We start from the raw sequence: 141066 nt of genomic DNA on the forward strand, positions 1-141066 counted from the left end.
GGGTTCGAATCCCATCCTCGTCGTATGATTCCTTTTTGGAAAATTCTCTATGCTCAGCGCAAGCAATGCCCCGAGGAAGAAAATTTACCATCACCGTTCAAGAAGGATGCTATTGAAGTCTCTAAACATATTTACAGGCATTATGTAGCGTATCAGTCAGGCAATAGTGAATCGGCACCTCTAATTTATCGTGCCTTATGCCATCCTACATTTTGCAAAACGTTGCAACCATCTACTTGTTAAAACTAAACCAGAGCTGACTCTTTGCCACTCGGGTGGAGTATTCTAGGGATGTGGGACGAGCATCTTTAATGTCATTGGCTAGTGAACATCTCCCTTTTGGAAAAAAAAACTGCTTATTGAGCAGAATAAGAGAACAAGGCACTGCTGAGAGTTGAACTCAGGATCTCCTGTTTACTAGACAGGCGCTTTAACCAACTAAGCCACAGCGCCCATGAGCAAAACTGTGGAAAACCAGAAAGATGGCAAGGATGATCCAGGAGAAGAATTTTTAAATGTAGGATGATTTTGAGGAGTGGTTCTAAGTTTTGCTATTTGTCACAGAGATGGCAAATTAAGTGTGAACAGATCCTATGCAGCATGTAGTTTCAGGTGGCTACCACTATAGAACAGCAAGGAAGTCGAGTCCCATCACATACTTGGCAGCAGCATGCAGTTCTCTGTCATTTTGCATCGTGACAATTCTAAATGAAATCGGTTTGGGACGATCCTTTTTGGAAAAGACATGGATAATTTGTCCATAGGTATGTAATCCATGCATTTGCCTTGCATAAATTGTGGCCTGTTTTACTTTAAAAGTTAGATAGAAGGCAGAATTGACAGATTTAGGGAATTCTAGGGAAATGCCAACATAAATGAGAAGCAGAGAGGACTGAATGTTTAGTATGTATGCCATTAGCATGGCTCATCACATTGGATGTAAAACAAGACCTGCTGTGCCAATGTCTGATGTACGGCGCTGTTGCATGTGGAAAGAAAATGAAGCCTAAGAATCATCACGACTGTTTTCCAAATGTGGGTTCGGTAAAGGTACTTTTGTTGAAGGGGTGGCCGAGTGGTTAAGGCGATGGACTGCTAATCCATTGTGCTCTGCATGCAAGCGTTCGAATCCCATCCTCGTCGTATGATTCCTTTTTGGAAAATTCTCTATGCTCAGCGCAAGCAATGCCCGAGGAAGAAAATTTACCATCACCGTTCAAGAAGGATGCTATTGAAGTCTCTAAACATATTTACAGGCATTATGTAGCGTATCAGTCAGGCAATAGTGAATCGGCACCTCTAATTTATCGTGCCTTATGCCATCCTACATTTTGCAAAACGTTGCAACCATCTACTTGTTAAAACTAAACCAGAGCTGACTCTTTGCCACTCGGGTGGAGTATTCTAGGGATGTGGGACGAGCATCTTTAATGTCATTGGTAGTGAACATCTCCCTTTTGGAAAAAAAAAGCAGATTATTGAGCAGAATAAGAGAACAAGGCACTACTGAGAGTTGAACTCAGGATCTCCTGTATAATAGACAGGTGCTTTAACCAACTAAGCCACAGCGCCCATGAGCAAAACTGAGGAAAACCAGAAAGATGGCAAGGATGATCCAGGAGAATTTTTAAATGTAGGATGATTTTGAGGAGTGGTTCTAAGTTTTGCTATTTGTCACAGAGATGGCAAATTAAGTGTGAACAGATCCTATGCAGCATGTAGTTTCAGGTGGCTACCACTATAGAACAGCAAGGAAGTCGAGTCCCATCACATACTTGGCAGCAGCATGCAGTTCTCTGTCATTTTGCATCGTGACAATTCTAAATGAAATCGGTTTGGGACGATCCTTTTTGGAAAAGACATGGATAATTTGTCCATAGGTATGTAATCCATGCATTTGCCTTGCATAAATTGTGGCCTGTTTTACTTTAAAAGTTAGATAGAAGGCAGAATTGACAGATTTAGGGAATTCTAGGGAAATGCCAACATAAATGAGAAGCAGAGAGGACTGAATGTTTAGTATGTATGCCATTAGCATAGCTCATCACGTTGGATGTAAAACAAGACCTGCTGAGCCAATGTCTGATGTACGGCGCTGTTGCATGTGGAAAGAAAATAAAGCCTAAGAATCATCACGACTGTTTTCCAAATGTGGGTTCGGTAAAGGCACTTTTGTTGACGGGGTGGCCGAGTGGTTAAGGCGATGGACTGCTAATCCATTGTGCTCTGCATGCAAGGGTTCGAATCCCATCCTCGTCGTATGATTCCTTTTTGGAAAATTCTCTATGCTCAGCGCAAGCAATGCCCGAGGAAGAAAATTTACCATCACCGTTCAAGAAGGATGCTATTGAAGTCTCTAAACATATTTACAGGCATTATGTAGCATATCAGTCAGGCAATAGTGAATCGGCACCTCTAATTTATCGTGCCTTATGCCATCCTACATTTTGCAAAACGTTGCAACCATCTACTTGTTAAACCTAAACCAGAGCTGACTCTTTGCCACTCGGGTGGAGTATTCTAGGGATGTGGGACGAGCATCTTTAATGTCATTGGCTAGTGAACATCTCCCTTTTGGAAATAAAGCTGATTATTGAGCAGAATAAGAGAACAAGGCACTGCTGAGAGTTGAACTCAGGATCTCCTGTTTACTAGACAGGCGCTTTAACCAACTAAGCCACAGCACCCATGAGCAAAACTGTGGAAAACCAGAAAGATGGCAAGGATGATCCAGGAGAAGAATTTTTAAATGTAGGATGATTTTGAGGAGTGGTTCTAAGTTTTGCTATTTGTCACAGAGATGGCAAATTAAGTGTGAACAGATCCTATGCAGCATGTAGTTTCAGGTGGCTACCACTATAGAACAGCAAGGAAGTCGAGTCCCATCACATACTTGGCAGCAGCATGCAGTTCTCTGTCATTTTGCATCGTGACAATTCTAAATGAAATCGGCTTGGGACGATCCTTTTTGGAAAAGACATGGATAACTTGTCCATAGGTATGTAATCCATGCATTTGCCTTGCATGAATTGTGGCCTGTTTTACTTTAAAAGTTAGATAGAAGGCAGAATTGACAGATTTAGGGAATGCTAGGGAAATGCCAACATAAATGAGAAGCAGAGAGGACTGAATGTTTAGTATGTATGCCATTAGCATGGGTCATCACGTTGGATGTAAAACAAGACCTGCTGAGCCAATGTCTGATGTACGGCGCTGTTGCATGTGGAAAGAAAATGAAGCCTAAGAATCATCACGACTGTTTTCCAAATGTGGGTTCGGTAAAGGCACTTTTGTTGACGGGGTGGCCGAGTGGTTAAGGCGATGGACTGCTAATCCATTGTGCTCTGCATGCATGCGTTCGAATCCCATCCTCGTCGTATGATTCCTTTTTGGAAAATTCTCTATGCTCAGCGCAAGCAATGCCCCGAGGAAGAAAATTTACCATCACCGTTCAAGAAGGATGCTATTGAAGTCTCTAAACATATTTACAGGCATTATGTAGCGTATCAGTCAGGCAATAGTGAATCGGCACCTCTAATTTATCGTGCCTTATGCCATCCTACATTTTGCAAAACGTTGCAACCATCTACTTGTTAAACCTAAACCAGAGCTGACTCTTTGCCACTCGGGTGGAGTATTCTAGGGATGTGGGACGAGCATCTTTAATGTCATTGGCTAGTGAACATCTCCCTTTTGGAAATAAAGCTGATTATTGAGCAGAATAAGAGAACAAGGCACTGCTGAGAGTTGAACTCAGGATCTCCTGTTTACTAGACAGGCGCTTTAACCAACTAAGCCACAGCGCCCATGAGCAAAACTGTGGAAAACCATAAAGATGGCAAGGATGATCCAGGAGAAGAATTTTTAAATGTAGGATGATTTTGAGGAGTGGTTCTAAGTTTTGCTATTTGTCACAGAGATGGCAAATTAAGTGTGAACAGATCCTATGCAGCATGTAGTTTCAGGTGGCTACCACTATAGAACAGCAAGGAAGTCGAGTCCCATCACATACTTGGCAGCAGCATGCAGTTCTCTGTCATTTTGCATCGTGACAATTCTAAATGAAATCGGCTTGGGACGATCCTTTTTGGAAAAGACATGGATAACTTGTCCATAGGTATGTAATCCATGCATTTGCCTTGCATGAATTGTGGCCTGTTTTACTTTAAAAGTTAGATAGAAGGCAGAATTGACAGATTTAGGGAATGCTAGGGAAATGCCAACATAAATGAGAAGCAGAGAGGACTGAATGTTTAGTATGTATGCCATTAGCATGGGTCATCACGTTGGATGTAAAACAAGACCTGCTGAGCCAATGTCTGATGTACGGCGCTGTTGCATGTGGAAAGAAAATGAAGCCTAAGAATCATCACGACTGTTTTCCAAATGTGGGTTCAGTAAAGGTACTTTTGTTGACGGGGTGGCCGAGTGGTTAAGGCGATGGACTGCTAATCCATTGTGCTCTGCACGCATGGGTTCGAATCCCATCCTCGTCGTATGATTCCTTTTTGGAAAATTCTCTATGCTCAGCGCAAGCAATGCCCCGAGGAAGAAAATTTACCATCGCCGTTCAAGAAGGATGCTATTGAAGTCTCTAAACATATTTACAGGCATTATGTAGCGTATCAGTCAGGCAATAGTGAATCGGCACCTCTAATTTATCGTGCCTTATGCCATCCTACATTTTGCAAAACGTTGCAACCATCTACTTGTTAAACCTAAACCAGAGCTGACTCTTTGCCACTCGGGTGGAGTATTCTAGGGATGTGGGACGAGCATCTTTAATGTCATTGGCTAGTGAACATCTCCCTTTTGGAAAAAAAAGCTGATTATTGAGCAGAATAAGAGAACAAGGCACTGCTGAGAGTTGAACTCAGGATCTACTGTTTACTAGACAGGCGCTTTAACCAACTAAGCCACAGCGCCCATGAGCAAAACTGTGGAAAACCAGAAAGATGGCAAGGATGATCCAGGAGAAGAATTTTTAAATGTAGGATGATTTTGAGGAGTGGTTCTAAGTTTTGCTATTTGTCACAGAGATGGCAAATTAAATGTGAACAGATCCTATGCAGCATGTAGTTTCAGGTGGCTACCACTATAGAACAGCAAGGAAGTCGAGTCCCATCACATACTTGGCAGCAGCATGCAGTTCTCTGTCATTTTGCATCGTGACAATTCTAAATGAAATCGGCTTGGGACGATCCTTTTTGGAAAAGACATGGATAACTTGTCCATAGGTATGTAATCCATGCATTTGCCTTGCATGAATTGTGGCCTGTTTTACTTTAAAAGTTAGATAGAAGGCAGAATTGACAGATTTAGGGAATGCTAGGGAAATGCCAACATAAATGAGAAGCAGAGAGGACTGAATGTTTAGTATGTATGCCATTAGCATGGGTCATCACGTTGGATGTAAAACAAGACCTGCTGAGCCAATGTCTGATGTACGGCGCTGTTGCATGTGGAAAGAAAATGAAGCCTAAGAATCATCACGACTGTTTTCCAAATGTGGGTTCGGTAAAGGCACTTTTGTTGACGGGGTGGCTGAGTGGTTAAGGCGATGGACTGCTAATCCATTGAGCTCTGCATGCATGGGTTTGAATCCCATCCTCGTCGTATGATTCCTTTTTGGAAAATTCTCTCTTCTCAGCGCAAGCAATGCCCCGAGGAAGAAAATTTACCATCACTGTTCAAGAAGGATGCTATTGAAGTCTCTAAACATATTTACAGGCATTATGTAGCGTATCAGTCAGGCAATAGTGAATCGGCACCTCTAATTTATTGTGCCTTATGCCATCCTACATTTTGCAAAACGTTGCAACCATCTACTTGTTAAACCTAAACCAGAGCTGACTCTTTGCCACTCGGGTGGAGTATTCTAGGGATGTGGGACGAGCATCTTAAATGTCATTGGCTAGTGAACATCTCCCTTTTGGAAAAAAAAGCTGATTATTGAGCAGAATAAGAGAACAAGGCACTGCTGAGAGTTGAACTCAGGATCTCCTGTTTACTAGACAGGCACTTTAACCAACTAAGCCACAGCGCCCATGAGCAAAACTGTGGAAAACCAGAAAGATGGCAAGGATGATCCAGGAGAAGAATTTTTAAATGTAGGATGATTTTGAGGAGTGGTTCTAAGTTTTGCTATTTGTCACAGAGATGGCAAATTAAGTGTGAACAGATCCTATGCAGCATGTAGTTTCAGGTGCTACCACTATAGAACAGCAAGGAAGTCGAGTCCCATCACATACTTGGCAGCAGCATGCAGTTCTCTGTCATTGTGCATCGTGACAATTCTAAATGAAATCGGCTTGGGACGATCCTTTTTGGAAAAGACATGGATAACTTGTCCATAGGTATGTAATCCATGCATTTGCCTTGCATGAATTGTGGCCTGTTTTACTTTAAAAGTTAGATAGAAGGCAGAATTGACAGATTTAGGGAATGCTAGGGAAATGCCAACATAAATGAGAAGCAGAGAGGACTGAATGTTTAGTATTTATGCCATTAGCATGGGTCATCACGTTGGATGTAAAACAAGACCTGCTGAGCCAATGTCTGATGTACGGCGCTGTTGCATGTGGAAAGAAAATGAAGCCTAAGAATCATCACGACTGTTTTCCAAATGTGGGTTCGGTAAAGGTACTTTTGTTGATGGGGTGGCCGAGTGGTTAAGGCGATGGACTGCTAATCTATTGTGCTCTGCACGCATGGGTTCGAATCCCATCCTCGTCGTATGATTCCTTTTTGGAAAATTCTCTATGCTCAGCGCAAGCAATGCCCCGAGGAAGAAAATTTACCATCACCGTTCAAGAAGGATGCTATTGAAGTCTCTAAACATATTTACAGGCATTATGTAGCGTATCAGTCAGGCAATAGTGAATCGGCACCTCTAATTTATCGTGCCTTATGACATCCTACATTTTGCAAAACGTTGCAACCATCTACTTGTTAAAACTAAACCAGAGCTGACTCTTTGCCACTCGGGTGGAGTATTCTAGGGATGTGGGACGAGCATCTTTAATGTCATTGGCTAATGAACATCTCCCTTTTGGAAAAAACAGCTGATTATTGAGCAGAATAAGAGAGCAAGGAACTGCTGAGAGTTGAACTCAGGATCTCCTGTATACTAGACAGGTGCTTTAACCAACTAAGCCACAGCTCCCATGAGCAAAACTGTGGAAAACCAGAAAGATGGCAAGGATGGTCCAGGAGAAGAATTTTTAAATGTAGGATGATTTTGAGGAGTGGTTCTAAGTTTTGCTATTTGTCACAGAGATGGCAAATTAAGTGTGAACAGATCCTATGCAGCATGTAGTTTCAGGTGGCTACCACTATAGAACAGCAAGGAAGTCGAGTCCCATCACATACTTGGCAGCAGCATGCAGTTCTCTGTCATTTTGCATCGTGACAATTCTAAATGAAATCGGCTTGGGACGATCCTTTTTGGAAAAGACATGGATAACTTGTCCATAGGTATGTAATCCATGCATTTGCCTTGCATGAATTGTGGCCTATTTTACTTTAAAAGTTAGATAGAAGGCAGAATTGACAGATTTAGGGAATGCTAGGGAAATGCCAACATAAATGAGAAGCAGAGAGGACTGAATGTTTAGTATGTATGCCATTAGCATGGGTCATCACGTTGGATGTAAAACAAGACCTGCTGAGCCAATGTCTGATGTACGGCGCTGTTGCATGTGGAAAGAAAATGAAGCCTAAGAATCATCACGACTGTTTTCCAAATGTGGGTTCGGTAAAGGTACTTTTGTTGATGGGGTGGCCGAGTGGTTAAGGCGATGGACTGCTAATCCATTGTGCTCTGCATGCAAGGGTTCGAATCCCATCCTCGTCGTATGATTCCTTTTTGGAAAATTCTCTATGCTCAGCGCAAGCAATGCCCCGAGGAAGAAAATTTACCATCACCGTTCAAGAAGGATGCTATTGAAGTCTCTAAACATATTTACAGGCATTATGTAGCGTATCAGTCAGGCAATAGTGAATCGGCACCTCTAATTTATCGTGCCTTATGCCATCCTACATTTTGCAAAACGTTGCAACCATCTACTTGTTAAAACTAAACCAGAGCTGACTCTTTGCCACTCGGGTGGAGTATTCTAGGGATGTGGGACGAGCATCTTTAATGTCATTGGCTAGTGAACATCTCCCTTTTGGAAAAAAAAACTGCTTATTGAGCAGAATAAGAGAACAAGGCACTGCTGAGAGTTGAACTCAGGATCTCCTGTTTACTAGACAGGCGCTTTAACCAACTAAGCCACAGCGCCCATGAGCAAAACTGTGGAAAACCAGAAAGATGGCAAGGATGATCCAGGAGAAGAATTTTTAAATGTAGGATGATTTTGAGGAGTGGTTCTAAGTTTTGCTATTTGTCACAGAGATGGCAAATTAAGTGTGAACAGATCCTATGCAGCATGTAGTTTCAGGTGGCTACCACTATAGAACAGCAAGGAAGTCGAGTCCCATCACATACTTGGCAGCAGCATGCAGTTCTCTGTCATTTTGCATCGTGACAATTCTAAATGAAATCGGTTTGGGACGATCCTTTTTGGAAAAGACATGGATAATTTGTCCATAGGTATGTAATCCATGCATTTGCCTTGCATAAATTGTGGCCTGTTTTACTTTAAAAGTTAGATAGAAGGCAGAATTGACAGATTTAGGGAATTCTAGGGAAATGCCAACATAAATGAGAAGCAGAGAGGACTGAATGTTTAGTATGTATGCCATTAGCATGGCTCATCACATTGGATGTAAAACAAGACCTGCTGTGCCAATGTCTGATGTACGGCGCTGTTGCATGTGGAAAGAAAATGAAGCCTAAGAATCATCACGACTGTTTTCCAAATGTGGGTTCGGTAAAGGTACTTTTGTTGAAGGGGTGGCCGAGTGGTTAAGGCGATGGACTGCTAATCCATTGTGCTCTGCATGCAAGCGTTCGAATCCCATCCTCGTCGTATGATTCCTTTTTGGAAAATTCTCTATGCTCAGCGCAAGCAATGCCCGAGGAAGAAAATTTACCATCACCGTTCAAGAAGGATGCTATTGAAGTCTCTAAACATATTTACAGGCATTATGTAGCGTATCAGTCAGGCAATAGTGAATCGGCACCTCTAATTTATCGTGCCTTATGCCATCCTACATTTTGCAAAACGTTGCAACCATCTACTTGTTAAAACTAAACCAGAGCTGACTCTTTGCCACTCGGGTGGAGTATTCTAGGGATGTGGGACGAGCATCTTTAATGTCATTGGTAGTGAACATCTCCCTTTTGGAAAAAAAAAGCAGATTATTGAGCAGAATAAGAGAACAAGGCACTACTGAGAGTTGAACTCAGGATCTCCTGTTTACTAGACAGGTGCTTTAACCAACTAAGCCACAGCGCCCATGAGCAAAACTGAGGAAAACCAGAAAGATGGCAAGGATGATCCAGGAGAATTTTTAAATGTAGGATGATTTTGAGGAGTGGTTCTAAGTTTTGCTATTTGTCACAGAGATGGCAAATTAAGTGTGAACAGATCCTATGCAGCATGTAGTTTCAGGTGGCTACCACTATAGAACAGCAAGGAAGTCGAGTCCCATCACATACTTGGCAGCAGCATGCAGTTCTCTGTCATTTTGCATCGTGACAATTCTAAATGAAATCGGTTTGGGACGATCCTTTTTGGAAAAGACATGGATAATTTGTCCATAGGTATGTAATCCATGCATTTGCCTTGCATAAATTGTGGCCTGTTTTACTTTAAAAGTTAGATAGAAGGCAGAATTGACAGATTTAGGGAATTCTAGGGAAATGCCAACATAAATGAGAAGCAGAGAGGACTGAATGTTTAGTATGTATGCCATTAGCATAGCTCATCACGTTGGATGTAAAACAAGACCTGCTGAGCCAATGTCTGATGTACGGCGCTGTTGCATGTGGAAAGAAAATAAAGCCTAAGAATCATCACGACTGTTTTCCAAATGTGGGTTCGGTAAAGGCACTTTTGTTGACGGGGTGGCCGAGTGGTTAAGGCGATGGACTGCTAATCCATTGTGCTCTGCATGCAAGGGTTCGAATCCCATCCTCGTCGTATGATTCCTTTTTGGAAAATTCTCTATGCTCAGCGCAAGCAATGCCCGAGGAAGAAAATTTACCATCACCGTTCAAGAAGGATGCTATTGAAGTCTCTAAACATATTTACAGGCATTATGTAGCATATCAGTCAGGCAATAGTGAATCGGCACCTCTAATTTATCGTGCCTTATGCCATCCTACATTTTACAAAACGTTGCAACCATCTACTTGTTAAAACTAAACCAGAGCTGACTCTTTGCCACTCGGGTGGAGTATTCTAGGGATGTGGGACGAGCATCTTTAATGTCATTGGTAGTGAACATCTCCCTTTTGGAAAAAAAAAGCTGATTATTGAGCAGAATAAGAGAACAAGGCACTACTGAGAGTTGAACTCAGGATCTCCTGTATAATAGACAGGTGCTTTAACCAACTAAGCCACAGCGCCCATGAGCAAAACTGAGGAAAACCAGAAAGATGGCAAGGATGATCCAGGAGAATTTTTAAATGTAGGATGATTTTGAGGAGTGGTTCTAAGTTTTGCTATTTGTCACAGAGATGGCAAATTAAGTGTGAACAGATCCTATGCAGCATGTAGTTTCAGGTGGCTACCACTATAGAACAGCAAGGAAGTCGAGTCCCATCACATACTTGGCAGCAGCATGCAGTTCTCTGTCATTTTGCATCGTGACAATTCTAAATGAAATCGGCTTGGGACGATCCTTTTTGGAAAAGACATGGATAATTTGTCCATAGGTATGTAATCCATGCATTTGCCTTCCATGAATTGTGGCCTGTTTTACTTTAAAAGTTAGATAGAAGGCAGAATTGACAGATTTAGGGAATGCTAGGGAAATGCCAACATAAATGAGAAGCAGAGAGGACTGAATGTTTAGTATGTATGCCATTAGCATGGGTCATCACGTTGGATGTAAAACAAGACCTGCTGAGCCAATGTCTGCTGTATGGCGCTGTTGCATGTGGAAAGAAAATGAAGCCTAAGAATCATCACGACTGTTTTCCAAATGTGGGTTCGGTAAAGGTACTTTTGTTGACGGGGTGGCCGAGTGGTTAAGGCGATGGACTGCTAATCCATTGTGCTCTGCATGCATGGGTTCGAATCCCATCCTCGGCGTATGATTCCTTTTTGGAAAATTCTCTATGCTCAGCGCAAGCAATGCCCCGAGGAAGAAAATTTACCATCACCGTTCAAGAAGGATGCTATTGAAGTCTCTAAACATATTTACAGGCATTATGTAGCGTATCAGTCAGGCAATAGTGAATCGGCACCTCTAATTTATCGTGGCTTATGCCATCCTACATTTTGCAAAACGTTGCAACCATCTACTTGTTAAAACTAAACCAGAGCTGACTCTTTGCCACTCGGGTGGAGTATTCTAGGGATGTGGGACGAGCATCTTTAATGTCATTGGTAGTGAACATCTCCCTTTTGGAAAAAAAAAGCTGATTATTGAGCAGAATAAGAGAACAAGGCACTACTGAGAGTTGAACTCAGGATCTCCTGTATAATAGACAGGTGCTTTAACCAACTAAGCCACAGCGCCCATGAGCAAAACTGAGGAAAACCAGAAAGATGGCAAGGATGATCCAGGAGAATTTTTAAATGTAGGATGATTTTGAGGAGTGGTTCTAAGTTTTGCTATTTGTCACAGAGATGGCAAATTAAGTGTGAACAGATCCTATGCAGCATGTAGTTTCAGGTGGCTACCACTATAGAACAGCAAGGAAGTCGAGTCCCATCACATACTTGGCAGCAGCATGCAGTTCTCTGTCATTTTGCATCGTGACAATTCTAAATGAAATCGGCTTGGGACGATCCTTTTTGGAAAAGACATGGATAATTTGTCCATAGGTATGTAATCCATGCATTTGCCTTGCATGAATTGTGGCCTGTTTTACTTTAAAAGTTAGATAGAAGGCAGAATTGACAGATTTAGGGAATGCTAGGGAAATGCCAACATAAATGAGAAGCAGAGAGGACTGAATGTTTAGTATTTATGCCATTAGCATGGGTCATCACGTTGGATGTAAAACAAGACCTGCTGAGCCAATGTCTGATGTATGGCGCTGTTGCATGTGGAAAGAAAATGAAGCCTAAGAATCATCACGACTGTTTTCCAAATGTGGGTTCGGTAAAGGTACTTTTGTTGACGGGGTGGCCGAGTGGTTAAGGCGATGGACTGCTAATCCATTGTGCTCTGCACGCATGGGTTCGAATCCCATCCTCGTCGTATGATTCCTTTTTGGAAAATTCTCTATGCTCAGCGCAAGCAATGCCCCGAGGAAGAAAATTTACCATCACCGTTCAAGAAGGATGCTATTGAAGTCTCTAAACATATTTACAGGCATTATGTAGCGTATCAGTCAGGCAATAGTGAATCGGCACCTCTAATTTATCGTGCCTTATGCCATCCTACATTTTGCAAAACGTTGCAACCATCTACTTGTTAAAACTAAACCAGAGCTGACTCTTTGCCACTCGGGTGGAGTATTCTAGGGATGTGGGACGAGCATCTTTAATGTCATTGGCTAGTGAACATCTCCCTTTTGGAAAAAAAAACTGCTTATTGAGCAGAATAAGAGAAGAAGGCACTGCTGAGAGTTGAACTCAGGATCTCCTGTTTACTAGACAGGCGCTTTAACCAACTAAGCCACAGCGCCCATGAGCAAAACTGTGGAAAACCAGAAAGATGGCAAGGATGATCCAGGAGAAGAATTTTTAAATGTAGGATGATTTTGAGGAGTGGTTCTAAGTTTTGCTATTTGTCACAGAGATGGCAAATTAAGTGTGAACAGATCCTATGCAGCATGTAGTTTCAGGTGGCTACCACTATAGAACAGCAAGGAAGTCGAGTCCCATCACATACTTGGCAGCAGCATGCAGTTCTCTGTCATTTTGCATCGTGACAATTCTAAATGAAATCGGTTTGGGACGATCCTTTTTGGAAAAGACATGGATAATTTTTCCATAGGTATGTAATCCATGCATTTGCCTTGCATAAATTGTGGCCTGTTTTACTTTAAAAGTTAGATAGAAGGCAGAATTGACAGATTTAGGGAATTCTAGGGAAATGCCAACATAAATGAGAAGCAGAGAGGACTGAATGTTTAGTATGTATGCCATTAGCATGGCTCATCACGTTGGATGTAAAACAAGACCTGCTGAGCCAATGTCTGATGTACGGCGCTGTTGCATGTGGAAAGAAAATGAAGCCTAAGAATCATCACGACTGTTTTCCAAATGTGGGTTCGGTAAAGGTACTTTTGTTGACGGGGTGGCTGAGTGGTTAAGGCGATGGACTACTAATCCATTGTGCTCTGCACGCATGGGTTCGAATCCAATCCTCGTCGTATGATTCCTTTTTGGAAAATTCTCTATGCTCAGCGCAAGCAATGCCCCGAGGAAGAAAATTTACCATCACCGTTCAAGAAGGATGCTATTGAAGTCTCTAAACATATTTACAGGCATTATGAAGCGTATCAGTCAGGCAATAGTGAATCGGCACCTCTAATTTATCGTGCCTTATGCCATCCTACATTTTGCAAAACGTTGCAACCATCTACTTGTTAAAACTAAACCAGAGCTGACACTTTGCCACTCGGGTGGAGTATTCTAGGGATGTGGGACGAGCATCTTTAATGTCATTGGCTAATGAACATCTCCCTTTTGGAAAAAAAAAGCTGATTATTGAGCAGAATAAGAGAACAAGGAACTGCTGAGAGTTGAACTCAGGATCTCCTGTATACTAGACAGGCGCTTTAACCAACTAAGCCCCAGCGCCCATGAGCAAAACTGTGGAAAACCAGAAAGATGGCAAGGATGATCCAGGAGAAGAATTTTTAAATGTAGGATGATTTTGAGGAGTGGTTCTAAGTTTTGCTATTTGTCACAGAGATGGCAAATTAAGTGTGCACAGATCCTATGCAGCATGGAGTTTCAGGTGGCTACCACTATAGAACAGCAAGGAAGTCGAGTCCCATCACATACTTGGCAGCAGCATGCAGTTCTCTGTCATTTTGCATCGTGACAATTCTAAATGAAATCGGCTTGGGACGATCCTTTTTGGAAAAGACATGGATAATTTGTCCATAGGTATGTAATCCATGCATTTGCCTTGCATAAATTGTGGCCTGTTTTACTTTAAAAGTTAGATAGAAGGCAGAATTGACAGATTTAGGGAATTCTAGGGAAATGCCAACATAAATGAGAAGCAGAGAGGACTGAATGTTTAGTATGTATGCCATTAGCATGGCTCATCACGTTGGATGTAAAACAAGACCTGCTGAGCCAATGTCTGATGTACGGCGCTGTTGCATGTGGAAAGAAAATGAAGCCTAAGAATCATCACGACTGTTTTCCAAATGTGGGTTCGGTAAAGGTACTTTTGTTGACGGGGTGGCTGAGTGGTTAAGGCGATGGACTACTAATCCATTGTGCTCTGCACGCATGGGTTCGAATCCAATCCTCGTCGTATGATTCCTTTTTGGAAAATTCTCTATGCTCAGCGCAAGCAATGCCCCGAGGAAGAAAATTTACCATCACCGTTCAAGAAGGATGCTATTGAAGTCTCTAAACATATTTACAGGCATTATGTAGCGTATCAGTCAGGCAATAGTGAATCGGCACCTCTAATTTATCGTGCCTTATGCCATCCTACATTTTGCAAAACGTTGCAACCATCTACTTGTTAAAACTAAACCAGAGCTGACACTTTGCCACTCGGGTGGAGTATTCTAGGGATGTGGGACGAGCATCTTTAATGTCATTGGCTAATGAACATCTCCCTTTTGGAAAAAAAAAGCTGATTATTGAGCAGAATAAGAGAACAAGGAACTGCTGAGAGTTGAACTCAGGATCTCCTGTATACTAGACAGGCGCTTTAACCAACTAAGCCCCAGCGCCCATGAGCAAAACTGTGGAAAACCAGAAAGATGGCAAGGATGATCCAGGAGAAGAATTTTTAAATGTAGGATGATTTTGAGGAGTGGTTCTAAGTTTTGCTATTTGTCACAGAGATGGCAAATTAAGTGTGCACAGATCCTATGCAGCATGGAGTTTCAGGTGGCTACCACTATAGAACAGCAAGGAAGTCGAGTCCCATCACATACTTGGCAGCAGCATGCAGTTCTCTGTCATTTTGCATCGTGACAATTCTAAATGAAATCGGCTTGGGACGATCCTTTTTGGAAAAGACATGGATAATTTGTCCATAGGTATGTAATCCATGCATTTGCCTTGCATGAATTGTGGCCTGTTTTACTTTAAAAGTGAGATAGAAGGCAGAATTGACAGATTTAGGGAATGCTAGGGAAATGCCAACATAAATGAGTAGCAGAGAGGACTGAATGTTTAGTATTTATGCCATTAGCATGGGTCATCACGTTGGATGTAAAACAAGACCTGCTGAGCCAATGTTTGATGTACGGCGCTGTTGCATGTGGAAAGAAAATGAAGCCTAAGAATCATCACGACTGTTTTCCAAATGTGGGTTCGTTAAAGGTACTTCTGTTGATGGGGTGGCCGAGTGGTAAAGGCGATGGACTGCTAAACCATTGTGCTCTGCACGCATGGGTTCGAATCCCATCCTCGTCGTATGATTCTTTTTTGGAAAATTCTCTATGCTCAGCGCAAGCAATGCCCCGAGGAAGAAAATTTACCATCACCGTTCAAGAAGGATGCTATTGAAGTCTCTAAACATATTTACAGGCATTATGTAGCGTATCAGTCAGGCAATAGTGAATCGGCACCTCTAATTTATCGTGCCTTATGCCATCCTACATTTTGCAAAACGTTGCAACCATCTACTTGTTAAAACTAAACCAGAGCTGACTCTTTGCCACTCGGGCGGAGTATTCTAGGGATGTGGGACGAGCATCTTTAATGTCATTGGCTAGTGAACATCTCCCTTTTGGAAAAAAAAAGCTGATTATTGAGCAGAATAAGAGAACAAGGCACTGCTGAGAGTTGAACTCAGGATCTCCTGTATACTAGACAGGCGCTTTAACCAACTAAGCCACAGCGCCCATGAGCAAAACTGTGGAAAACCAGAAAGATGGCAAGGATGGTCCAGGAGAAGAATTTTTAAATGTAGGATGATTTTGAGGAGTGGTTCTAAGTTTTGCTATTTGTCACAGAGATGGCAAATTAAGTGTGAACAGATCCTATGCAGCATGGAGTTTCAGGTGGCTACCACTATAGAACAGCAAGGAAGTCGAGTCCCATCACATACTTGGCAGCAGCATGCAGTTCTCTGTCATTTTGCATCGTGACAATTCTAAATGAAATCGGCTTGGGACGATCCTTTTTGGAAAAGACATGGATAATTTGTCCATAGGTATGTAATCCATGCATTTGCCTTGCATGAATTGTGGCCTGTTTTACTTTAAAAGTTAGATAGAAGGCAGAATTGACAGATTTAGGGAATGCTAGGGAAATGCCAACATAAATGAGAAGCAGAGAGGACTGAATGTTTAGTATTTATGCCATTAGCATGGGTCATCACGTTGATTGTAAAACAAGACCTGCTGAGCCAATGTCTGATGTACGGCGCTGTTGCATGTGGAAAGAAAATGAAGCCTAAGAATCATCACGACTGTTTTCCAAATGTGGGTTCGGTAAAGGTACTTTTGTTGACGGGGTGGCCGAGTGGTTAAGGCGATGGACTGCTAATCCATCGTGCTCTGCACGCATGGGTTCGAATCCCATCCTCGTCGTATGATTCCTTTTTGGAAAATTCTCTATGCTCAGCGCAAGCAATGCCCCGAGGAAGAAAATTTACCATCACCGTTCAAGAAGGATGCTATTGAAGTCTCTAAACATATTTACAGGCATTATGTAGCGTATCAGTCAGGCAATAGTGAATCGGCACCTCTAATTTATCGTGCCTTATGCCATCCTACATTTTGCAAAACGTTGCAACCATCTACTTGTTAAAACTAAACCAGAGCTGACTCTTTGCCACTCGGGTGGAGTATTCTAGGGATGTGGGACGAGCATCTTTAATGTCATTGGCTAATGAACATCTCCCTTTTGGAAAAAAGAGCTGATTATTGAGCAGAATAAGAGAACAAGGCACTGCTGAGAGTTGAACTCAGGATCTCCTGTTTACTAGACAGGCACTTTAACCAACTAAGCCACAGTGCCCATGAGCAAAACTGTGGAAAACCAGAAAGATGGCAAGGATGATCCAGGAGAAGAATTTTTAAATGTAGGATGATTTTGAGGAGTGGTTCTAAGTTTTGCTATTTGTCACAGAGATGGCAAATTAAGTGTGAACAGATCCTATGCAGCATGGAGTTTCAGGTGGCTACCACTATAGAACAGCAAGGAAGTCGAGTCCCATCACATACTTGGCAGCAGCATGCAGTTCTCTGTCATTTTGCATCGTGACAATTCTAAATGAAATCGGCTTGGGACGATCCTTTTTGGAAAAGACATGGATAATTTGTCCATAGGTATGTAATCCATGCATTTGCCTTGCATGAATTGTGGCCTGTTTTACTTTAAAAGTTAGATAGAAGGCAGAATTGACAGATTTAGGGAATGCTAGGGAAATGCCAACATAAATGAGAAGCAGAGAGGACTGAATGTTTAGTATTTATGCCATTAGCATGGGTCATCACGTTGGATGTAAAACAAGACCTGCTGAGCCAATGTCTGATGTACGGCGCTGTTGCATGTGGAAAGAAAATGAAGCCTAAGAATCATCACGACTGTTTTCCAAATGTGGGTTCGGTAAAGGTACTTTTGTTGACGGGGTGGCCGAGTGGTTAAGGCGATGGACTGCTAATCCGTTGTGCTCTGCACGCATGGGTTTGAATCCCATCCTCGTTGTATGATTCCTTTTTGGAAAATTCTCTATGCTCAGCGCAAGCAATGCCCCGAGGAAGAAAATTTACCATCACTGTTCAAGAAGGATGCTATTGAAGTCTCTAAACATATTTACAGGCATTATGTAGCGTATCAGTCAGGCAATAGTGAATCGGCACCTCTAATTTATCGTGCCTTATGCCATCCTACATTTTGCAAAACGTTGCAACCATCTACTTGTTAAAACTAAACCAGAGCTGACTCTTTGCCACTCGGGCGGAGTATTCTAGGGATGTGGGACGAGCATCTTTAATGTCATTGGCTAGTGAACATCTCCCTTTTGGAAAAAAAAAGCTGATTATTGAGCAGAATAAGAGAGCAAGGAACTGCTGAGAGTTGAACTCAGGATCTCCTGTATACTAGACAGGTGCTTTAACCAACTAAGCCACAGCGCCCATGAGCAAAACTGTGGAAAACCAGAAAGATGGCAAGGATGGTCCAGGAGAAGAATTTTTAAATGTTGGATGATTTTGAGGAGTGGTTCTAAGTTTTGCTATTTGTCACAGAGATGGCAAATTAAGTGTGAACAGATCCTATGCAGCATGGAGTTTCAGGTGGCTACCACTATAGAACAGCAAGGAAGTCGAGTCCCATCACATACTTGGCAGCAGCATGCAGTTCTCTGTCATTTTGCATCGTGACAATTCTAAATGAAATCGGCTTGGGACGATCCTTTTTGGAAAAGACATGGATAATTTGTCCATAGGTATGTAATCCATGCATTTGCCTTGCATGAATTGTGGCCTGTTTTACTTTAAAAGTTAGATAGAAGGCAGAATTGACAGATTTAGGGAATGCTAGGGAAATGCCAACATAAATGAGAAGCAGAGAGGACTGAATGTTTAGTATTTATGCCATTAGCATGGGTCATCACGTTGATTGTAAAACAAGACCTGCTGAGCCAATGTCTGATGTACGGCACTGCTGCATGTGGAAAGAAAATGAAGCCTAAGAATCATCACGACTGTTTTCCAAATGTGGGTTCGGTAAAGGTACTTTTGTTGACGGGGTGGCCGAGTGGTTAAGGCGATGGACTGCTAATCCATCGTGCTCTGCACGCATGCGTTCGAATCCCATCCTCGTCGTATGATTCCTTTTTGGAAAATTCTCTATGCTCAGCGCAAGCAATGCCCCGAGGAAGAAAATTTACCATCACCGTTCAAGAAGGATGCTATTGAAGTCTCTAAACATATTTACAGGCATTATGTAGCGTATCAGTCAGGCAATAGTGAATCGGCACCTCTAATTTATCGTGCCTTATGCCATCCTACATTTTGCAAAACGTTGCAACCATCTACTTGTTAAAACTAAACCAGAGCTGACTCTTTGCCACTCGGGTGGAGTATTCTAGGGATGTGGGACGAGCATCTTTAATGTCATTGGCTAATGAACATCTCCCTTTTGGAAAAAAGAGCTGATTATTGAGCAGAATAAGAGAACAAGGCACTGCTGAGAGTTGAACTCAGGATCTCCTGTTTACTAGACAGGCACTTTAACCAACTAAGCCACAGTGCCCATGAGCAAAACTGTGGAAAACCAGAAAGATGGCAAGGATGATCCAGGAGAATTTTTAAATGTAGGATGATTTTGAGGAGTGGTTCTAAGTTTTGCTATTTGTCACAGAGATGGCAAATTAAGTGTGAACAGATCCTATGCAGCATGTAGTTTCAGGTGGCTACCACTATAGAACAGCAAGGAAGTCGAGTCCCATCACATACTTGGCAGCAGCATGCAGTTCTCTGTTATTTTGCATCGTGACAATTCTAAATGAAATCGGTTTGGGACGATCCTTTTTGGAAAAGACATGGATAATTTGTCCATAGGTATGTAATCCATGCATTTGCCTTGCATAAATTGTGGCCTGTTTTACTTTAAAAGTTAGATAGAAGGCAGAATTGACAGATTTAGGGAATTCTAGGGAAATGCCAACATAAATGAGAAGCAGAGAGGACTGAATGTTTAGTATGTATGCCATTAGCATGGCTCATCACGTTGGATGTAAAACAAGACCTGCTGAGCCAATGTCTGATGTACGGCGCTGTTGCATGTGGAAAGAAAATGAAGCCTAAGAATCATCACGACTGTTTTCCAAATGTGGGTTCGGTAAAGGTACTTTTGTTGACGGGGTGGCCGAGTGGTTAAGGCGATGGACTGCTAATCCATTGTGCTCTGCATGCAAGGGTTCGAATCCCATCCTCGTCGTATGATTCCTTTTTGGAAAATTCTCTATGCTCAGCGCAAGCAATACCCCGAGGAAGAAAATTTACCATCACCGTTCAAGAAGGATGCTATTGAAGTCTCTAAACATATTTACAGGCATTATGTAGCGTATCAGTCAGGCAATAGTGAATCGGCACCTCTAATTTATCGTGCCTTATGCCATCCTACATTTTGCAAAACGTTGCAACCATCTACTTGTTAAAACTAAACCAGAGCTGACTCTTTGCCACTCGGGTGGAGTATTCTAGGGATGTGGGACGAGCATCTTTAATGTCATTGGTAGTGAACATCTCCCTTTTGGAAAAAAAAAGCTGATTATTGAGCAGAATAAGAGAACAAGGCACTACTGAGAGTTGAACTCAGGATATCCTGTATAATAGACAGGTGCTTTAACCAACTAAGCCACAGCGCCCATGAGCAAAACTGAGGAAAACCAGAAAGATGGCAAGGATGATCCAGGAGAATTTTTAAATGTAGGATGATTTTGAGGAGTGGTTCTAAGTTTTGCTATTTGTCACAGAGATGGCAAATTAAGTGTGAACAGATCCTATGCAGCATGTAGTTTCAGGTGGCTACCACTATAGAACAGCAAGGAAGTCGAGTCCCATCACATACTTGGCAGCAGCATGCAGTTCTCTGTCATTTTGCATCGTGACAATTCTAAATGAAATCGGCTTGGGACGATCCTTTTTGGAAAAGACATGGATAATTTGTCCATAGGTATGTAATCCATGCATTTGCCTTGCATGAATTGTGGCCTGTTTTACTTTAAAAGTTAGATAGAAGGCAGAATTGACAGATTTAGGGAATGCTAGGGAAATGCCAACATAAATGAGAAGCAGAGAGGACTGAATGTTTAGTATTTATGCCATTAGCATGGGTCATCACGTTGGATGTAAAACAAGACCTGCTGAGCCAATGTCTGATGTATGGCGCTGTTGCATGTGGAAAGAAAATGAAGCCTAAGAATCATCACGACTGTTTTCCAAATGTGGGTTCGGTAAAGGTACTTTTGTTGACGGGGTGGCCGAGTGGTTAAGGCGATGGACTGCTAATCCATTGTGCTCTGCACGCATGGGTTCGAATCCCATCCTCGTCGTATGATTCCTTTTTGGAAAATTCTCTATGCTCAGCGCAAGCAATGCCCCGAGGAAGAAAATTTACCATCACCGTTCAAGAAGGATGCTATTGAAGTCTCTAAACATATTTACAGGCATTATGTAGCGTATCAGTCAGGCAATAGTGAATCGGCACCTCTAATTTATCGTGCCTTATGCCATCCTACATTTTGCAAAACGTTGCAACCATCTACTTGTTAAAACTAAACCAGAGCTGACTCTTTGCCACTCGGGTGGAGTATTCTAGGGATGTGGGACGAGCATCTTTAATGTCATTGGCTAGTGAACATCTCCCTTTTGGAAAAAAAAACTGCTTATTGAGCAGAATAAGAGAAGAAGGCACTGCTGAGAGTTGAACTCAGGATCTCCTGTTTACTAGACAGGCGCTTTAACCAACTAAGCCACAGCGCCCATGAGCAAAACTGTGGAAAACCAGAAAGATGGCAAGGATGATCCAGGAGAAGAATTTTTAAATGTAGGATGATTTTGAGGAGTGGTTCTAAGTTTTGCTATTTGTCACAGAGATGGCAAATTAAGTGTGAACAGATCCTATGCAGCATGTAGTTTCAGGTGGCTACCACTATAGAACAGTAAGGAAGTCGAGTCCCATCACATACTTGGCAGCAGCATGCAGTTCTCTGTCATTTTGCATCGTGACAATTCTAAATGAAATCGGTTTGGGACGATCCTTTTTGGAAAAGACATGGATAATTTTTCCATAGGTATGTAATCCATGCATTTGCCTTGCATAAATTGTGGCCTGTTTTACTTTAAAAGTTAGATAGAAGGCAGAATTGACAGATTTAGGGAATTCTAGGGAAATGCCAACATAAATGAGAAGCAGAGAGGACTGAATGTTTAGTATGTATGCCATTAGCATGGCTCATCACGTTGGATGTAAAACAAGACCTGCTGAGCCAATGTCTGATGTACGGCGCTGTTGCATGTGGAAAGAAAATGAAGCCTAAGAATCATCACGACTGTTTTCCAAATGTGGGTTCGGTAAAGGTACTTTTGTTGACGGGGTGGCTGAGTGGTTAAGGCGATGGACTACTAATCCATTGTGCTCTGCACGCATGGGTTCGAATCCAATCCTCGTCGTATGATTCCTTTTTGGAAAATTCTCTATGCTCAGCGCAAGCAATGCCCCGAGGAAGAAAATTTACCATCACCGTTCAAGAAGGATGCTATTGAAGTCTCTAAACATATTTACAGGCATTATGAAGCGTATCAGTCAGGCAATAGTGAATCGGCACCTCTAATTTATCGTGCCTTATGCCATCCTACATTTTGCAAAACGTTGCAACCATCTACTTGTTAAAACTAAACCAGAGCTGACACTTTGCCACTCGGGTGGAGTATTCTAGGGATGTGGGACGAGCATCTTTAATGTCATTGGCTAATGAACATCTCCCTTTTGGAAAAAAAAAGCTGATTATTGAGCAGAATAAGAGAACAAGGAACTGCTGAGAGTTGAACTCAGGATCTCCTGTATACTAGACAGGCGCTTTAACCAACTAAGCCCCAGCGCCCATGAGCAAAACTGTGGAAAACCAGAAAGATGGCAAGGATGATCCAGGAGAAGAATTTTTAAATGTAGGATGATTTTGAGGAGTGGTTCTAAGTTTTGCTATTTGTCACAGAGATGGCAAATTAAGTGTGCACAGATCCTATGCAGCATGGAGTTTCAGGTGGCTACCACTATAGAACAGCAAGGAAGTCGAGTCCCATCACATACTTGGCAGCAGCATGCAGTTCTCTGTCATTTTGCATCGTGACAATTCTAAATGAAATCGGCTTGGGACGATCCTTTTTGGAAAAGACATGGATAATTTGTCCATAGGTATGTAATCCATGCATTTGCCTTGCATGAATTGTGGCCTGTTTTACTTTAAAAGTGAGATAGAAGGCAGAATTGACAGATTTAGGGAATGCTAGGGAAATGCCAACATAAATGAGTAGCAGAGAGGACTGAATGTTTAGTATTTATGCCATTAGCATGGGTCATCACGTTGGATGTAAAACAAGACCTGCTGAGCCAATGTTTGATGTACGGCGCTGTTGCATGTGGAAAGAAAATGAAGCCTAAGAATCATCACGACTGTTTTCCAAATGTGGGTTCGTTAAAGGTACTTCTGTTGATGGGGTGGCCGAGTGGTAAAGGCGATGGACTGCTAAACCATTGTGCTCTGCACGCATGGGTTCGAATCCCATCCTCGTCGTATGATTCTTTTTTGGAAAATTCTCTATGCTCAGCGCAAGCAATGCCCCGAGGAAGAAAATTTACCATCACCGTTCAAGAAGGATGCTATTGAAGTCTCTAAACATATTTACAGGCATTATGTAGCGTATCAGTCAGGCAATAGTGAATCGGCACCTCTAATTTATCGTGCCTTATGCCATCCTACATTTTGCAAAACGTTGCAACCATCTACTTGTTAAAACTAAACCAGAGCTGACTCTTTGCCACTCGGGCGGAGTATTCTAGGGATGTGGGACGAGCATCTTTAATGTCATTGGCTAGTGAACATCTCCCTTTTGGAAAAAAAAAGCTGATTATTGAGCAGAATAAGAGAACAAGGCACTGCTGAGAGTTGAACTCAGGATCTCCTGTATACTAGACAGGCGCTTTAACCAACTAAGCCACAGCGCCCATGAGCAAAACTGTGGAAAACCAGAAAGATGGCAAGGATGGTCCAGGAGAAGAATTTTTAAATGTAGGATGATTTTGAGGAGTGGTTCTAAGTTTTGCTATTTGTCACAGAGATGGCAAATTAAGTGTGAACAGATCCTATGCAGCATGGAGTTTCAGGTGGCTACCACTATAGAACAGCAAGGAAGTCGAGTCCCATCACATACTTGGCAGCAGCATGCAGTTCTCTGTCATTTTGCATCGTGACAATTCTAAATGAAATCGGCTTGGGACGATCGTTTTTGGAAAAGACATGGATAATTTGTCCATAGGTATGTAATCCATGCATTTGCCTTGCATGAATTGTGGCCTGTTTTACTTTAAAAGTTAGATAGAAGGCAGAATTGACAGATTTAGGGAATGCTAGGGAAATGCCAACATAAATGAGAAGCAGAGAGGACTGAATGTTTAGTATTTATGCCATTAGCATGGGTCATCACGTTGATTGTAAAACAAGACCTGCTGAGCCAATGTCTGATGTACGGCACTGCTGCATGTGGAAAGAAAATGAAGCCTAAGAATCATCACGACTGTTTTCCAAATGTGGGTTCGGTAAAGGTACTTTTGTTGACGGGGTGGCCGAGTGGTTAAGGCGATGGACTGCTAATCCATCGTGCTCTGCACGCATGGGTTCGAATCCCATCCTCGTCGTATGATTCCTTTTTGGAAAATTCTCTATGCTCAGCGCAAGCAATGCCCCGAGGAGGAAAATTTACCATCACCGTTCAAGAAGGATGCTATTGAAGTCTCTAAACATATTTACAGGCATTATGTAGCGTATCAGTCAGGCAATAGTGAATCGGCACCTCTAATTTATCGTGCCTTATGCCATCCTACATTTTGCAAAACGTTGCAACCATCTACTTGTTAAAACTAAACCAGAGCTGACTCTTTGCCACTCGGGTGGAGTATTCTAGGGATGTGGGACGAGCATCTTTAATGTCATTGGCTAATGAACATCTCCCTTTTGGAAAAAAGAGCTGATTATTGAGCAGAATAAGAGAACAAGGCACTGCTGAGAGTTGAACTCAGGATCTCCTGTTTACTAGACAGGCACTTTAACCAACTAAGCCACAGTGCCCATGAGCAAAACTGTGGAAAACCAGAAAGATGGCAAGGATGATCCAGGAGAAGAATTTTTAAATGTAGGATGATTTTGAGGAGTGGTTCTAAGTTTTGCTATTTGTCACAGAGATGGCAAATTAAGTGTGAACAGATCCTATGCAGCATGGAGTTTCAGGTGGCTACCACTATAGAACAGCAAGGAAGTCGAGTCCCATCACATACTTGGCAGCAGCATGCAGTTCTCTGTCATTTTGCATCGTGACAATTCTAAATGAAATCGGCTTGGGACGATCCTTTTTGGAAAAGACATGGATAATTTGTCCATAGGTATGTAATCCATGCATTTGCCTTGCATGAATTGTGGCCTGTTTTACTTTAAAAGTTAGATAGAAGGCAGAATTGACAGATTTAGGGAATGCTAGGGAAATGCCAACATAAATGAGAAGCAGAGAGGACTGAATGTTTAGTATTTATGCCATTAGCATGGGTCATCACGTTGGATGTAAAACAAGACCTGCTGAGCCAATGTCTGATGTACGGCGCTGTTGCATGTGGAAAGAAAATGAAGCCTAAGAATCATCACGACTGTTTTCCAAATGTGGGTTCGGTAAAGGTACTTTTGTTGACGGGGTGGCCGAGTGGTTAAGGCGATGGACTGCTAATCCGTTGTGCTCTGCACGCATGGGTTTGAATCCCATCCTCGTTGTATGATTCCTTTTTGGAAAATTCTCTATGCTCAGCGCAAGCAATGCCCCGAGGAAGAAAATTTACCATCACTGTTCAAGAAGGATGCTATTGAAGTCTCTAAACATATTTACAGGCATTATGTAGCGTATCAGTCAGGCAATAGTGAATCGGCACCTCTAATTTATCGTGCCTTATGCCATCCTACATTTTGCAAAACGTTGCAACCATCTACTTGTTAAAACTAAACCAGAGCTGACTCTTTGCCACTCGGGCGGAGTATTCTAGGGATGTGGGACGAGCATCTTTAATGTCATTGGCTAGTGAACATCTCCCTTTTGGAAAAAAAAAGCTGATTATTGAGCAGAATAAGAGAGCAAGGAACTGCTGAGAGTTGAACTCAGGATCTCCTGTATACTAGACAGGTGCTTTAACCAACTAAGCCACAGCGCCCATGAGCAAAACTGTGGAAAACCAGAAAGATGGCAAGGATGGTCCAGGAGAAGAATTTTTAAATGTTGGATGATTTTGAGGAGTGGTTCTAAGTTTTGCTATTTGTCACAGAGATGGCAAATTAAGTGTGAACAGATCCTATGCAGCATGGAGTTTCAGGTGGCTACCACTATAGAACAGCAAGGAAGTCGAGTCCCATCACATACTTGGCAGCAGCATGCAGTTCTCTGTCATTTTGCATCGTGACAATTCTAAATGAAATCGGCTTGGGACGATCCTTTTTGGAAAAGACATGGATAATTTGTCCATAGGTATGTAATCCATGCATTTGCCTTGCATGAATTGTGGCCTGTTTTACTTTAAAAGTTAGATAGAAGGCAGAATTGACAGATTTAGGGAATGCTAGGGAAATGCCAACATAAATGAGAAGCAGAGAGGACTGAATGTTTAGTATTTATGCCATTAGCATGGGTCATCACGTTGATTGTAAAACAAGACCTGCTGAGCCAATGTCTGATGTACGGCACTGCTGCATGTGGAAAGAAAATGAAGCCTAAGAATCATCACGACTGTTTTCCAAATGTGGGTTCGGTAAAGGTACTTTTGTTGACGGGGTGGCCGAGTGGTTAAGGCGATGGACTGCTAATCCATCGTGCTCTGCACGCATGCGTTCGAATCCCATCCTCGTCGTATGATTCCTTTTTGGAAAATTCTCTATGCTCAGCGCAAGCAATGCCCCGAGGAAGAAAATTTACCATCACCGTTCAAGAAGGATGCTATTGAAGTCTCTAAACATATTTACAGGCATTATGTAGCGTATCAGTCAGGCAATAGTGAATCGGCACCTCTAATTTATCGTGCCTTATGCCATCCTACATTTTGCAAAACGTTGCAACCATCTACTTGTTAAAACTAAACCAGAGCTGACTCTTTGCCACTCGGGTGGAGTATTCTAGGGATGTGGGACGAGCATCTTTAATGTCATTGGCTAATGAACATCTCCCTTTTGGAAAAAAGAGCTGATTATTGAGCAGAATAAGAGAACAAGGCACTGCTGAGAGTTGAACTCAGGATCTCCTGTTTACTAGACAGGCACTTTAACCAACTAAGCCACAGTGCCCATGAGCAAAACTGTGGAAAACCAGAAAGATGGCAAGGATGATCCAGGAGAAGAATTTTTAAATGTAGGATGATTTTGAGGAGTGGTTCTAAGTTTTGCTATTTGTCACAGAGATGGCAAATTAAGTGTGAACAGATCCTATGCAGCATGTAGTTTCAGGTGGCTACCACTATAGAACAGCAAGGAAGTCGAGTCCCATCACATACTTGGCAGCAGCATGCAGTTCTCTGTCATTTTGCATCGTGACAATTCTAAATGAAATCGGCTTGGGACGATCCTTTTTGGAAAAGACATGGATAATTTGTCCATAGGTATGTAATCCATGCATTTGCCTTGCATGAATTGTGGCCTGTTTTACTTTAAAAGTTAGATAGAAGGCAGAATTGACAGATTTAGGAAATGCTAGGGAAATGCCAACATAAATGAGAAGCAGAGAGGACTGAATGTTTAGTATTTATGCCATTAGCATGGGTCATCACGTTGGATGTAAAACAAGACCTGCTGAGCCAATGTCTGATGTACGGCGCTGTTGCATGTGGAAAGAAAATGAAGCCTAAGAATCATCACGACTGTTTTCCAAATGTGGGTTCGGTAAAGGTACTTTTGTTGACGGGGTGGCCGAGTGGTTAAGGCGATGGACTGCTAATCCATTGTGCTCTGCACGCATGGGTTCGAATCCCATCCTCGTCGTATGATTCCTTTTTGGAAAATTCTCTATGCTCAGCGCAAGCAATGCCCCGAGGAAGAAAATTTACCATCACCGTTCAAGAAGGATGCTATTGAAGTCTCTAAACATATTTACAGGCATTATGTAGCGTATCAGTCAGGCAATAGTGAATCGGCACCTCTAATTTATCGTGCCTTATGCCATCCTACATTTTGCAAAACGTTGCAACCATCTACTTGTTAAAACTAAACCAGAGCTGACTCTTTGCCACTCGGGTGGAGTATTCTAGGGATGTGGGACAAGCATTTTTAATGTCATTGGCTAATGAACATCTCCCTTTTGGAAAAAAAAAGCTGATTATTGAGCAGAATAAGAGAACAAGGCACTGCTGAGAGTTGAACTCAGGATCTCCTGTTTACTAGACAGGCGCTTTAACCAACTAAGCCACAGCGCCCATGAGCAAAACTGAGGAAAACCAGAAAGATAGCAAGGATGATCCAGGAGAAGAATTTTTAAATGTAGGATGATTTTGAGGAGTGGTTCTAAGTTTTGCTATTTGTCACAGAGATGGCAAATTAAGTGTGAACAGATCCTATGCAGCATGTAGTTTCAGGTGGCTACCACTATAGAACAGCAAGGAAGTCGAGTCCCATCACATACTTGGCAGCAGCATGCAGTTCTCTGTCATTTTGCATCGTGACAATTCTAAATGAAATCGGCTTGGGACGATCCTTTTCGGAAAAGACATGGATAATTTGTCCATAGGTATGTAATCTATGCATTTGCCTTGCATGAATTGTGGCCTGTTTTACTTTAAAAGTTAGATAGAAGGCAGAATTGACAGATTTAGGGAATGCTAGGGAGATGCCAACATAAATGAGAAGCAGAGAGGACTGAATGTTTAGTATTTATGCCATTAGCATGGGTCATCACGTTGGATGTAAAACAAGACCTGCTGAGCCAATGTCTGATGTACGGCGCTGTTGCATGTGGAAAGAAAATGAAGCCTAAGAATCATCACGACTGTTTTCCAAATGTGGGTTCGGTAAAGGTACTTTTGTTGACGGGGTGGCCGAGTGGTAAAGGCGATGGACTGCTAATCCATTGTGCTCTGCACGCATGCGTTCGAATCCCATCCTCGTCGTATGATTCATTTTTGGAAAATTCTCTATGCTCAGCGCAAGCAATGCCCCGAGGAAGAAAATTTACCATCACCGTTCAAGAAGGATGCTATTGAAGTCTCTAAACATATTTACAGGCATTATGTAGCGTATCAGTCAGGCAATAGTGAATCGGCACCTCTAATTTATCGTGCCTTATGCCATCCTACATTTTGCAAAACGTTGCAACCATCTACTTGTTAAAACTAAACCAGAGCTGACTCTTTGCCACTCGGGTGGAGTATTCTAGGGATGTGGGACGAGCATCTTTAATGTCATTGGCTAATGAACATCTCCCTTTTGGAAAAAAGAGCTGATTAGTGAGCAGAATAAGAGAACAAGGCACTGCTGAGAGTTGAACTCAGGATCTCCTGTTTACTAGACAGGCGCTTTAACCAACTAAGCCACAGCACCCATGAGCAAAACTGTGGAAAACCAGAAAGATGGCAAGGATGATCCAGGAGAATTTTTACATGTAGGATGATTTTGAGGAGTGGTTCTAAGTTTTGCTATTTGTCACAGAGATGGCAAATTAAGTGTGAACAGATCCTATGCAGCATGTAGTTTCAGGTGGCTACCACTATAGAACAGCAAGGAAGTCGAGTCCCATCACATACTTGGCAGCAGCATGCAGTTCTCTGTCATTTTGCATCGTGACAATTCTAAATGAAATCGGCTTGGGACGATCCTTTTTGGAAAAGACATGGATAATTTGTCCATAGGTATGTAATCCATGCATTTGCCTTGCATGAATTGTGGCCTGTTTTACTTTAAAAGTTAGATAGAAGGCAGAATTGACAGATTTAGGGAATGCTAGGGAAATGCCAACATAAATGAGAAGCAGAGAGGACTGAATGTTTAGTATTTATGCCATTAGCATGGGTCATCACGTTGGATGTAAAACAAGACCTGCTGAGCCAATGTCTGATGTACGGCGCTGTTGCATGTGGAAAGAAAATGAAGCCTAAGAATCATCACGACTGTTTTCCAAATGTGGGTTCGGTAAAGGTACTTTTGTTGACGGGGTGGCCGAGTTTTTAAGGCAATGGACTGCTAATCCATTGTGCTCTTCACGCATGGGTTCGAATCCCATCCTCGTCGTATGATTCCTTTTTGGAAAATTCTCTATGCTCAGCGCAAGCAATGCCCCGAGAAAGAAAATTTACCATCACCGTTCAAGAAGGATGCTATTGAAGTCTCTAAACATATTTACAGGCATTATGTAGCGTATCAGTCAGGCAATAGTGAATCGGCACCTCTAATTTATCGTGCCTTATGCCATCCTACATTTTGCAAAACGTTGCAACCATCTACTTGTTAAAACTAAACCAGAGCTGACTCTTTGCCACTCGGGTGGAGTATTCTAGGGATGTGGAACGAGCATCTTTAATGTCATTGGCTAGTGAACATCTCCCTTTTGAAAAAAAAAACTGATTATTGAGCAGAATAAGAGAACAAGGCACTGCTGAGAGTTGAACTCAGGATCTCCTGTTTACTAGACAGGTGCTTTAACCAACTAAGCCACAGCGCCCATGAGCAAAACTGTGGAAAACCAGAAAGATGGCAAGGATGATCCAGGAGAAGAATTTTTAAATGTAGGATGATTTTGAGGAGTGGTTCTAAGTTTTGCTATTTGTCACAGAGATGGCAAATTAAGTGTGAACAGATCCTATGCAGCATGTAGTTTCAGGTGGCTACCACTATAGAACAGCAAGGAAGTTGAGTCCCATCACATACTTGGCAGCAGCATGCAGTTCTCTGTCATTTTGCATCGTGACAATTCTAAATGAAATCGGCTTGGGACGATCCTTTTTGGAAAAGACATGGATAACTTGTCCATAGGTATGTAATCCATGCATTTGCCTTGCATGAATTGTGGCCTGTTTTACTTTAAAAGTTAGATAGAAGGCAGAATTGACAGATTTAGGGAATTCTAGGGAAATGCCAACATAAATGAGAAGCAGAGAGGACTGAATGTTTAGTATTTATGCCATTAGCATGCGTCATCACTAGAGATGAGCGAACACGTTCGGCCCCGCCCCTTTTTCGCCCGAACACCGAACTTTGCGAACACTTCAGTGTTCGGGCGAAAAAGTTCGGGGGCCGCCGGGGGGCGGGGAGATGCGCGGCGGCGCGGGCGGCAGTAGCGGGGAACAGGTGGGAGCCCTCTCTCTCTCCCTCTCCCCCCCACTTCCCGCCGCACCCCCCCGCGCTGCCACGGCGGCCCCCGAACTTTTTCGCCCGAACACTGAAGTGTTCGCAAAGTTCGGTGTTCGGGCGAAAAAGGGGCGGGGCCGAACGTGTTCGCTCATCTCTAGTCATCACGTTGGATGTAAAACAAGACCTGCTGAGCCAATGTCTGATGTACGGCGCTGTTGCATGTGGAAAGAAAATGAAGCCTAAGAATCATCACGACTGTTTTCCAAATGTGGGTTCGGTAAAGGTACTTTTGTTGACGGGGTGGCCGAGTGGTAAAGGCGATGGACTGCTAATCTATTGTGCTCTGCACGCATGGGTTTGAATCCCATCCTCGTCGTATGATTCCTTTTTGGAAAATTCTCTATGCTCAGCGCAAGCAATGCCCCGAGGAAGAAAATTTACCATCACCGTTCAAGAAGGATGCTATTGAAGTCTCTAAACATATTTACAGGCATTATGTAGCGTATCAGTCAGGCAATAGTGAATCGGCACCTCTAATTTATCGTGCCTTATGCCATCCTACATTTTGCAAAACGTTGCAAACATCTACTTGTTAAAACTAAACCAGAGCTGACTCTTTGCCACTCGGGTGGAGTATTCTAGGGATGTGGGACGAGCATCTTTAATGTCATTGGCTAATGAACATCTCCCTCTTGGCAAAAAAAAGCTGATTATTGAGCAGAATAAGAGAACAAGGCACTGCTGAGAGTTGAACTCAGGATCTCCTGTTTACGAGACAGGCGCTTTAACCAACTAAGCCACAGCGCCCATGAGTAAAACTGTGGAAAACCAGAAAGATGGCAAGGATGATCCAGGAGAAGTATTTTTAAATGTAGGATGATTTTGAGGAGTGGTTCTAAGTTTTGCTATTTGTCACAGAGATGGCAAATTAAGTGTGAACAGATCCTATGCAGCATGTAGTTTCAGGTGGCTACCACTATAGAACAGCAAGGAAGTCGAGTCCCATCACATACTTGGCAGCAGCATGCAGTTCTCTGTCATTTTGCATCGTGACAATTCTAAATGAAATCGGCTTGGGACGATCCTTTTTGGAAAAGACATGGATAATTTGTCCATAGGTATGTAATCCATGCATTTGCCTTGCATGAATTGTGGCCTGTTTTACTTTAAAAGTTAGATAGAAGGCAGAATTGACAGATTTAGGGAATGCTAGGGAAATGCCAACATAAATGAGAAGCAGAGAGGACTGAATGTTTAGTATTTATGCCATTAGCATGGGTCATCACGTTGATTGTAAAACAAGACCTGCTGAGCCAATGTCTGATGTACGGCACTGCTGCATGTGGAAAGAAAATGAAGCCTAAGAATCATCACGACTGTTTTCCAAATGTGGGTTCGGTAAAGGTACTTTTGTTGACGGGGTGGCCGAGTGGTTAAGGCGATGGACTGCTAATCCATCGTGCTCTGCACGCATGCGTTCGAATCCCATCCTCGTCGTATGATTCCTTTTTGGAAAATTCTCTATGCTCAGCGCAAGCAATGCCCCGAGGAAGAAAATTTACCATCACCGTTCAAGAAGGATGCTATTGAAGTCTCTAAACATATTTACAGGCATTATGTAGCGTATCAGTCAGGCAATAGTGAATCGGCACCTCTAATTTATCGTGCCTTATGCCATCCTACATTTTGCAAAACGTTGCAACCATCTACTTGTTAAAACTAAACCAGAGCTGACTCTTTGCCACTCGGGTGGAGTATTCTAGGGATGTGGGACGAGCATCTTTAATGTCATTGGCTAATGAACATCTCCCTTTTGGAAAAAAGAGCTGATTATTGAGCAGAATAAGAGAACAAGGCACTGCTGAGAGTTGAACTCAGGATCTCCTGTTTACTAGACAGGCACTTTAACCAACTAAGCCACAGTGCCCATGAGCAAAACTGTGGAAAACCAGAAAGATGGCAAGGATGATCCAGGAGAAGAATTTTTAAATGTAGGATGATTTTGAGGAGTGGTTCTAAGTTTTGCTATTTGTCACAGAGATGGCAAATTAAGTGTGAACAGATCCTATGCAGCATGTAGTTTCAGGTGGCTACCACTATAGAACAGCAAGGAAGTCGAGTCCCATCACATACTTGGCAGCAGCATGCAGTTCTCTGTCATTTTGCATCGTGACAATTCTAAATGAAATCGGCTTGGGACGATCCTTTTTGGAAAAGACATGGATAATTTGTCCATAGGTATGTAATCCATGCATTTGCCTTGCATGAATTGTGGCCTGTTTTACTTTAAAAGTTAGATAGAAGGCAGAATTGACAGATTTAGGAAATGCTAGGGAAATGCCAACATAAATGAGAAGCAGAGAGGACTGAATGTTTAGTATTTATGCCATTAGCATGGGTCATCACGTTGGATGTAAAACAAGACCTGCTGAGCCAATGTCTGATGTACGGCGCTGTTGCATGTGGAAAGAAAATGAAGCCTAAGAATCATCACGACTGTTTTCCAAATGTGGGTTCGGTAAAGGTACTTTTGTTGACGGGGTGGCCGAGTGGTTAAGGCGATGGACTGCTAATCCATTGTGCTCTGCACGCATGGGTTCGAATCCCATCCTCGTCGTATGATTCCTTTTTGGAAAATTCTCTATGCTCAGCGCAAGCAATGCCCCGAGGAAGAAAATTTACCATCACCGTTCAAGAAGGATGCTATTGAAGTCTCTAAACATATTTACAGGCATTATGTAGCGTATCAGTCAGGCAATAGTGAATCGGCACCTCTAATTTATCGTGCCTTATGCCATCCTACATTTTGCAAAACGTTGCAACCATCTACTTGTTAAAACTAAACCAGAGCTGACTCTTTGCCACTCGGGTGGAGTATTCTAGGGATGTGGGACAAGCATTTTTAATGTCATTGGCTAATGAACATCTCCCTTTTGGAAAAAAAAAGCTGATTATTGAGCAGAATAAGAGAACAAGGCACTGCTGAGAGTTGAACTCAGGATCTCCTGTTTACTAGACAGGCGCTTTAACCAACTAAGCCACAGCGCCCATGAGCAAAACTGAGGAAAACCAGAAAGATAGCAAGGATGATCCAGGAGAAGAATTTTTAAATGTAGGATGATTTTGAGGAGTGGTTCTAAGTTTTGCTATTTGTCACAGAGATGGCAAATTAAGTGTGAACAGATCCTATGCAGCATGTAGTTTCAGGTGGCTACCACTATAGAACAGCAAGGAAGTCGAGTCCCATCACATACTTGGCAGCAGCATGCAGTTCTCTGTCATTTTGCATCGTGACAATTCTAAATGAAATCGGCTTGGGACGATCCTTTTCGGAAAAGACATGGATAATTTGTCCATAGGTATGTAATCTATGCATTTGCCTTGCATGAATTGTGGCCTGTTTTACTTTAAAAGTTAGATAGAAGGCAGAATTGACAGATTTAGGGAATGCTAGGGAGATGCCAACATAAATGAGAAGCAGAGAGGACTGAATGTTTAGTATTTATGCCATTAGCATGGGTCATCACGTTGGATGTAAAACAAGACCTGCTGAGCCAATGTCTGATGTACGGCGCTGTTGCATGTGGAAAGAAAATGAAGCCTAAGAATCATCACGACTGTTTTCCAAATGTGGGTTCGGTAAAGGTACTTTTGTTGACGGGGTGGCCGAGTGGTAAAGGCGATGGACTGCTAATCCATTGTGCTCTGCACGCATGCGTTCGAATCCCATCCTCGTCGTATGATTCATTTTTGGAAAATTCTCTATGCTCAGCGCAAGCAATGCCCCGAGGAAGAAAATTTACCATCACCGTTCAAGAAGGATGCTATTGAAGTCTCTAAACATATTTACAGGCATTATGTAGCGTATCAGTCAGGCAATAGTGAATCGGCACCTCTAATTTATCGTGCCTTATGCCATCCTACATTTTGCAAAACGTTGCAACCATCTACTTGTTAAAACTAAACCAGAGCTGACTCTTTGCCACTCGGGTGGAGTATTCTAGGGATGTGGGACGAGCATCTTTAATGTCATTGGCTAATGAACATCTCCCTTTTGGAAAAAAGAGCTGATTAGTGAGCAGAATAAGAGAACAAGGCACTGCTGAGAGTTGAACTCAGGATCTCCTGTTTACTAGACAGGCGCTTTAACCAACTAAGCCACAGCACCCATGAGCAAAACTGTGGAAAACCAGAAAGATGGCAAGGATGATCCAGGAGAATTTTTACATGTAGGATGATTTTGAGGAGTGGTTCTAAGTTTTGCTATTTGTCACAGAGATGGCAAATTAAGTGTGAACAGATCCTATGCAGCATGTAGTTTCAGGTGGCTACCACTATAGAACAGCAAGGAAGTCGAGTCCCATCACATACTTGGCAGCAGCATGCAGTTCTCTGTCATTTTGCATCGTGACAATTCTAAATGAAATCGGCTTGGGACGATCCTTTTTGGAAAAGACATGGATAATTTGTCCATAGGTATGTAATCCATGCATTTGCCTTGCATGAATTGTGGCCTGTTTTACTTTAAAAGTTAGATAGAAGGCAGAATTGACAGATTTAGGGAATGCTAGGGAAATGCCAACATAAATGAGAAGCAGAGAGGACTGAATGTTTAGTATTTATGCCATTAGCATGGGTCATCACGTTGGATGTAAAACAAGACCTGCTGAGCCAATGTCTGATGTACGGCGCTGTTGCATGTGGAAAGAAAATGAAGCCTAAGAATCATCACGACTGTTTTCCAAATGTGGGTTCGGTAAAGGTACTTTTGTTGACGGGGTGGCCGAGTTTTTAAGGCAATGGACTGCTAATCCATTGTGCTCTTCACGCATGGGTTCGAATCCCATCCTCGTCGTATGATTCCTTTTTGGAAAATTCTCTATGCTCAGCGCAAGCAATGCCCCGAGAAAGAAAATTTACCATCACCGTTCAAGAAGGATGCTATTGAAGTCTCTAAACATATTTACAGGCATTATGTAGCGTATCAGTCAGGCAATAGTGAATCGGCACCTCTAATTTATCGTGCCTTATGCCATCCTACATTTTGCAAAACGTTGCAACCATCTACTTGTTAAAACTAAACCAGAGCTGACTCTTTGCCACTCGGGTGGAGTATTCTAGGGATGTGGAACGAGCATCTTTAATGTCATTGGCTAGTGAACATCTCCCTTTTGAAAAAAAAAACTGATTATTGAGCAGAATAAGAGAACAAGGCACTGCTGAGAGTTGAACTCAGGATCTCCTGTTTACTAGACAGGTGCTTTAACCAACTAAGCCACAGCGCCCATGAGCAAAACTGTGGAAAACCAGAAAGATGGCAAGGATGATCCAGGAGAAGAATTTTTAAATGTAGGATGATTTTGAGGAGTGGTTCTAAGTTTTGCTATTTGTCACAGAGATGGCAAATTAAGTGTGAACAGATCCTATGCAGCATGTAGTTTCAGGTGGCTACCACTATAGAACAGCAAGGAAGTTGAGTCCCATCACATACTTGGCAGCAGCATGCAGTTCTCTGTCATTTTGCATCGTGACAATTCTAAATGAAATCGGCTTGGGACGATCCTTTTTGGAAAAGACATGGATAACTTGTCCATAGGTATGTAATCCATGCATTTGCCTTGCATGAATTGTGGCCTGTTTTACTTTAAAAGTTAGATAGAAGGCAGAATTGACAGATTTAGGGAATTCTAGGGAAATGCCAACATAAATGAGAAGCAGAGAGGACTGAATGTTTAGTATTTATGCCATTAGCATGCGTCATCACTAGAGATGAGCGAACACGTTCGGCCCCGCCCCTTTTTCGCCCGAACACCGAACTTTGCGAACACTTCAGTGTTCGGGCGAAAAAGTTCGGGGGCCGCCGGGGGGCGGGGAGATGCGCGGCGGCGCGGGCGGCAGTAGCGGGGAACAGGTGGGAGCCCTCTCTCTCTCCCTCTCCCCCCCACTTCCCGCCGCACCCCCCCGCGCTGCCACGGCGGCCCCCGAACTTTTTCGCCCGAACACTGAAGTGTTCGCAAAGTTCGGTGTTCGGGCGAAAAAGGGGCGGGGCCGAACGTGTTCGCTCATCTCTAGTCATCACGTTGGATGTAAAACAAGACCTGCTGAGCCAATGTCTGATGTACGGCGCTGTTGCATGTGGAAAGAAAATGAAGCCTAAGAATCATCACGACTGTTTTCCAAATGTGGGTTCGGTAAAGGTACTTTTGTTGACGGGGTGGCCGAGTGGTAAAGGCGATGGACTGCTAATCTATTGTGCTCTGCACGCATGGGTTTGAATCCCATCCTCGTCGTATGATTCCTTTTTGGAAAATTCTCTATGCTCAGCGCAAGCAATGCCCCGAGGAAGAAAATTTACCATCACCGTTCAAGAAGGATGCTATTGAAGTCTCTAAACATATTTACAGGCATTATGTAGCGTATCAGTCAGGCAATAGTGAATCGGCACCTCTAATTTATCGTGCCTTATGCCATCCTACATTTTGCAAAACGTTGCAAACATCTACTTGTTAAAACTAAACCAGAGCTGACTCTTTGCCACTCGGGTGGAGTATTCTAGGGATGTGGGACGAGCATCTTTAATGTCATTGGCTAATGAACATCTCCCTCTTGGCAAAAAAAAGCTGATTATTGAGCAGAATAAGAGAACAAGGCACTGCTGAGAGTTGAACTCAGGATCTCCTGTTTACGAGACAGGCGCTTTAACCAACTAAGCCACAGCGCCCATGAGTAAAACTGTGGAAAACCAGAAAGATGGCAAGGATGATCCAGGAGAAGTATTTTTAAATGTAGGATGATTTTGAGGAGTGGTTCTAAGTTTTGCTATTTGTCACAGAGATGGCAAATTAAGTGTGAACAGATCCTATGCAGCATGTAGTTTCAGGTGGCTACCACTATAGAACAGCAAGGAAGTCGAGTCCCATCACATACTTGGCAGCAGCATGCAGTTCTCTGTCATTTTGCATCGTGACAATTCTAAATGAAATCGGCTTGGGACGATCCTTTTTGGAAAAGACATGGATAATTTGTCCATAGGTATGTAATCCATGCATTTGCCTTGCATGAATTGTGGCCTGTTTTACTTTAAAAGTTAGATAGAAGGCAGAATTGACAGATTTAGGGAATGCTAGGGAAATGCCAACATAAATGAGAAGCAGAGAGGACTGAATGTTTAGTATTTATGCCATTAGCATGGGTCATCACGTTGGATGTAAAACAAGACCTGCTGAGCCAATGTCTGATGTACGGCGCTGTTGCATGTGGAAAGAAAATGAAGCCTTAGAATCATCACGACTGTTTTCCAAATGTGGGTTCGGTAAAGGTACTTTTGTTGACGGGGTGGCCGAGTGGTTAAGGTGATGGACTGCTAATCCATTGTGCTCTGCACGCATGGGTTCGAATCCCATCCTCGTCGTATGATTCCTTTTTGGAAAATTCTCTATGCTCAGCGCAAGCAATGCCCCGAGGAAGAAAATTTACCATCACCGTTCAAGAAGGATGCTATTGAAGTCTCTAAACATATTTACAGGCATTATGTAGCGTATCAGTCAGACAATAGTGAATCGGCACCTCTAATTTATCGTGCCTTATGCCATCCTACATTTTGCAAAACGTTGCAAACATCTACTTGTTAAAACTAAACCAGAGCTGACTCTTTGCCACTCGGGTGGAGTATTCTAGGGATGTGGGACGAGCATCTTTAATGTCATTGGCTAATGAACATCTCCCTCTTGGCAAAAAAAAGCTGATTATTGAGCAGAATAAGAGAACAAGGCACTGCTGAGAGTTGAACTCAGGATCTCCTGTTTACGAGACAGGCGCTTTAACCAACTAAGCCACAGCGCCCATGAGTAAAACTGTGGAAAACCAGAAAGATGGCAAGGATGATCCAGGAGAAGTATTTTTAAATGTAGGATGATTTTGAGGAGTGGTTCTAAGTTTTGCTATTTGTCACAGAGATGGCAAATTAAGTGTGAACAGATCCTATGCAGCATGTAGTTTCAGGTGGCTACCACTATAGAACAGCAAGGAAGTCGAGTCCCATCACATACTTGGCAGCAGCATGCAGTTCTCTGTCATTTTGCATCGTGACAATTCTAAATGAAATCGGCTTGGGACGATCCTTTTTGGAAAAGACATGGATAATTTGTCCATAGGTATGTAATCCATGCATTTGCCTTGCATGAATTGTGGCCTGTTTTACTTTAAAAGTTAGATAGAAGGCAGAATTGACAGATTTAGGGAATGCTAGGGAAATGCCAACATAAATGAGAAGCAGAGAGGACTGAATGTTTAGTATTTATGCCATTAGCATGGGTCATCACGTTGGATGTAAAACAAGACCTGCTGAGCCAATGTCTGATGTACGGCGCTGTTGCATGTGGAAAGAAAATGAAGCCTTAGAATCATCACGACTGTTTTCCAAATGTGGGTTCGGTAAAGGTACTTTTGTTGACGGGGTGGCCGAGTGGTTAAGGTGATGGACTGCTAATCCATTGTGCTCTGCACGCATGGGTTCGAATCCCATCCTCGTCGTATGATTCCTTTTTGGAAAATTCTCTATGCTCAGCGCAAGCAATGCCCCGAGGAAGAAAATTTACCATCACCGTTCAAGAAGGATGCTATTGAAGTCTCTAAACATATTTACAGGCATTATGTAGCGTATCAGTCAGACAATAGTGAATCGGCACCTCTAATTTATCGTGCCTTATGCCATCCTACATTTTGCAAAACGTTGCAACCATCTACTTGTTAAAACTAAACCAGAGCTGACTCTTTGCCACTCGGGTGGAGTATTCTAGGGATGTGGGACGAGCATCTTTAATGTCATTGGCTAATGAACATCTCCCTTTTGGAAAAAAAAAGCTGATTATTGAGCAGAATAAGAGAGCAAGGAACTGCTGAGAGTTGAACTCAGGATCTCCTGTATACTAGACAGGTGCTTTAACCAACTAAGCCACAGCGCCCATGAGCAAAACTGTGGAAAACCAGAAAGATGGCAAGGATGGTCCAGGAGAAGAATTTTTAAATGTAGGATGATTTTGAGGAGTGGTTCTAAGTTTTGCTATTTGTCACAGAGATGGCAAATTAAGTGTGAACAGATCCTATGCAGCATGGAGTTTCAGGTGGCTACCACTATAGAACAGCAAGGAAGTCGAGTCCCATCACATACTTGGCAGCAGCATGCAGTTCTCTGTCATTTTGCATCGTGACAATTCTAAATGAAATCGGCTTGGGACGATCCTTTTTGGAAAAGACATGGATAATTTGTCCATAGGTATGTAATCCATGCATTTGCCTTGCATGAATTGTGGCCTGTTTTACTTTAAAAGTTAGATAGAAGGCAGAATTGACAGATTTAGGGAATGCTAGGGAAATGCCAACATAAATGAGAAGCAGAGAGGACTGAATGTTTAGTATTTATGCCATTAGCATGGGTCATCACGTTGATTGTAAAACAAGACCTGCTGAGCCAATGTCTGATGTACGGCACTGCTGCATGTGGAAAGAAAATGAAGCCTAAGAATCATCACGACTGTTTTCCAAATGTGGGTTCGGTAAAGGTACTTTTGTTGACGGGGTGGCCGAGTGGTTAAGGCGATGGACTGCTAATCCATCGTGCTCTGCACGCATGGGTTCGAATCCCATCCTCGTCGTATGATTCCTTTTTGGAAAATTCTCTATGCTCAGCGCAAGCAATGCCCCGAGGAAGAAAATTTACCATCACCGTTCAAGAAGGATGCTATTGAAGTCTCTAAACATATTTACAGGCATTATGTAGCGTATCAGTCAGGCAATAGTGAATCGGCACCTCTAATTTATCGTGCCTTATGCCATCCTACATTTTGCAAAACGTTGCAACCATCTACTTGTTAAAACTAAACCAGAGCTGACTCTTTGCCACTCGGGTGGAGTATTCTAGGGATGTGGGACGAGCATCTTTAATGTCATTGGCTAATGAACATCTCCCTTTTGGAAAAAAGAGCTGATTATTGAGCAGAATAAGAGAACAAGGCACTGCTGAGAGTTGAACTCAGGATCTCCTGTTTACTAGACAGGCACTTTAACCAACTAAGCCACAGTGCCCATGAGCAAAACTGTGGAAAACCAGAAAGATGGCAAGGATGATCCAGGAGAAGAATTTTTAAATGTAGGATGACTTTGAGGAGTGGTTCTAAGTTTTGCTATTTGTCACAGAGATGGCAAATTAAGTGTGAACAGATCCTATGCAGCATGGAGTTTCAGGTGGCTACCACTATAGAACAGCAAGGAAGTCGAGTCCCATCACATACTTGGCAGCAGCATGCAGTTCTCTGTCATTTTGCATCGTGACAATTCTAAATGAAATCGGCTTGGGACGATCCTTTTTGGAAAAGACATGGATAATTTGTCCATAGGTATGTAATCCATGCATTTGCCTTGCATGAATTGTGGCCTGTTTTACTTTAAAAGTTAGATAGAAGGCAGAATTGACAGATTTAGGGAATGCTAGGGAAATGCCAACATAAATGAGAAGCAGAGAGGACTGAATGTTTAGTATTTATGCCATTAGCATGGGTCATCACGTTGGATGTAAAACAAGACCTGCTGAGCCAATGTCTGATGTACGGCGCTGTTGCATGTGGAAAGAAAATGAAGCCTAAGAATCATCACGACTGTTTTCCAAATGTGGGTTCGGTAAAGGTACTTTTGTTGACGGGGTGGCCGAGTGGTTAAGGCAATGGACTGCTAATCCATTGTGCTCTGCACGCATGGGTTTGAATCCCATCCTCGTTGTATGATTCCTTTTTGGAAAATTCTCTATGCTCAGCGCAAGCAATGCCCCGAGGAAGAAAATTTACCATCACTGTTCAAGAAGGATGCTATTGAAGTCTCTAAACATATTTACAGGCATTATGTAGCGTATCAGTCAGGCAATAGTGAATCGGCACCTCTAATTTATCGTGCCTTATGCCATCCTACATTTTGCAAAACGTTGCAACCATCTACTTGTTAAAACTAAACCAGAGCTGACTCTTTGCCACTCGGGTGGAGTATTCTAGGGATGTGGAACGAGCATCTTTAATGTCATTGGCTAGTGAACATCTCCCTTTTGAAAAAAAAAACTGATTATTGAGCAGAATAAGAGAACAAGGCACTGCTGAGAGTTGAACTCAGGAGCTCCTGTTTACTAGACAGGCGCTTTAACCAACTAAGCCACAGCGCCCATGAGCAAAACTGTGGAAAACCAGAAAGATGGCAAGGATGATCCAGGAGAAGAATTTTTAAATGTAGGATGATTTTGAGGAGTGGTTCTAAGTTTTGCTATTTGTCACAGAGATGGCAAATTAAGTGTGAACAGATCCTATGCAGCATGTAGTTTCAGGTGGCTACCACTATAGAACAGCAAGGAAGTTGAGTCCCATCACATACTTGGCAGCAGCATGCAGTTCTCTGTCATTTTGCATCGTGACAATTCTAAATGAAATCGGCTTGGGACGATCCTTTTTGGAAAAGACATGGATAACTTGTCCATAGGTATGTAATCCATGCATTTGCCTTGCATGAATTGTGGCCTGTTTTACTTTAAAAGTTAGATAGAAGGCAGAATTGACAGATTTAGGGAATTCTAGGGAAATGCCAACATAAATGAGAAGCAGAGAGGACTGAATGTTTAGTATTTATGCCATTAGCATGCGTCATCACTAGAGATGAGCGAACACGTTCGGCCCCGCCCCTTTTTCGCCCGAACACCGAACTTTGCGAACACTTCAGTGTTCGGGCGAAAAAGTTCGGGGGCCGCCGGGGGGCGGGGAGATGCGCGGCGGCGCGGGCGGCAGTAGCGGGGAACAGGTGGGAGCCCTCTCTCTCTCCCTCTCCCCCCCACTTCCCGCCGCACCCCCCCGCGCTGCCACGGCGGCCCCCGAACTTTTTCGCCCGAACACTGAAGTGTTCGCAAAGTTCGGTGTTCGGGCGAAAAAGGGGCGGGGCCGAACGTGTTCGCTCATCTCTAGTCATCACGTTGGATGTAAAACAAGACCTGCTGAGCCAATGTCTGATGTACGGCGCTGTTGCATGTGGAAAGAAAATGAAGCCTAAGAATCATCACGACTGTTTTCCAAATGTGGGTTCGGTAAAGGCACTTTTGTTGACGGGGTGGCCGAGTGGTAAAGGCGATGGACTGCTAATCTATTGTGCTCTGCACGCATGGGTTTGAATCCCATCCTCGTCGTATGATTCCTTTTTGGAAAATTCTCTATGCTCAGCGCAAGCAATGCCCCGAGGAAGAAAATTTACCATCACCGTTCAAGAAGGATGCTATTGAAGTCTCTAAACATATTTACAGGCATTATGTAGCGTATCAGTCAGGCAATAGTGAATCGGCACCTCTAATTTATCGTGCCTTATGCCATCCTACATTTTGCAAAACTTTGCAAACATCTACTTGTTAAAACTAAACCAGAGCTGACTCTTTGCCACTCGGGTGGAGTATTCTAGGGATGTGGGACGAGCATCTTTAATGTCATTGGCTAGTGAACATCTCCCTCTTGGCAAAAAAAAGCTGATTATTGAGTAGAATAAGAGAACAAGGCACTGCTGAGAGTTGAACTCAGGATCTCCTGTTTACGAGACAGGCGCTTTAACCAACTAAGCCACAGCGCCCATGAGTAAAACTGTGGAAAACCAGAAAGATGGCAAGGATGATCCAGGAGAAGTATTTTTAAATGTAGGATGATTTTGAGGAGTGGTTCTAAGTTTTGCTATTTGTCACAGAGATGGCAAATTAAGTGTGAACAGATCCTATGCAGCATGTAGTTTCAGGTGGCTACCACTATAGAACAGCAAGGAAGTCGAGTCCCATCACATACTTGGCAGCAGCATGCAGTTCTCTGTCATTTTGCATCGTGACAATTCTAAATGAAATCGGCTTGGGACGATCCTTTTTGGAAAAGACATGGATAATTTGTCCATAGGTATGTAATCCATGCATTTGCCTTGCATGAATTGTGGCCTGTTTTACTTTAAAAGTTAGATAGAAGGCAGAATTGACAGATTTAGGGAATGCTAGGGAAATGCCAACATAAATGAGAAGCAGAGAGGACTGAATGTTTAGTATTTATGCCATTAGCATGGGTCATCACGTTGGATGTAAAACAAGACCTGCTGAGCCAATGTCTGATGTACGGCGCTGTTGCATGTGGAAAGAAAATGAAGCCTTAGAATCATCACGACTGTTTTCCAAATGTGGGTTCGGTAAAGGTACTTTTGTTGACGGGGTGGCCGAGTGGTTAAGGTGATGGACTGCTAATCCATTGTGCTCTGCACGCATGGGTTCGAATCCCATCCTCGTCGTATGATTCCTTTTTGGAAAATTCTCTATGCTCAGCGCAAGCAATGCCCCGAGGAAGAAAATTTACCATCACCGTTCAAGAAGGATGCTATTGAAGTCTCTAAACATATTTACAGGCATTATGTAGCGTATCAGTCAGACAATAGTGAATCGGCACCTCTAATTTATCGTGCCTTATGCCATCCTACATTTTGCAAAACGTTGCAACCATCTACTTGTTAAAACTAAACCAGAGCTGACTCTTTGCCACTCGGGTGGAGTATTCTAGGGATGTGGGACGAGCATCTTTAATGTCATTGGCTAATGAACATCTCTCTTTTGGAAAAAAAAAGCTGATTATTGAGCAGAATAAGAGAACAAGGCACTGCTGAGAGTTGAACTCAGGATCTCCTGTTTACTAGACAGGCACTTTAACCAACTAAGCCACAGCACCCATGAACAAACCTGTGGAAAACCAGAAAGATGGCAAGGATGATCCAGGAGAAGAATTTTTAAATGTAGGATGATTTTGAGGAGTGGTTCTAAGTTTTGCTATTTGTCACAGAGATGGCAAATTAAGTGTGAACAGATCCTATGCAGCATGTAGTTTCAGGTGGCTACCACTATAGAACAGCAAGGAAGTCGAGTCCCATCACATACTTGGCAGCAGCATGCAGTTCTCTGTCATTTTGCATCGTGACAATTCTAAATGAAATCGGCTTGGGACGATCCTTTTTGGAAAAGACATGGATAATTTGTCCATAGGTATGTAATCCATGCATTTGCCTTGCATGAATTGTGGCCTGTTTTACTTTAAAAGTTAGATAGAAGGCAGAATTGACAGATTTAGGGAATGCTAGGGAAATGCCAACAAAAATGAGAAGCAGAGAGGACTGAATGTTTAGTATGTATGCCATTAGCATGGGTCATCACGTTGGATGTAAAACAAGACCTGCTGAGCCAATGTCTGATGTACGGCGCTGTTGCATGTGGAAAGAAAATGAAGCCTAAGAATCATCACGACTGTTTTCCAAATGTGGGTTCGGTAAACGTACTTTTGTTGACGACTTGGACGAGTGGTTAAGGCGATGGACTGCTAATCCATTGTGCTCTGCATGCATGGGTTCGTATCCCATCCTCGTCGTATGATTACTTTTTGGAAAATTCTCTATGCTCAGCGCAAGCAATGCCCCGAGGAAGAAAATTTACCATCACTGTTCAAGAAGGATGCTATTGAAGTCTCTAAACATATTTACAGGCATTATGTAGCGTATCAGTCAGACAATAGTGAATCGGCACCTCTAATTTATCGTGCCTTATGCCATCCTACATTTTGCAAAACGTTGCAACCATCTACTTGTTAAAACTAAACCAGAGCTGACTCTTTGCCACTCGGGTGGAGTATTCTAGGGATGTGGGACAAGCATCTTTAATGTCATTGGCTAATGAACATCTCCCTTTTGGAAAAAAAAAGCTGATTATTGAGCAGAATGAGAGAACAAGGCACTGCTGAGAGTTGAACTCAGGGTTCCTGTATACTAGACAGGTGCTTTAACCAACTAAGCCACAGCGCCCATGAGCAAAACTGAGGAAAACCAGAAAGATGGCAAGGATGATCCAGGAGAAGAATTTTTAAATGTAGGATGATTTTGAGGAGTGGTTCTAAGTTTTGCTATTTGTCACAGAGATGGCAAATTAAGTGTGAACAGATCCTATGCAGCATGTAGTTTCAGGTGGCTACCACTATAGAACAGCAAGGAAGTTGAGTCCCATCACATACTTGGCAGCAGCATGCAGTTCTCTGTCATTTTGCATCGTGACAATTCTAAATGAAATCGGCTTGGGACGATCCTTTTTGGAAAAGACATGGATAACTTGTCCATAGGTATGTAATCCATGCATTTGCCTTGCATGAATTGTGGCCTGTTTTACTTTAAAAGTTAGATAGAAGGCAGAATTGACAGATTTAGGGAATTCTAGGGAAATGCCAACATAAATGAGAAGCAGAGAGGACTGAATGTTTAGTATTTATGCCATTAGCATGCGTCATCACTAGAGATGAGCGAACACGTTCGGCCCCGCCCCTTTTTCGCCCGAACACCGAACTTTGCGAACACTTCAGTGTTCGGGCGAAAAAGTTCGGGGGCCGCCGGGGGGCGGGGAGATGCGCGGCGGCGCGGGCGGCAGTAGCGGGGAACAGGTGGGAGCCCTCTCTCTCTCCCTCTCCCCCCCACTTCCCGCCGCACCCCCCCGCGCTGCCACGGCGGCCCCCGAACTTTTTCGCCCGAACACTGAAGTGTTCGCAAAGTTCGGTGTTCGGGCGAAAAAGGGGCGGGGCCGAACGTGTTCGCTCATCTCTAGTCATCACGTTGGATGTAAAACAAGACCTGCTGAGCCAATGTCTGATGTACGGCGCTGTTGCATGTGGAAAGAAAATGAAGCCTAAGAATCATCACGACTGTTTTCCAAATGTGGGTTCGGTAAAGGCACTTTTGTTGACGGGGTGGCCGAGTGGTAAAGGCGATGGACTGCTAATCTATTGTGCTCTGCACGCATGGGTTTGAATCCCATCCTCGTCGTATGATTCCTTTTTGGAAAATTCTCTATGCTCAGCGCAAGCAATGCCCCGAGGAAGAAAATTTACCATCACCGTTCAAGAAGGATGCTATTGAAGTCTCTAAACATATTTACAGGCATTATGTAGCGTATCAGTCAGGCAATAGTGAATCGGCACCTCTAATTTATCGTGCCTTATGCCATCCTACATTTTGCAAAACTTTGCAAACATCTACTTGTTAAAACTAAACCAGAGCTGACTCTTTGCCACTCGGGTGGAGTATTCTAGGGATGTGGGACGAGCATCTTTAATGTCATTGGCTAGTGAACATCTCCCTCTTGGCAAAAAAAAGCTGATTATTGAGCAGAATAAGAGAACAAGGCACTGCTGAGAGTTGAACTCAGGATCTCCTGTTTACGAGACAGGCGCTTTAACCAACTAAGCCACAGCGCCCATGAGTAAAACTGTGGAAAACCAGAAAGATGGCAAGGATGATCCAGGAGAAGTATTTTTAAATGTAGGATGATTTTGAGGAGTGGTTCTAAGTTTTGCTATTTGTCACAGAGATGGCAAATTAAGTGTGAACAGATCCTATGCAGCATGTAGTTTCAGGTGGCTACCACTATAGAACAGCAAGGAAGTCGAGTCCCATCACATACTTGGCAGCAGCATGCAGTTCTCTGTCATTTTGCATCGTGACAATTCTAAATGAAATCGGCTTGGGACGATCCTTTTTGGAAAAGACATGGATAATTTGTCCATAGGTATGTAATCCATGCATTTGCCTTGCATGAATTGTGGCCTGTTTTACTTTAAAAGTTAGATAGAAGGCAGAATTGACAGATTTAGGGAATGCTAGGGAAATGCCAACATAAATGAGAAGCAGAGAGGACTGAATGTTTAGTATTTATGCCATTAGCATGGGTCATCACGTTGGATGTAAAACAAGACCTGCTGAGCCAATGTCTGATGTACGGCGCTGTTGCATGTGGAAAGAAAATGAAGCCTTAGAATCATCACGACTGTTTTCCAAATGTGGGTTCGGTAAAGGTACTTTTGTTGACGGGGTGGCCGAGTGGTTAAGGTGATGGACTGCTAATCCATTGTGCTCTGCACGCATGGGTTCGAATCCCATCCTCGTCGTATGATTCCTTTTTGGAAAATTCTCTATGCTCAGCGCAAGCAATGCCCCGAGGAAGAAAATTTACCATCACCGTTCAAGAAGGATGCTATTGAAGTCTCTAAACATATTTACAGGCATTATGTAGCGTATCAGTCAGACAATAGTGAATCGGCACCTCTAATTTATCGTGCCTTATGCCATCCTACATTTTGCAAAACGTTGCAACCATCTACTTGTTAAAACTAAACCAGAGCTGACTCTTTGCCACTCGGGTGGAGTATTCTAGGGATGTGGGACGAGCATCTTTAATGTCATTGGCTAATGAACATCTCTCTTTTGGAAAAAAAAAGCTGATTATTGAGCAGAATAAGAGAACAAGGCACTGCTGAGAGTTGAACTCAGGATCTCCTGTTTACTAGACAGGCACTTTAACCAACTAAGCCACAGCACCCATGAACAAACCTGTGGAAAACCAGAAAGATGGCAAGGATGATCCAGGAGAAGAATTTTTAAATGTAGGATGATTTTGAGGAGTGGTTCTAAGTTTTGCTATTTGTCACAGAGATGGCAAATTAAGTGTGAACAGATCCTATGCAGCATGTAGTTTCAGGTGGCTACCACTATAGAACAGCAAGGAAGTCGAGTCCCATCACATACTTGGCAGCAGCATGCAGTTCTCTGTCATTTTGCATCGTGACAATTCTAAATGAAATCGGCTTGGGACGATCCTTTTTGGAAAAGACATGGATAATTTGTCCATAGGTATGTAATCCATGCATTTGCCTTGCATGAATTGTGGCCTGTTTTACTTTAAAAGTTAGATAGAAGGCAGAATTGACAGATTTAGGGAATGCTAGGGAAATGCCAACAAAAATGAGAAGCAGAGAGGACTGAATGTTTAGTATGTATGCCATTAGCATGGGTCATCACGTTGGATGTAAAACAAGACCTGCTGAGCCAATGTCTGATGTACGGCGCTGTTGCATGTGGAAAGAAAATGAAGCCTAAGAATCATCACGACTGTTTTCCAAATGTGGGTTCGGTAAACGTACTTTTGTTGACGACTTGGACGAGTGGTTAAGGCGATGGACTGCTAATCCATTGTGCTCTGCATGCATGGGTTCGTATCCCATCCTCGTCGTATGATTACTTTTTGGAAAATTCTCTATGCTCAGCGCAAGCAATGCCCCGAGGAAGAAAATTTACCATCACTGTTCAAGAAGGATGCTATTGAAGTCTCTAAACATATTTACAGGCATTATGTAGCGTATCAGTCAGACAATAGTGAATCGGCACCTCTAATTTATCGTGCCTTATGCCATCCTACATTTTGCAAAACGTTGCAACCATCTACTTGTTAAAACTAAACCAGAGCTGACTCTTTGCCACTCGGGTGGAGTATTCTAGGGATGTGGGACAAGCATCTTTAATGTCATTGGCTAATGAACATCTCCCTTTTGGAAAAAAAAAGCTGATTATTGAGCAGAATGAGAGAACAAGGCACTGCTGAGAGTTGAACTCAGGGTTCCTGTATACTAGACAGGTGCTTTAACCAACTAAGCCACAGCGCCCATGAGCAAAACTGAGGAAAACCAGAAAGATGGCAAGGATGATCCAGGAGAAGAATTTTTAAATGTAGGATGATTTTGAGGAGTGGTTCTAAGTTTTGCTATTTGTCACAGAGATGGCAAATTAAGTGTGAACAGATCCTATGCAGCATGTAGTTTCAGGTGGCTACCACTATAGAACAGCAAGGAAGTCGAGTCCCATCACATACTTGGCAGCAGCATGCAGTTCTCTGTCATTTTGCATCGTGACAATTCTAAATGAAATCGGCTTGGGACGATCCTTTTTGGAAAAGACATGGATAATTTGTCCATAGGTATGTAATCCATGCATTTGCCTTGCATGAATTGTGGCCTGTTTTACTTTAAAAGTTAGATAGAAGGCAGAATTGACAGATTTAGGGAATGCTAGGGAAATGCCAACATAAATGAGAAGCAGAGAGGACTGAATGTTTAGTATTTATGCCATTAGCATGGGTCATCACGTTGGATGTAAAACAAGACCTGCTGAGCCAATGTCTGATGTATGGCGCTGTTGCATGTGGAAAGAAAATGAAGCCTAAGAATCATCACGACTGTTTTCCAAATGTGGGTTCGGTAAAGGTACTTTTGTTGACGGGGTGGCCGAGTGGTTAAGGCGATGGACTGCTAATCCATTGTGCTCTGCACGCATGGGTTCGAATCCCATCCTCGTCGTATGATTCCTTTTTGGAAAATTCTCTATGCTCAGCGCAAGCAATGCCCCGAGGAAGAAAATTTACCATCACCGTTCAAGAAGGATGCTATTGAAGTCTCTAAACATATTTACAGGCATTATGTAGCGTATCAGTCAGGCAATAGTGAATCGGCACCTCTAATTTATCGTGCCTTATGCCATCCTACATTTTGCAAAACGTTGCAACCATCTACTTGTTAAAACTAAACCAGAGCTGACTCTTTGCCACTCGGGTGGAGTATTCTAGGGATGTGGGACGAGCATCTTTAATGTCATTGGCTAGTGAACATCTCCCTTTTGGAAAAAAAAACTGCTTATTGAGCAGAATAAGAGAAGAAGGCACTGCTGAGAGTTGAACTCAGGATCTCCTGTTTACTAGACAGGCGCTTTAACCAACTAAGCCACAGCGCCCATGAGCAAAACTGTGGAAAACCAGAAAGATGGCAAGGATGATCCAGGAGAAGAATTTTTAAATGTAGGATGATTTTGAGGAGTGGTTCTAAGTTTTGCTATTTGTCACAGAGATGGCAAATTAAGTGTGAACAGATCCTATGCAGCATGTAGTTTCAGGTGGCTACCACTATAGAACAGCAAGGAAGTCGAGTCCCATCACATACTTGGCAGCAGCATGCAGTTCTCTGTCATTTTGCATCGTGACAATTCTAAATGAAATCGGTTTGGGACGATCCTTTTTGGAAAAGACATGGATAATTTTTCCATAGGTATGTAATCCATGCATTTGCCTTGCATAAATTGTGGCCTGTTTTACTTTAAAAGTTAGATAGAAGGCAGAATTGACAGATTTAGGGAATTCTAGGGAAATGCCAACATAAATGAGAAGCAGAGAGGACTGAATGTTTAGTATTTATGCCATTAGCATGGGTCATCACGTTGGATGTAAAACAAGACCTGCTGAGCCAATGTCTGATGTACGGCGCTGTTGCATGTGGAAAGAAAATGAAGCCTAAGAATCATCACGACTGTTTTCCAAATGTGGGTTCGGTAAAGGTACTTTTGTTGACAGGGTGGCCGAGTGGTAAAGGCGATGGACTGCTAATCCATTGTGCTCTGCACGCATGGGTTCGAATCCCATCCTCGTCCTATGATTCCTTTTTGGAAAATTCTCTATGCTCAGCGCAAGCAATGCCCCGAGGGAGAAAATTTACCATCACCGTTCTAGAAGGATGCTATTGAAGTCTCTAAACATATTTACAGGCATTATGTAGCGTATCAGTCAGGCAATAGTGAATCGGAACTTCTAATTTATCGTGCCTTATGCCATCCTACATTTTGCAAAACGTTGCAATCATCTACTTGTTAAAACTAAACCAGAGCTGACTCTTTGCCACTCGGGTGGAGTATTCTAGGGATGTGGAACGAGCATCTTTAATGTCATTGGCTAGTGAACATCTCCCTTTTGGAAAAAAAAACTGATTATTGAGCAGAATAAGAGAACAAGGCACTGCTGAGAGTTGAACTCAGGATCTCCTGTTTACTAGACAGGCGCTTTAACCAACTAAGCCACAGCGCCCATGAGCAAAACTGTGGAAAACCAGAAAGATGGCAAGGATGATCCAGGAGAAGAATTTTTAAATGTAGGATGATTTTGAGGAGTGGTTCTAAGTTTTGCTATTTGTCACAGAGATGGCAAATTAAGTGTGAACAGATCCTATGCAGCATGTAGTTTCAGGTGGCTACCACTATAGAACAGCAAGGAAGTCGAGTCCCATCACATACTTGGCAGCAGCATGCAGTTCTCTGTCATTTTGCATCGTGACAATTCTAAATGAAATCGGCTTGGGACGATCCTTTTTGGAAAAGACATGGATAATTTGTCCATAGGTATGTAATCCATGCATTTGCCTTGCATGAATTGTGGCCTGTTTTACTTTAAAAGTTAGATAGAAGGCAGAATTGACAGATTTAGGGAATTCTAGGGAAATGCCAATATAAATGAGAAGCAGAGAGGACTGAATGTTTAGTATGTATGCCATTAGCATGGGTCATCACGTTGGATGTAAAACAAGACCTGCTGAGCCAATGTCTGATGTACGTCGCTGTTGCATGTGGAAAGAAAATGAAGCCTTAGAATCATCACGACTGTTTTCCAAATGTGGGTTCGGTAAAGGTACTTTTGTTGACGGGGTGGCCGAGTGGTTAAGGCGATGGACTGCTAATCCATTGTGCTCTGCACGCATGGGTTCGAATCCCATCCTCGTCGTATGATTCTTTTTTGGAAAATTCTCTATGCTCAGCGCAAGCAATGCCCCGAGGAAGAAAATTTACCATCACCGTTAAAGAAGGATGCTATTGAAGTCTCTAAACATATTTACAGGCATTATGTAGCGTATCAGTCAGGCAATAGTGAATCGGCACCTCTAATTTATCGTGCCTTATGCCATCCTACATTTTGCAAAACGTTGCAACCATCTACTTGTTAAAACTAAACCAGAGCTGACTCTTTGCCACTCGGGTGGAGTATTCTAGGGATGTGGAACGAGCATCTTTAATGTCATTGGCTAGTGAACATCTCCCTTTTGGAAAAAAAAACTGATTATTGAGCAGAATAAGAGAACAAGGCACTGCTGAGAGTTGAACTCAGGAGCTCCTGTTTACTAGACAGGCACTTTAACCAACTAAGCCACAGCGCCCATGAGCAAAACTGTGGAAAACCAGAAAGATGGCAAGGATGATCCAGGAGAAGAATTTTTAAATGTAGGATGATTTTGAGGAGTGGTTCTAAGTTTTGCTATTTGTCACAGAGATGGCAAATTAAGTGTGAACAGATCCTATGCAGCATGGAGTTTCAGGTGGCTACCACTATAGAACAGAAAGGAAGTCGAGTCCCATCACATACTTGGCAGCAGCATGCAGTTCTCTGTCATTTTGCATCGTGACAATTCTAAATGAAATCGATTTAGGGATGCTAGGGAAATGCCAACATAAATGAGAAGCAGAGAGGACTGAATGTTTAGTATGTATGCCATTAGCATGGGTCATCACGTTGGATGTAAAACAAGACCTGCTGAGCCAATGTCTGATGTACGGCGCTGTTGCATGTGGAAATAAAATGAAGCCTAAGAATCATCACGACTGTTTTCCAAATGTGGGTTCGGTAAACGTACTTTTGTTGACGACTTGGACGAGTGGTTAAGGCGATGGACTGCTAATCCATTGTGCTCTGCACGCATGGGTTCGAAATCCCATCCTCGTCGTATGATTCCTTTTTGGAAAATTCTCTATGCTCAGCGCAAGCAATGCCCCGAGGAAGAAAATTTACCATCACCGTTCAAGAAGGATGCTATTGAAGTCTCTAAACATATTTACAGGCATTATGTAGCGTATCAGTCAGGCAATAGTGTATCGGCACCTCTAATTTATCGTGCCTTATGCCATCCTACATTTTGCAAAACGTTGCAACCATCTACTTGTTAAAACTAAACCAGAGCTGACTCTTTGCCACTCGGGTGGAGTATTCTAGGGATGTGGGACGAGCATCTTTAATGTCATTGGCTAGTGAACATCTCCCTTTTGGAAAAAAAAGCTGATTATTGAGCAGAATAAGAGAACAAGGCACTGCTGAGAGTTGAACTCAGGAGCTCCTGTTTACTAGACAGGCGCTTTAACCAACTAAGCCACAGCGCCCATGAGCAAAACTGTGGAAAACCAGAAAGATGGCAAGGATGATCCAGGAGAAGAATTTTTAAATGTAGGATGATTTTGAGGAGTGGTTCTAAGTTTTGCTATTTGTCACAGAGATGGCAAATTAAGTGTGAACAGATCCTATGCAGCATGTAGTTTCAGGTGGCTACCACTATAGAACAGCAAGGAAGTCGAGTCCCGTCACATACTTGGCAGCAGTATGCAGTTCTCTGTCATTTTGCATCGTGACGATTCTAAATGAAATTGGCTTGGGACGATCCTTTTTGGAAAAGACATGGATAATTTGTCCATAGGTATGTAATCCATGCATTTGCCTTGCATGAATTGTGGCCTGTTTTACTTTAAAAGTTAGATAGAAGGCAGAATTGACAGATTTAGGGAATTCTAGGGAAATGCCAACATAAATCAGAAGCAGAGAGGACTGAATGTTTAGTATGTATGCCATTAGCATGGGTCATCACGTTGGATGTAAAACAAGACCTGCTGAGCCAATGTCTGATGTACGGCGCTGTTGCATGTGGAAAGAAAATGAAGCCTTAGAATCATCACGACTGTTTTCCAAATGTGGGTTCGGTAAAGGTACTTTTGTTGACGGGGTGGCCGAGTGGTTAAGGCGATGGACTGCTAATCCATTGTGCTCTGCACGCATGGGTTCGAATCCCATCTTCGTCGTATGATTCCTTTTTGGAAAATTCTCTATGCTCAGCGCAAGCAATGCCCCGAGGAAGAAAATTTACCATCACCGTTCAAGAAGGATGCTATTGAAGTCTCTAAACATATTTACAGGCATTATGTAGCGTATCAGTCAGGCAATAGTGTATCGGCACCTCTAATTTATCGTGCCTTATGCCATCCTACATTTTGCAAAACGTTGCAACCATCTACTTGTTAAAACTAAACCAGAGCTGACTCTTTGCCACTCGGGTGGAGTATTCTAGGGATGTGGGACGAGCATCTTTAATGTCATTGGCTAGTGAACATCTCCCTTTTGGAAAAAAAAGCTGATTATTGAGCAGAATAAGAGAACAAGGCACTGCTGAGAGTTGAACTCAGGAGCTCCTGTTTACTAGACAGGCGCTTTAACCAACTAAGCCACAGCGCCCATGAGCAAAACTGTGGAAAACCAGAAAGATGGCAAGGATGATCCAGGAGAAGAATTTTTAAATGTAGGATGATTTTGAGGAGTGGTTCTAAGTTTTGCTATTTGTCACAGAGATGGCAAATTAAGTGTGAACAGATCCTATGCAGCATGTAGTTTCAGGTGGCTACCACTATAGAACAGCAAGGAAGTCGAGTCCCGTCACATACTTGGCAGCAGTATGCAGTTCTCTGTCATTTTGCATCGTGACGATTCTAAATGAAATTGGCTTGGGACGATCCTTTTTGGAAAAGACATGGATAATTTGTCCATAGGTATGTAATCCATGCATTTGCCTTGCATGAATTGTGGCCTGTTTTACTTTAAAAGTTAGATAGAAGGCAGAATTGACAGATTTAGGGAATTCTAGGGAAATGCCAACATAAATCAGAAGCAGAGAGGACTGAATGTTTAGTATGTATGCCATTAGCATGGGTCATCACGTTGGATGTAAAACAAGACCTGCTGAGCCAATGTCTGATGTACGGCGCTGTTGCATGTGGAAAGAAAATGAAGCCTTAGAATCATCACGACTGTTTTCCAAATGTGGGTTCGGTAAAGGTACTTTTGTTGACGGGGTGGCCGAGTGGTTAAGGCGATGGACTGCTAATCCATTGTGCTCTGCACGCATGGGTTCGAATCCCATCTTCGTCGTATGATTCCTTTTTGGAAAATTCTCTATGCTCAGCGCAAGCAATGCCCCGAGGAAGAAAATTTACCATCACCGTTCAAGAAGGATGCTATTGAAGTCTCTAAACATATTTACAGGCATTATGTAGCGTATCAGTCAGGCAATAGTGAATCGGCACCTCTAATTTATCGTGCCTTATGCCATCCTACATTTTGCAAAACGTTGCAACCATCTACTTGTTAAAACTAAACCAGAGCTGACTCTTTGCCACTCGGGTGGAGTATTCTAGGGATGTGGGACGAGCATCTTTAATGTCATTGGCTAGTGAACATCTCCCTTTTGGAAAAAAAAGCTGATTATTGAGCAGAATAAGAGAACAAGGCACTGCTGAGAGTTGAACTCAGGATCTCCTGTTTACTAGACAGGCGCTTTAACCAAATAAGCCACAGCGCCCATGAGCAAAACGGTGGAAAACCAGAAAGATGGCAAGGATGATCCAGGAGAAGAATTTTTAAATGTAGGATGATTTTGAGGAGTGGTTCTAAGTTTTGCTATTTGTCATAGAGATGGCAAATTAAGTGTGAACAGATCCTATGCAGAATGTGGTTTCAGGTGGCTACCACTATAGAACAGCAAGGAAGTCGAGTCCCATCACATACTTGGCAGCAGCATGCAGTTCTCTGTCATTTTGCATCGTGACGATTCTAAATGAAATCAGCTTGGGACGATCCTTTTTGGAAAAGACATGGATAATTTGTCCATAAGTATGTAATCCATGCATTTGCCTTGCATGAATTGTGGCCTGTTTTACTTTAAAAGTTAGATAGAAGACAGAATTGACAGATTTAGGGAATGCTAGGGAAATGCCAACATAAATGAGAAGCAGAGAGGACTGAATGTTTAGTATTTATGCCATTAGCATGGGTCATCACGTTGGATGTAAAACAAGACCTGCTGAGCCAATGTCTGATGTACGGCGCTGTTGCATGTGGAAAGAAAATGAAACCTAAGAATCATCACGACTGTTTTCCAAATGTGGGTTCGGTAAAGGTACTTTTGTTGACGGGGTGGCTGAGTGGTTAAGGCGATGGACTGCTAACCCATTGTGCTCTGCACGCATGTGTTCGAATCCCATCCTCGTTGTATGATTCCATTTTGGAAAATTCTCTATGCTCAGCGCAAGCAATGCCCCGAGGAAGAAAATTTACCATCACTGTTCAAGAAGGGTGCTATTCAAGTCTCTAAACATATTTACAGGCATTATGTAGCGTATCAGTCAGGCAATAGTGAATCCACTCCTCTAATTTATCGTGCCTTATGCCATCCTACATTTTGCAAAACTTTGCAACCATCTACTTGTTAAAACTAAACCAGAGCTGACTCTTTGCCACTCGGGTGGAGTATTCTAGGGATGTGGGACGAGCATCTTTAATGTCATTGGCTAGTGAACATCTCCCTTTTGGAAAAAAAACCTGATTATTGAGCAGAATAAGAGAACAAGGCACTGCTGAGAGTTGAACTCAGGATCTCCTGTTTACTAGAGAGGCGCTTAAACCAACCAAGCCACAGCACCCATGAGCAAAACTGTGGAAAACCAGAAAGATGGCAAAGATGATCCAGGAGAAGAATTTTTAAATGTAGGATGATTTTGTGGAGTGGTTCTACGTTTTGCTATTTGTCACAGAGGTGGCAAATTAAGTGTGAACAGATCCTATGCAGCATGTAGTTTCAGGTGGCTACCACTATAGAACAGCAAGGAAGTCGAGTCCCGTCACATACTTGGCAGCAGCATGCAGTTCTCTGTCATTTTGCATCGTGACGATTCTAAATGAAATCGGCTTGGGACATTCCTTTTTGGAAAAGACATGGATAATTTGTCCATAGGTATGTAATCCATGCATTTGCCTTGCATGAATTGTGGCCTGTTTTACTTTAAAAGTTAGATAGAAGGCAGAATTGACAGATTTAGGGAATGCTAGGGAAATGCCAACATAAATGAGAAGCAGAGAGGACTGAATGTTTAGTATTTATGCCATTAGCATGGGTCATCACGTTGGATGTAAAACAAGACCTGCTGAGCCAATGTCTGATGTACGGCGCTGTTGCATGTGGAAAGAAAATGAAGCCTAAGAATCATCACGACTGTTTTCCAAATGTGGGTTCGGTAAAGGTACGTTTCTTGACGGGGTGGCCGAGTGGTTAAGGCGATGGACTGCTAATCTATTGTGCTCTGCACGCATGGGTTCGAATCCCATCCTCGTCGTATGATTCCTTTTTGGAAAATTCTCTATGCTCAGCGCAAGCAATGCCCCGAGGAAGAAAATTTACCATCACCGTTCAAGAAGGATGCTATTGAAGTCTCTAAACATATTTACAGGCATTATGTAGCGTACCAGTCAGGCAATAGTGAATCGGCACCTCTAATTTATCGTGCCTTATGCCATCCTACATTTTGCAAAACGTTGCAACCATCTACTTGTTAAAACTAAACCAGAGCTGACTCTTTGTCACTCGGGTGGAGTATTCTAGGGATGTGGGACGAGCATCTTTAATGTCATTGGCTAGTGAACATCTCCCTTTTGGAAAAAAAAGCTGATTATTGAGCAGAATAAGAGAACAAGGCACTGCTGAGAGTTGAACTCAGGATCTCCTGTTTACTAGACAGGCGCTTTAACCAAATAAGCCACAGCGCCCATGAGCAAAACGGTGGAAAACCAGAAAGATGGCAAGGATGATCCAGGAGAAGAATTTTTAAATGTAGGATGACTTTGAGGAGTGGTTCTAAGTTTTGCTATTTGTCATAGAGATGGCAAATTAAGTGTGAACAGATCCTATGCAGAATGTGGTTTCAGGTGGCTACCACTATAGAACAGCAAGGAAGTCGAGTCCCATCACATACTTGGCAGCAGCATGCAGTTCTCTGTCATTTTGCATCGTGACGATTCTAAATGAAATCGGCTTGGGACGATCCTTTTTGGAAAAGACATGGATAATTTGTCCATAGGTATGTAATCCATGCATTTGCCTTGCATGAATTGTGGCCTGTTTTACTTTAAAAGTTAGATAGAAGGCAGAATTGACAGATTTAGGGAATGCTAGGGAAATGCCAACATAAATGAGAAGCAGAGAGGACTAAATGTTTAGTATTTATGTCATTAGCATGGGTCATCACGTTGGATGTAAAACAAGACCTGCTGAGCCAATGTCTGATGTACGGCGCTGTTGCATGTGGAAAGAAAATGAAGCCTAAGAATCATCACGACTGTTTTCCAAATGTGGGTTCGGTAAAGGTATTTTTGTTGACGGGGTGGCCGAGTGGTTAAGGCGATGGACTGCTAATCCATTGTGCTCTGCACGCATGGGTTCGAATCCCATCCTTGTCGTATGATTCCTTTTTGGAAAATTCTCTATGCTCAGCGCAAGCAATGCCCCGAGGAAGAAAATTTACCATCACCGTTCAAGAAGGATGCTATTGAAGTCTCTAAACATATTTACAGGCATTATGTAGCGTATCAGTCAGGCAATAGTGAATCAGCACCTCTAATTTATCGTGCCTTATGCCATCCTACATTTTGCAAAACGTTGCAACCATCTACTTGTTAAAACTAAACCAGAGCTGACTCTTTGCCACTCGGGTGGAGTATTCTAGGGATGTGGGACGAGCATCTTTAATGTCATTGGCTAGTGAACATCTCCCTTTTGGAAAAAAAAACTGCTTATTGAGCAGAATAAGAGAAGAAGGCACTGCTGAGAGTTGAACTCAGGATCTCCTGTTTACTAGACAGGCGCTTTAACCAACTAAGCCACAGCGCCCATGAGCAAAACTGTGGAAAACCAGAAAGATGGCAAGGATGATCCAGGAGAAGAATTTTTAAATGTAGGATGATTTTGAGGAGTGGTTCTAAGTTTTGCTATTTGTCACAGAGATGGCAAATTAAGTGTGAACAGATCCTATGCAGCATGTAGTTTCAGGTGGCTACCACTATAGAACAGCAAGGAAGTCGAGTCCCATCACATACTTGGCAGCAGCATGCAGTTCTCTGTCATTTTGCATCGTGACAATTCTAAATGAAATCGGTTTGGGACGATCCTTTTTGGAAAAGACATGGATAATTTGTCCATAGGTATGTAATCCATGCATTTGCCTTGCATAAATTGTGGCCTGTTTTACTTTAAAAGTTAGATAGAAGGCAGAATTGACAGATTTAGGGAATTCTAGGGAAATGCCAACATAAATGAGAAGCAGAGAGGACTGAATGTTTAGTATGTATGCCATTAGCATGGCTCATCACGTTGGATGTAAAACAAGACCTGCTGAGCCAATGTCTGATGTACGGTGCTGTTGCATGTGGAAAGAAAATGAAGCCTAAGAATCATCACGACTGTTTTCCAAATGTGGGTTCGGTAAAGGTACTTTTGTTGACGGGGTGGCCGAGTGGTTAAGGCGATGGACTGCTAATCCATTGTGCTCTGCATGCAAGGGTTCGAATCCCATCCTCGTCGTATGATTCCTTTTTGGAAAATTCTCTATGCTCAGCGCAAGCAATGCCCCGAGGAAGAAAATTTACCATCACCGTTCAAGAAGGATGCTATTGAAGTCTCTAAACATATTTACAGGCATTATGTAGCGTATCAGTCAGGCAATAGTGAATCGGCACCTCTAATTTATCGTGCCTTATGCCATCCTACATTTTGCAAAACGTTGTAACCATCTACTTGTTAAAACTAAACCAGAGCTGACTCTTTGCCACTCGGGTGGAGTATTCTAGGGATGTGGGACGAGCATCTTTAATGTCATTGGTAGTGAACATCTCCCTTTTGGAAAAAAAAAGCTGATTATTGAGCAGAATAAGAGAACAAGGCACTACTGAGAGTTGAACTCAGGATATCCTGTATAATAGACAGGTGCTTTAACCAACTAAGCCACAGCGCCCATGAGCAAAACTGAGGAAAACCAGAAAGATGGCAAGGATGATCCAGGAGAATTTTTAAATGTAGGATGATTTTGAGGAGTGGTTCTAAGTTTTGCTATTTGTCACAGAGATGGCAAATTAAGTGTGAACAGATCCTATGCAGCATGTAGTTTCAGGTGGCTACCACTATAGAACAGCAAGGAAGTCGAGTCCCATCACATACTTGGCAGCAGCATGCAGTTCTCTGTCATTTTGCATCGTGACAATTCTAAATGAAATCGGCTTGGGACGATCCTTTTTGGAAAAGACATGGATAATTTGTCCATAGGTATGTAATCCATGCATTTGCCTTGCATGAATTGTGGCCTGTTTTACTTTAAAAGTTAGATAGAAGGCAGAATTGACAGATTTAGGGAATGCTAGGGAAATGCCAACATAAATGAGAAGCAGAGAGGACTGAATGTTTAGTATTTATGCCATTAGCATGGGTCATCACGTTGGATGTAAAACAAGACCTGCTGAGCCAATGTCTGATGTATGGCGCTGTTGCATGTGGAAAGAAAATGAAGCCTAAGAATCATCACGACTGTTTTCCAAATGTGGGTTCGGTAAAGGTAATTTTGTTGACGGGGTGGCCGAGTGGTTAAGGCGATGGACTGCTAATCCATTGTGCTCTGCACGCATGGGTTCGAATCCCATCCTTGTCGTATGATTCCTTTTTGGAAAATTCTCTATGCTCAGCGCAAGCAATGCCCCGAGGAAGAAAATTTACCATCACCGTTCAAGAAGGATGCTATTGAAGTCTCTAAACATATTTACAGGCATTATGTAGCGTATCAGTCAGGCAATAGTGAATCGGCACCTCTAATTTATCGTGCCTTATGCCATCCTACATTTTGCAAAACGTTGCAACCATCTACTTGTTAAAACTAAACCAGAGCTGACTCTTTGCCACTCGGGTGGAGTATTCTAGGGATGTGGGACGAGCATCTTTAATGTCATTGGCTAGTGAACATCTCCCTTTTGGAAAAAAAAACTGCTTATTGAGCAGAATAAGAGAAGAAGGCACTGCTGAGAGTTGAACTCAGGATCTCCTGTTTACTAGACAGGCGCTTTAACCAACTAAGCCACAGCGCCCAAGAGCAAAACTGTGGAAAACCAGAAAGATGGCAAGGATGATCCAGGAGAAGAATTTTTAAATGTAGGATGATTTTGAGGAGTGGTTCTAAGTTTTGCTATTTGTCACAGAGATGGCAAATTAAGTGTGAACAGATCCTATGCAGCATGTAGTTTCAGGTGGCTACCACTATAGAACAGCAAGGAAGTCGAGTCCCATCACATACTTGGCAGCAGCATGCAGTTCTCTGTCATTTTGCATCGTGACAATTCTAAATGAAATCGGTTTGGGACGATCCTTTTTGGAAAAGACATGGATAATTTGTCCATAGGTATGTAATCCATGCATTTGCCTTGCATAAATTGTGGCCTGTTTTACTTTAAAAGTTAGATAGAAGGCAGAATTGACAGATTTAGGGAATTCTAGGGAAATGCCAACATAAATGAGAAGCAGAGAGGACTGAATGTTTAGTATGTATGCCATTAGCATGGCTCATCACGTTGGATGTAAAACAAGACCTGCTGAGCCAATGTCTGATGTACGGTGCTGTTGCATGTGGAAAGAAAATGAAGCCTAAGAATCATCACGACTGTTTTCCAAATGTGGGTTCGGTAAAGGTACTTTTGTTGACGGGGTGGCCGAGTGGTTAAGGCGATGGACTGCTAATCCATTGTGCTCTGCATGCAAGGGTTCGAATCCCATCCTCGTCGTATGATTCCTTTTTGGAAAATTCTCTATGCTCAGCGCAAGCAATGCCCCGAGGAAGAAAATTTACCATCACCGTTCAAGAAGGATGCTATTGAAGTCTCTAAACATATTTACAGGCATTATGTAGCGTATCAGTCAGGCAATAGTGAATCGGCACCTCTAATTTATCGTGCCTTATGCCATCCTACATTTTGCAAAACGTTGTAACCATCTACTTGTTAAAACTAAACCAGAGCTGACTCTTTGCCACTCGGGTGGAGTATTCTAGGGATGTGGGACGAGCATCTTTAATGTCATTGGTAGTGAACATCTCCCTTTTGGAAAAAAAAAGCTGATTATTGAGCAGAATAAGAGAACAAGGCACTACTGAGAGTTGAACTCAGGATATCCTGTATAATAGACAGGTGCTTTAACCAACTAAGCCACAGCGCCCATGAGCAAAACTGAGGAAAACCAGAAAGATGGCAAGGATGATCCAGGAGAATTTTTAAATGTAGGATGATTTTGAGGAGTGGTTCTAAGTTTTGCTATTTGTCACAGAGATGGCAAATTAAGTGTGAACAGATCCTATGCAGCATGTAGTTTCAGGTGGCTACCACTATAGAACAGCAAGGAAGTCGAGTCCCATCACATACTTGGCAGCAGCATGCAGTTCTCTGTCATTTTGCATCGTGACAATTCTAAATGAAATCGGCTTGGGACGATCCTTTTTGGAAAAGACATGGATAATTTGTCCATAGGTATGTAATCCATGCATTTGCCTTGCATGAATTGTGGCCTGTTTTACTTTAAAAGTTAGATAGAAGGCAGAATTGACAGATTTAGGGAATGCTAGGGAAATGCCAACATAAATGAGAAGCAGAGAGGACTGAATGTTTAGTATTTATGCCATTAGCATGGGTCATCACGTTGGATGTAAAACAAGACCTGCTGAGCCAATGTCTGATGTATGGCGCTGTTGCATGTGGAAAGAAAATGAAGCCTAAGAATCATCACGACTGTTTTCCAAATGTGGGTTCGGTAAAGGTACTTTTGTTGACGGGGTGGCCGAGTGGTTAAGGCGATGGACTGCTAATCCATTGTGCTCTGCACGCATGGGTTCGAATCCCATCCTCGTCGTATGATTCCTTTTTGGAAAATTCTCTATGCTCAGCGCAAGCAATGCCCCGAGGAAGAAAATTTACCATCACCGTTCAAGAAGGATGCTATTGAAGTCTCTAAACATATTTACAGGCATTATGTAGCGTATCAGTCAGGCAATAGTGAATCGGCACCTCTAATTTATCGTGCCTTATGCCATCCTACATTTTGCAAAACGTTGCAACCATCTACTTGTTAAAACTAAACCAGAGATGACTCTTTGCCACTCGGGTGGAGTATTCTAGGGATGTGGGACGAGCATCTTTAATGTCATTGGCTAGTGAACATCTCCCTTTTGGAAAAAAAAACTGCTTATTGAGCAGAATAAGAGAACAAGGCACTGCTGAGAGTTGAACTCAGGATCTCCTGTTTACTAGACAGGCGCTTTAACCAACTAAGCCACAGCGCCCATGAGCAAAACTGTGGAAAACCAGAAAGATGGCAAGGATGATCCAGGAGAAGAATTTTTAAATGTAGGATGATTTTGAGGAGTGGTTCTAAGTTTTGCTATTTGTCACAGAGATGGCAAATTAAGTGTGAACAGATCCTATGCAGCATGTAGTTTCAGGTGGCTACCACTATAGAACAGCAAGGAAGTCGAGTCCCATCACATACTTGGCAGCAGCATGCAGTTCTCTGTCATTTTGCATCGTGACAATTCTAAATGAAATCGGTTTGGGACGATCCTTTTTGGAAAAGACATGGATAATTTTTCCATAGGTATGTAATCCATGCATTTGCCTTGCATAAATTGTGGCCTGTTTTACTTTAAAAGTTAGATAGAAGGCAGAATTGACAGATTTAGGGAATTCTAGGGAAATGCCAACATAAATGAGAAGCAGAGAGGACTGAATGTTTAGTATGTATGCCATTAGCATGGCTCATCACGTTGGATGTAAAACAAGACCTGCTGAGCCAATGTCTGATGTACGGCGCTGTTGCATGTGGAAAGAAAATGAAGCCTAAGAATCATCACGACTGTTTTCCAAATGTGGGTTCGGTAAAGGTACTTTTGTTGACGGGGTGGCCGAGTGGTTAAGGCGATGGACTACTAATCCATTGTGCTCTGCACGCATGGGTTCGAATCCAATCCTCGTCGTATGATTCCTTTTTGGAAAATTCTCTATGCTCAGCGCAAGCAATGCCCCGAGGAAGAAAATTTACCATCACCGTTCAAGAAGGATGCTATTGAAGTCTCTAAACATATTTACAGGCATTATGAAGCGTATCAGTCAGGCAATAGTGAATCGGCACCTCTAATTTATCGTGCCTTATGCCATCCTACATTTTGCAAAACGTTGCAACCATCTACTTGTTAAAACTAAACCAGAGCTGACACTTTGCCACTCGGGTGGAGTATTCTAGGGATGTGGGACGAGCATCTTTAATGTCATTGGCTAATGAACATCTCCCTTTTGGAAAAAAAAAGCTGATTATTGAGCAGAATAAGAGAACAAGGAACTGCTGAGAGTTGAACTCAGGATCTCCTGTATACTAGACAGGTGCTTTAACCAACTAAGCCACAGCGCCCATGAGCAAAACTGTGGAAAACCAGAAAGATGGCAAGGATGATCCAGGAGAAGAATTTTTAAATGTAGGATGATTTTGAGGAGTGGTTCTAAGTTTTGCTATTTGTCACAGAGATGGCAAATTAAGTGTGCACAGATCCTATGCAGCATGGAGTTTCAGGTGGCTACCACTATAGAACAGCAAGGAAGTCGAGTCCCATCACATACTTGGCAGCAGCATGCAGTTCTCTGTCATTTTGCTTTGTGACAATTCTAAATGAAATCGGCTTGGGACGATCCTTTTTGGAAAAGACATGGATAATTTGTCCATAGGTATGTAATCCATGCATTTGCCTTGCATAAATTGTGGCCTGTTTTACTTTAAAAGTTAGATAGAAGGCAGAATTGACAGATTTAGGGAATTCTAGGGAAATGCCAACATAAATGAGAAGCAGAGAGGACTGAATGTTTAGTATGTATGCCATTAGCATGGCTCATCACGTTGGATGTAAAACAAGACCTGCTGAGCCAATGTCTGATGTACGGCGCTGTTGCATGTGGAAAGAAAATGAAGCCTAAGAATCATCACGACTGTTTTCCAAATGTGGGTTCGGTAAAGGTACTTTTGTTGACGGGGTGGCCGAGTGGTTAAGGCGATGGACTACTAATCCATTGTGCTCTGCACGCATGGGTTCGAATCCAATCCTCGTCGTATGATTCCTTTTTGGAAAATTCTCTATGCTCAGCGCAAGCAATGCCCCGAGGAAGAAAATTTACCATCACCGTTCAAGAAGGATGCTATTGAAGTCTCTAAACATATTTAAGGCATTATGAAGCGTATCAGTCAGGCAATAGTGAATCGGCACCTCTAATTTATCGTGCCTTATGCCATCCTACATTTTGCAAAACGTTGCAACCATCTACTTGTTAAAACTAAACCAGAGCTGACTCTTTGCCACTCGGGTGGAGTATTCTAGGGATGTGGGACGAGCATCTTTAATGTCATTGGCTAGTGAACATCTCCCTTTTGGAAAAAAAAACTGCTTATTGAGCAGAATAAGAGAAGAAGGCACTGCTGAGAGTTGAACTCAGGATCTCCTGTTTACTAGACAGGCGCTTTAACCAACTAAGCCACAGCGCCCATGAGCAAAACTGTGGAAAACCAGAAAGATGGCAAGGATGATCCAGGAGAAGAATTTTTAAATGTAGGATGATTTTGAGGAGTGGTTCTAAGTTTTGCTATTTGTCACAGAGATGGCAAATTAAGTGTGAACAGATCCTATGCAGCATGTAGTTTCAGGTGGCTACCACTATAGAACAGCAAGGAAGTCGAGTCCCATCACATACTTGGCAGCAGCATGCAGTTCTCTGTCATTTTGCATCGTGACAATTCTAAATGAAATCGGTTTGGGACGATCCTTTTTGGAAAAGACATGGATAACTTGTCCATAGGTATGTAATCCATGCATTTGCCTTGCATAAATTGTGGCCTGTTTTACTTTAAAAGTTAGATAGAAGGCAGAATTGACAGATTTAGGGAATTCTAGGGAAATGCCAACATAAATGAGAAGCAGAGAGGACTGAATGTTTAGTATGTATGCCATTAGCATGGCTCATCACGTTGGATGTAAAACAAGACCTGCTGAGCCAATGTCTGATGTATGGCGCTGTTGCATGTGGAAAGAAAATGAAGCCTAAGAATCATCACGACTGTTTTCCAAATGTGGGTTCGGTAAAGGTACTTTTGTTGACGGGGTGGCCGAGTGGTTAAGGCGATGGACTACTAATCCATTGTGCTCTGCACGCATGGGTTCGAATCCAATCCTCGTCGTATGATTCCTTTTTGGAAAATTCTCTATGCTCAGCGCAAGCAATGCCCCGAGGAAGAAAATTTACCATCACCGTTCAAGAAGGATGCTATTGAAGTCTCTAAACATATTTACAGGCATTATGAAGCGTATCAGTCAGGCAATAGTGAATCGGCACCTCTAATTTATCGTGCCTTATGCCATCCTACATTTTGCAAAACGTTGCAACCATCTACTTGTTAAAACTAAACCAGAGCTGACACTTTGCCACTCGGGTGGAGTATTCTAGGGATGTGGGACGAGCATCTTTAATGTCATTGGCTAATGAACATCTCCCTTTTGGAAAAAAAAAGCTGATTATTGAGCAGAATAAGAGAACAAGGAACTGCTGAGAGTTGAACTCAGGATCTCCTGTATACTAGACAGGTGCTTTAACCAACTAAGCCACAGCGCCCATGAGCAAAACTGTGGAAAACCAGAAAGATGGCAAGGATGATCCAGGAGAAGAATTTTTAAATGTAGGATGATTTTGAGGAGTGGTTCTAAGTTTTGCTATTTGTCACAGAGATGGCAAATTAAGTGTGCACAGATCCTATGCAGCATGGAGTTTCAGGTGGCTACCACTATAGAACAGCAAGGAAGTCGAGTCCCATCACATACTTGGCAGCAGCATGCAGTTCTCTGTCATTTTGCTTTGTGACAATTCTAAATGAAATCGGCTTGGGACGATCCTTTTTGGAAAAGACATGGATAATTTGTCCATAGGTATGTAATCCATGCATTTGCCTTGCATGAATTGTGGCCTGTTTTACTTTAAAAGTGAGATAGAAGGCAGAATTGACAGATTTAGGGAATGCTAGGGAAATGCCAACATAAATGAGAAGCAGAGAGGACTGAATGTTTAGTATTTATGCCATTAGCATGGGTCATCACGTTGGATGTAAAACAAGACCTGCTGAGCCAATGTTTGATGTACGGCGCTGTTGCATGTGGAAAGAAAATGAAGCCTAAGAATCATCACGACTGTTTTCCAAATGTGGGTTCGGTAAAGGTACTTCTGTTGATGGGGTGGCCGAGTGGTAAAGGCGATGGACTGCTAAACCATTGTGCTCTGCACGCATGGGTTCGAATCCCATCCTCGTCATATGATTCTTTTTTGGAAAATTCTCTATGCTCAGCGCAAGCAATGCCCCGAGGAAGAAAATTTACCATCACCGTTCAAGAAGGATGCTATTGAAGTCTCTAAACATATTTACAGGCATTATGTAGCGTATCAGTCAGGCAATAGTGAATCGGCACCTCTAATTTATCGTGCCTTATGCCATCCTACATTTTGCAAAACGTTGCAACCATCTACTTGTTAAAACTAAACCAGAGCTGACTCTTTGCCACTCGGGCGGAGTATTCTAGGGATGTGGGACGAGCATCTTTAATGTCATTGGCTAGTGAACATCTCCCTTTTGGAAAAAAAAAGCTGATTATTGAGCAGAATAAGAGAACAAGGCACTGCTGAGAGTTGAACTCAGGATCTCCTGTATACTAGACAGGTGCTTTAACCAACTAAGCCACAGCGCCCATGAGCAAAACTGTGGAAAACCAGAAAGATGGCAAGGATGGTCCAGGAGAAGAATTTTTAAATGTAGGATGATTTTGAGGAGTGGTTCTAAGTTTTGCTATTTGTCACAGAGATGGCAAATTAAGTGTGAACAGATCCTATGCAGCATGGAGTTTCAGGTGGCTACCACTATAGAACAGCAAGGAAGTCGAGTCCCATCACATACTTGGCAGCAGCATGCAGTTCTCTGTCATTTTGCATCGTGACAATTCTAAATGAAATCGGCTTGGGACGATCCTTTTTGGAAAAGACATGGATAATTTGTCCATAGGTATGTAATCCATGCATTTGCCTTGCATGAATTGTGGCCTGTTTTACTTTAAAAGTTAGATAGAAGGCAGAATTGACAGATTTAGGGAATGCTAGGGAAATGCCAACATAAATGAGAAGCAGAGAGGACTGAATGTTTAGTATTTATGCCATTAGCATGGGTCATCACGTTGGATGTAAAACAAGACCTGCTGAGCCAATGTCTGATGTACGGCGCTGTTGCATGTGGAAAGAAAATGAAGCCTAAGAATCATCACGACTGTTTTCCAAATGTGGGTTCGGTAAAGGTACTTTTGTTGACGGGGTGGCCGAGTGGTTAAGGCGATGGACTGCTAATCCATTGTGCTCTGCACGCATGGGTTTGAATCCCATCCTCGTTGTATGATTCCTTTTTGGAAAATTCTCTATGCTCAGCGCAAGCAATGCCCCGAGGAAGAAAATTTACCATCACTGTTCAAGAAGGATGCTATTGAAGTCTCTAAACATATTTACAGGCATTATGTAGCGTATCAGTCAGGCAATAGTGAATCGGCACCTCTAATTTATCGTGCCTTATGCCATCCTACATTTTGCAAAACGTTGCAACCATCTACTTGTTAAAACTAAACCAGAGCTGACTCTTTGCCACTCGGGCGGAGTATTCTAGGGATGTGGGACGAGCATCTTTAATGTCATTGGCTAGTGAACATCTCCCTTTTGGAAAAAAAAAGCTGATTATTGAGCAGAATAAGAGAACAAGGCACTGCTGAGAGTTGAACTCAGGATCTCCTGTATACTAGACAGGTGCTTTAACCAACTAAGCCACAGCGCCCATGAGCAAAACTGTGGAAAACCAGAAAGATGGCAAGGATGGTCCAGGAGAAGAATTTTTAAATGTAGGATGATTTTGAGGAGTGGTTCTAAGTTTTGCTATTTGTCACAGAGATGGCAAATTAAGTGTGAACAGATCCTATGCAGCATGGAGTTTCAGGTGGCTACCACTATAGAACAGCAAGGAAGTCGAGTCCCATCACATACTTGGCAGCAGCATGCAGTTCTCTGTCATTTTGCATCGTGACAATTCTAAATGAAATCGGCTTGGGACGATCCTTTTTGGAAAAGACATGGATAATTTGTCCATAGGTATGTAATCCATGCATTTGCCTTGCATGAATTGTGGCCTGTTTTACTTTAAAAGTTAGATAGAAGGCAGAATTGACAGATTTAGGGAATGCTAGGGAAATGCCAACATAAATGAGAAGCAGAGAGGACTGAATGTTTAGTATTTATGCCATTAGCATGGGTCATCACGTTGGATGTAAAACAAGACCTGCTGAGCCAATGTCTGATGTACGGCGCTGTTGCATGTGGAAAGAAAATGAAGCCTAAGAATCATCACGACTGTTTTCCAAATGTGGGTTCGGTAAAGGTACTTTTGTTGACGGGGTGGCCGAGTGGTTAAGGCGATGGACTGCTAATCCATTGTGCTCTGCACGCATGGGTTTGAATCCCATCCTCGTTGTATGATTCCTTTTTGGAAAATTCTCTATGCTCAGCGCAAGCAATGCCCCGAGGAAGAAAATTTACCATCACTGTTCAAGAAGGATGCTATTGAAGTCTCTAAACATATTTACAGGCATTATGTAGCGTATCAGTCAGGCAATAGTGAATCGGCACCTCTAATTTATCGTGCCTTATGCCATCCTACATTTTGCAAAACGTTGCAACCATCTACTTGTTAAAACTAAACCAGAGCTGACTCTTTGCCACTCGGGCGGAGTATTCTAGGGATGTGGGACGAGCATCTTTAATGTCATTGGCTAGTGAACATCTCCCTTTTGGAAAAAAAAAGCTGATTATTGAGCAGAATAAGAGAGCAAGGAACTGCTGAGAGTTGAACTCAGGATCTCCTGTATATTAGACAGGTGCTTTAACCAACTAAGCCACAGCGCCCATGAGCAAAACTGTGGACAACCAGAAAGATGGCAAGGATGGTCCAGGAGAAGAATTTTTAAATGTAGGATGATTTTGAGGAGTGGTTCTAAGTTTTGCTATTTGTCACAGAGATGGCAAATTAAGTGTGAACAGATCCTATGCAGCATGGAGTTTCAGGTGGCTACCACTATAGAACAGCAAGGAAGTCGAGTCCCATCACATACTTGGCAGCAGCATGCAGTTCTCTGTCATTTTGCATCGTGACAATTCTAAATGAAATCGGCTTGGGACGATCCTTTTTGGAAAAGACATGGATAATTTGTCCATAGGTATGTAATCCATGCATTTGCCTTGCATGAATTGTGGCCTGTTTTACTTTAAAAGTTAGATAGAAGGCAGAATTGACAGATTTAGGGAATGCTAGGGAAATGCCAACATAAATGAGAAGCAGAGAGGACTGAATGTTTAGTATTTATGCCATTAGCATGGGTCATCACGTTGATTGTAAAACAAGACCTGCTGAGCCAATGTCTGATGTACGGCACTGCTGCATGTGGAAAGAAAATGAAGCCTAAGAATCATCACGACTGTTTTCCAAATGTGGGTTCGGTAAAGGTACTTTTGTTGACGGGGTGGCCGAGTGGTTAAGGCGATGGACTGCTAATCCATCGTGCTCTGCACGCATGGGTTCGAATCCCATCCTCGTCGTATGATTCCTTTTTGGAAAATTCTCTATGCTCAGCGCAAGCAATGCCCCGAGGAAGAAAATTTACCATCACCGTTCAAGAAGGATGCTATTGAAGTCTCTAAACATATTTACAGGCATTATGTAGCGTATCAGTCAGGCAATAGTGAATCGGCACCTCTAATTTATCGTGCCTTATGCCATCCTACATTTTGCAAAACGTTGCAACCATCTACTTGTTAAAACTAAACCAGAGCTGACTCTTTGCCACTCGGGTGGAGTATTCTAGGGATGTGGGACGAGCATCTTTAATGTCATTGGCTAATGAACATCTCCCTTTTGGAAAAAAGAGCTGATTATTGAGCAGAATAAGAGAACAAGGCACTGCTGAGAGTTGAACTCAGGATCTCCTGTTTACTAGACAGGCACTTTAACCAACTAAGCCACAGCGCCCATGAGCAAAACTGTGGAAAACCAGAAAGATGGCAAGGATGATCCAGGAGAATTTTTAAATGTAGGATGATTTTGAGGAGTGGTTCTAAGTTTTGCTATTTGTCACAGAGATGGCAAATTAAGTGTGAACAGATCCTATGCAGCATGTAGTTTCAGGTGGCTACCACTATAGAACAGCAAGGAAGTCGAGTCCCATCACATACTTGGCAGCAGCATGCAGTTCTCTGTCATTTTGCATCGTGACAATTCTAAATGAAATCGGCTTGGGACGATCCTTTTTGGAAAAGACATGGATAATTTGTCCATAGGTATGTAATCTATGCATTTGCCTTGCATGAATTGTGGCCTGTTTTACTTTAAAAGTTAGATAGAAGGCAGAATTGACAGATTTAGGGAATGCTAGGGAGATGCCAACATAAATGAGAAGCAGAGAGGACTGAATGTTTAGTATTTATGCCATTAGCATGGGTCATCACGTTGGATGTAAAACAAGACCTGCTGAGCCAATGTCTGATGTACGGCGCTGTTGCATGTGGAAAGAAAATGAAGCCTAAGAATCATCACGACTGTTTTCCAAATGTGGGTTCGGTAAAGGTACTTTTGTTGACGGGGTGGCCGAGTGGTAAAGGCGATGGACTGCTAATCCATTGTGCTCTGCACGCATGGGTTCGAATCCCATCCTCGTCGTATGATTCATTTTTGGAAAATTCTCTATGCTCAGCGCAAGCAATGCCCCGAGGAAGAAAATTTACCATCACCGTTCAAGAAGGATGCTATTGAAGTCTCTAAACATATTTACAGGCATTATGTAGCGTATCAGTCAGGCAATAGTGAATCGGCACCTCTAATTTATCGTGCCTTATGCCATCCTACATTTTGCAAAACGTTGCAACCATCTACTTGTTAAAACTAAACCAGAGCTGACTCTTTGCCACTCGGGTGGAGTATTCTAGGGATGTGGGACGAGCATCTTTAATGTCATTGGCTAATGAACATCTCCCTTTTGGAAAAAAGAGCTGATTAGTGAGCAGAATAAGAGAACAAGGCACTGCTGAGAGTTGAACTCAGGATCTCCTGTTTACTAGACAGGTGCTTTAACCAACTAAGCCACAGCGCCCATGAGCAAAACTGTGGAAAACCAGAAAGATGGCAAGGATGATCCAGGAGAATTTTTACATGTAGGATGATTTTGAGGAGTGGTTCTAAGTTTTGCTATTTGTCACAGAGATGGCAAATTAAGTGTGAACAGATCCTATGCAGCATGTAGTTTCAGGTGGCTACCACTATAGAACAGCAAGGAAGTCGAGTCCCATCACATACTTGGCAGCAGCATGCAGTTCTCTGTCATTTTGCATCGTGACAATTCTAAATGAAATCGGCTTGGGACGATCCTTTTTGGAAAAGACATGGATAATTTGTCCATAGGTATGTAATCCATGCATTTGCCTTGCATGAATTGTGGCCTGTTTTACTTTAAAAGTTAGATAGAAGGCAGAATTGACAGATTTAGGGAATGCTAGGGAAATGCCAACATAAATGAGAAGCAGAGAGGACTGAATGTTTAGTATTTATGCCATTAGCATGGGTCATCACGTTGGATGTAAAACAAGACCTGCTGAGCCAATGTCTGATGTACGGCGCTGTTGCATGTGGAAAGAAAATGAAGCCTAAGAATCATCACGACTGTTTTCCAAATGTGGGTTCGGTAAAGGTACTTTTGTTGTCGGGGTGGCCGAGTTTTTAAGGCAATGGACTGCTAATCCATTGTGCTCTGCACGCATGGGTTCGAATCCCATCCTCGTCGTATGATTCCTTTTTGGAAAATTCTCTATGCTCAGCGCAAGCAATGCCCCGAGGAAGAAAATTTACCATCACCGTTCAAGAAGGATGCTATTGAAGTCTCTAAACATATTTACAGGCATTATGTAGCGTATCAGTCAGGCAATAGTGAATCGGCACCTCTAATTTATCGTGCCTTATGCCATCCTACATTTTGCAAAACGTTGCAACCATCTACTTGTTAAAACTAAACCAGAGCTGACTCTTTGCCACTCGGGTGGAGTATTCTAGGGATGTGGGACGAGCATCTTTAATGTCATTGGCTAATGAACATCTCCCTTTTGGAAAAAAGAGCTGATTAGTGAGCAGAATAAGAGAACAAGGCACTGCTGAGAGTTGAACTCAGGATCTCCTGTTTACTAGACAGGTGCTTTAACCAACTAAGCCACAGCGCCCATGAGCAAAACTGTGGAAAACCAGAAAGATGGCAAGGATGATCCAGGAGAATTTTTACATGTAGGATGATTTTGAGGAGTGGTTCTAAGTTTTGCTATTTGTCACAGAGATGGCAAATTAAGTGTGAACAGATCCTATGCAGCATGTAGTTTCAGGTGGCTACCACTATAGAACAGCAAGGAAGTCGAGTCCCATCACATACTTGGCAGCAGCATGCAGTTCTCTGTCATTTTGCATCGTGACAATTCTAAATGAAATCGGCTTGGGACGATCCTTTTTGGAAAAGACATGGATAATTTGTCCATAGGTATGTAATCCATGCATTTGCCTTGCATGAATTGTGGCCTGTTTTACTTTAAAAGTTAGATAGAAGGCAGAATTGACAGATTTAGGGAATGCTAGGGAAATGCCAACATAAATGAGAAGCAGAGAGGACTGAATGTTTAGTATTTATGCCATTAGCATGGGTCATCACGTTGGATGTAAAACAAGACCTGCTGAGCCAATGTCTGATGTACGGCGCTGTTGCATGTGGAAAGAAAATGAAGCCTAAGAATCATCACGACTGTTTTCCAAATGTGGGTTCGGTAAAGGTACTTTTGTTGTCGGGGTGGCCGAGTTTTTAAGGCAATGGACTGCTAATCCATTGTGCTCTGCACGCATGGGTTCGAATCCCATCCTCGTCGTATGATTCCTTTTTGGAAAATTCTCTATGCTCAGCGCAAGCAATGCCCCGAGGAAGAAAATTTACCATCACCGTTCAAGAAGGATGCTATTGAAGTCTCTAAACATATTTACAGGCATTATGTAGCGTATCAGTCAGGCAATAGTGAATCGGCACCTCTAATTTATCGTGCCTTATGCCATCCTACATTTTGCAAAACGTTGCAACCATCTACTTGTTAAAACTAAACCAGAGCTGACTCTTTGCCACTCGGGTGGAGTATTCTAGGGATGTGGAACGAGCATCTTTAATGTCATTGGCTAGTGAACATCTCCCTTTTGAAAAAAAAAACTGATTATTGAGCAGAATAAGAGAACAAGGCACTGCTGAGAGTTGAACTCAGGATCTCCTGTTTACTAGACAGGCACTTTAACCAACTAAGCCACAGCGCCCATGAGCAAAACTGTGGAAAACCAGAAAGATGGCAAGGATGATCCAGGAGAAGAATTTTTAAATGTAGGATGATTTTGAGGAGTGGTTCTAAGTTTTGCTATTTGTCACAGAGATGGCAAATTAAGTGTGAACAGATCCTATGCAGCATGTAGTTTCAGGTGGCTACCACTATAGAACAGCAAGGAAGTCGAGTCCCATCACATACTTGGCAGCAGCATGCAGTTCTCTGTCATTTTGCATCGTGACAATTCTAAATGAAATCGGCTTGGGACGATCCTTTTTGGAAAAGACATGGATAATTTGTCCATAGGTATGTAATCTATGCATTTGCCTTGCATGAATTGTGGCCTGTTTTACTTTAAAAGTTAGATAGAAGGCAGAATTGACAGATTTAGGGAATGCTAGGGAGATGCCAACATAAATGAGAAGCAGAGAGGACTGAATGTTTAGTATTTATGCCATTAGCATGGGTCATCACGTTGGATGTAAAACAAGACCTGCTGAGCCAATGTCTGATGTACGGCGCTGTTGCATGTGGAAAGAAAATGAAGCCTAAGAATCATCACGACTGTTTTCCAAATGTGGGTTCGGTAAAGGTACTTTTGTTGACGGGGTGGCCGAGTGGTAAAGGCGATGGACTGCTAATCCATTGTGCTCTGCACGCATGGGTTCGAATCCCATCCTCGTCGTATGATTCATTTTTGGAAAATTCTCTATGCTCAGCGCAAGCAATGCCCCGAGGAAGAAAATTTACCATCACCGTTCAAGAAGGATGCTATTGAAGTCTCTAAACATATTTACAGGCATTATGTAGCGTATCAGTCAGGCAATAGTGAATCGGCACCTCTAATTTATCGTGCCTTATGCCATCCTACATTTTGCAAAACGTTGCAACCATCTACTTGTTAAAACTAAACCAGAGCTGACTCTTTGCCACTCGGGTGGAGTATTCTAGGGATGTGGGACGAGCATCTTTAATGTCATTGGCTAATGAACATCTCCCTTTTGGAAAAAAGAGCTGATTATTGAGCAGAATAAGAGAACAAGGCACTGCTGAGAGTTTAACTCAGGATCTCCTGTTTACTAGACAGGTGCTTTAACCAACTAAGCCACAGCGCCCATGAGCAAAACTGTGGAAAACCAGAAAGATGGCAAGGATGATCCAGGAGAATTTTTACATGTAGGATGATTTTGAGGAGTGGTTCTAAGTTTTGCTATTTGTCACAGAGATGGCAAATTAAGTGTGAACAGATCCTATGCAGCATGTAGTTTCAGGTGGCTACCACTATAGAACAGCAAGGAAGTCGAGTCCCATCACATACTTGGCAGCAGCATGCAGTTCTCTGTCATTTTGCATCGTGACAATTCTAAATGAAATCGGCTTGGGACGATCTTTTTTGGAAAAGACATGGATAATTTGTCCATAGGTATGTAATCCATGCATTTGCCTTGCATGAATTGTGGCCTGTTTTACTTTAAAAGTTAGATAGAAGGCAGAATTGACAGATTTAGGGAATGCTAGGGAAATGCCAACATAAATGAGAAGCAGAGAGGACTGAATGTTTAGTATTTATGCCATTAGCATGGGTCATCACGTTGGATGTAAAACAAGACCTGCTGAGCCAATGTCTGATGTACGGCGCTGTTGCATGTGGAAAGAAAATGAAGCCTAAGAATCATCACGACTGTTTTCCAAATGTGGGTTCGGTAAAGGTACTTTTGTTGTCGGGGTGGCCGAGTTTTTAAGGCAATGGACTGCTAATCCATTGTGCTCTGCACGCATGGGTTCGAATCCCATCCTCGTCGTATGATTCCTTTTTGGAAAATTCTCTATGCTCAGCGCAAGCAATGCCCCGAGGAAGAAAATTTACCATCACCGTTCAAGAAGGATGCTATTGAAGTCTCTAAACATATTTACAGGCATTATGTAGCGTATCAGTCAGGCAATAGTGAATCGGCACCTCTAATTTATCGTGCCTTATGCCATCCTACATTTTGCAAAACGTTGCAACCATCTACTTGTTAAAACTAAACCAGAGCTGACTCTTTGCCACTCGGGTGGAGTATTCTAGGGATGTGGAACGAGCATCTTTAATGTCATTGGCTAGTGAACATCTCCCTTTTGAAAAAAAAAACTGATTATTGAGCAGAATAAGAGAACAAGGCACTGCTGAGAGTTGAACTCAGGAGCTCCTGTTTACTAGACAGGCGCTTTAACCAACTAAGCCACAGTGCCCATGAGCAAAACTGTGGAAAACCAGAAAGATGGCAAGGATGATCCAGGAGAAGAATTTTTAAATGTAGGATGATTTTGAGGAGTGGTTCTAAGTTTTGCTATTTGTCACAGAGATGGCAAATTAAGTGTGAACAGATCCTATGCAGCATGTAGTTTCAGGTGGCTACCACTATAGAACAGCAAGGAAGTTGAGTCCCATCACATACTTGGCAGCAGCATGCAGTTCTCTGTCATTTTGCATCGTGACAATTCTAAATGAAATCGGCTTGGGACGATCCTTTTTGGAAAAGACATGGATAACTTGTCCATAGGTATGTAATCCATGCATTTGCCTTGCATGAATTGTGGCCTGTTTTACTTTAAAAGTTAGATAGAAGGCAGAATTGACAGATTTAGGGAATTCTAGGGAAATGCCAACATAAATGAGAAGCAGAGAGGACTGAATGTTTAGTATTTATGCCATTAGCATGCGTCATCACTAGAGATGAACGAACACGTTCGGCCCCGCCCCTTTTTCGCCCGAACACCGAACTTTGCGAACACTTCAGTGTTCGGGCGAAAAAGTTCGGGGGCCGCCGGGGGGCGGGGAGATGCGCGGCGGCGCGGGCGGCAGTAGCGGGGAACAGGTGGGAGCCCTCTCTCTCTCCCTCTCCCCCCCACTTCCCGCCGCACCCCCCCGCACTGCCACGGCGGCCCCCGAACTTTTTCGCCCGAACACTGAAGTGTTCGCAAACTTCGGTGTTCGGGCGAAATCATCACGACTGTTTTCCAAATGTGGGTTCGGTAAAGGTACTTTTGTTGACGGGGTGGCCGAGTGGTTAAGGTGATGGACTGCTAATCCATTGTGCTCTGCACGCATGGGTTCGAATCCCATCCTCGTCGTATGATTCCTTTTTGGAAAATTCTCTATGCTCAGCGCAAGCAATGCCCCGAGGAAGAAAATTTACCATCACCGTTCAAGAAGGATGCTATTGAAGTCTCTAAACATATTTACAGGCATTATGTAGCGTATCAGTCAGACAATAGTGAATCGGCACCTCTAATTTATCGTGCCTTATGCCATCCTACATTTTGCAAAACGTTGCAACCATCTACTTGTTAAAACTAAACCAGAGCTGACTCTTTGCCACTCGGGTGGAGTATTCTAGGGATGTGGGACGAGCATCTTTAATGTCATTGGCTAATGAACATCTCCCTTTTGGAAAAAAAAAGCTGATTATTGAGCAGAATAAGAGAACAAGGCACTGCTGAGAGTTGAACTCAGGACCTCCTGTTTACTAGACAGGCACTTTAACCAACTAAGCCACAGCACCCATGAACAAACCTGTGGAAAACCAGAAAGATGGCAAGGATGATCCAGGAGAAGAATTTTTAAATGTAGGATGATTTTGAGGAGTGGTTCTAAGTTTTGCTATTTGTCACAGAGATGGCAAATTAAGTGTGAACAGATCCTATGCAGCATGTAGTTTCAGGTGGCTACCACTATAGAACAGCAAGGAAGTCGAGTCCCATCACATACTTGGCAGCAGCATGCAGTTCTCTGTCATTTTGCATCGTGACAATTCTAAATGAAATCGGCTTGGGACGATCCTTTTTGGAAAAGACATGGATAATTTGTCCATAGGTATGTAATCCATGCATTTGCCTTGCATGAATTGTGGCCTGTTTTACTTTAAAAGTTAGATAGAAGGCAGAATTGACAGATTTAGGGAATGCTAGGGAAATGCCAACAAAAATGAGAAGCAGAGAGGACTGAATGTTTAGTATTTATGCCATTAGCATGGGTCATCACGTTGGATGTAAAACAAGACCTGCTGAGCCAATGTCTGATGTACGGCGCTGTTGCATGTGGAAAGAAAATGAAGCCTAAGAATCATCACGACTGTTTTCCAAATGTGGGTTCGGTAAAGGTACTTTTGTTGACGAGATGGATGAGTGGTTAAGGCGATGGACTGCTAATCCATTGTGCTCTGCATGCATGGGTTCGTATCCCATCCTCGTCGTATGATTACTTTTTGGAAAATTCTCTATGCTCAGCGCAAGCAATGCCCCGAGGAAGAAAATTTACCATCACTGTTCAAGAAGGATGCTATTGAAGTCTCTAAACATATTTACAGGCATTATGTAGCGTATCAGTCAGACAATAGTGAATCGGCACCTCTAATTTATCGTGCCTTATGCCATCCTACATTTTGCAAAACGTTGCAACCATCTACTTGTTAAAACTAAACCAGAGCTGACTCTTTGCCACTCTGGTGGAGTATTCTAGGGATGTGGGACAAGCATCTTTAATGTCATTGGCTAATGAACATCTCCCTTTTGGAAAAAAAAAGCTGATTATTGAGCAGAATGAGAGAACAAGGCACTGCTGAGAGTTGAACTCAGGGTTCCTGTATACTAGACAGGTGCTTTAACCAACTAAGCCACAGCGCCCATGAGCAAAACTGAGGAAAACCAGAAAGATGGCAAGGATGATCCAGGAGAAGAATTTTTAAATGTAGGATGATTTTGAGGAGTGGTTCTAAGTTTTGCTATTTGTCACAGAGATGGCAAATTAAGTGTGAACAGATCCTATGCAGCATGTAGTTTCAGGTGGCTACCACTATAGAACAGCAAGGAAGTCGAGTCCCATCACATACTTGGCAGCAGCATGCAGTTCTCTGTCATTTTGCATCGTGACAATTCTAAATGAAATCGGCTTGGGACGATCCTTTTTGGAAAAGACATGGATAATTTGTCCATAGGTATGTAATCCATGCATTTGCCTTGCATGAATTGTGGCCTGTTTTACTTTAAAAGTTAGATAGAAGGCAGAATTGACAGATTTAGGGAATTCTAGGGAAATGCCAACATAAATGAGAAGCAGAGAGGACTGAATGTTTAGTATTTATGCCATTAGCATGGGTCATCACGTTCGATGTAAAACAAGACCTGCTGAGCCAATGTCTGATGTACGGCACTGTTGCATGTGGAAAGAAAATGAAGCCTCAGAATCATCACGACTGTTTTCCAAATGTGGGTTCGGTAAAGGTACTTTTGTTGACAGGGTGGCCGAGTGGTAAAGGCGATGGACTGCTAATCTATTGTCCTCTGCACGCATGGGTTCGAATCCCATCCTCGTCGTATGATTCCTTTTTGGAAAATTCTCTATGCTCAGCGCAAGCAATGCCCCGAGGGAGAAAATTTACCATCACCGTTCTAGAAGGATGCTATTGAAGTCTCTAAACATATTTACAGGCATTATGTAGCGTATCAGTCAGGCAATAGTGAATCGGAACTTCTAATTTATCGTGCCTTATGCCATCCTACATTTTGCAAAACGTTGCAATCATCTACTTGTTAAAACTAAACCAGAGCTGACTCTTTGCCACTCGGGTGGAGTATTCTAGGGATGTGGAACGAGCATCTTTAATGTCATTGGCTAGTGGACATCTCCCTTTTGGAAAAAAAAACTGATTATTGAGCAGAATAAGAGAACAAGGCACTGCTGAGAGTTGAACTCAGGAGCTCCTGTTTACTAGACAGGCGCTTTAACCAACTAAGCCACAGCGCCCATGAGCAAAACTGTGGAAAACCAGAAAGATGGCAAGGATGATCCAGGAGAAGAATTTTTAAATGTAGGATGATTTTGAGGAGTGGTTCTAAGTTTTGCTATTTGTCACAGAGATGGCAAATTAAGTGTGAACAGATCCTATGCAGCATGTAGTTTCAGGTGGCTACCACTATAGAACAGCAAGGAAGTCGAGTCCCATCACATACTTGGCAGCAGCATGCAGTTCTCTGTCATTTTGCATCGTGACAATTCTAAATGAAATCGGCTTGGGACGATCGTTTTTGGAAAAGACATGGATAATTTGTCCATAGGTATGTAATCCATGCATTTGCCTTGCATGAATTGTGGCCTGTTTTACTTTAAAAGTTAGATAGAAGGCAGAATTGACAGATTTAGGGAATTCTAGGGAAATGCCAATATAAATGAGAAGCAGAGAGGACTGAATGTTTAGTATGTATGCCATTAGCATGGGTCATCACGTTGGATGTAAAACAAGACCTGCTGAGCCAATGTCTGATGTACGTCGCTGTTGCATGTGGAAAGAAAATGAAGCCTTAGAATCATCACGACTGTTTTCCAAATGTGGGTTCGGTAAAGGTACTTTTGTTGACGGGGTGGCCGAGTGGTTAAGGCGATGGACTGCTAATCCATTGTGCTCTGCACGCATGGGTTCGAATCCCATCCTCGTCGTATGATTCCTTTTTGGAAAATTCTCTATGCTCAGCGCAAGCAATGCCCCGAGGAAGAAAATTTACCATCACCGTTAAAGAAGGATGCTATTGAAGTCTCTAAACATATTTACAGGCATTATGTAGCGTATCAGTCAGGCAATAGTGAATCGGCACCTCTAATTTATCGTGCCTTATGCCATCCTACATTTTGCAAAACGTTGCAACCATCTACTTGTTAAAACTAAACCAGAGCTGACTCTTTGCCACTCGGGTGGAGTATTCTAGGGATGTGGAACGAGCATCTTTAATGTCATTGGCTAGTGAACATCTCCCTTTTGGAAAAAAAAACTGATTATTGAGCAGAATAAGAGAACAAGGCACTGCTGAGAGTTGAACTCAGGAGCTCCTGTTTACTAGACAGGCACTTTAACCAACTAAGCCACAGCGCCCATGAGCAAAACTGTGGAAAACCAGAAAGATGGCAAGGATGATCCAGGAGAAGAATTTTTAAATGTAGGATGATTTTGAGGAGTGGTTCTAAGTTTTGCTATTTGTCATAGAGATGGCAAATTAAGTGTGAACAGATCCTATGCAGCATGGAGTTTCAGGTGGCTACCACTATAGAACAGCAAGGAAGTCGAGTCCCATCACATACTTGGCAGCAGCATGCAGTTCTCTGTCATTTTGCATCGTGACAATTCTAAATGAAATCGATTTAGGAATGCTAGGGAAATGCCAACATAAATGAGAAGCAGAGAGGACTGAATGTTTAGTATGTATGCCATTAGCATGGGTCATCACGTTGGATGTAAAACAAGACCTGCTGAGCCAATGTCTGATGTACGGCGCTGTTGCATGTGGAAATAAAATGAAGCCTAAGAATCATCACGACTGTTTTCCAAATGTGGGTTCGGTAAAGGTACTTTTGTTGATGGGGTGGCCGAGTGGTTAAGGCGATGGACTGCTAATCCATTGTGCTCTGCACGCATGGGTTCGAAATCCCATCCTCGTCGTATGATTCCTTTTTGGAAAATTCTCTATGCTCAGCGCAAGCAATGCCCCGAGGAAGAAAATTTACCATCACCGTTCAAGAAGGATGCTATTGAAGTCTCTAAACATTTTTACAGGCATTATGTAGCGTATCAGTCAGGCAATAGTGTATCGGCACCTCTAATTTATCGTGCCTTATGCCATCCTACATTTTGCAAAACGTTGCAACCATCTACTTGTTAAAACTAAACCAGAGCTGACTCTTTGCCACTCGGGTGGAGTATTCTAGGGATGTGGGACGAGCATCTTTAATGTCATTGGCTAGTGAACATCTCCCTTTTGGAAAAAAAAGCTGATTATTGAGCAGAATAAGAGAACAAGGCACTGCTGAGAGTTGAACTCAGGATCTCCTGTTTACTAGACAGGCGCTTTAACCAAATAAGCCACAGCGCCCATGAGCAAAACGGTGGAAAACCAGAAAGATGGCAAGGATGATCCAGGAGAAGAATTTTTAAATGTAGGATGATTTTGAGGAGTGGTTCTAAGTTTTGCTATTTGTCATAGAGATGGCAAATTAAGTGTGAACAGATCCTATGCAGAATGTGGTTTCAGGTGGCTACCACTATAGAACAGCAAGGAAGTCGAGTCCCATCACATACTTGGCAGCAGCATGCAGTTCTCTGTCATTTTGCATCGTGACGATTCTAAATGAAATCAGCTTGGGACGATCCTTTTTGGAAAAGACATGGATAATTTGTCCATAAGTATGTAATCCATGCATTTGCCTTGCATGAATTGTGGCCTGTTTTACTTTAAAAGTTAGATAGAAGACAGAATTGACAGATTTAGGGAATGCTAGGGAAATGCCAACATAAATGAGAAGCAGAGAGGACTGAATGTTTAGTATTTATGCCATTAGCATGGGTCATCACGTTGGATGTAAAACAAGACCTGCTGAGCCAATGTCTGATGTACGGCGCTGTTGCATGTGGAAAGAAAATGAAACCTAAGAATCATCACGACTGTTTTCCAAATGTGGGTTCGGTAAAGGTACTTTTGTTGACGGGGTGGCTGAGTGGTTAAGCCGATGGACTGCTAACCCATTGTGCTCTGCACGCATGTGTTCGAATCCCATCCTCGTCGTATGATTCCATTTTGGAAAATTCTCTATGCTCAGCGCAAGCAATGCCCCGAGGAAGAAAATTTACCATCACTGTTCAAGAAGGGTGCTATTCAAGTCTCTAAACATATTTACAGGCATTATGTAGCGTATCAGTCAGGCAATAGTGAATCCACTCCTCTAATTTATCGTGCCTTATGCCATCCTACATTTTGCAAAACTTTGCAACCATCTACTTGTTAAAACTAAACCAGAGCTGACTCTTTGTCACTCGGGTGGAGTATTCTAGGGATGTGGGACGAGCATCTTTAATGTCATTGGCTAGTGAACATCTCCCTTTTGGAAAAAAAAGCTGATTATTGAGCAGAATAAGAGAACAAGGCACTGCTGAGAGTTGAACTCAGGATCTCCTGTTTAATAAAGAGGCGCTTAAACCAACCAAGCCACAGCGCCCATGAGCAAAACTGTGGAAAACCAGAAAGATGGCAAAGATGATCCAGGAGAAGAATTTTTAAATGTAGGATGATTTTGTGGAGTGGTTCTAAGTTTTGCTATTTGTCACAGAGGTGGCAAATTAAGTGTGAACAGATCCTATGCAGCATGTAGTTTCAGGTGGCTGCCACTATAGAACAGCAAGGAAGTCGAGTCCCGTCCCTTACTTGGTAGCAGCATGCAGTTCTCTGTCATTTTGCATCGTGACAATTCTAAATGAAATCGGCTTGGGACGATCCTTTTTGGAAAAGACATGGATAATTTGTCAGTGTGCAGCGAAAGTTGGAATGGCATCAAGTGCTGGGAATTTTCGGGTTCCATAGGTATGTAATCCATGCATTTGCCTTGCATGAATTGTGGCCTGTTTTACTTTAAAAGTTAGATAGAAGAAAGAATTGACAGATTTAGGGAATGCTAGGGAAATGCCAACATAAATGAGAAGCAGAGAGGACTGAATGTTTAGTATTTATGCCATTAGCATGGGTCATCACGTTGGATGTAAAACAAGACCTGCTGAGCCAATGTCTGATGTACGGCGCTGTTGCATGTGGAAAGAAAATGAAACCTAAGAATCATCACGACTGTTTTCCAAATGTGGGTTCGGTAAAGGTACTTTCGTTGTCGGGTGGCTGAGTGGTTAAGGCGATGGACTGCTAACCCATTGTGCTCTGCACGCATGGGTTCGAATCCCATCCTCGTCGTATGATTCAATTTTGGAAAATTCTCTATGCTCAGTGCAAGCTATTGCCCGAGGAAGAAAATTTACCATCACTGTTCAAGAAGGGTGCTATTGAAGTCTCTAAACATATTTACAGGCATTATGTAGCGTATCAGTCAGGCAATAGTGAATCCACTCCTCTAATTTATCGTGCCTTATGCCATCCTACATTTTGCAAAACTTTGCAACCATCTACTTGTTAAAACTAAACCAGAGCTGACTCTTTGTCACTCGGGTGGAGTATTCTAGGGATGTGGGACGAGCATCTTTAATGTCATTGGCTAGTGAACATCTCCCTTTTGGAATAAAAAGCTGATTATTGAGCAGAATAAGAGAACAAGGCACTGCTGACAGTTGAACTCAGGATCTCCTGTTTACTAGACAGGCGCTTTAACCAACTAAGCCACAGTGCCCATGAGCAAAACTGTGGAAAACCAGAAAGATGGCAAAGATGATCCAGGAGAAGAATTTTTAAATGTAGGATGATTTTGTGGAGTGGTTCTAAGTTTTGCTATTTGTCACAGAAATGGCAAATTAAGTGTGAACAGATCCTATGCAGCATGTAGTTTCAGGTGGCTACCACTATAGAACAGCAAGGAAGTCGAGTCCCATCACATACTTGGCAGCAGCATGCAGTTCTCTGTCATTTTGCATCGTGACAATTCTAAATGAAATCGGCTTGGGACGATCGTTTTTGGAAAAGACATGGATAATTTGTCCATAGGTATGTAATCCATGCATTTGCCTTGCATGAATTGTGGCCTGTTTTACTTTAAAAGTTAGATAGAAGACAGAACTGACAGATTTAGGGAATGCTAGGGAAATGCCAACATAAATGAGAAGCAGAGAGGACTGAATGTTTAGTATTTATGCCATTAGCATGGGTCACCACGTTGGATGTAAAACAAGACCTGCTGAGCCAATGTCTGATGTACAGCGTTGTTGCATGTGGAAAGAAAATGAAACCTAAGAATCATCACGACTGTTTTCCAAATGTGGGTTCGGTAAAGGTACTTTCGTTGTCGGGGTGGCTGAGTGGTTAAGGCGATGGACTGCTAACCCATTGTGCTCTGCACGCATGGGTTCGAATCCCATCCTCGTCGTATGATTCAATTTTGGAAAATTCTCTATGCTCAGTGCAAGCTATTGCCCGAGGAAGAAAATTTACCATCACTGTTCAAGAAGGGTGCTATTGAAGTCTCTAAACATATTTACAGGCATTATGTAGCGTATCAGTCAGGCAATAGTGAATCCACTCCTCTAATTTATCGTGCCTTATGCCATCCTACATTTTGCAAAACTTTGCAACCATCTACTTGTTAAAACTAAACCAGAGCTGACTCTTTGTCACTCGGGTGGAGTATTCTAGGGATGTGGGACGAGCATCTTTAATGTCATTGGCTAGTGAACATCTCCCTTTTGGAATAAAAAGCTGATTATTGAGCAGAATAAGAGAACAAGGCACTGCTGACAGTTGAACTCAGGATCTCCTGTTTACTAGACAGGCGCTTTAACCAACTAAGCCACAGTGCCCATGAGCAAAACTGTGGAAAACCAGAAAGATGGCAAAGATGATCCAGGAGAAGAATTTTTAAATGTAGGATGATTTTGTGGAGTGGTTCTAAGTTTTGCTATTTGTCACAGAAATGGCAAATTAAGTGTGAACAGATCCTATGCAGCATGTAGTTTCAGGTGGCTGCCACTATAGAACAGCAAGGAAGTCGAGTCCCGTCCCATACTTGGTAGCAGCATGCAGTTCTCTGTCATTTTGCATCGTGACAATTCTAAATGAAATCGGCTTGGGACGATCGTTTTTGGAAAAGACATGGATAATTTGTCCATAGGTATGTAATCCATGCATTTGCCTTGCATGAATTGTGGCCTGTTTTACTTTAAAAGTTAGATAGAAGACAGAACTGACAGATTTAGGGAATGCTAGGGAAATGCCAACATAAATGAGAAGCAGAGAGGACTGAATGTTTAGTATTTATGCCATTAGCATGGGTCATCACGTTGGATGTAAAACAAGACCTGCTGAGCCAATGTCTGATGTACGGCGCTGTTGCATGTGGAAAGAAAATGAAACCTAAGAATCATCACGACTGTTTTCCAAATGTGGGTTCGGTAAAGGTACCTTTGTTGACGGGGTGGCTGAGTGGTTAAGGCGATGGAATGCTAATCCATTGTGCTCTGCACGCATGGGTTCGAATCCCATCCTCGTCGTATGATTCCATTTTGGAAAATTCTCTATGCTCAGTGCAAGCAATTCCCCGAGGAAGAAAATTTACCATCACCGTTCAAGAAGGATGCTATTGAAGTCTCTAAACATATTTACAGGCATTGTGTAGCGTATCAGTCAGGCAATAGTGAATCCGCACCTCTAATTTATCGTGCCTTATGCCATCCTACATTTTGCAAAACTTTGCAACCATCTACTTGTTAAAACTAAACCAGAGCTGACTCTTTGCCACTCGGGTGGAGTATTCTAGGGATGTGGGACGAGCATCTTTAATGTCATTGGCTAGTGAACATCTCCCTTTTGGAAAAAAAAGCTGATTATTGAGCAGAATAAGAGAACAAGGCACTGCTGAGAGTTGAACTCAGGATCTCCTGTTTACTAGACAGGCGCTTTAACCAACTAAGCCACAGTGCCCATGAGCAAAACTGTGGAAAACCAGAAAGATGGCAAAGATGATCCAGGAGAAGAATTTTTAAATGTAGGATGATTTTGTGGAGTGGTTCTAAGTTTTGCTATTTGTCACAGAGATGGCAAATTAAGTGTGAACAGATCCTATGCAGCATGTAGTTTCAGGTGGCTGCCACTATAGAACAGCAAGGAAGTCGAGTCCCGTCCCATACTTGGTAGCAGCATGCAGTTCTCTGTCATTTTGCATCGTGACAATTCTAAATGAAATCGGCTTGGGACGATCGTTTTTGGAAAAGACATGGATAATTTGTCCATAGGTATGTAATCCATGCATTTGCCTTGCATGAATTGTGGCCTGTTTTACTTTAAAAGTTAGATAGAAGACAGAACTGACAGATTTAGGGAATGCTAGGGAAATGCCAACATAAATGAGAAGCAGAGAGGACTGAATGTTTAGTATTTATGCCATTAGCATGGGTCACCACGTTGGATGTAAAACAAGACCTGCTGAGCCAATGTCTGATGTACGGCGCTGTTGCATGTGGAAAGAAAATGAAACCTAAGAATCATCACGACTGTTTTCCAAATGTGGGTTCGGTAAAGGTACTTTTGTTGACGGGGTGGCTGAGTGGTTAAGGTAATGGATTGCTAATCCATTGTGCTCTGCACGCATGGGTTCGAACCCCATCCTCGCCGTATGATTCCATTTTGGAAAATTCTCTATGCTCAGTGCAAGCAATTCCCCGAGGAAGAAAATTTACCATCACCGTTCAAGAAGGATGCTATTGAAGTCTCTAAACATATTTACAGGCATTATGTAGCGTATCAGTCAGGCAGTAGTGAATCGGGACCTCTAATTTATCGTGCCTTATGCCATCCTACATTTTGCAAAACGTTGCAACCATCTACTTGTTAAAACTAAACCAGAGCTGACTCTTTGTCACTCGGGTGGAGTATTCTAGGGATGTGGGACGAGCATCTTTAATGTCATTGGCTAGTGAACATCTCCCTTTTGGAAAAAAAAGCTGATTATTGAGCAGAATAAGAGAACAAGGCACTGCTGAGAGTTGAACTCAGGATCTCCTGTTTACTAGACAGGCGCTTTAACAAACTAAGCCACAGCGCCCATGAGCAAAACTGTGGAAAACCAGAAAGATGGCAATGATGATCCAGGAGAAGAATTTTTAAATGTAGGATGATTTTGAGGAGTGGTTCTAAGTTTTGCTATTTGTCATAGAGATGGCAAATTAAAGGAGATGTCCCGCGCCGAAACGGGTTTTTTTTTTTTTAAACCCCCCCCCCGTTCGGCGCGAGACAACCCCGATGCAGGGGTTAAAAAAACCACCCGCACAGCGCTTACCTGAATCCCGGCGGTCCGGTGACTTCAATACTTACCGCTGAAGATGGCCGCCGGGATCCTCTATCTTCGTGGACCGCAGCTCTTCTGTGCGGTCCACTGCCGATTCCAGCCTCCTGATTGGCTGGAATCGGCACGTGACGGGGCGGAGCTACACGGAGCTACACGGAGCCCCATAGAGAACAGCAGAAGACCCGGACTGCGCAAGCGCGGCTAATTTGGCCATCGGAGGCCAAAAATTAGTCGGCACCATGGAGACCAGGACGCTAGCAACGGAGCAGGTAAGTAAAAAACTTTTTATAACTTCTGTATGGCTCATAATTAATGCACAATGTATATTACAAAGTGCATTATTATGGCCATACAGAAGTGTATAACCCCACTTGCTGCCTCGGGACATCTCCTTTAAGTGTGAACAGATCCTATGCAGAATGTGGTTTCAGGTGGCTACCACTATAGAACAGCAAGGAAGTCGAGTCCCATCACATACTTGGCAGCAGCATGCAGTTCTCTGTCATTTTGCATCGTGACGATTCTAAATGAAATCGGCTTGGGACGATCCTTTTTCGAAAAGACATGGATAATTTGTCCATAGGTATGTAATCCATGCATTTGCCTTGCATGAATTGTGGCCTGTTTTACTTTAAAAGTTAGATAGAAGACAGAATTGACAGATTTAGGGAATGCTAGGGAAATGCCAACATAAATGAGAAGCAGAGAGGACTGAATGTTTAGTATTTATGCCATTAGCATGGGTCACCACGTTGGATGTAAAACAAGACCTGCTGAGCCAATGTCTGATGTACGGCGCTGTTGCATGTGGAAAGAAAATGAAACCTAAGAATCATCACGACTGTTTTCCAAATGTGGGTTCGGTAAAGGTACTTTTGTTGTCGGGGTGGCTGAGTGGTTAAGGCGATGGACTGCTAACCCATTGTGCTCTGCACGCATGGGTTCGAATCCCATCCTCGTCGTATGATTCAATTTTGGAAAATTCTCTATGCTCAGCGCAAGCAATTCCCCGAGGAAGAAAATTTACCATCACTGTTCAAGAAGGGTGCTATTAAAGTCTCTAAACATATTTACAGGCATTATGTAGCGTATCAGTCAGGCAGTAGTGAATCGGGACCTCTAATTTATCGTGCCTTATGCCATCCTACATTTTGCAAAACATTGCAACCATCTACTTGTTAAAACTAAACCAGAGCTGACTCTTTGTCACTCAGGTGGAGTATTCTAGGGATGTGGGACGAGCATCTTTAATGTCATTGGCTGGTGAACATCTCTCTTTTGGAAAAAAAAGCTGATTATTGAGCAGAATAAGAGAACAAGGCACTGCTGAGAGTTGAACTCAGGATCTCCTGTTTACTAGACAGGCGCTTTAACCAACTAAGCCACAGCGCCCATGAGCAAAACTGTGGAAAACCAGAAAGATGGCAAGGATGATCCAGGAGAAGAATTTTTAAATGTAGGATGATTTTGTGGAGTGGTTCTAAGTTTTGCTATTTGTCACAGAGATGGCAAATTAAGTGTGAACAGATCCTATGCAGCATGTAGTTTCAGGTGGCTGCCACTATAGAACAGCAAGGAAGTCGAGTCCCGTCCCATACTTGGTAGCAGCATGCAGTTCTCTGTCATTTTGCATCGTGACAATTCTAAATGAAATCGGCTTGGGACGATCCTTTTTGGAAAAGACATGGATAATTTGTCCATAGGTATGTAATCCATGCATTTGCCTTGCATGAATTGTGGCCTGTTTTACTTTAAAAGTTAGATAGAAGACAGAACTGACAGATTTAGGGAATGCTAGGGAAATGCCAACATAAATGAGAAGCAGAGAGGACTGAATGTTTAGTATTTATGCCATTAGCATGGGTCACCACGTTGGATGTAAAACAAGACCTGCTGAGCCAATGTCTGATGTACGGCGCTGTTGCATGTGGAAAGAAAATGAAACCTAAGAATCATCACGACTGTTTTCCAAATGTGGGTTCGGTAAAGGTACTTTTGTTGACGGGGTGGCTGAGTGGTTAAGGCGATGGACTGCTAACCCATTGTGCTCTGCACGCATGGGTTCGAATCCCATCCTCGTCGTATGATTCAATTTTGGAAAATTCTCTATGCTCAGTGCAAGCTATTGCCCGAGGAAGAAAATTTACCATCACTGTTCAAGAAGGGTGCTATTGAAGTCTCTAAACATATTTACAGGCATTATGTAGCGTATCAGTCAGGCAATAGTGAATCCACTCCTCTAATTTATCGTGCCTTATGCCATCCTACATTTTGCAAAACTTTGCAACCATCTACTTGTTAAAACTAAACCAGAGCTGACTCTTTGTCACTCGGGTGGAGTATTCTAGGGATGTGGGACGAGCATCTTTAATGTCATTGGCTAGTGAACATCTCCCTTTTGGAAAAAAAAAGCTGATTATTGAGCAGAATAAGAGAACAAGGCACTGCTGAGAGTTGAACTCAGGATCTCCTGTTTACTAGACAGGCGCTTTAACCAACTAAGCCACAGTGCCCATGAGCAAAACTGTGGAAAACCAGAAAGATGGCAAAGATGATCCAGGAGAAGAATTTTTAAATGTAGGATGATTTTGTGGAGTGGTTCTAAGTTTTGCTATTTGTCACAGAGATGGCAAATTAAGTGTGAACAGATCCTATGCAGCATGTAGTTTCAGGTGGCTGCCACTATAGAACAGCAAGGAAGTCGAGTCCCGTCCCATACTTGGTAGCAGCATGCAGTTCTCTGTCATTTTGCATCGTGACAATTCTAAATGAAATCGGCTTGGGACGATCGTTTTTGGAAAAGACATGGATAATTTGTCCATAGGTATGTAATCCATGCATTTGCCTTGCATGAATTGTGGCCTGTTTTACTTTAAAAGTTAGATAGAAGACAGAACTGACAGATTTAGGGAATGCTAGGGAAATGCCAACATAAATGAGAAGCAGAGAGGACTGAATGTTTAGTATTTATGCCATTAGCATGGGTCACCACGTTGGATGTAAAACAAGACCTGCTGAGCCAATGTCTGATGTACGGCGCTGTTGCATGTGGAAAGAAAATGAAACCTAAGAATCATCACGACTGTTTTCCAAATGTGGGTTCGGTAAAGGTACCTTTGTTGACGGGGTGGCTGAGTGGTTAAGGCGGTGGATTGCTAATCCATTGTGCTCTGCACGCATGGGTTCGAATCCCATCCTCGTCGTATGATTCCATTTTGGAAAATTCTCTATGCTCAGTGCAAGCAATTCCCCGAGGAAGAAAATTTACCATCACCGTTCAAGAAGGATGCTATTGAAGTCTCTAAACATATTTACAGGCATTGTGTAGCGTATCAGTCAGGCAATAGTGAATCCGCACCTCTAATTTATCGTGCCTTATGCCATCCTACATTTTGCAAAACTTTGCAACCATCTACTTGTTAAAACTAAACCAGAGCTGACTCTTTGCCACTCGGGTGGAGTATTCTAGGGATGTGGGACGAGCATCTTTAATGTCATTGGCTAGTGAACATCTCCCTTTTGGAAAAAAAGCTGATTATTGAGCAGAATAAGAGAACAAGGCACTGCTGAGAGTTGAACTCAGGATCTCCTGTTTACTAGACAGGCGCTTTAACCAACTAAGCCACAGCGCCCATGAGCAAAACTGTGGAAAACCAGAAAGATGGCAAAGATGATCCAGGAGAAGAATTTTTAAATGTAGGATGATTTTGTGGAGTGGTTCTAAGTTTTGCTATTTGTCACAGAGATGGCAAATTAAGTGTGAACAGATCCTATGCAGCATGTAGTTTCAGGTGGCTGCCACTATAGAACAGCAAGTAAGTCGAGTCCCGTCCCATACTTGGTAGCAGCATGCAGTTCTCTGTCATTTTGCATCGTGACAATTCTAAATGAAATCGGCTTGGGACGATCGTTTTTGGAAAAGACATGGATAATTTGTCCATAGGTATGTAATCCATGCATTTGCCTTGCATGAATTGTGGCCTGTTTTACTTTAAAAGTTAGATAGAAGACAGAACTGACAGATTTAGGGAATGCTAGGGAAATGCCAACATAAATGAGAAGCAGAGAGGACTGAATGTTTAGTATTTATGCCATTAGCATGGGTCACCACGTTGGATGTAAAACAAGACCTGCTGAGCCAATGTCTGATGTACGGCGCTGTTGCATGTGGAAAGAAAATGAAACCTAAGAATCATCACGACTGTTTTCCAAATGTGGGTTCGGTAAAGGTACTTTTGTTGACGGGGTGGCTGAGTGGTTAAGGCAATGGATTGCTAATCCATTGTGCTCTGCACGCATGGGTTCGAATCCCATCCTCGTCGTATGATTCCATTTTGGAAAATTCTCTATGCTCAGTGCAAGCAATTCCCCGAGGAAGAAAATTTACCATCACCGTTCAAGAAGGATGCTATTGAAGTCTCTAAACATATTTACAGGCATTATGTAGCGTATCAGTCAGGCAGTAGTGAATCGGGACCTCTAATTTATCGTGCCTTATGCCATCCTGCATTTTGCAAAACGTTGCAACCATCTACTTGTTAAAACTAAACCAGAGCTGACTCTTTGCCACTCGGGTGGAGTATTCTAGGGATGTGGGACGAGCATCTTTAATGTCATTGGCTAGTGAACATCTCCCTTTTGGAAAAAAAAGCTGATTATTGAGCAGAATAAGAGAACAAGGCACTGCTGAGAGTTGAACTCAGGATCTCCTGTTTACTAGACAGGCGCTTTAACAAACTAAGCCACAGCGCCCATGAGCAAAACTGTGGAAAACCAGAAAGATGGCAATGATGATCCAGGAGAAGAATTTTTAAATGTAGGATGATTTTGAGGAGTGGTTCTAAGTTTTGCTATTTGTCATAGAGATGGCAAATTAAGTGTGAACATATCCTATACAGAATGTGGTTTCAGGTGGCTACCACTATAGAACAGCAAGGAAGTCGAGTCCCATCACATACTTGGCAGCAGCATGCAGTTCTCTGTCATTTTGCATCGTGACGATTCTAAATGAAATCGGCTTGGGACGATCCTTTTTGGAAAAGACATGGATAATTTGTCCATAGGTATGTAATCCATGCATTTGCCTTGCATGAATTGTGCCCTGTTTTACTTTAAAAGTTAGATAGAAGACAGAATTGACAGATTTAGGGAATGCTAGGGAAATGCCAACATAAATGAGAAGCAGAGAGGACTGAATGTTTAGTATTTATGCCATTAGCATGGGTCACCACGTTGGATGTAAAACAAGACCTGCTGAGCCAATGTCTGATGTACGGCGCTGTTGCATGTGGAAAGAAAATGAAACCTAAGAATCATCACGACTGTTTTCCAAATGTGGGTTCGGTAAAGGTACTTTTGTTGACGGGGTGGCCGAGTGGTTAAGGCGATGGACTGCTAATCCATTGTGCTCTGCACGCATGGGATCGAATCCCATCCTCGTCGTATGATTCAATTTTGGAAAATTCTCTATGCTCAGTGCAAGCTATTGCCCGAGGAAGAAAATTTACCATCACTGTTCAAGAAGGATGCTATTGAAGTCTCTAAACATATTTACAGGCATTATGTAGCGTATCAGTCAGGCAATAGTGAATCCACTCCTCTAATTTATCGTGCCTTATGCCATCCTACATTTTGCAAAACTTTGCAACCATCTACTTGTTAAAACTAAACCAGAGCTGACTCTTTGTCACTCGGGTGGAGTATTCTAGGGATGTGGGACGAGCATCTTTAATGTCATTGGCTAGTGAACATCTCCCTTTTGGAAAAAAAAGCTGATTATTGAGCAGAATAAGAGAACAAGGCACTGCTGAGAGTTGAACTCAGGATCTCCTGTTTACTAGACAGGCGCTTTAACCAACTAAGCCACAGTGCCCATGAGCAAAACTGTGGAAAACCAGAAAGATGGCAAAGATGATCCAGGAGAAGAATTTTTAAATGTAGGATGATTTTGTGGAGTGGTTCTAAGTTTTGCTATTTGTCACAGAGATGGCAAATTAAGTGTGAACAGATCCTATGCAGCATGTAGTTTCAGGTGGCTGCCACTATAGAACAGCAAGTAAGTCGAGTCCCGTCCCATACTTGGTAGCAGCATGCAGTTCTCTGTCATTTTGCATCGTGACAATTCTAAATGAAATCGGCTTGGGACGATCGTTTTTGGAAAAGACATGGATAATTTGTCCATAGGTATGTAATCCATGCATTTGCCTTGCATGAATTGTGGCCTGTTTTACTTTAAAAGTTAGATAGAAGACAGAACTGACAGATTTAGGGAATGCTAGGGAAATGCCAACATAAATGAGAAGCAGAGAGGACTGAATGTTTAGTATTTATGCCATTAGCATGGGTCACCACGTTGGATGTAAAACAAGACCTGCTGAGCCAATGACTGATGTACGGCGCTGTTGCATGCGGAAAGAAAATGAAACCTAAGAATCATCACGACTGTTTTCCAAATGTGGGTTCGGTAAAGGTACTTTCGTTGTCGGGGTGGCTGAGTGGTTAAGGCGATGGACTGCTAACCCATTGTGCTCTGCACGCATGGGTTCGAATCCCATCCTCGTCGTATGATTCAATTTTGGAAAATTCTCTATGCTCAGCGCAAGCAATTCCCCGAGGAAGAAAATTTACCATCACTGTTCAAGAAGGGTGCTATAAAAGTTTCTAAACATATTTACAGGCATTATGTAGCGTATCAGTCAGGCAGTAGTGAATCGGGACCTCTAATTTATCGTGCCTTATGCCATCCTACATTTTGCAAAACTTTGCAACCATCTACTTGTTAAAACTAAACCAGAGCTGACTCTTTGTCACTCGGGTGGAGTATTCTAGGGATGTGGGACGAGCATCTTTAATGTCATTGGCTAGTGAACATCTCCCTTTTGGAAAAAAAAGCTGATTATTGAGCAGAATAAGAGAACAAGGCACTCCTGAGAGTTGAACTCAGGATCTCCTGTTTACTAGACAGGCGCTTTAACCAACTAAGCCACAGCGCCCATGAGCAAAACTGTGGAAAACCAGAAAGATGGCAATGATGATCCAGGAGAAGAATTTTTAAATGTAGGATGATTTTGAGGAGTGGTTCTAAGTTTTGCTATTTGTCATAGAGATGGCAAATTAAGTGTGAACAGATCCTATGCAGAATGTGGTTTCAGGTGGCTACCACTATAGAACAGCAAGGAAGTCGAGTCCCATCACATACTTGGCAGCAGCATGCAGTTCTCTGTCATTTTGCATCGTGACAATTCTAAATGAAATCGGCTTGGGACGATCGTTTTTGGAAAAGACATGGATAATTTGTCCATAGGTATGTAATCCATGCATTTGCCTTGCATGAATTGTGGCCTGTTTTACTTTAAAAGTTAGATAGAAGACAGAACTGACAGATTTAGGGAATGCTAGGGAAATGCCAACATAAATGAGAAGCAGAGAGGACTGAATGTTTAGTATTTATGCCATTAGCATGGGTCACCACGTTGGATGTAAAACAAGACCTGCTGAGCCAATGTCTGATGTACGGCGCTGTTGCATGTGGAAAGAAAATGAAACCTAAGAATCATCACGACTGTTTTCCAAATGTGGGTTCGGTAAAGGTACCTTTGTTGACGGGGTGGCTGAGTGGTTAAGGCGATGGATTGCTAATCCATTGTGCTCTGCACGCATGGGTTCGAATCCCATCCTCGTCGTATGATTCCATTTTGGAAAATTCTCTATGCTCAGTGCAAGCAATTCCCCGAGGAACAAAATTTACCATCACCGTTCAAGAAGGATGCTATTGAAGTCTCTAAACATATTTACAGGCATTGTGTAGCGTATCAGTCAGGCAATAGTGAATCCGCACCTCTAATTTATCGTGCCTTATGCCATCCTACATTTTGCAAAACTTTGCAACCATCTACTTGTTAAAACTAAACCAGAGCTGACTCTTTGCCACTCGGGTGGAGTATTCTAGGGATGTGGGACGAGCATCTTTAATGTCATTGGCTAGTGAACATCTCCCTTTTGGAAAAAAAAGCTGATTATTGAGCAGAATAAGAGAACAAGGCACTGCTGAGAGTTGAACTCAGGATCTCCTGTTTACTAGACAGGCGCTTTAACCAACTAAGCCACAGTGCCCATGAGCAAAACTGTGGAAAACCAGAAAGATGGCAAAGATGATCCAGGAGAAGAATTTTTAAATGTAGGATGATTTTGTGGAGTGGTTCTAAGTTTTGCTATTTGTCACAGAGATGGCAAATTAAGTGTGAACAGATCCTATGCAGCATGTAGTTTCAGGTGGCTGCCACTATAGAACAGCAAGTAAGTCGAGTCCCGTCCCATACTTGGTAGCAGCATGCAGTTCTCTGTCATTTTGCATCGTGACAATTCTAAATGAAATCGGCTTGGGACGATCGTTTTTGGAAAAGACATGGATAATTTGTCCATAGGTATGTAATCCATGCATTTGCCTTGCATGAATTGTGGCCTGTTTTACTTTAAAAGTTAGATAGAAGACAGAACTGACAGATTTAGGGAATGCTAGGGAAATGCCAACATAAATGAGAAGCAGAGAGGACTGAATGTTTAGTATTTATGCCATTAGCATGGGTCACCACGTTGGATGTAAAACAAGACCTGCTGAGCCAATGACTGATGTACGGCGCTGTTGCATGCGGAAAGAAAATGAAACCTAAGAATCATCACGACTGTTTTCCAAATGTGGGTTCGGTAAAGGTACTTTCGTTGTCGGGGTGGCTGAGTGGTTAAGGCGATGGACTGCTAACCCATTGTGCTCTGCACGCATGGGTTCGAATCCCATCCTCGTCGTATGATTCAATTTTGGAAAATTCTCTATGCTCAGCGCAAGCAATTCCCCGAGGAAGAAAATTTACCATCACTGTTCAAGAAGGGTGCTATAAAAGTTTCTAAACATATTTACAGGCATTATGTAGCGTATCAGTCAGGCAGTAGTGAATCGGGACCTCTAATTTATCGTGCCTTATGCCATCCTACATTTTGCAAAACTTTGCAACCATCTACTTGTTAAAACTAAACCAGAGCTGACTCTTTGTCACTCGGGTGGAGTATTCTAGGGATGTGGGACGAGCATCTTTAATGTCATTGGCTAGTGAACATCTCCCTTTTGGAAAAAAAAAAGCTGATTATTGAGCAGAATAAGAGAACAAGGCACTCCTGAGAGTTGAACTCAGGATCTCCTGTTTACTAGACAGGCGCTTTAACCAACTAAGCCACAGCGCCCATGAGCAAAACTGTGGAAAACCAGAAAGATGGCAATGATGATCCAGGAGAAGAATTTTTAAATGTAGGATGATTTTGAGGAGTGGTTCTAAGTTTTGCTATTTGTCATAGAGATGGCAAATTAAGTGTGAACAGATCCTATGCAGAATGTGGTTTCAGGTGGCTACCACTATAGAACAGCAAGGAAGTCGAGTCCCATCACATACTTGGCAGCAGCATGCAGTTCTCTGTCATTTTGCATCGTGACAATTCTAAATGAAATCGGCTTGGGACGATCGTTTTTGGAAAAGACATGGATAATTTGTCCATAGGTATGTAATCCATGCATTTGCCTTGCATGAATTGTGGCCTGTTTTACTTTAAAAGTTAGATAGAAGACAGAACTGACAGATTTAGGGAATGCTAGGGAAATGCCAACATAAATGAGAAGCAGAGAGGACTGAATGTTTAGTATTTATGCCATTAGCATGGGTCACCACGTTGGATGTAAAACAAGACCTGCTGAGCCAATGTCTGATGTACGGCGCTGTTGCATGTGGAAAGAAAATGAAACCTAAGAATCATCACGACTGTTTTCCAAATGTGGGTTCGGTAAAGGTACCTTTGTTGACGGGGTGGCTGAGTGGTTAAGGCGATGGATTGCTAATCCATTGTGCTCTGCACGCATGGGTTCGAATCCCATCCTCGTCGTATGATTCCATTTTGGAAAATTCTCTATGCTCAGTGCAAGCAATTCCCCGAGGAACAAAATTTACCATCACCGTTCAAGAAGGATGCTATTGAAGTCTCTAAACATATTTACAGGCATTGTGTAGCGTATCAGTCAGGCAATAGTGAATCCGCACCTCTAATTTATCGTGCCTTATGCCATCCTACATTTTGCAAAACTTTGCAACCATCTACTTGTTAAAACTAAACCAGAGCTGACTCTTTGCCACTCGGGTGGAGTATTCTAGGGATGTGGGACGAGCATCTTTAATGTCATTGGCTAGTGAACATCTCCATTTTGGAAAAAAAAGCTGATTATTGAGCAGAATAAGAGAACAAGGCACTGCTGAGAGTTGAACTCAGGATCTCCTGTTTACTAGACAGGCGCTTTAACCAACTAAGCCACAGTGCCCATGAGCAAAACTGTGGAAAACCAGAAAGATGGCAAAGATGATCCAGGAGAAGAATTTTTAAATGTAGGATGATTTTGTGGAGTGGTTCTAAGTTTTGCTATTTGTCACAGAGATGGCAAATTAAGTGTGAACAGATCCTATGCAGCATGTAGTTTCAGGTGGCTGCCACTATAGAACAGCAAGTAAGTCGAGTCCCGTCCCATACTTGGTAGCAGCATGCAGTTCTCTGTCATTTTGCATCGTGACAATTCTAAATGAAATCGGCTTGGGACGATCGTTTTTGGAAAAGACATGGATAATTTGTCCATAGGTATGTAATCCATGCATTTGCCTTGCATGAATTGTGGCCTGTTTTACTTTAAAAGTTAGATAGAAGACAGAACTGACAGATTTAGGGAATGCTAGGGAAATGCCAACATAAATGAGAAGCAGAGAGGACTGAATGTTTAGTATTTATGCCATTAGCATGGGTCACCACGTTGGATGTAAAACAAGACCTGCTGAGCCAATGACTGATGTACGGCGCTGTTGCATGCGGAAAGAAAATGAAACCTAAGAATCATCACGACTGTTTTCCAAATGTGGGTTCGGTAAAGGTACTTTCGTTGTCGGGGTGGCTGAGTGGTTAAGGCGATGGACTGCTAACCCATTGTGCTCTGCACGCATGGGTTCGAATCCCATCCTCGTCGTATGATTCAATTTTGGAAAATTCTCTATGCTCAGCGCAAGCAATTCCCCGAGGAAGAAAATTTACCATCACTGTTCAAGAAGGGTGCTATAAAAGTTTCTAAACATATTTACAGGCATTATGTAGCGTATCAGTCAGGCAGTAGTGAATCGGGACCTCTAATTTATCGTGCCTTATGCCATCCTACATTTTGCAAAACTTTGCAACCATCTACTTGTTAAAACTAAACCAGAGCTGACTCTTTGTCACTCGGGTGGAGTATTCTAGGGATGTGGGACGAGCATCTTTAATGTCATTGGCTAGTGAACATCTCCCTTTTGGAAAAAAAAGCTGATTATTGAGCAGAATAAGAGAACAAGGCACTCCTGAGAGTTGAACTCAGGATCTCCTGTTTACTAGACAGGCGCTTTAACCAACTAAGCCACAGCGCCCATGAGCAAAACTGTGGAAAACCAGAAAGATGGCAAGGATGATCCAGGAGAAGAATTTTTAAATGTAGGATGATTTTGTGGAGTGGTTCTAAGTTTTGCTATTTGTCACAGAGATGGCAAATTAAGTGTGAACAGATCCTATGCAGCATGTAGTTTCAGGTGGCTGCCACTATAGAACAGCAAGGAAGTCGAGTCCCGTCCCATACTTGGTAGCAGCATGCAGTTCTCTGTCATTTTGCATCGTGACAATTCTAAATGAAATCGGCTTGGGACGATCCTTTTTGGAAAAGACATGGATAATTTGTCCATAGGTATGTAATCCATGCATTTGCCTTGCATGAATTGTGGCCTGTTTTACTTTAAAAGTTAGATAGAAGACAGAACTGACAGATTTAGGGAATGCTAGGGAAATGCCAACATAAATGAGAAGCAGAGAGGACTGAATGTTTAGTATTTATGCCATTAGCATGGGTCACCACGTTGGATGTAAAACAAGACCTGCTGAGCCAATGTCTGATGTACGGCGCTGTTGCATGTGGAAAGAAAATGAAACCTAAGAATCATCACGACTGTTTTCCAAATGTGGGTTCGGTAAAGGTATTTTTGTTGATGGGGTGGATGAGTGGTTAAGGCGATGGATTGCTAATCCATTGTGCTCTGCACGCATGGGTTCGAATCCCATCCTCGTCGAATGATTCCATTTTGGAAAATTCTCTATGCTCAGTGCAAGCAATTCCCCGAGGAAGAAAATTTACCATCACCATTCAAGAAGGATGCTATTGAAGTCTCTAAACATATTTACAGGCATTGTGTAGCGTATCAGTCAGGCAATAGTGAATCCGCACCTCTAATTTATCGTGCCTTATGCCATCCTACATTTTGCAAAACATTGCAACCATCTACTTGTTAAAACTAAACCAGAGCTGACTCTTTGTCACTCAGGTGGAGTATTCTAGGGATGTGGGACGAGCATCTTTAATGTCATTGGCTGGTGAACATCTCTCTTTTGGAAAAAAAAGCTGATTATTGAGCAGAATAAGAGAACAAGGCACTGCTGAGAGTTGAACTCAGGATCGCCTGTTTACTAGACAGGCGCTTTAACCAACTAAGCCACAGTGCCCATGAGCAAAACTGTGGAAAACCAGAAAGATGGCAAAGATGATCCAGGAGAAGAATTTTTAAATGTAGGATGATTTTGTGGAGTGGTTCTAAGTTTTGCTATTTGTCACAGAGATGGCAAATTTAGTGTGAACAGATCCTATGCAGCATGTAGTTTCAGGTGGCTACCACTATAGAACAGCAAGGAAGTCGAGTCCCGTCCCATACTTGGTAGCAGCATGCAGTTCTCTGTCATTTTGCATCGTGACAATTCTAAATGAAATCGGCTTGGGACGATCGTTTTTGGAAAAGACATGGATAATTTGTCCATAGGTATGTAATCCATGCATTTGCCTTGCATGAATTGTGGCCTGTTTTACTTTAAAAGTTAGATAGAAGACAGAACTGACAGATTTAGGGAATGCTAGGGAAATGCCAACATAAATGAGAAGCAGAGAGGACTGAATGTTTAGTATTTATGCCATTAGCATGGGTCACCACGTTGGATGTAAAACAAGACCTGCTGAGCCAATGTCTGATGTACGGCGCTGTTGCATGTGGAAAGAAAATGAAACCTAAGAATCATCACGACTGTTTTCCAAATGTGGGTTCGGTAAAGGTACCTTTGTTGACGGGGTGGCTGAGTGGTTAAGGCGATGGATTGCTAATCCATTGTGCTCTGCACGCATGGGTTCAAATCCCATCCTCGTCGTATGATTCCATTTTGGAAAATTCTCTATGCTCAGTGCAAGCAATTCCCCGAGGAAGAAAATTTACCATCACCGTTCAAGAAGGATGCTATTGAAGTCTCTAAACATATTTACAGGCATTGTGTAGCGTATCAGTCAGGCAATAGTGAATCCGCACCTCTAATTTATCGTGCCTTATGCCATCCTACATTTTGCAAAACTTTGCAACCATCTACTTGTTAAAACTAAACCAGAGCTGACTCTTTGCCACTCGGGTGGAGTATTCTAGGGATGTGGGACGAGCATCTTTAATGTCATTGGCTAGTGAACATCTCCCTTTTGGAAAAAAAAGCTGATTATTGAGCAGAATAAGAGAACAAGGCACTGCTGAGAGTTGAACTCAGGATCTCCTGTTTACTAGACAGGCGCTTTAACCAACTAAGCCACAGTGCCCATGAACAAAACTGTGGAAAACCAGAAAGATGGCAAAGATGATCCAGGAGAAGAATTTTTAAATGTAGGATGATTTTGTGGAGTGGTTCTAAGTTTTGCTATTTGTCACAGAGATGGCAAATTAAGTGTGAACAGATCCTATGCAGCATGTAGTTTCAGGTGGCTGCCACTATAGAACAGCAAGTAAGTCGAGTCCCGTCCCATACTTGGTAGCAGCATGCAGTTCTCTGTCATTTTGCATCGTGACAATTCTAAATGAAATCGGCTTGGGACGATCGTTTTTGGAAAAGACATGGATAATTTGTCCATAGGTATGTAATCCATGCATTTGCCTTGCATGAATTGTGGCCTGTTTTACTTTAAAAGTTAGATAGAAGACAGAACTGACAGATTTAGGGAATGCTAGGGAAATGCCAACATAAATGAGAAGCAGAGAGGACTGAATGTTTAGTATTTATGCCATTAGCATGGGTCACCACGTTGGATGTAAAACAAGACCTGCTGAGCCAATGTCTGATGTACGGCGCTGTTGCATGTGGAAAGAAAATGAAACCTAAGAATCATCACGACTGTTTTCCAAATGTGGGTTCGGTAAAGGTACTTTTGTTGATGGGGTGGCTGAGTGGTTAAGGTAATGGATTGCTAATCCATTGTGCTCTGCACGCATGGGTTCGAATCCCATCCTCGTCGTATGATTCCATTTTGGAAAATTCTCTATGCTCAGTGCAAGCAATTCCCCGAGGAAGAAAATTTACCATCACCGTTCAAGAAGGATGCTATTGAAGTCTCTAAACATATTTACAGGCATTATGTAGCGTATCAGTCAGGCAGTAGTGAATCGGGACCTCTAATTTATCGTGCCTTATGCCATCCTACATTTTGCAAAACGTTGCAACCATCTACTTGTTAAAACTAAACCAGAGCTGACTCTTTGTCACTCGGGTGGAGTATTCTAGGGATGTGGGACGAGCATCTTTAATGTCATTGGCTAGTGAACATCTCCCTTTTGGAAAAAAAAGCTGATTATTGAGCAGAATAAGAGAACAAGGCACTGCTGAGAGTTGAACTCAGGATCTCCTGTTTACTAGACAGGCGCTTTAACAAACTAAGCCACAGCGCCCATGAGCAAAACTGTGGAAAACCAGAAAGATGGCAATGATGATCCAGGAGAAGAATTTTTAAATGTAGGATGATTTTGAGGAGTGGTTCTAAGTTTTGCTATTTGTCATAGAGATGGCAAATTAAGTGTGAACAGATCCTATGCAGAATGTGGTTTCAGGTGGCTACCACTATTGAACAGCAAGGAAGTCGAGTCCCATCACATACTTGGCAGCAGCATGCAGTTCTCTGTCATTTTGCATCGTGACGATTCTAAATGAAATCGGCTTGGGACGATCCTTTTTGGAAAAGACATGGATAATTTGTCCATAGGTATGTAATCCATGCATTTGCCTTGCATGAATTGTGGCCTGTTTTACTTTAAAAGTTAGATAGAAGACAGAATTGACAGATTTAGGGAATGCTAGGGAAATGCCAACATAAATGAGAAGCAGAGAGGACTGAATGTTTAGTATTTATGCCATTAGCATGGGTCACCACATTGGATGTAAAACAAGACCTGCTGAGCCAATGACTGATGTACGGCGCTGTTGCATGTGGAAAGAAAATGAAACCTAAGAATCATCACGACTGTTTTCCAAATGTGGGTTCGGTAAAGGTACTTTTGTTGTCGGGGTGGCTGAGTGGTTAAGGCGATGGACTGCTCACCCATTGTGCTCTGCACGCATGGGTTCGAATCCCATCCTCGTCGTATGATTCAATTTTGGAAAATTCTCTATGCTCAGCGCAAGCAATTCCCCGAGGAAGAAAATTTACCATCACTGTTCAAGAAGGGTGCTATTAAAGTCTCTAAACATATTTACAGGCATTATGTAGCGTATCAGTCAGGCAGTAGTGAATCGGGACCTCTAATTTATCGTGCCTTATGCCATCCTACATTTTGCAAAACTTTGCAACCATCTACTTGTTAAAACTAAACCAGAGCTGACTCTTTGTCACTCGGGTGGAGTATTCTAGGGATGTGGGACGAGCATCTTTAATGTCATTGGCTAGTGAACATCTCCCTTTTGGAAAAAAAACCTGATTATTGAGCAGAATAAGAGAACAAGGCACTCCTGAGAGTTGAACTCAGGATCTCCTGTTTACTAGACAGGCGCTTTAACCAACTAAGCCACAGCGCCCATGAGCAAAACTGTGGAAAACCAGAAAGATGGCAATGATGATCCAGGAGAAGAATTTTTAAATGTAGGATGATTTTGAGGAGTGGTTCTAAGTTTTGCTATTTGTCACAGAGATGGCAAATTAAGTGTGAACAGATCCTATGCAGCATGTAGTTTCAGGTGGCTACCACTATAGAACAGCAAGGAAGTCGAGTCCCATCACATACTTGGCAGCAGCATGCAGTTCTCTGTCATTTTGCATCGTGACAATTCTAAATGAAATCGGCTTGGGACGATCCTTTTTGGAAAAGACATGGATAATTTGTCCATAGGTATGTAATCCATGCATTTGCCTTGCATGAATTGTGGCCTGTTTTACTTTAAAAGTTAGATAGAAGGCAGAATTGACAGATTTAGGGAATGCTAGGGAAATGCCAACATAAATGAGAAGCAGAGAGGACTGAATGTTTAGTATTTATGCCATTAGCATGGGTCACCACGTTGGATGTAAAAAAAGACCTGCTGAGCCAATGACTGATGTACGGCGCTGTTGCATGTGGAAAGAAAATGAAACCTAAGAATCATCACGACTGTTTTCCAAATGTGGGTTCGGTAAAGGTACTTTTGTTGTCGGGGTGGCTGAGTGGTTAAGGCGATGGATTGCTAATCCATTGTGCTCTGCACGCATGGGTTCGAATCCCATCCTCGTCGAATGATTCCATTTTGGAAAATTCTCTATGCTCAGTGCAAGCAATTCCCCGAGGAAGAAAATTTACCATCACCATTCAAGAAGGATGCTATTGAAGTCTCTAAACATATTTACAGGCATTGTGTAGCGTATCAGTCAGGCAATAGTGAATCCGCACCTCTAATTTATCGTGCCTTATGCCATCCTACATTTTGCAAAACATTGCAACCATCTACTTGTTAAAACTAAACCAGAGCTGACTCTTTGTCACTCAGGTGGAGTATTCTAGGGATGTGGGACGAGCATCTTTAATGTCATTGGCTGGTGAACATCTCTCTTTTGGAAAAAAAAGCTGATTATTGAGCAGAATAAGAGAACAAGGCACTGCTGAGAGTTGAACTCAGGATCGCCTGTTTACTAGACAGGCGCTTTAACCAACTAAGCCACAGTGCCCATGAGCAAAACTGTGGAAAACCAGAAAGATGGCAAAGATGATCCAGGAGAAGAATTTTTAAATGTAGGATGATTTTGTGGAGTGGTTCTAAGTTTTGCTATTTGTCACAGAGATGGCAAATTTAGTGTGAACAGATCCTATGCAGCATGTAGTTTCAGGTGGCTGCCACTATAGAACAGCAAGGAAGTCGAGTCCCGTCCCATACTTGGTAGCAGCATGCAGTTCTCTGTCATTTTGCATCGTGACAATTCTAAATGAAATCGGCTTGGGACGATCGTTTTTGGAAAAGACATGGATAATTTGTCCATAGGTATGTAATCCATGCATTTGCCTTGCATGAATTGTGGCCTGTTTTACTTTAAAAGTTAGATAGAAGACAGAACTGACAGATTTAGGGAATGCTAGGGAAATGCCAACATAAATGAGAAGCAGAGAGGACTGAATGTTTAGTATTTATGCCATTAGCATGGGTCACCACGTTGGATGTAAAACAAGACCTGCTGAGCCAATGACTGATGTACGGCGCTGTTGCATGCGGAAAGAAAATGAAACCTAAGAATCATCACGACTGTTTTCCAAATGTGGGTTCGGTAAAGGTACTTTCGTTGTCGGGGTGGCTGAGTGGTTAAGGCGATGGACTGCTAACCCATTGTGCTCTGCACGCATGGGTTCGAATCCCATCCTCGTCGTATGATTCAATTTTGGAAAATTCTCTATGCTCAGCGCAAGCAATTCCCCGAGGAAGAAAATTTACCATCACTGTTCAAGAAGGGTGCTATAAAAGTTTCTAAACATATTTACAGGCATTATGTAGCGTATCAGTCAGGCAGTAGTGAATCGGGACCTCTAATTTATCGTGCCTTATGCCATCCTACATTTTGCAAAACTTTGCAACCATCTACTTGTTAAAACTAAACCAGAGCTGACTCTTTGTCACTCGGGTGGAGTATTCTAGGGATGTGGGACGAGCATCTTTAATGTCATTGGCTAGTGAACATCTCCCTTTTGGAAAAAAAAAAGCTGATTATTGAGCAGAATAAGAGAACAAGGCACTCCTGAGAGTTGAACTCAGGATCTCCTGTTTACTAGACAGGCGCTTTAACCAACTAAGCCACAGCGCCCATGAGCAAAACTGTGGAAAACCAGAAAGATGGCAATGATGATCCAGGAGAAGAATTTTTAAATGTAGGATGATTTTGAGGAGTGGTTCTAAGTTTTGCTATTTGTCATAGAGATGGCAAATTAAGTGTGAACAGATCCTATGCAGAATGTGGTTTCAGGTGGCTACCACTATAGAACAGCAAGGAAGTCGAGTCCCATCACATACTTGGCAGCAGCATGCAGTTCTCTGTCATTTTGCATCGTGACAATTCTAAATGAAATCGGCTTGGGACGATCGTTTTTGGAAAAGACATGGATAATTTGTCCATAGGTATGTAATCCATGCATTTGCCTTGCATGAATTGTGGCCTGTTTTACTTTAAAAGTTAGATAGAAGACAGAACTGACAGATTTAGGGAATGCTAGGGAAATGCCAACATAAATGAGAAGCAGAGAGGACTGAATGTTTAGTATTTATGCCATTAGCATGGGTCACCACGTTGGATGTAAAACAAGACCTGCTGAGCCAATGTCTGATGTACGGCGCTGTTGCATGTGGAAAGAAAATGAAACCTAAGAATCATCACGACTGTTTTCCAAATGTGGGTTCGGTAAAGGTACCTTTGTTGACGGGGTGGCTGAGTGGTTAAGGCGATGGATTGCTAATCCATTGTGCTCTGCACGCATGGGTTCGAATCCCATCCTCGTCGTATGATTCCATTTTGGAAAATTCTCTATGCTCAGTGCAAGCAATTCCCCGAGGAACAAAATTTACCATCACCGTTCAAGAAGGATGCTATTGAAGTCTCTAAACATATTTACAGGCATTGTGTAGCGTATCAGTCAGGCAATAGTGAATCCGCACCTCTAATTTATCGTGCCTTATGCCATCCTACATTTTGCAAAACTTTGCAACCATCTACTTGTTAAAACTAAACCAGAGCTGACTCTTTGCCACTCGGGTGGAGTATTCTAGGGATGTGGGACGAGCATCTTTAATGTCATTGGCTAGTGAACATCTCCCTTTTGGAAAAAAAAGCTGATTATTGAGCAGAATAAGAGAACAAGGCACTGCTGAGAGTTGAACTCAGGATCTCCTGTTTACTAGACAGGCGCTTTAACCAACTAAGCCACAGTGCCCATGAGCAAAACTGTGGAAAACCAGAAAGATGGCAAAGATGATCCAGGAGAAGAATTTTTAAATGTAGGATGATTTTGTGGAGTGGTTCTAAGTTTTGCTATTTGTCACAGAGATGGCAAATTAAGTGTGAACAGATCCTATGCAGCATGTAGTTTCAGGTGGCTGCCACTATAGAACAGCAAGTAAGTCGAGTCCCGTCCCATACTTGGTAGCAGCATGCAGTTCTCTGTCATTTTGCATCGTGACAATTCTAAATGAAATCGGCTTGGGACGATCGTTTTTGGAAAAGACATGGATAATTTGTCCATAGGTATGTAATCCATGCATTTGCCTTGCATGAATTGTGGCCTGTTTTACTTTAAAAGTTAGATAGAAGACAGAACTGACAGATTTAGGGAATGCTAGGGAAATGCCAACATAAATGAGAAGCAGAGAGGACTGAATGTTTAGTATTTATGCCATTAGCATGGGTCACCACGTTGGATGTAAAACAAGACCTGCTGAGCCAATGACTGATGTACGGCGCTGTTGCATGCGGAAAGAAAATGAAACCTAAGAATCATCACGACTGTTTTCCAAATGTGGGTTCGGTAAAGGTACTTTCGTTGTCGGGGTGGCTGAGTGGTTAAGGCGATGGACTGCTAACCCATTGTGCTCTGCACGCATGGGTTCGAATCCCATCCTCGTCGTATGATTCAATTTTGGAAAATTCTCTATGCTCAGCGCAAGCAATTCCCCGAGGAAGAAAATTTACCATCACTGTTCAAGAAGGGTGCTATAAAAGTTTCTAAACATATTTACAGGCATTATGTAGCGTATCAGTCAGGCAGTAGTGAATCGGGACCTCTAATTTATCGTGCCTTATGCCATCCTACATTTTGCAAAACTTTGCAACCATCTACTTGTTAAAACTAAACCAGAGCTGACTCTTTGTCACTCGGGTGGAGTATTCTAGGGATGTGGGACGAGCATCTTTAATGTCATTGGCTAGTGAACATCTCCCTTTTGGAAAAAAAAGCTGATTATTGAGCAGAATAAGAGAACAAGGCACTCCTGAGAGTTGAACTCAGGATCTCCTGTTTACTAGACAGGCGCTTTAACCAACTAAGCCACAGCGCCCATGAGCAAAACTGTGGAAAACCAGAAAGATGGCAAGGATGATCCAGGAGAAGAATTTTTAAATGTAGGATGATTTTGTGGAGTGGTTCTAAGTTTTGCTATTTGTCACAGAGATGGCAAATTAAGTGTGAACAGATCCTATGCAGCATGTAGTTTCAGGTGGCTGCCACTATAGAACAGCAAGGAAGTCGAGTCCCGTCCCATACTTGGTAGCAGCATGCAGTTCTCTGTCATTTTGCATCGTGACAATTCTAAATGAAATCGGCTTGGGACGATCCTTTTTGGAAAAGACATGGATAATTTGTCCATAGGTATGTAATCCATGCATTTGCCTTGCATGAATTGTGGCCTGTTTTACTTTAAAAGTTAGATAGAAGACAGAACTGACAGATTTAGGGAATGCTAGGGAAATGCCAACATAAATGAGAAGCAGAGAGGACTGAATGTTTAGTATTTATGCCATTAGCATGGGTCACCACGTTGGATGTAAAACAAGACCTGCTGAGCCAATGTCTGATGTACGGCGCTGTTGCATGTGGAAAGAAAATGAAACCTAAGAATCATCACGACTGTTTTCCAAATGTGGGTTCGGTAAAGGTATTTTTGTTGATGGGGTGGATGAGTGGTTAAGGCGATGGATTGCTAATCCATTGTGCTCTGCACGCATGGGTTCGAATCCCATCCTCGTCGAATGATTCCATTTTGGAAAATTCTCTATGCTCAGTGCAAGCAATTCCCCGAGGAAGAAAATTTACCATCACCATTCAAGAAGGATGCTATTGAAGTCTCTAAACATATTTACAGGCATTGTGTAGCGTATCAGTCAGGCAATAGTGAATCCGCACCTCTAATTTATCGTGCCTTATGCCATCCTACATTTTGCAAAACATTGCAACCATCTACTTGTTAAAACTAAACCAGAGCTGACTCTTTGTCACTCAGGTGGAGTATTCTAGGGATGTGGGACGAGCATCTTTAATGTCATTGGCTGGTGAACATCTCTCTTTTGGAAAAAAAAGCTGATTATTGAGCAGAATAAGAGAACAAGGCACTGCTGAGAGTTGAACTCAGGATCGCCTGTTTACTAGACAGGCGCTTTAACCAACTAAGCCACAGTGCCCATGAGCAAAACTGTGGAAAACCAGAAAGATGGCAAAGATGATCCAGGAGAAGAATTTTTAAATGTAGGATGATTTTGTGGAGTGGTTCTAAGTTTTGCTATTTGTCACAGAGATGGCAAATTTAGTGTGAACAGATCCTATGCAGCATGTAGTTTCAGGTGGCTACCACTATAGAACAGCAAGGAAGTCGAGTCCCGTCCCATACTTGGTAGCAGCATGCAGTTCTCTGTCATTTTGCATCGTGACAATTCTAAATGAAATCGGCTTGGGACGATCGTTTTTGGAAAAGACATGGATAATTTGTCCATAGGTATGTAATCCATGCATTTGCCTTGCATGAATTGTGGCCTGTTTTACTTTAAAAGTTAGATAGAAGACAGAACTGACAGATTTAGGGAATGCTAGGGAAATGCCAACATAAATGAGAAGCAGAGAGGACTGAATGTTTAGTATTTATGCCATTAGCATGGGTCACCACGTTGGATGTAAAACAAGACCTGCTGAGCCAATGTCTGATGTACGGCGCTGTTGCATGTGGAAAGAAAATGAAACCTAAGAATCATCACGACTGTTTTCCAAATGTGGGTTCGGTAAAGGTACCTTTGTTGACGGGGTGGCTGAGTGGTTAAGGCGATGGATTGCTAATCCATTGTGCTCTGCACGCATGGGTTCAAATCCCATCCTCGTCGTATGATTCCATTTTGGAAAATTCTCTATGCTCAGTGCAAGCAATTCCCCGAGGAAGAAAATTTACCATCACCGTTCAAGAAGGATGCTATTGAAGTCTCTAAACATATTTACAGGCATTGTGTAGCGTATCAGTCAGGCAATAGTGAATCCGCACCTCTAATTTATCGTGCCTTATGCCATCCTACATTTTGCAAAACTTTGCAACCATCTACTTGTTAAAACTAAACCAGAGCTGACTCTTTGCCACTCGGGTGGAGTATTCTAGGGATGTGGGACGAGCATCTTTAATGTCATTGGCTAGTGAACATCTCCCTTTTGGAAAAAAAAGCTGATTATTGAGCAGAATAAGAGAACAAGGCACTGCTGAGAGTTGAACTCAGGATCTCCTGTTTACTAGACAGGCGCTTTAACCAACTAAGCCACAGTGCCCATGAACAAAACTGTGGAAAACCAGAAAGATGGCAAAGATGATCCAGGAGAAGAATTTTTAAATGTAGGATGATTTTGTGGAGTGGTTCTAAGTTTTGCTATTTGTCACAGAGATGGCAAATTAAGTGTGAACAGATCCTATGCAGCATGTAGTTTCAGGTGGCTGCCACTATAGAACAGCAAGTAAGTCGAGTCCCGTCCCATACTTGGTAGCAGCATGCAGTTCTCTGTCATTTTGCATCGTGACAATTCTAAATGAAATCGGCTTGGGACGATCGTTTTTGGAAAAGACATGGATAATTTGTCCATAGGTATGTAATCCATGCATTTGCCTTGCATGAATTGTGGCCTGTTTTACTTTAAAAGTTAGATAGAAGACAGAACTGACAGATTTAGGGAATGCTAGGGAAATGCCAACATAAATGAGAAGCAGAGAGGACTGAATGTTTAGTATTTATGCCATTAGCATGGGTCACCACGTTGGATGTAAAACAAGACCTGCTGAGCCAATGTCTGATGTACGGCGCTGTTGCATGTGGAAAGAAAATGAAACCTAAGAATCATCACGACTGTTTTCCAAATGTGGGTTCGGTAAAGGTACTTTTGTTGATGGGGTGGCTGAGTGGTTAAGGTAATGGATTGCTAATCCATTGTGCTCTGCACGCATGGGTTCGAATCCCATCCTCGTCGTATGATTCCATTTTGGAAAATTCTCTATGCTCAGTGCAAGCAATTCCCCGAGGAAGAAAATTTACCATCACCGTTCAAGAAGGATGCTATTGAAGTCTCTAAACATATTTACAGGCATTATGTAGCGTATCAGTCAGGCAGTAGTGAATCGGGACCTCTAATTTATCGTGCCTTATGCCATCCTACATTTTGCAAAACGTTGCAACCATCTACTTGTTAAAACTAAACCAGAGCTGACTCTTTGTCACTCGGGTGGAGTATTCTAGGGATGTGGGACGAGCATCTTTAATGTCATTGGCTAGTGAACATCTCCCTTTTGGAAAAAAAAGCTGATTATTGAGCAGAATAAGAGAACAAGGCACTGCTGAGAGTTGAACTCAGGATCTCCTGTTTACTAGACAGGCGCTTTAACAAACTAAGCCACAGCGCCCATGAGCAAAACTGTGGAAAACCAGAAAGATGGCAATGATGATCCAGGAGAAGAATTTTTAAATGTAGGATGATTTTGAGGAGTGGTTCTAAGTTTTGCTATTTGTCATAGAGATGGCAAATTAAGTGTGAACAGATCCTATGCAGAATGTGGTTTCAGGTGGCTACCACTATTGAACAGCAAGGAAGTCGAGTCCCATCACATACTTGGCAGCAGCATGCAGTTCTCTGTCATTTTGCATCGTGACGATTCTAAATGAAATCGGCTTGGGACGATCCTTTTTGGAAAAGACATGGATAATTTGTCCATAGGTATGTAATCCATGCATTTGCCTTGCATGAATTGTGGCCTGTTTTACTTTAAAAGTTAGATAGAAGACAGAATTGACAGATTTAGGGAATGCTAGGGAAATGCCAACATAAATGAGAAGCAGAGAGGACTGAATGTTTAGTATTTATGCCATTAGCATGGGTCACCACATTGGATGTAAAACAAGACCTGCTGAGCCAATGACTGATGTACGGCGCTGTTGCATGTGGAAAGAAAATGAAACCTAAGAATCATCACGACTGTTTTCCAAATGTGGGTTCGGTAAAGGTACTTTTGTTGTCGGGGTGGCTGAGTGGTTAAGGCGATGGACTGCTCACCCATTGTGCTCTGCACGCATGGGTTCGAATCCCATCCTCGTCGTATGATTCAATTTTGGAAAATTCTCTATGCTCAGCGCAAGCAATTCCCCGAGGAAGAAAATTTACCATCACTGTTCAAGAAGGGTGCTATTAAAGTCTCTAAACATATTTACAGGCATTATGTAGCGTATCAGTCAGGCAGTAGTGAATCGGGACCTCTAATTTATCGTGCCTTATGCCATCCTACATTTTGCAAAACTTTGCAACCATCTACTTGTTAAAACTAAACCAGAGCTGACTCTTTGTCACTCGGGTGGAGTATTCTAGGGATGTGGGACGAGCATCTTTAATGTCATTGGCTAGTGAACATCTCCCTTTTGGAAAAAAAACCTGATTATTGAGCAGAATAAGAGAACAAGGCACTCCTGAGAGTTGAACTCAGGATCTCCTGTTTACTAGACAGGCGCTTTAACCAACTAAGCCACAGCGCCCATGAGCAAAACTGTGGAAAACCAGAAAGATGGCAATGATGATCCAGGAGAAGAATTTTTAAATGTAGGATGATTTTGAGGAGTGGTTCTAAGTTTTGCTATTTGTCACAGAGATGGCAAATTAAGTGTGAACAGATCCTATGCAGCATGTAGTTTCAGGTGGCTACCACTATAGAACAGCAAGGAAGTCGAGTCCCATCACATACTTGGCAGCAGCATGCAGTTCTCTGTCATTTTGCATCGTGACAATTCTAAATGAAATCGGCTTGGGACGATCCTTTTTGGAAAAGACATGGATAATTTGTCCATAGGTATGTAATCCATGCATTTGCCTTGCATGAATTGTGGCCTGTTTTACTTTAAAAGTTAGATAGAAGGCAGAATTGACAGATTTAGGGAATGCTAGGGAAATGCCAACATAAATGAGAAGCAGAGAGGACTGAATGTTTAGTATTTATGCCATTAGCATGGGTCACCACGTTGGATGTAAAAAAAGACCTGCTGAGCCAATGACTGATGTACGGCGCTGTTGCATGTGGAAAGAAAATGAAACCTAAGAATCATCACGACTGTTTTCCAAATGTGGGTTCGGTAAAGGTACTTTTGTTGTCGGGGTGGCTGAGTGGTTAAGGCGATGGATTGCTAATCCATTGTGCTCTGCACGCATGGGTTCGAATCCCATCCTCGTCGAATGATTCCATTTTGGAAAATTCTCTATGCTCAGTGCAAGCAATTCCCCGAGGAAGAAAATTTACCATCACCATTCAAGAAGGATGCTATTGAAGTCTCTAAACATATTTACAGGCATTGTGTAGCGTATCAGTCAGGCAATAGTGAATCCGCACCTCTAATTTATCGTGCCTTATGCCATCCTACATTTTGCAAAACATTGCAACCATCTACTTGTTAAAACTAAACCAGAGCTGACTCTTTGTCACTCAGGTGGAGTATTCTAGGGATGTGGGACGAGCATCTTTAATGTCATTGGCTGGTGAACATCTCTCTTTTGGAAAAAAAAGCTGATTATTGAGCAGAATAAGAGAACAAGGCACTGCTGAGAGTTGAACTCAGGATCGCCTGTTTACTAGACAGGCGCTTTAACCAACTAAGCCACAGTGCCCATGAGCAAAACTGTGGAAAACCAGAAAGATGGCAAAGATGATCCAGGAGAAGAATTTTTAAATGTAGGATGATTTTGTGGAGTGGTTCTAAGTTTTGCTATTTGTCACAGAGATGGCAAATTTAGTGTGAACAGATCCTATGCAGCATGTAGTTTCAGGTGGCTGCCACTATAGAACAGCAAGGAAGTCGAGTCCCGTCCCATACTTGGTAGCAGCATGCAGTTCTCTGTCATTTTGCATCGTGACAATTCTAAATGAAATCGGCTTGGGACGATCGTTTTTGGAAAAGACATGGATAATTTGTCCATAGGTATGTAATCCATGCATTTGCCTTGCATGAATTGTGGCCTGTTTTACTTTAAAAGTTAGATAGAAGACAGAACTGACAGATTTAGGGAATGCTAGGGAAATGCCAACATAAATGAGAAGCAGAGAGGACTGAATGTTTAGTATTTATGCCATTAGCATGGGTCACCACGTTGGATGTAAAACAAGACCTGCTGAGCCAATGTCTGATGTACGGCGCTGTTGCATGTGGAAAGAAAATGAAACCTAAGAATCATCACGACTGTTTTCCAAATGTGGGTTCGGTAAAGGTACTTTTGTTGACGGGGTGGCTGAGTGGTTAAGGTAATGGATTGCTAATCCATTGTGCTCTGCACGCATGGGTTCGAATCCCATCCTCGTCGTATGATTCCATTTTGGAAAATTCTCTATGCTCAGTGCAAGCAATTCCCCGAGGAAGAAAATTTACCATCACCGTTCAAGAAGGATGCTATTGAAGTCTCTAAACATATTTACAGGCATTATGTAGCGTATCAGTCAGGCAGTAGTGAATCGGGACCTCTAATTTATCGTGCCTTATGCCATCCTACATTTTGCAAAACGTTGCAACCATCTACTTGTTAAAACTAAACCAGAGCTGACTCTTTGTCACTCGGGTGGAGTATTCTAGGGATGTGGGACGAGCATCTTTAATGTCATTGGCTAGTGAACATCTCCCTTTTGGAAAAAAAAGCTGATTATTGAGCAGAATAAGAGAACAAGGCACTGCTGAGAGTTGAACTCAGGATCTCCTGTTTACTAGACAGGCGCTTTAACAAACTAAGCCACAGCGCCCATGAGCAAAACTGTGGAAAACCAGAAAGATGGCAATGATGATCCAGGAGAAGAATTTTTAAATGTAGGATGATTTTGAGGAGTGGTTCTAAGTTTTGCTATTTGTCATAGAGATGGCAAATTAAGTGTGAACAGATCCTATGCAGAATGTGGTTTCAGGTGGCTACCACTATAGAACAGCAAGGAAGTCGAGTCCCATCACATACTTGGCAGCAGCATGCAGTTCTCTGTCATTTTGCATCGTGACGATTCTAAATGAAATCGGCTTGGGACGATCGTTTTTGGAAAAGACATGGATAATTTGTCCATAGGTATGTAATCCATGCATTTGCCTTGCATGAATTGTGGCCTGTTTTACTTTAAAAGTTAGATAGAAGACAGAATTGACAGATTTAGGGAATGCTAGGGAAATGCCAACATAAATGAGAAGCAGAGAGGACTGAATGTTTAGTATTTATGCCATTAGCATGGGTCACCACGTTGGATGTAAAACAAGACCTGCTGAGCCAATGACTGATGTACGGCGCTGTTGCATGTGGAAAGAAAATGAAACCTAAGAATCATCACGACTGTTTTCCAAATGTGGGTTCGGTAAAGGTACTTTTGTTGTCGGGGTGGCTGAGTGGTTAAGGCGATGGACTGCTAACCCATTGTGCTCTGCACGCATGGGTTCGAATCCCATCCTCGTCGTATGATTCAATTTTGGAAAATTCTCTATGCTCAGCGCAAGCAATTCCCCGAGGAAGAAAATTTACCATCACTGTTCAAGAAGGGTGCTATTAAAGTCTCTAAACATATTTACAGGCATTATGTAGCGTATCAGTCAGGCAGTAGTGAATCGGGACCTCTAATTTATCGTGCCTTATGCCATCCTACATTTTGCAAAACTTTGCAACCATCTACTTGTTAAAACTAAACCAGAGCTGACTCTTTGTCACTCGGGTGGAGTATTCTAGGGATGTGGGACGAGCATCTTTAATGTCATTGGCTAGTGAACATCTCCCTTTTGGAAAAAAAACCTGATTATTGAGCAGAATAAGAGAACAAGGCACTCCTGAGAGTTGAACTCAGGATCTCCTGTTTACTAGACAGGCGCTTTAACCAACTAAGCCACAGCGCCCATGAGCAAAACTGTGGAAAACCAGAAAGATGGCAATGATGATCCAGGAGAAGAATTTTTAAATGTAGGATGATTTTGAGGAGTGGTTCTAAGTTTTGCTATTTGTCATAGAGATGGCAAATTAAGTGTGAACAGATCCTATGCAGAATGTGGTTTCAGGTGGCTACCACTATAGAACAGCAAGGAAGTCGAGTCCCATCACATACTTGGCAGCAGCATGCAGTTCTCTGTCATTTTGCATCGTGACAATTCTAAATGAAATCGGCTTGGGACGATCGTTTTTGGAAAAGACATGGATAATTTGTCCATAGGTATGTAATCCATGCATTTGCCTTGCATGAATTGTGGCCTGTTTTACTTTAAAAGTTAGATAGAAGACAGAACTGACAGATTTAGGGAATGCTAGGGAAATGCCAACATAAATGAGAAGCAGAGAGGACTGAATGTTTAGTATTTATGCCATTAGCATGGGTCACCACGTTGGATGTAAAACAAGACCTGCTGAGCCAATGACTGATGTACGGCGCTGTTGCATGTGGAAAGAAAATGAAACCTAAGAATCATCACGACTGTTTTCCAAATGTGGGTTCGGTAAAGGTACTTTTGTTGTCGGGGTGGCTGAGTGGTTAAGGCGATGGACTGCTAACCCATTGTGCTCTGCACGCATGGGTTCGAATCCCATCCTCGTCGTATGATTCAATTTTGGAAAATTCTCTATGCTCAGCGCAAGCAATTCCCCGAGGAAGAAAATTTACCATCACTGTTCAAGAAGGGTGCTATTAAAGTCTCTAAACATATTTACAGGCATTATGTAGCGTATCAGTCAGGCAGTAGTGAATCGGGACCTCTAATTTATCGTGCCTTATGCCATCCTACATTTTGCAAAACTTTGCAACCATCTACTTGTTAAAACTAAACCAGAGCTGACTCTTTGTCACTCGGGTGGAGTATTCTAGGGATGTGGGACGAGCATCTTTAATGTCATTGGCTAGTGAACATCTCCCTTTTGGAAGAAAAACCTGATTATTGAGCAGAATAAGAGAACAAGGCGCTCCTGAGAGTTGAACTCAGGATCTCCTGTTTACTAGACAGGCGCTTTAACCAACTAAGCCACAGCGCCCATGAGCAAAACTGTGGAAAACCAGAAAGATGGCAATGATGATCCAGGAGAAGAATTTTTAAATGTAGGATGATTTTGAGGAGTGGTTCTAAGTTTTGCTATTTGTCATAGAGATGGCAAATTAAGTGTGAACAGATCCTATGCAGAATGTGGTTTCAGGTGGCTACCACTATAGAACAGCAAGGAAGTCGAGTCCCATCACATACTTGGCAGCAGCATGCAGTTCTCTGTCATTTTGCATCGTGACAATTCTAAATGAAATCGGCTTGGGACGATCGTTTTTGGAAAAGACATGGATAATTTGTCCATAGGTATGTAATCCATGCATTTGCCTTGCATGAATTGTGGCCTGTTTTACTTTAAAAGTTAGATAGAAGACAGAACTGACAGATTTAGGGAATGCTAGGGAAATGCCAACATAAATGAGAAGCAGAGAGGACTGAATGTTTAGTATTTATGCCATTAGCATGGGTCACCACGTTGGATGTAAAACAAGACCTGCTGAGCCAATGACTGATGTACGGCGCTGTTGCATGTGGAAAGAAAATGAAACCTAAGAATCATCACGACTGTTTTCCAAATGTGGGTTCGGTAAAGGTACTTTTGTTGTCGGGGTGGCTGAGTGGTTAAGGCGATGGACTGCTAACCCATTGTGCTCTGCACGCATGGGTTCGAATCCCATCCTTGTCGTATGATTCCATTTTGGAAAATTCTCTATGCTCAGCGCAAGCAATTCCCCGAGGAAGAAAATTTACCATCACTGTTCAAGAAGGGTGCTATTAAAGTCTCTAAACATATTTACAGGCATTATGTAGCGTATCAGTCAGGCAATAGTGAATCAGCTCCTCTAATTTATCGTGCCTTATGCCATCCTACATTTTGCAAAACTTTGCAACCATCTACTTGTTAAAACTAAACCAGAGCTGACTCTTTGTCACTCGGGTGGAGTATTCTAGGGATATGGGACGAGCATCTTTAATGTCATTGGCTAGTGAACATCTCCCTTTTGGAAAAAAAAGCTGATTATTGAGCAGAATAAGAGAACAAGGCACTGCTGAGAGTTGAACTCAGGATCTCCTGTTTACTAGACAGGCGCTTTAACCAACTAAGCCACAGTGCCCATGAGCAAAACTGTGGAAAACCAGAAAGATGGCAAAGATGATCCAGGAGAAGAATTTTTAAATGTAGGATGATTTTGTGGAGTGGTTCTAAGTTTTGCTATTTGTCACAGAGATGGCAAATTAAGTGTGAACAGATCCTATGCAGCATGTAGTTTCAGGTGGCTGCCACTATAGAACAGCAAGGAAGTCGAGTCCCGTCCCATACTTGGTAGCAGCATGCAGTTCTCTGTCATTTTGCATCGTGACAATTCTAAATGAAATCGGCTTGGGACGATCGTTTTTGGAAAAGACATGGATAATTTGTCCATAGGTATGTAATCCATGCATTTGCCTTGCATGAATTGTGGCCTGTTTTACTTTAAAAGTTAGATAGAAGACAGAACTGACAGATTTAGGGAATGCTAGGGAAATGCCAACATAAATGAGAAGCAGAGAGGACTGAATGTTTAGTATTTATGCCATTAGCATGGGTCACCACGTTGGATGTAAAACAAGACCTGCTGAGCCAATGTCTGATGTACGGCGCTGTTGCATGTGGAAAGAAAATGAAACCTAAGAATCATCACGACTGTTTTCCAAATGTGGGTTCGGTAAAGGTACTTTTGTTGACGGGGTGGCTGATTGGTTACTAGACAGGCGCTTTAACAAACTAAGCCACAGCGCCCATGAGCAAAACTGTGGAAAACCAGAAAGATGGCAATGATGATCCAGGAGAAGAATTTTTAAATGTAGGATGATTTTGAGGAGTGGTTCTAAGTTTTGCTATTTGTCATAGAGATGGCAAATTAAGTGTGAACATATCCTATGCAGAATGTGGTTTCAGGTGGCTACCACTATAGAACAGCAAGGAAGTCGAGTCCCATCACATACTTGGCAGCAGCATGCAGTTCTCTGTCATTTTGCATCGTGACGATTCTAAATGAAATCGGCTTGGGACGATCCTTTTTGGAAAAGACATGGATAATTTGTCCATAGGTATGTAATCCATGCATTTGCCTTGCATGAATTGTGCCCTGTTTTACTTTAAAAGTTAGATAGAAGACAGAATTGACAGATTTAGGGAATGCTAGGGAAATGCCAACATAAATGAGAAGCAGAGAGGACTGAATGTTTAGTATTTATGCCATTAGCATGGGTCACCACGTTGGATGTAAAACAAGACCTGCTGAGCCAATGTCTGATGTACGGCGCTGTTGCATGTGGAAAGAAAATGAAACCTAAGAATCATCACGACTGTTTTCCAAATGTGGGTTCGGTAAAGGTACTTTTGTTGACGGGGTGGCTGAGTGGTTAAGGCGATGGACTGCTAACCCATTGTGCTCTGCACGCATGGGTTCGAATCCCATCCTCGTCGTATTATTCAATTTTGGAAAATTCTCTATGCTCAGTGCAAGCTATTCCCCGAGGAAGAAAATTTACCATCACCGTTCAAGAAGGATGCTATTGAAGTCTCTAAACATATTTACAGGCATTATGTAGCGTATCAGTCAGGCAATAGTGAATCCGCACCTCTAATTTATCGTGCCTTATGCCATCCTACATTTTGCAAAACATTGCAACCATCTACTTGTTAAAACTAAACCAGAGCTGACTCTTTGTCACTCGGGTGGAGTATTCTAGGGATGTGGGACGAGCATCTTTAATGTCATTGGCTAGTGAACATCTCCCTTTTGGAAAAAAAACCTGATTATTGAGCAGAATAAGAGAACAAGGCACTGCTGAGAGTTGAGCTCAGGATCTCCTGTTTACGAGAGAGGCGCTTAAACCAACTAAGCCACAGCGCCCATGAGCAAAACTGTGGAAAACCAGAAAGATGGCAAAGATGATCCAGGAGAAGAATTTTTAAATGTAGGATGATTTTGTGGAGTGGTTCTAAGTTTTGCTATTTGTCACAGAGGTGGCAAATTAAGTGTGAACAGATCCTATGCAGCATGTAGTTTCAGGTGGCTGCCACTATAGAACAGCAAGGAAGTCGAGTCCCGTCCCATACTTGGTAGCAGCATGCAGTTCTCTGTCATTTTAGATCGTGACAATTCTAAATGAAATCGGCTTGGGACGATCCTTTTTGGAAAAGACATGGATAATTTGTCAGTGTGCAGCGAAAGTTGGAATGGCATCAAGTGCTGGGAATTTTCTGGTCTATTATATTATATATCTGCAGTGTGCCTTGGAGCGAGGGGGTTCATATTGTATTTGGGGTGTTGATTGTTGTGCACCAGGACTGTCTTTTTTTAATCCCAGTCCGCTCCTGATTAGGGTACATTTCACATGGGGCAAAAATGCTACAGATATTTCGTGCAGACTTTCCACATGGAGAATTCCCAGCATTTACAATATAAGCCATATGGATGAGATTTAATAAATCCCAACTACATCTATGAGTATGTCTAAAAGAAAAGCTGTCTTAGTTGCCCCTGGCAACCAATCACAGTGCAGCTTTTGTTTTGTATTCTGTCCTGGTAAAATGAAAGCTGTGCTGTGATTGGTTGCTAGGGGTAACTAAGACTTTATCTTGTAGACAGTTTCTTAAATCTGCCACATAGTATGGGAAAAAATTGCGTGCAGGATATTTAAAATTGTAGCATGATGACTGTTTGCTGCTGATTTCACTGTTTACAACCAAAAGGGTGAAATTTGAGACAAATACCAAACTTTAAGACAAAATCCACAACCTCAAACTCTGATTAAAATGACTGATTGCGTAAACATTTTCCATGAATTGATCCCTTACCATTCAAGGTGGTCCCTCCCGCTGGCGGGGGCCATCCATCCGGTCCAGGCGCGGCCAGCAGCGGACCCTCTGGCGGGGGCCATCCATCCGGTCCGGGCGCGGCCAGCGGCGGGCCCTCTGGCGGAGGCCATCCATCCGGTACAGGTGCGGCCAGCGGCGGGCCCTCTGGCGGGGGCCATCCATCCGGTCCAGGCGCAGCCAGCGGCGGGCCCTCTGGCGGGGGCCATCCATCCGGTCCAGGCGCGGCCAGTGGCGGGCCCTCTGGCAGGGGCCATCCATCCGGTCCAGGCGTGGCCATCGGCGGGCCCTCTGGCGGGGGCTACCATCCGGTCCAGGCGTGGCGGGCCCTCTGGCGGGGGCCATCCATCCGGTCCAGGCGCGGCCAGCCGCGTTGGTGAGGGCGCGTATAATGTTGCAGGAGACGTGGTCGTGCAGGGCTGGGACGGCACATCGGGAAAAGTAGTGGCGACTGGGAACTGAGTAGCGCGGGGCCGCCGCTGCCATCATACTTTTGAAGGACTCCGTTTCCACAACCCTATACGGCAGCATCTCCAGGCTGATAAATTTGGCTACGTGCACGTTTAACGCTTGAGCGTGCAGGTGCGTAGCGGCGTACTTGTGCTTGCGCTCAAACACTTGCGCTAGCGACGGCTGGACGCTGCGCTGAGAGACATTGGTGGATGGGGCCGAGGACAGCGGAGGTGAGGGTGTGGGTGCAGGCCAGGAGACGGTAGTGCCTGTGTCCACAGAGCGGGGTTGGATCTCAGTGGCAGGTTGGGGCACAGGGGGAGAGGCAGCGGTGCAAACCGGAGGCGGTGAACGGCCTTCGTCCCACCTTGTGGGGTGCTTGGCCATCATATGTCTGCGCATGCTGGTGGTGGTGAGGCTGGTGGTGGTGGCTCCCCGGCTGATCTTGACGCGACAAAGGTTGCACACCACTGTTCGTCGGTCGTCTGCACTCTCAGTGAAAAACTGCCAGACCTTTGAGCACCTCGGCCTCTGCAGGGTGGCATGGCGCGAGGGGGCGCTTTGGGAAACAGTTGGTGGATTATTCGGTCTGGCCCTGCCTCTACCCCTGGCCACCGCACTGCCTCTTGCAACCTGCCCTGCTGCTGCCCTTGCCTCCCCCTCTGAAGACCTGTCCTCAGTAGGCGTAGCAAACCAGGTGGGGTCAGTCACCTCATTGTCCTGCTGCTCTTCCTCAGAATCCTCAGTGCGCTCCTCCCTCGGACTTAATGCCCTTACTACTACCTCACTGATAGACAACTGTGTCTCATCGTCATCGGCCTCCTCACCCACTGAAAGGTCTTGAGACAGTTGCCGGAAGTCCCCAGCCTCATCCCCCGGACCCCGGGAACTTTCCAATGGTTGGGCATCAGTCACGATAAACTCCTCTGGTGGGAGAGGAACCACTGCTGCCCAATCTGAGCAGGGGCCCGAGAACAGTTCCTGGGAGTCTGCCCGCTCCTCAGAATGTCTCATTTTCATGGAATGAGGAGGCTGGGAGGAAGGAGGAGCAGCAGCCAGAGGATTCTGAGTTGCAGCAGTGGACGGCGCAGAACTGTGGGTGGACGATAGGTTGCTGGAAGCACTTTCTGCCATCCACGACAGGACCTGCTCACACTGCTCATTTTCTAATAAAGGTCTACCGCGCTATGAATGTGGGGACGCCAGAAACGTGCCTCTCTCCTAATCCCGCAGCAGTCGGCTGCGATACACCTGGATCAGGAGCTCGGCCTGTGCCCACACCCGGACTAGGGCCTCCGTGTCCTCGGCCGCGCCCACGTCCTCTAGGCCTACCCCTACCCCTCTGCATGCTGTATTACCAGTAATGCAGAAACAGAACGCTGTAATTAAATGTGCCGCTTATTGGCCTGTGGTTGGAGGCTGACTTCACTTACGGAACGCCAGGAAATAATTTGGCGCACGCCTGCTGTAACACTTAGCTGGCTGCGTATTTATTTGTAGAACTACTACCCCCAGCACACACGGACCCAGAACACTGAGCACAGTGACAGGCAGGCCAAATAGATTTTTTGCCCAATATTTTTTTGAAAAGGCCAACTGCATATATTCAGTCAATAATATATGTCTTCTGGCCCTGGAGTGTGTGACAGAACTGCAGAGTGTCGCACTGTTATTAACTGCAACAGAGCGGTGATTTCAGAGCCAGGAAATAATTTGGCGCATGCCTGCTGTAACGCTTAGCTGGCTGCGTATTTATTTGTAGAACTACTACCCCCAGCACACACGGACCCAGAACACTGAGCACAGTGACAGGCAGGCCAAATAGATTTTTTGCCCAATATTTTTTTGAAAAGTCCAACTGCGTATATTCAGTCAATAAAATATGTCTTCTGGCCCTGCCTACACAATTCTGTCCCTGTAGTATTACTGCAGGGCGCAATGCTCTGCACGGCCGATATACCAAAAAAAAAAAAATGTACAACACTGCAAAAAGCAGCCTCCACAGTACTGCACACGGTTAGATGTGGCCCTAAGAAGGACCGTTGGGGTTCTTGAAGCCTACAATCACTCCTAACACTCTCCCTGCCTAACCACCACTTCTGTCCCTGTAGTATTACTGCAGGGCGCAATGCTCTGCACGGCCGATATACCAAAAAAAAAAAAAAGTACAACACTGCAAAAAGCAGCCTCCACAGTACTGCACACGGTTAGATGTGGCCCTAAGAAGGACCGTTAGGGTTCTTGAAGCATACACTAACTCCTAACACTGTCCCTACAGCAGCTCCAACACGATAGCACTGTCCCTCAGCTATGTCACAACGCATCTGAGGCGAGCCGCGGGAGGGGCCGATTTTTATACTCGGGTGACACCTGATCTCGCCAGCCACTCACTGCAGCGGGGTGGTATAGGGCTTGAACGTCGCAGGGGGAAGTTGTAATGCCTTCCCTGTCTTTCAATTGGCCAGAAAAGCGCGCTAACGTCTCAGAGATGAAAGTGAAAGTAACCCGAACATCGCGTGGTACTCGTCACGAGTAACGAGCATCCCGAACACGCTAATACTCGAACGAGTATCAAGCTCGGACGAGTACGTTCGCTCATCTCTAGTAGTAGTACAAGTATTTTGTTAGTGTTTTATATAATTGAAGCTTAATTTATATAAAACCCTAACAATATACTTGCACTACTACAACTGATCAGCTGTTCAGCGGTCGGTGCACACCTGCACTTATATGACTTCTGCAGGAAGTACGCAGCTCTGTTCCCGCAGTGGTGAGGCTTGGTATTACAGGCGATTCACTTCAATGGGAAGTTACCCTGCAATATGAGACCGGACCACTGCTGTGGGAACAGAGCTGTCTGCTTCTTGTAGAGATTAGCTAGTGTGCAAGTGCAGCGGCCCAGCGAACAGCAGAGTGTTGGGGGTCCTGGAAAGCAGACCCCACTGATCTCCTATTGATCATCTATTCTAAGGACAGGTCATCAATGGTTTATAACTGGACAACCCCTTTGTCTTCTCTTATTTCTCTCCAGATTGAGGCCAATAAAGAGCAGATTTCATCAAGAAGAAGCTGAATGAAGAGAAGAAAGAAGCTAAAGAAAACAACCCGGAGAAGCTGGTGTAGTATGTAGGATGCCCTAAATGTCATCTTAATAGGACTAGCATTGTGGTGTGCACCATGTAAATGAGCGTGCAGCTATTTCTGGGGGACTTTTTCCTTCCAGATCCCCCTGTGTATTAATCCTTCGGATTCCATATATCAGCTACCACTATGGTCAGTTCATATGAGGTGTAATGACGATGTGATGCTGGCAGGAAAATTCATCAAAACAGGTGCAGGTGAAAAATGGTCAGTGGAAATCTATTTGCTTTGGGTAACTGCGCCAGTTTTCCTTGCACAAAGTTCATTGAAATTCTCCCTTTGCGAGTATACTACTGTAGGTGAAGTGATATTCTGAGATGTTCCCCATAACTTCTGACAGCACCTAATAATATAAAAGGAAGGTCTACTGAATGAGCAGCTGTATAGGACGTAATTTACTTAGACAGCCTGTTCGCTCCATATCGTTGCTGAAGACTTAGGCCTCATGTCCACGGGGAAAATCAGATCCGCTACGGATTCTACATGTAGAATCCGTAGCGGGTCCCTCCTGCCCCGCGGACATGAGTGCTGAAAATAAGAATAAAATGAGGATAAACTCACCTCCCATCCGCTCCGTTTCTTCTCTGCGTCGCGGCCGGATCTTCTTTCTTCGGCCGGCGGATGAATTCGTCACGCCGGCGGCACGTCGCCGGCACGTCGCCGACGTGCCGCGCGCATGCACCGGGCACATCCGCCGAGCCGAAGCAAGGGAGATGCAGCCGTGAGGAAGAGAAGACCTTCCCGGCCCGCTGCGGGTGAGTAAATGCTTTTAAATTCCTATTTTAGGTCTCCCGCGGATCCGGACGGCTTCCATAGGCTTCAATAGAAGCCCGCGGGAGCCGTCCCCGCGGGAGACCCGCATGAAAATGGAGCATGGTCCAGATTTTTTCATGCTCCATTTTTTTTTAAATCACTTTTATTGACGATCCGCGGGTATTTATCTACCCGCGGGTGGTCAATGCATCCCTATGGGGTGCGGATCCGCGCGGGAGAAGAGTTAAAATCCGCTGCGGATTTTAATTCTTATTTTCCCCGTGGACATGAGGCCTTAAAGGGATTGTACCAAGATATAACGTTATCCCCTATCCCCCACTGATCACAAGAACGGGGGTCCTGATGGTCTCCCCACATGAATGGAGCAGAGATAACGCATACCTACTGCCACTCAAATCAATTAAATGACAGCACTGGAGATTGCTGGGAGTTTGTACAATTTCAGCATTGTGATTGAATGAATAGAGCGACGGTCACATGCGCATTCTCCTCTCCATTTATCTAGGCACTTTCAGGAACTCTTTTCTCAGGATTAGTGGGAGTCCCAGCGTTTGGATCACCACTGATCATAAGGTTATTCCCTATCTGGTGGATACGGGATAATTTTAGTTCTTGGTACAATTCCTTTAAACAAAGGTTTTAAACTCTTCCTTTCTGCTGGAATCAACTTCTGGGTTTGGCTCAAAGAACTGCAGTGGAGTTATTCCAAAAAGCGCTGTGTGGGAAACCACCTTTAGCGTAAGGCCAGACGTAGAATACGCATCTACCGCCGCAGAATTGTGTGCGGTAAATCAGCGATGTGTCACAGTACAAGCAATAATGCAGATGCGACTTCACGTAACCTTCGCACCACTTGGGGCAGATTTTGCCACTGCAAAAAATTAGTGTCAGATCTGTAACGTACGGCTTTACCATAACAGTCACTTGGGGAACTCTTTCTATGGATGTGGTATATGATGTCTTCCTTTTGTCTTAGACTTGTGGAAAGCAAGAAGAAAACTGTCATAAGAACAGAAGAACGGCTACTAAACTTGGAGGTGCAGGAGACTGACTGAGAAAACAAGAAACAGATGGCCTTGAGTTCCTTCAAGTTGAACTATCTGAATCCCCGGATTTTGGTGGCTGGTGAGTTCTTTAATTTCTTGTGGAAAGTTTGCATATTCTTCATGTCTGCAAATCAATTATGTGCATTGCATGTCTTTAGAGCAAAGTCTATCGCTGGTCTCACACCTTAGATAGCAGTCGGCCAAATGGTTATTTGGGTGACAGCTATTCCTTTTGACACAGTTGGAACATCCCTGTACACATGAAATGGTAGTCTGGTCCTACCAAAATCAGTGTGTTCAGCTACTGTTGATCTAATGTGTATGGGTGCATTTTAAAGGGAACCTGTCACCACCTGAGAGCACCATAAACTAAGCTCTACTGCTCATAGGGCAGGTTCTGAGGGGCCCAGGAATGTTATTATGATTACCCGTCTCTCTGTTCCCGCGCGGTCACCCACGGAGGTCAGCACAGCCTGCAGACATGAGTCCACTTGCGCATGCTTCCACATGTGATGGCGTGGGAAAGAGCCGGGTGAGCTTAAAAACTACATCCCCGGACTCCTTGGAACCTGCCCTGTGAGCATTATAATTTAGTTTATACAGATTCAAGAATAGGTTTTTGTCCTGCGCTCATAAGGATTACATAAAAACAGTCCGATAAATGGATTTCAGGCCGGGTAAGTTTATCCAAAACAGTTGTCGTCCAAAAAGGGGGGATTTTAATTGACCAAATAGCAATAAATACAGGTAGGTAGACAAATCACTGGGCACAGGTAATAAAACAGATGGTGCAACGTGTTTCAGGACGGTATGTGGCCCTTTATAAAGCATAGTAAACAGGGTATCAGGACTTCCTTTTATACTAGGTGGTGTTTCCTTCATAGAGGAGCAGTGTACTGGCGCTGTTCTCACAGTAAGGCCCACATCGATGACATCACGCGTCATAACGCTGGCGTCTGTCACTGCCAGCTTTATAGTAACGTGGTGTCTCGCCCGGGTGCTGTCACAGCACGTAGTTGTGATGTAACTAGTGATATTAGCTATGTGAAACGTTATCCCGAACGGGTGCTGCATTCCAGCGCCCGTTCCACTGGACATTGGATGGCCTCCCTGGAGTGTCATGTGCTCCAAAGGGTGCGTTCCAGCAGGGTGTGTATATCTCTTAGCTAGGTAGCCATCCTGAGAGTGAAAAAATGTAGTGTTGTTGTTTTTACAGCATTAATGATTAAAGCAGTGTGTTTAATATGGTCCATCCCTGGTCTAATGTATATAAGGTCGTTAACATGTTGCGGATTTGGGAAACATTAAATATAAATAGTTGTAACATATAGTATTTTTGAATATGAAAACTACACATAACTAATTACATATATTATTAAGCAAATAAAAGCAGCTGCAGCACTACTGCAGGCAATCAATATATTATTATGCCATGGCTGCGACGATACAAGCAAATACAAGCAGCTGCAGCACTACTGCAGGCAATCAATATATTATTATGCCATGGCTGCGACGATACAAGCAAATACAAGCGGCTGCAGCACTACTGCAGGCAATTCATATCTAAATATAAGCGGCATTGGGGGGGCGTGGCCAGCGACCAACATGGCAAGTCGCACTTGAGAGGAGCTCCCCAGGGGAAAAGCTAATCCTGCAAAAATCCTGACCTTAGGGTGCCGTAATAGGACAAGAAAGACTTCTAAAACCTGCTACAGGAGGCTGGGACGGAACCGGGACTGACTAGACCCGCCGAACATACTGTGGAGCGGCGTGGACCGGCCCGGAGGTGAGACCGCGCCAACGCCCTGTCTACTTCCCGCTGCTGCTGGCGTCCGGAGTGGCAGTGCCGGAGATCTACCCCGCCTGCGGACTGGACGGAGTGGTGGAACAGCCCTTTTCCTCTCCCTCCGAATACAGGCCGGTGCTCGCGGAGCTGACCCATCGGCCCGAGCTGTCCGGGCGGCCGCATGGAACCCCCCCCCCCCTTCTCTCCCGCGGCTGCGGGACGAGCACTCACCGTCCCGACTGGGCGCTGCAGGATGACACGCGATCCTTCACCTTGCGGTGCTGCCGCCTCCGAACCTCCTCCCGGACTTTCCCCCCTGCCGCCGCTGTGAGCGCCGCCGCCGGAGCACCTGAGTCCGACCGCGGAGGGTGCACGAGTGGCCTCTTCCTCTCCTGGTGCGAATCCCCCTCCCCTCCTCTCCCGCGGCTGCGGGGCGAGCGCTCACCGTCCCGACTAGGCGCTGCAGGAAGACAAGCGCTCCTATACCTTGAGAAGCAGCCGCCTCCGAACTTCCTCCCGGACTTCCCTCCCTGCCGCCGCTGTGAGCGCTGCCGCCGGATTACCTGAGCCCGACCACAGGGGGTGCACGAGCGGCTTCTTTGCCTCCTGGTGCGCACCGCTGGCGACTGAACAGACATTAACCCCTGTGCTCCTGAGCGGCCGACAGCCCTGATACCGGGCACCTGCCGCGGGACCGAGATCTCCTGCACCCGGCTGCGCCATCTACTCACCTCCTGGGGCGACCCGGCTGATATACAATCCGCGGAGGGCCGTGGGCTGACGGTCGGAACGGCCTGACTGACCGGCTGGCGCCCTCTCCCCGCTGCCGCGAAGACACGACGCACCGGGCCTGGTGGAACAGCCGCCCGGGCGGTCCCGGCGCCTGTTGCTGGGCTTGACGACTCCTGGGAACACATTACCCCCAGCCGTTCGGCGAAACAGAGACCCCTTGCTGCCGCGGAGAGGCAGAACTCTCTACTCCCCTGCCGCGGTTTGCCTGCCGCGGAGCCGCCGGAGACCGTGACTCGACCGACCGACACTCTCACCACCGCAGTGAACGTGACTTACCACACCCGGCTGGACGCCGGGAGCAAGACGACCCGCCGACCGTGATCCGGCCCAGCGGAACCGGCGACAAAATCGTAAGTGGGGACATAGGTCGGGGGACAACACCTAGCAGCGGCACGCCGCCGAGCTAGACGCCAAGTGCCCGGAGAGGAGAAGCCCGGACGGGGAAATCCCACCCCTCCAAACTAATTTGGACTTGAGCCAGCAAAACATAAAAGTACCCCCCCACTTTATGACTCTCCCCTCTGCGGCTCTGTTGAGACCCCTAACCGCTACAGAGGAGACCGCTAAGACCCGACGACCATCCGGCTGAGCTACCTGAACTGACCTGAGCCAAAAAATAATATCTCCCCATATTGATAACTCATCTCACCGGTACGCCAAACTCCGGACGACGGTCGAGACTCTGTGACAGTAAGGCTCCCGGAGACAATAACAATCTAAACTCTCTATCAGAACCCCCACAAGCTACCTGATCGGCTAACCAGCCCTATAAGCAAGTAATCTTTCTCAGAAATACTTACACGTTTACATCACCAAAGAAACCGCTTACGCTTTCAGTCAAACACATTAAACAACTGCCCGTGAACATGAGCACGCGCGCAAAAAGTGGCTCTGCGCGGAGAGACTAAAAGAATTCTCACGCACCGAAACTCCGGATCATACCCCTCGAGCGATGCGACCCGCTCAAACAAAAGAAACCGAAGATGTATCTGGGCAGCCACCGGAACCAACAATGCGTCAACTCCTGGAGGCAATTAACACCTGCAAGTCCCCCCTTACAGACAAGATAGAAGAGGTCAAATCAGACGTAGTCCTCCTGAGACAAGATCTACAAAATATGCGCGCCAGGGTGCGGGAGATGGAGGACCGCATTTCGAATGTTGAGGACTCCCTGCGTCCAATCCCCGCAGCAGTAAAAAAAAGCCATGAGAACAGCGGAATATTGTCAAGCTAAAACCGACGATCTTGAAAATCGTGCACGCCGCAACAATTTACGCATAATCGGCCTACCTGAGAAGACAGAAGGCTCACAACCAGAACTCTTTGCGGAAAAACCGGCTAAAATCATTGCTGGGCGAAGACACCTTCTCTACCCACTTTGCCGTGGAGAGAGCTCATCGCGTCCCGGCGAAACCACCACAGCCGGGCGCACCCCCACGCCCGTTTCTAGCAAGAATTCTTAACTGCAGAGATCGCGACGACGCCCTACGTCAAGCCAGATTAAAAGGCCCATTTAAACACGACAACTCAGTGATATCTATCTTCCCTGACTTTTCTGCGGACTTGCAAAAACAAAGAGCTACCTTTTTGGAGGTCAAAAAGAAATTTAGGGATAGAAATATTCCCTATTCAATGGCATACCCAGCCCGTCTGCGCATCGCCGCAGAGGGAAAAGCGATTTTCTTACACTCTCTTACTGAAGCTCTGGAGTGGCTCAGAATGCATCTGGTGTCACCGAGAGGCGCCAACCCATAACATGCATAAATATGTATACTAAGTTGAAATGTGGCTGAGAAGCTTTATTATCCCCCTGACCTACTGGTGGTGTGCCGGTCGCCCATGCCGCGGACCTGGGGCCCGGGACCCTCCTGTGTCTCAACGATACTTTAATCTAATAATTTAAGTCCACCAGACAAAGCTAGCCACCCATAGGCCACTGGGACCCTTTCCCCCCCAGCAAGATCAGCTACCTACAAATAGTTTGTAGCTTAAGTTTTTCATTGACTCCTGTCTTTAGATTTACCGGAACCCCAATTTAGGATTCCTACGTTCATATTCAGACAGGATGCCAATAACCAATGGTTTAAACTGTTTTCAGACCAGTATTGTTATTTTGTTCTGAACTGTCTGTGCCGATGACTCCCACTGCTCTGTACTTGCAAAGCCCTTCCCCCCCCCTCCCCCAATTATAGGGGCGCCGATTGAGATTTATATTTACACCGATACCAATGTCTTTAAAATATCTTAGCTGGAACGTACGCGGTCTCGGCACAGCCCTTAAGCGTAGGAAAGTCTTCTCCTTTATTAAACAAACAAACCCCCATATCGTGTGTTTGCAGGAGACCCACCTCACCAGGGACAGAGCCGACACCTTTAAGAAGCCGTGGGTACAGTGGGCGGCCCACTCCTTTCACACCACCTCTTCCAGAGGCGTTACATTGCTTATACACAGATCCATAAGATGGAATCCCATTAATGTTCGTAAAGACCCGGAGGGTAGATCAATATTCGTGTATGCAGAAATAGATTCCAAACCATATGTCATCTTATGTATCTACAACCCACCACATAATAACCTCTCCCTCCTTCAGACAGCTGTGACCTTTGCACACCAATATCCCTCAGTAGGAGTACTCTGTATGGGAGACTTTAACCTGGTAATGGACCCGACCAAGGACAAATTCTATGCCCTGGCTAACACAACTACAAACACTAACTCCTCCCTCCGGCAGATAACCGAGAGCATGGGTTGGGTCGACCTCTGGCAGGTACATCATCCCGACACCCTGGAATACACCTGCCACTCCCCCGGTCAGAACTCCCTCTCAAGAATTGATTATATATTCAGCTCCGCGGAGGTGGCAATGTATCTTTCAGATATAGCACACTGTCCGCGGGGAATATCGGACCACAGTCCGTTACTCCTAACACTGAAATTTCCCCAACTCAAAATTTTGCCTACCTGGGGGGCGTGGCCTAACCTGCAATCCAGGCAGACGTGTTGCTCCGGGGCTCCTCGGCCAAAGAAGAAATAGAAGCTTCCCCTAGCTTCCCTGAACCTCCAGACGCTTCTCCCTACACCCTACCATCACCTCCGCGGGACCGGGAACGATCGGAGAGTCCCACGAGCGCCTGGGCGACAAATAACATCCGAGACCTAGCGCCAGAGGAAAGCCGGGGACTAGATTTCCGAGCCGGCCGGAAGCGCGCGATACAGCGGAGCGCGATACAGCCCCCTTACCTGGCTGGGGACGCACCGCTCGGCCCTGCGGACCACCAGAAGTGCCCAAGAACCAGAGGTACGTGAGAGGTGCTCAACACCGAGAGCTGCAGCCCCCTCCGAAGCGCTGATCCAGACGGAGCTTCACTTCCGGTCCGCCAGCGCTCGGGAACCAGCGGCAGTGCAGCAACACAATACCTCACGCTGTGAGTAGATAACACCCCTCAGAAGTCCCCAGTCGCCGCTCTAAACACCTCTAAGTGCCGACAGAAGACCGCACTAAAGCAGCAGCCACCACATTAACTGCTCTCTACAGGGAGAAAGCTCTCACAGCAGGGCCACCTATTAACCCCCCCCCCCCTGCAGTTTGAAGGACTCCTGACTAGCTGCCTGCATTAGATCTCCATAAACAGCTACAGCAGGGCCACCTATTAACCTCCTGCAGTCTGAAGGACTCTTGACTAGCTGCCTGCATTAGACCCTCATAAACAGCTACAGCTACCCCCCCTCCCCCCCTCCCCCCATAAACTGCAGCCCGAAACCTGTGTACTGGGTCTGCACACCCTCCCCTCACAGCTGCATAAAGATACAGCCCAGAACCATAAAGAAAAGTGCCATTAGGCTGAGGAGCCTGAGTTACCACTGCCCTACGACTGCTTTACTACCATCAAGAGGCCACGAAAGAAACATTGCGGCATATAAACCGCTGAGAACAAGCGTGCCTCACTCAACTATTTATAAGGCTCAGCTTCCTCCCCCCCACGGGCTAGGAGTTACAGCTTTAGACACATGATCCGACAGCAGTCGGCCCCCCTCCTCCTTAGCCCCGCCGAGTGGTACACATCAGAAACGCACCCCACAAAATAAGGGGTGAAAATTACGATCTGAACCAACCACCCTCGACTGGGAAACAATGCTATATCAACATGCATAACTTAAACTAATGCAGGGCGAGCCTCCATAAGACCTCAGCACAGACCCCTCTTATCTTCAAGATTAAATACCAAGCATAAAAATGGTCAAGACCAACAGAGAGAGGAGTAGAGACCAGACGGGTACCCCAAGACTAAACAAGAGCCAAAACGAGATGGATAAGTATCTCAAGAAAAAACACAGCTCACCAGCTGCACAGAAAAGTAAAACTACAACTAAAGCACAGACAGACCTAGATATAGAGGATTCCGATGCAGACACTGCTTCGATTACCTCAGATCACAACGAAGACCAAGATCAAGGAGTAATTTCAAAAGCTTTCTTCAAACAATTCCTAACACAAGCTATCTCGCCTGTTCTAAAGGAACTAGCTGATATCAAGACTGAGGTGAAACACATAGGGCGCAGGGTCGAAGAATTAGAAAACACTCAACAGGATATTCTCCTCCACAGCACTGCGCTACAGGCCAACTTAACAGCACAACAACACCAGCTAAATCAGGCTATGCTACTACTCGAGGACCAAGAAAATAGAAGCAGACGCAGAAATATCCGCTTCAGAGGAATCCCCGAGTCCATTGCCAGAGAAGAACTCGAATGCACAGCCATACAAATTTTCCAGACCCTTCTTGGAGAAGAACGCGCAAAAGACATAAAAATAGAACGCATCCACAGAGCGCTGCGCCTCAAAACCTCCTCCACAGACCCACCAAGGGATGTAATTTGTGGACTCCTCAGATATGTTGACACTTCAACCATTCTCCAGAAAGCACGGGAAGCCCAGAATGTCCTCCTAGAAAACTCCAAGATCCTCCTCTTCCAAGATCTTGCTCCAAGCACACTGGCAAAGAGACGAATCCTAAAACCCGTAACAGATGCCATGAGAGCAAAAAAGCTCCCAATAAAATGGCTCTTCCCCTTTGGTCTGGCCACCTTCAAAGAGGGACAACAGATCTCCATCAGATCGCCGGAAGACCTTAAAGAAGCTTGGCAAAAACTAGAGATTCCACCAATCGACATCCCTTCGTGGATTCCGGTTCAGCTGCAACACCAGATACCACAGTTGACGAAGGCAGATGGATGGAAGCTCACTACAAAACGTAAAAAAACGCAAAGACAAGCCGACGACTGACCCACAACCAACGTATGCATACGGTGGTCTCTCTTTCTTTCTCCTACCTTGTCCTCCCCCGCAGGTGAACCCTGTTCCTTTCCGTTAATACACAAAATCTTGTGTGGACTCTAACATGCCGGGACTTGACTGAATTCACCTATCTGGGACTCGTGAGTGGATACCTCCTTCACTGTTATTCTTATATTTAGATGTCGTTAAATTGTTCAGGCTTCTATTCCACTTGAGAGACTGCACTCTCCCCTCTGCTCCCTCCCCCCCACAATCGACCCATATTGTCTCCCGTTTGAGACGAACCCGGGGACCAGGTGGGGAGATAGACGCGTCTTCCGGCAGACGGCCTTATGACATTCAAGGGCCCTCTGCTGTTTGAATAGAGTAATTATACCTCACATGTTACACATTAGACACTTTAAGAGACTCACCACGAGTGCTTACAAGGACACATAGGAGATGTCAGAGAGAAGCTGTTATACCCAAATGTGCCACACTTTGTGGTCACTTTGTGGGACGGGACTGGGGCCGCTCTCCAACTGCTCCCCTTAGGCGGGCTGGAGACGGCGCAGGAGGCTGTTAGTGCTAGATGCGAACCGCACTGAGAACCACTGCGACTTAATCTTAGCTCCCTTACCCCTCCCCCCCCCCATACACACACAAGGTATAACCAGACCACTACTGCTCAAAGACCCCTGAGGTCTGGGTGGCTCGCCCAACTACCCCCACCCCTGTGAGACACGCTTGCTCTATACCCCCACACGCACGGCTGTGTTGAAAAGACCCAACGGATCCGCCAACTTCACACACTGTGCGGTAGTTGCACGGAGACCGACATTTTCCCTGGGTCTCACACACACCCGAGCATATTTCAATATGTTTGCTCACTACTGAACACAGTGAGCCCTGTTTACAAGTTCTGTTTTGACGAGATGACTTACCAATCAAACAAGATGATGCCTAGAGTTTCATTTAACATTCCCCTTTTGTCTTACAAATTCAATGACAGAACTTAACTGTATTTCCTTTAATGTAAGAGGAATGAACACCCCCCAAAAACGAAGCCAGATCTTCTCTATACTTAAAAAATTGAAGTCTGAAATAGTGTTCCTACAGGAAACACACCTCAGACACAACCACCTTCCCAAACTCCCCACTTATCGATACAATAAGTGGTATCACAGCACCCACACCTCAGCCTCGAGAGGGGTCTCCATAGCAATTAGAATTAACATTCCCTTCAATATAACCCTCATAAAACACATCCTTACGGCAGATTTCTGTTTCTAAAAGGCACCATAGCGCACAAAAAAATTTCATTTGCAAATATTTACGCCCCCAACAAAAACCAAATTCCATGGATAATCTGCACCTTGAACGATTTTGCAGAATTTGCAGAGGGTATAGCAATCATAGGAGGAGACCTGAATTTAGCAATGGAACCAGAAATAGACACTACAGCCAATACTCCCTTGATACCCTATAAACAACTCTGTAAGCTCAAAAGCACCCTCTCAGATTTGAATCTTCATGATGCTTGGAGAATGTTAAACCCTGAAGTAAGAGACTTCACCTATTACTCCCAAGTGCATGCCACATATCACAGGCTAGACTACTTTCTAATATCAGGGACCCACGCCCAAGCTATTAAAGCAGTGGACATTGGGCCCATCTCAATATCAGACCACGCCCCAGTCTCTCTAAAACTTACCCTCGACAGTCTGCCGGTGAGAGAGTGGACGTGGCAGCTAAACCCCACATTAATAGACCATGAGGAACAAACAAAGACTTTAACAAACAAACTTGAAGAATTCTTTAAATTTAACAACACCCCTGAAACACCACAACCGATTCTTTGGGAAACGCATAAGGCCTTTGTTAGAGGTGAACTAATAGCCCTTGGCACAAAGCTAAAGAAACAAAGAGAAAAAGAGGTCAATGACCTATTGTCCCAAATCTCTAACCTAGAAAAGTCACATAAACACTCACAGGATCCCAAAGTTCTGAGCGAACTAAAAAACACCAGAATCAAACTGAAAAATATACTAAACATAAAGATAGCAAAAGCCCACCTCATCTCCAGATATAAAATATACTCGCACGGAGATAAAGGCTCCAAGCTTATGTCAAACCTAATTAAGAAACAAAAAGAAAAAGCCTTTATCAACAAAATAAAATCCCCCTTAGGCAACATAGCAATCTCCACAACAGAGATAGCAAAAGAATTTGAAAAATACTACACATCTTTGTATAACCTAAATGACCCCACAACCAGCAATAAACAGAACGCAGACTCAACAGAAATAATTTCTTTCCTCAATACTCTTGACCTCCCCATGTTAAAAGAAGAAGAGAGAGCCCAGTTGATACGCCCATTCACCCCATCGGAGGTATTTGACACACTATCTTCCATCCCTACCGGGAAAAGCCCCGGCCCGGACGGGCTCCCAACGCTCTACTATAAAAATTTCGCGAAAACGCTATTACCACATTTCACGAACCTGTGCAACGCGCTTCTCCAAGGTGCGACGCTTCCCAAGCAAGCTCTCGAAGACTTTATCACTTTGATTCCAAAAGAGGACAAAGATCCAGAAATCTGTAGTAACTATCGCCCTATCTCACTATTAAACAATGACCTTAAATGATGGGCAAAACTCGTGGCTCAACGCATAGCACCAGTAATCCCCAAGCTCATCCATCCAGACCAAACGGGTTTTGTCCCAGGCCAGGTAGGTAGATTTAATACAACTCGCATCATCAATGCCATCCACTACGCCAAATCTAACGGAATCCCGCTCACCCTTCTTAGCACAGACGCTGAAAAAGCGTTCGATAGAGTGAGCTGGACTTACATGACCCACACATTGACTAAATTTGGCTTCCCAGCACAACTCATTAAGGCGATATTATCTTTATACTCTAAACCCTCAGCCAGAATCCGGGTAAATGGCTCATTATCAAACTCCTTCCCTATTAATAACGGGACTAGGCAGGGTTGCCCACTGTCACCAACCCTCTTTATACTAGTTATGGAAACTCTACTACAGAAGATCAGACAAAGCCCAGACATTAGAGGACTAAAGGTAGAGAACAACAAACACCCACACGACAGCTGCATTCGCAGACGATCTTCTGATATTAATGTCCAACCCCAAAAAAGCACTCCCTAAAAGCCTGGAAATCTTTGAACTTTTTGGGAAAATCTCAAATTTTAAAGTAAACTATAGTAAATCTGAAGCCCTAAACATCACAGCCCCAAACACCACAATAAATTCACTCAAAAAACAACACCCCATTATTTGGCCCTCCTCAGGTCTAAAACATCTAGGTATCATATTGACCCCAAATCCTGCCTGTCTTTTTAAAGCCAATTATGTCCCCCTCCTTAAGAAAGTACACACTCAACTCCAGCAATTAAAAGTCCCACACCTCTCATGGATAGGCAGAAAAAACTTAATCTCCACTTACATCCTCCCCTATATCCTCTACACTCTACAGACAGTACCAATAGAAATACCAATGAGTTTCTTTACCAAACTAAACCAAGCTTTTAGTCATTTCATCTGGAATAAACGCAAACCCCGCCTAGCTCTTACTTACCTAAGCCAGAAAAGAGCGCAAGGGGGCTTTAACCTACCCAACGTCCTACTCTTATTATAAGGCCATTCACTTAGCCAGATGGCTATCATTAGCTAACCTAGATAAAAACCCACCAGACACAAAGCTCGAAAAAGACGCTTTGTAGCCCAAAGACCAATACTATCTTTGGTCACCTGGCCCTCTCACGAATACTCTCTCAAATCTAAGCCCAACCACGAGAGGTACTATTAAAGTAGTCCGCTCCTTACGACATGATAAAGACCCCTTAGCAAAAATAGCCCCAATGACTCCAGCCTCCCTAATTCCGGCAATATTAGCAAACAAACCGAAGGAGGTGACCGGAGCCTGGACACATCTCAGCTCAACAACTATAACCGAGATATTAAAAAATTGTCTTCTTACTAATCCATCTCAAATCCAAAAATTAATTCCAGACAAGCCAGTCAGTTTCATAGAGAACCTAGACCTATATAACTCTATCAAAAGATTTCAAACAATCTTTGGCAATAGAACAAGAGACCCACTCTGGTATGAGACTTATCTATCCTTTATACCACTTCCAAAGAAAAACACGTCTCTCTTGTATAAGAACCTACTCCTCAACCAAGCCCCAGAAAAACCCTGGTATATTAGAGAATGGGAAAACGAGCTAAAAATTTCCCTAAACAAGAAAGAGACCCAGAAAGTCCTCAGCAATTCACATGGATTTTCCAGATGCGTCCAGATTCAGGAAAACTCGTTTAAAATCCTAACCAGATGGTACAAAACACCTGACTATCTATACAAAGCAAACCTCTCGCCAAATAATAGCTGTTGGAGGTGTGACGCCGGCAGGGGCTCTATCCTACATATTTGGTGGCAATGCCCCGCGATAAAACCCTTCTGGGAGGAAATCACCAAACAAATAAATAAAATATGCAAAACGTCATACACTTTTACCCCAGAAGAGGTGCTCTTATGGAAACCCACCCCGCAGTTCACGCCATCGAAAAAGCACCTCCCGACAATACTCTTGTCGGCAGCTAAACTTATCATCCCACTCCTTTGGAGGGAAAAAGTAACCCCCACTCTGGACCTCTGGAGAGACAAAGTCTCCCAGATATACAGATTCGAAGAACTAATAGCATGGGAAACAGCAAGCAGAGAGAGTTTCCTTTCAGTCTGGAACCCCTGGACCCATTATTTCGCCGCGCCTCAATAAGATCTGACCTTTCACTTCACTCCTCACTTTAACCCTTACCATCGCCGAAACTCAGCCTGGCTCATCGACACAATTCTCAATTTTCAACACAAAACTTGTCATCTCGTAGTTTCTTCATTGCTTGATAAGTTAACGTTTCAAACTTAAGTTCATAATCATTCACCCATTCCAAGTTTACAAACAACCTGCTACCCTGCTATGCACCAATATCAATATGCATGTTCTTCATGTTATGAGGCTTCATAATTTTGCTATGCAAGCACCTGCGTGGCCAATTCTCATTGAATTCTTGCTGTTTTCTAACTTTGAACAACTAATATTGTTTGTACTACAAATGTAAAACGTATCTTCTATAGCGTGAAAAACAAATAAAAGAGATTGTTTGAAAAAAAAAAATTTTTTGCCTACCTGGAAACTACACCCGTTTTGGCTCAAACTTTTAGGCCCAGATG

General features: G+C 43.4%; 50 non-coding genes across 50 annotated transcripts; 30 read left to right on the plus strand and 20 right to left on the minus strand.

Annotated features, from left to right (window-relative positions):
• Nucleotides 1-1498: 1498 nt before the first annotated feature.
• Nucleotides 1499-1572, minus strand: TRNAN-AUU (transfer RNA asparagine (anticodon AUU)). The gene has a single exon. It is a non-coding gene; the product is annotated as a tRNA-Asn (tRNA).
• Nucleotides 1573-4414: 2842 nt separating this feature from the next.
• TRNAS-GCU (transfer RNA serine (anticodon GCU)) lies at nucleotides 4415-4496 on the plus strand. The gene has a single exon. It is a non-coding gene; the product is annotated as a tRNA-Ser (tRNA).
• Nucleotides 4497-10446: 5950 nt separating this feature from the next.
• Nucleotides 10447-10520, minus strand: TRNAN-AUU (transfer RNA asparagine (anticodon AUU)). Its single transcript has one exon. It is a non-coding gene; the product is annotated as a tRNA-Asn (tRNA).
• A 1043-nt stretch (nucleotides 10521-11563) lies between these two features.
• TRNAN-AUU (transfer RNA asparagine (anticodon AUU)) lies at nucleotides 11564-11637 on the minus strand. Its single transcript has one exon. It is a non-coding gene; the product is annotated as a tRNA-Asn (tRNA).
• A 605-nt stretch (nucleotides 11638-12242) lies between these two features.
• Nucleotides 12243-12324, plus strand: TRNAS-GCU (transfer RNA serine (anticodon GCU)). Its single transcript has one exon. It is a non-coding gene; the product is annotated as a tRNA-Ser (tRNA).
• Nucleotides 12325-13362: 1038 nt separating this feature from the next.
• Nucleotides 13363-13444, plus strand: TRNAS-ACU (transfer RNA serine (anticodon ACU)). Its single transcript has one exon. It is a non-coding gene; the product is annotated as a tRNA-Ser (tRNA).
• A 1039-nt stretch (nucleotides 13445-14483) lies between these two features.
• Nucleotides 14484-14565, plus strand: TRNAS-ACU (transfer RNA serine (anticodon ACU)). Its single transcript has one exon. It is a non-coding gene; the product is annotated as a tRNA-Ser (tRNA).
• Nucleotides 14566-16725: 2160 nt separating this feature from the next.
• Nucleotides 16726-16807, plus strand: TRNAS-GCU (transfer RNA serine (anticodon GCU)). Its single transcript has one exon. It is a non-coding gene; the product is annotated as a tRNA-Ser (tRNA).
• Nucleotides 16808-20521: 3714 nt separating this feature from the next.
• On the minus strand, nucleotides 20522-20595 carry TRNAN-AUU (transfer RNA asparagine (anticodon AUU)). The gene has a single exon. It is a non-coding gene; the product is annotated as a tRNA-Asn (tRNA).
• A 605-nt stretch (nucleotides 20596-21200) lies between these two features.
• On the plus strand, nucleotides 21201-21282 carry TRNAS-GCU (transfer RNA serine (anticodon GCU)). The gene has a single exon. It is a non-coding gene; the product is annotated as a tRNA-Ser (tRNA).
• Nucleotides 21283-22320: 1038 nt separating this feature from the next.
• TRNAS-ACU (transfer RNA serine (anticodon ACU)) lies at nucleotides 22321-22402 on the plus strand. The gene has a single exon. It is a non-coding gene; the product is annotated as a tRNA-Ser (tRNA).
• Nucleotides 22403-24562: 2160 nt separating this feature from the next.
• Nucleotides 24563-24644, plus strand: TRNAS-GCU (transfer RNA serine (anticodon GCU)). Its single transcript has one exon. It is a non-coding gene; the product is annotated as a tRNA-Ser (tRNA).
• Nucleotides 24645-27923: 3279 nt separating this feature from the next.
• Nucleotides 27924-28005, plus strand: TRNAS-GCU (transfer RNA serine (anticodon GCU)). Its single transcript has one exon. It is a non-coding gene; the product is annotated as a tRNA-Ser (tRNA).
• Nucleotides 28006-32035: 4030 nt separating this feature from the next.
• TRNAT-CGU (transfer RNA threonine (anticodon CGU)) lies at nucleotides 32036-32109 on the minus strand. The gene has a single exon. It is a non-coding gene; the product is annotated as a tRNA-Thr (tRNA).
• Nucleotides 32110-33837: 1728 nt separating this feature from the next.
• TRNAS-GCU (transfer RNA serine (anticodon GCU)) lies at nucleotides 33838-33919 on the plus strand. The gene has a single exon. It is a non-coding gene; the product is annotated as a tRNA-Ser (tRNA).
• Nucleotides 33920-37949: 4030 nt separating this feature from the next.
• On the minus strand, nucleotides 37950-38023 carry TRNAT-CGU (transfer RNA threonine (anticodon CGU)). Its single transcript has one exon. It is a non-coding gene; the product is annotated as a tRNA-Thr (tRNA).
• A 608-nt stretch (nucleotides 38024-38631) lies between these two features.
• Nucleotides 38632-38713, plus strand: TRNAS-GCU (transfer RNA serine (anticodon GCU)). Its single transcript has one exon. It is a non-coding gene; the product is annotated as a tRNA-Ser (tRNA).
• A 357-nt stretch (nucleotides 38714-39070) lies between these two features.
• Nucleotides 39071-39144, minus strand: TRNAT-CGU (transfer RNA threonine (anticodon CGU)). The gene has a single exon. It is a non-coding gene; the product is annotated as a tRNA-Thr (tRNA).
• Nucleotides 39145-39752: 608 nt separating this feature from the next.
• TRNAS-GCU (transfer RNA serine (anticodon GCU)) lies at nucleotides 39753-39834 on the plus strand. Its single transcript has one exon. It is a non-coding gene; the product is annotated as a tRNA-Ser (tRNA).
• A 1039-nt stretch (nucleotides 39835-40873) lies between these two features.
• On the plus strand, nucleotides 40874-40955 carry TRNAS-GCU (transfer RNA serine (anticodon GCU)). The gene has a single exon. It is a non-coding gene; the product is annotated as a tRNA-Ser (tRNA).
• A 2912-nt stretch (nucleotides 40956-43867) lies between these two features.
• TRNAT-CGU (transfer RNA threonine (anticodon CGU)) lies at nucleotides 43868-43941 on the minus strand. The gene has a single exon. It is a non-coding gene; the product is annotated as a tRNA-Thr (tRNA).
• Nucleotides 43942-44549: 608 nt separating this feature from the next.
• TRNAS-GCU (transfer RNA serine (anticodon GCU)) lies at nucleotides 44550-44631 on the plus strand. Its single transcript has one exon. It is a non-coding gene; the product is annotated as a tRNA-Ser (tRNA).
• A 2913-nt stretch (nucleotides 44632-47544) lies between these two features.
• On the minus strand, nucleotides 47545-47618 carry TRNAT-CGU (transfer RNA threonine (anticodon CGU)). Its single transcript has one exon. It is a non-coding gene; the product is annotated as a tRNA-Thr (tRNA).
• A 608-nt stretch (nucleotides 47619-48226) lies between these two features.
• Nucleotides 48227-48308, plus strand: TRNAS-GCU (transfer RNA serine (anticodon GCU)). The gene has a single exon. It is a non-coding gene; the product is annotated as a tRNA-Ser (tRNA).
• A 2159-nt stretch (nucleotides 48309-50467) lies between these two features.
• TRNAS-GCU (transfer RNA serine (anticodon GCU)) lies at nucleotides 50468-50549 on the plus strand. The gene has a single exon. It is a non-coding gene; the product is annotated as a tRNA-Ser (tRNA).
• Nucleotides 50550-52707: 2158 nt separating this feature from the next.
• On the plus strand, nucleotides 52708-52789 carry TRNAS-GCU (transfer RNA serine (anticodon GCU)). Its single transcript has one exon. It is a non-coding gene; the product is annotated as a tRNA-Ser (tRNA).
• Nucleotides 52790-54821: 2032 nt separating this feature from the next.
• Nucleotides 54822-54903, plus strand: TRNAS-GCU (transfer RNA serine (anticodon GCU)). The gene has a single exon. It is a non-coding gene; the product is annotated as a tRNA-Ser (tRNA).
• A 1038-nt stretch (nucleotides 54904-55941) lies between these two features.
• Nucleotides 55942-56023, plus strand: TRNAS-GCU (transfer RNA serine (anticodon GCU)). Its single transcript has one exon. It is a non-coding gene; the product is annotated as a tRNA-Ser (tRNA).
• A 3278-nt stretch (nucleotides 56024-59301) lies between these two features.
• On the plus strand, nucleotides 59302-59383 carry TRNAS-GCU (transfer RNA serine (anticodon GCU)). The gene has a single exon. It is a non-coding gene; the product is annotated as a tRNA-Ser (tRNA).
• Nucleotides 59384-60859: 1476 nt separating this feature from the next.
• On the minus strand, nucleotides 60860-60933 carry TRNAN-AUU (transfer RNA asparagine (anticodon AUU)). Its single transcript has one exon. It is a non-coding gene; the product is annotated as a tRNA-Asn (tRNA).
• Nucleotides 60934-61538: 605 nt separating this feature from the next.
• TRNAS-GCU (transfer RNA serine (anticodon GCU)) lies at nucleotides 61539-61620 on the plus strand. Its single transcript has one exon. It is a non-coding gene; the product is annotated as a tRNA-Ser (tRNA).
• Nucleotides 61621-63096: 1476 nt separating this feature from the next.
• On the minus strand, nucleotides 63097-63170 carry TRNAN-AUU (transfer RNA asparagine (anticodon AUU)). The gene has a single exon. It is a non-coding gene; the product is annotated as a tRNA-Asn (tRNA).
• A 605-nt stretch (nucleotides 63171-63775) lies between these two features.
• Nucleotides 63776-63857, plus strand: TRNAS-GCU (transfer RNA serine (anticodon GCU)). Its single transcript has one exon. It is a non-coding gene; the product is annotated as a tRNA-Ser (tRNA).
• Nucleotides 63858-64895: 1038 nt separating this feature from the next.
• TRNAS-ACU (transfer RNA serine (anticodon ACU)) lies at nucleotides 64896-64977 on the plus strand. The gene has a single exon. It is a non-coding gene; the product is annotated as a tRNA-Ser (tRNA).
• A 1039-nt stretch (nucleotides 64978-66016) lies between these two features.
• Nucleotides 66017-66098, plus strand: TRNAS-ACU (transfer RNA serine (anticodon ACU)). Its single transcript has one exon. It is a non-coding gene; the product is annotated as a tRNA-Ser (tRNA).
• Nucleotides 66099-67135: 1037 nt separating this feature from the next.
• TRNAS-ACU (transfer RNA serine (anticodon ACU)) lies at nucleotides 67136-67217 on the plus strand. The gene has a single exon. It is a non-coding gene; the product is annotated as a tRNA-Ser (tRNA).
• A 4402-nt stretch (nucleotides 67218-71619) lies between these two features.
• On the plus strand, nucleotides 71620-71701 carry TRNAS-GCU (transfer RNA serine (anticodon GCU)). The gene has a single exon. It is a non-coding gene; the product is annotated as a tRNA-Ser (tRNA).
• A 1035-nt stretch (nucleotides 71702-72736) lies between these two features.
• On the plus strand, nucleotides 72737-72818 carry TRNAS-GCU (transfer RNA serine (anticodon GCU)). Its single transcript has one exon. It is a non-coding gene; the product is annotated as a tRNA-Ser (tRNA).
• A 3272-nt stretch (nucleotides 72819-76090) lies between these two features.
• TRNAS-GCU (transfer RNA serine (anticodon GCU)) lies at nucleotides 76091-76172 on the plus strand. Its single transcript has one exon. It is a non-coding gene; the product is annotated as a tRNA-Ser (tRNA).
• A 2347-nt stretch (nucleotides 76173-78519) lies between these two features.
• On the plus strand, nucleotides 78520-78601 carry TRNAS-GCU (transfer RNA serine (anticodon GCU)). The gene has a single exon. It is a non-coding gene; the product is annotated as a tRNA-Ser (tRNA).
• Nucleotides 78602-81880: 3279 nt separating this feature from the next.
• On the plus strand, nucleotides 81881-81962 carry TRNAS-GCU (transfer RNA serine (anticodon GCU)). The gene has a single exon. It is a non-coding gene; the product is annotated as a tRNA-Ser (tRNA).
• Nucleotides 81963-87842: 5880 nt separating this feature from the next.
• TRNAT-AGU (transfer RNA threonine (anticodon AGU)) lies at nucleotides 87843-87916 on the minus strand. The gene has a single exon. It is a non-coding gene; the product is annotated as a tRNA-Thr (tRNA).
• A 3802-nt stretch (nucleotides 87917-91718) lies between these two features.
• TRNAT-AGU (transfer RNA threonine (anticodon AGU)) lies at nucleotides 91719-91792 on the minus strand. The gene has a single exon. It is a non-coding gene; the product is annotated as a tRNA-Thr (tRNA).
• Nucleotides 91793-95077: 3285 nt separating this feature from the next.
• On the minus strand, nucleotides 95078-95151 carry TRNAT-AGU (transfer RNA threonine (anticodon AGU)). The gene has a single exon. It is a non-coding gene; the product is annotated as a tRNA-Thr (tRNA).
• Nucleotides 95152-97317: 2166 nt separating this feature from the next.
• Nucleotides 97318-97391, minus strand: TRNAT-AGU (transfer RNA threonine (anticodon AGU)). The gene has a single exon. It is a non-coding gene; the product is annotated as a tRNA-Thr (tRNA).
• Nucleotides 97392-99559: 2168 nt separating this feature from the next.
• On the minus strand, nucleotides 99560-99633 carry TRNAT-AGU (transfer RNA threonine (anticodon AGU)). The gene has a single exon. It is a non-coding gene; the product is annotated as a tRNA-Thr (tRNA).
• A 3286-nt stretch (nucleotides 99634-102919) lies between these two features.
• Nucleotides 102920-102993, minus strand: TRNAT-AGU (transfer RNA threonine (anticodon AGU)). Its single transcript has one exon. It is a non-coding gene; the product is annotated as a tRNA-Thr (tRNA).
• A 5528-nt stretch (nucleotides 102994-108521) lies between these two features.
• On the minus strand, nucleotides 108522-108595 carry TRNAT-AGU (transfer RNA threonine (anticodon AGU)). The gene has a single exon. It is a non-coding gene; the product is annotated as a tRNA-Thr (tRNA).
• Nucleotides 108596-111881: 3286 nt separating this feature from the next.
• On the minus strand, nucleotides 111882-111955 carry TRNAT-AGU (transfer RNA threonine (anticodon AGU)). Its single transcript has one exon. It is a non-coding gene; the product is annotated as a tRNA-Thr (tRNA).
• Nucleotides 111956-119721: 7766 nt separating this feature from the next.
• Nucleotides 119722-119795, minus strand: TRNAT-AGU (transfer RNA threonine (anticodon AGU)). Its single transcript has one exon. It is a non-coding gene; the product is annotated as a tRNA-Thr (tRNA).
• Nucleotides 119796-141066: the final 21271 nt, after the last annotated feature.

The sequence above is a fragment of the Eleutherodactylus coqui genome, chromosome 11, assembly GCF_035609145.1.
Source record: "Eleutherodactylus coqui strain aEleCoq1 chromosome 11, aEleCoq1.hap1, whole genome shotgun sequence".
Lineage (NCBI taxonomy): Eukaryota > Metazoa > Chordata > Amphibia > Anura > Eleutherodactylidae > Eleutherodactylus > Eleutherodactylus coqui.